Source organism: Ruditapes philippinarum, unplaced genomic scaffold (genome assembly GCF_026571515.1).
Source record: "Ruditapes philippinarum isolate M1 unplaced genomic scaffold, ASM2657151v2 ctg2387_1_1_1_1, whole genome shotgun sequence".
Lineage (NCBI taxonomy): Eukaryota > Metazoa > Mollusca > Bivalvia > Venerida > Veneridae > Ruditapes > Ruditapes philippinarum.
This window is the reverse complement of record NW_026857787.1, coordinates 144180-262153: the sequence shown is the minus strand read 5'-3', so window position 1 is coordinate 262153 and position 117974 is coordinate 144180. Positions and strand designations below refer to the sequence as shown.

The 117974-nt window shown below is 32.5% G+C and overlaps 4 protein-coding genes and 2 long non-coding RNA genes across 6 annotated transcripts in view; 3 read left to right on the top strand and 3 right to left on the bottom strand.

Moving 5' to 3' along the window:
* The window catches only part of LOC132751026 (uncharacterized), a 10709-nt gene extending 2726 nt beyond the window's left edge, over nt 1–7983 (bottom strand). Inside the window, exons 1-5 of the mRNA XM_060741125.1 lie at nt 7433–7983; nt 6865–7164; nt 3362–3406; nt 554–685; nt 99–171 (exon numbers count right to left, since the gene is read on the bottom strand). Of these exons, the coding sequence (XP_060597108.1) occupies nt 99–171; nt 554–685; nt 3362–3406; nt 6865–7164; nt 7433–7598 (716 nt within the window). The 5' untranslated portion in view covers nt 7599–7983. The remainder of the gene's footprint in view (nt 1–98; nt 172–553; nt 686–3361; nt 3407–6864; nt 7165–7432) is intronic.
* A 14521-nt stretch (nt 7984–22504) lies between these two features.
* Nucleotides 22505–37703, top strand: LOC132751025 (uncharacterized). The gene is made up of 5 exons (XR_009628631.1): nt 22505–22674; nt 24432–24501; nt 24886–24948; nt 32326–32505; nt 33726–37703. It is a non-coding gene; the product is annotated as an uncharacterized LOC132751025 (long non-coding RNA).
* Nucleotides 37704–48450: 10747 nt separating this feature from the next.
* Nucleotides 48451–56595, top strand: LOC132751032 (uncharacterized). The gene is made up of 4 exons (XM_060741130.1): nt 48451–48454; nt 48977–49124; nt 49587–49684; nt 56231–56595. The coding sequence occupies exons 1-4, from the start codon at nt 48451–48453 to the stop codon at nt 56293–56295; spliced, it is 315 nt and encodes a 104-aa protein (XP_060597113.1). The 3' UTR covers nt 56296–56595.
* Nucleotides 49831–52191, bottom strand: LOC132751027 (uncharacterized). Its single transcript, XR_009628632.1, has 3 exons — nt 52068–52191; nt 51648–51720; nt 49831–51022 (listed from the first exon to the last, which is right to left on the bottom strand). It is a non-coding gene; the product is annotated as an uncharacterized LOC132751027 (long non-coding RNA).
* A 20752-nt stretch (nt 56596–77347) lies between the features above and the next one.
* LOC132751035 (uncharacterized) lies at nt 77348–87507 on the bottom strand. The gene is made up of 4 exons (XM_060741133.1): nt 87373–87507; nt 81217–81877; nt 80405–80542; nt 77348–78471 (listed from the first exon to the last, which is right to left on the bottom strand). Exons 2-4 carry the CDS (start codon nt 81862–81864, stop codon nt 78247–78249), a joined length of 1011 nt encoding a protein of 336 aa, XP_060597116.1. The 5' UTR covers nt 81865–81877; nt 87373–87507; the 3' UTR covers nt 77348–78246.
* Nucleotides 87508–109564: 22057 nt separating this feature from the next.
* The window catches only part of LOC132751024 (protein PFC0760c-like), a 9656-nt gene continuing 1246 nt past the window's right edge, over nt 109565–117974 (top strand). The window contains exons 1-9 of the mRNA XM_060741124.1: nt 109565–109670; nt 111356–111553; nt 111875–111999; nt 112325–112472; nt 112964–113080; nt 113261–113503; nt 115401–115514; nt 116415–116502; nt 117508–117974. The exon at nt 117508–117974 is cut by the window's right edge and continues 1246 nt beyond it. Of these exons, the coding sequence (XP_060597107.1) occupies nt 109625–109670; nt 111356–111553; nt 111875–111999; nt 112325–112472; nt 112964–113080; nt 113261–113503; nt 115401–115514; nt 116415–116502; nt 117508–117974 (1546 nt within the window). The 5' untranslated portion in view covers nt 109565–109624. The remainder of the gene's footprint in view (nt 109671–111355; nt 111554–111874; nt 112000–112324; nt 112473–112963; nt 113081–113260; nt 113504–115400; nt 115515–116414; nt 116503–117507) is intronic.

Below are 117974 nucleotides of genomic sequence, written 5' to 3'. Positions count from 1 at the left end.
ATCAAATCATTTTATATATTCTCAGTTTGAAATCATGTTTGAAAAGCATTGTGAAAGAAACCAGATCCATCTGTAATTCTGAAACAGATATATCTTACAGTGTTGATGCTGGTTCAGTAAATTCTGTTTCAGAAGACACTGTTGGCTGAGGTGGTTTTCGCTTCTTCCAACCTGTGTTATCAAATATAACATTTGGGTTTTAAAAAGTTTGAAAATATTAAATTGGTTCTGCGTTTATAATTATATAACCTTTAGAACGTGCAAAACACATTACGTTTGCAAATAATACCGTTCATAATGAATGGCATATACCAACTTTATGTGATAAAAAGAAATGTCACCACTTCATTGTTTTATATAAAAATGAATCATAAAAAAATAATACAAGCCTTCAAAACAAAACTTCGTTAAAAAGATCTAAAGTATATAGTATTCACAAAGGGTTTTAGGTATTATCGATAAATGTAAATGAATTTCAAACCATACTTCTTAGCTCATTAGAAATCTCATAAGAAATTATCTGTAAATTTAAAACACTAGTATAACAACAAACCGTTACTTTTTAAGAGTCCTTTTCTAGTAAGAAAAAACATTGTACAAATCACACCAATAAGACTTCCAACAGCTAATGCAGCAACCACAGACCCAACTATAGCTTCGACTCCTGCACCGTTTTTGTTTTTGCCTGCAATCATAAAAAATTCCGATCTACATATATTTGCACCTAGCAAAACTTCTTACATAGAAATATCTGGGAATAAATGATCACTCACATGCATGAAAATTGCATACTCGGTTTGATTGAGATTGTACATGAGGGATAATGAGAAAGTGCAACATCCCTCATGCCCCATAGCACCGGCTTGAGTATTCATAATAACCTGTTTTCTTTTTTTTTCAAGCGAAAACCCCGGTGTGTGTCACTTCTAAATTATTTAATTATTATTTAACATTTTACTGCATAGGCATATTGTGAAAAATGCTTGTTTTCATTGAAAAGTCTCCTGTTACAAGTTCAAATTGCTATGAAACTATGAAAAAATGATTCAATACTGTTCAAACGTGTCACAAATATTGACTGGCCTAACAGCATGCTCCATCTTAAATTTCCTGTCATCTCAAAGTTGACAAAAGTCACTATATTGCGTTGATTTTTTTCATCAAAACCGATAACAAAGTGCTGCAACTTTTCAATTGATTGAGATAGAGCCACAGGCTTTTCAGCGTTACGTCAAGATTGACCTTCAGCCATTTTTAGCCAAAAAATGTTTAGCCAATTCAAATAATAACCCCTTGACGTATCTTTTAAATCGGGGACAGCGCCGTAAATGGGATCACTTTTTCAAACAACATTTCTCAGGCAAAAAGTAGTGTTTGGGGCCAAAACGGGGCATTTTTTTTCACTATTTGAGGCCTACAGGGAGGGGGCTGGTGGTGATGTGAAAAGCCGTCTAACACGCCTATATGAGTTTAAAGGATAAAACAAATTTGATCAGAACTTTATTTGCAAACTGTTTATATGCATTAGATCCGGTTCCGCCTTTTGTCAAAACATATCCAATATATTTTTGATATTATTATCTGCCTAAGAAGCAGATAAAACTGTTTACAAAAACAGCTAATTGGAAAGCTTTATCGAATTTATTTAATGTTCGTGGCGTAATATGAAACAACAGCAAATGTCTCGATGTAAGCAACTAATTTTACATCATGACGACATGTATATCATTTGAACATGTACTAGCATGTAAAACTGGTGTTATACAATGTGTGCATAGTTATCTACAACTAATACTCAACTAATAATAAGTTTGAGACATAGTAACAGTTTGGAAGGATACAGTTCGATATAATTGTAATGTCAACTAAAATGACCCCTAAAAGTATAATTAACTAGAACAAAATATCGTATATATAGGGCAGAATTAGGACACCTTAAAAGTCCCAAACAACTTTGTTTATATTTTCACTGGTAGAAATAGACAAACATGTATTTCAATCCTGGTTAAAATAGAAAAAGTGAATCTTTATAATAGAAGTGACAGATTCAATGCATTTCTATTTTTAGTTCCAATGGAATCTGTTTGTCAGTGTGAGGGGATGTAGACAACTGCCAAACCGGAGTTGCTGTACCCACAAATTTCCCAGGCCAAGTCTCGGGACGAGACTCTTGGAGGGAAAAATAATGTAACGACGTTAGAAGAACGTCATAATACTCATTATGAGCATAACAGTATCGAAAATTTAAGGGTGGTGATTTAACATACAAGAAAGTACCCCATATATGAATGGGCACAAGCCACTCTCGGTGGTAAGCTAGCTTTTCACCGACAGGGTTTGAGTACCTTAAATCGTTACACTTCTAACCATCATGTCGCTGTTTTATTTTGTTTATAAAGGGTGAAGAAACTGTTTTAATAACTTTAAGTTAGATTACATATATTAACAGATAGGTGGTATTTGAGAAAAAAAAACATATCTAATTCGTTATGTTACCTTCAGTAATAAATTAGATAACGATTTTTATGCTGTAAAGCTCAAGTGACAACACTAGGTTCCAATGCTATCATTTAATGAAACATCATTCAAAAGCGAAACAAAAGAATGCTACACATCATTATCATTGTTGATACAGCAATAATGAAAGGAAGTAAGTTTAATTACAACTTTATCTTGTTATGTCACAAGTGTTTTCTTCTTAATTACAATTGCAAATTACATTACGACATGTAAGGTCAATTACATGACATATTGAAAGTGTTAAGGTAGACCATGGCTAATAAGCACTATAAGGAATTGTAAAATTGACAACATAGGACAGTAATATGCCTTAAAGGTCACCTGTATGCAAAATTTAAATAAAATTTACCGTGTGGTTTGTGAGTTATGGATACATTTCTGAGCTAAAACTTTGCTATTAGAAGGTCTCTTTTTCAGAAATGAGGAAACTCTTAAGAATCTATAATATCATCATAAAGAAAAGTGTTTTCCTATCGTTCATTGTTAAAAATTGCTTTTACATTTGGCATTATTCAGCAAATAAATACCTACCATAATTATGCAATTAAACTCAAACAATTTTTCGTCCATAAAGGATCTGAGAGATACATAAATTATGTTTAAAAGAAAACAAAAGAAGAAAAAATGCCCTTTCTGGGGTTAGAACCCACGCCCCACAATTTCAATGCAGTTGACAAGTGATACTAGCCTATTTGAATACCCTTCAAATTTGAGGTAATGCATTAGCAATGGTCTACCTTGACAAAGCTTCTCTTTTATTTAGTCTCGTTAAAGGCAACATAAGTATAAAAAATCACTAATATAAACAAACAAATCAATGCTAGAAAATTTACGTTTTTACCTTTTGTACAAGTATTATCACCTGTCTCTAAACCATCTTGGTTAGCTGCAATAAAACAATTAAAACAGAACACTTTACATATACAGAACAGCTTGTAAAATTATGTTTATATTAACAAACATTTTGCTTGCTTCTATGTGTTCTTGTGTTTCTTATTCGGTGCCTTGTCATATTATGATAATACTATAAGTGACAGTTTGTGGTTATACGTGAAATTGACTTGATACTGATAATAATTTTATGTGTGCTTTGGTTTTCTTTAGGTCTGCAACTGACACCATTCTGAGTGACAATTTAAATTTATTTATTTTAATGTTTGAAACTACAATGTTTAGAGCTTATGTATCTAGCATGTAACACTGCCTTAGTGGACTTTACAAGGCCATGCCACGCCCCATTGGTTTAATAATGGCCCCGCTCCAGGGGTCACTTGATTTATATAAACTTATATAGGAAAGGCACATCTGAGACTGATTGTGTGAAGGTCGATACAAGCTATAAATGTTATTGACACTTCTAGTTATAAAACGGAAATGAAATTCAATCTTGATAAATAGAAGTAATTGTTTTCCGTGTAAATGGTCCTTTACGTAATTATGAGAAATATACTTCCTAGGTTTAAGCTTAAGTAAGGAATCTAGGGCTCATTTAATCATCAATTATCATGGACTAATGCTCAGGAAAAAATGGCATCTCAAGCCCAAAAGTAATCTTATCGTTAAATGTGTTCAACAGCCTCCCGGGTATTTTTAGCTTTGAATTGTTGATCATATGATTAAACCTATTTTATGCTATGCATTACAAATATGAGATTGAGAATATAGTCAAAATATTTACATATGTACATAATTTTTTTCAGAAAATATTTATTTGTAAAAATAACAAATACTGCTATGGTTTTAGATGAATGGGGTAGATTTGTTCTTAAGTTTTTCGTATATGACAAATTGCACACGCTGTTTGATGTTGAAGTCACGAGACGAAGTAGGTCATCTATGTTTGGTTTGTACTGTTTAAGTATGCTTTTGTCTTTGTCAAGATATATCAGAATATTGGTGACATAAATATGTAAGCAAATTGATATTTGTACTCATCAATAGCATGAACAATGGCAAATTCTAGTCGGTTTTTTCACTATAACAAAGGTTCAATCACCTTTAAATGTAGAACGCTACCTATTAATAGAATGACCATTTAAACAAGAAAAGTCGTTTTGCATTTTTTGATGTTCCAACAACACGTTAGGCATAAAAATAGGCACCGAGAGAAGAACGTTTGTGTAAAAACTTGTCAAGATAACGTAGATTGTGAGTCCCATACTTTCTTTATACATAAATATAAAAATATGAGCGTATTCGCGATAATTGTCTATTTGGGAAAAAGAATCACATGACTTTTACGTATACGTAAGTACTCGTGATATGACTACATTACGAAAATTTGTGTTTTATGTAAAACTATATGAGCCGCGTCATGACAAAACCAACATGGACCAGCCTGCGCATCCTGATCAGGATCCATGCTGTTCGCTTACCAATTTCTATAACAAGTAGAGAAACTGATAGCCAACAGCATGGATCTTGATCAGACTGCGTGGATACGTACGGTCTGATACGGAGAAGAACGTATTGATACGGAGTAGAACCAATTGCCACGGATCTAATACATCCGTCCACAACCTCTTGCTTGCTCATTTTCAAAATGCCTCAAAAGAAAAGAACACCTAGAAAACGAATTGCAAAGTTCAATGATTTTGGCGGAGAGGATTCAGCCTAATCGCGTCCGAACCCCGAGACACATCAGATCCAATTAAAGTGAATTTCTTGAAGCACGCTGGATGCTCAAAAAGTTCAGCTTTGAGAGCCTCATTCTAAGCATGAAGCAGTCTTCGTAAAAGCCCATCTCTAGTCCACCATCTCGTCTGTCTTCTCTTACCTGATTAGATATGGACTAGTAATCATTAATGAAAATGTTGATCAATACTGCTTCTCTTTTAATTTTAAGATTTCCATTCATCTTACAATTACATTAATTATCGTGATGTTTATGTTTTAAAAATATGTAAAAAGCTTGTTAATTAATCTTAATATCACTCAGTGACCAGTGTCCGAGGCTTATGAGACACTTCGTTTTATGTACATATTTACTCCATTTTCACGATCTAATGTTTGTAAAATATGTAACTGTTTACATTAAATGTTATTTTATTACTTATGAATTGTAGTACGGTATTAATACATTTTAACCTCTATGCATGTCATGAAGCAGCTCGACCACTGCCTCCGCATTCTGAGCCATTTGAATATAAAGTTGCAGCCACTAAATGGCAATTATCATTTATAAAATGTTCCTGCAAACATATAATATTATGTCTGTTTTAACAAGAAGGTAGTATTTATACCCTTGAAAAAGTACATGGTACTTAATTCATCCGTACTAAACAGTGGTGGGCCGTACCATTCCGTACCGTTTCGTGTTGCAACGCAATAAACCGTATGAGACCGTGCTAATCCTTGCCTCTCCGTAGTACAACGTATTACAATCGTGGCTTTCCGTGACAATGCCGTATTAATCCGTATTAAAACCGTAGCATTTACGTAAGGTAACCGTACAAATACGTAGTTCTCCGTACCAAACCGTGGAAATCCTTGACAAGTTGGTGGACTACGAATCAGTACGGACTTTTACGGTTTTCGTACGGACCAGTACGTATCAGTACGGATTAATACGGACTAGTAGGGATACACTACGGTTGATTTTTCCGTAGCAAATTTTTTTGCATGTTCAAAAAATTGTCAAGGATCGCTACGGATATACAAGGACTACTACGATTGATTACGGTTACAATACGGAGAGCTTCTGACCAGTACCTGTAGCTACGGACGATGCCGGAATTAATCCGTGGCTCTTCCGTGGGTGTATTCCGTGAATATGTGACCGGGGTATTATTATTATTTACTACTTGAAGCTACTTTTGTTAAACACCACCATTGTTTATATTTATTCGACAATATAAACACAGTTTTAGAAAACATAATATCATGTTTAAATACAATATCGTGACTTCATTACATCAAGCTATTGAAAGAGCATCGAGACACGTTTTGTGCGAAATCAGATAGCCGAGTGATGTGATGTTCTTTTTCTTTTGTATCATAGGAAAAAGTAAAAACACATCCCCTCCCGTCACAAACCTCTTAGATACATGTATGTAACCAACATACCAGCCAAAAAAGACATGCTCAATTGTTTCCCCGACAGACAGTGCGGTAATTGGAGTGCGGACAACTAATACCTACATCCCTGATATCACACTGTGCATGTATGAGTTTATTTTTCAACTCTGACACATTTTCAATAGAAAGGTGTTCAAACTATGGTACAATATATTGTCATATGAAATAAAAAGAAATATGCATGCACATACTTTACTGCAAAACAGCTTAATCTTAATCGGGTAATATAAACTGAATAAGTAAAGTAGAAATTTAAAAAAAACTTACACAGATATTTAACTTGTTTTGGCGGTGAACATTTCCGCGAAATTTTGTACCATTCATTATATCGACAGCACGTGATGTTTTCTTTGTTCCATTCTTTCTTGAATGAAGTCAGCGTGATAATATTAGTATGTAAAGATGAAGTCGAATTATAAAAATGAGTTTTTGCAGACGATATTTCCGATCCGGAAATGTTGAAATATACATTCGGATTAGGTCTTCCACCATCTAGCATGCACGTGATATTAAAAGCTTCACCGTCTCTTAGAATTTCCTTCATCGCAAATTGAAACGTTGGTGGTTCTGAAGATAAAGAAATATATTTGATTATATCTTCAAATTTAGTTAATTAAATCGTAAGCACTTTAAAAAATTTCATTTCAATTATTTTCAAAAATGACATCACATATCGATATCACATTTGTTTTTTGTTTGTTTTTTTATATTTTGTCCTGTGAGAATTTTATAAATTATATATTAATTGCGTATTTTGAGGTCTACATGTTCTATGTTTAATCATATCCCAAAATATATGTCACTTAACACTCATTAATAAGACTGGTATACCTACTTATAACAAAAATCGTAGCAGTGGCGTTTACAGGTGACGACATTGCATCGTCCATAACTGAAAACATCATTTGTTTCATATGATGATGATCCTTAATAGTACAAAACGCAATATACGTCGTTGAATTGAACTTTAGATGAGGATATGATTCATTTCCTATTGTCATGGTCACGGTTATAGGACGGGAACCACCATGTATCTCACAGGGTATTTTTAATATCTCATTTTCCTCCCCAACAATACAGCCCCTGCAACTTTCTACGTCTTGTAAACCAAGTATTACAGGTACACTTTTTGGTTCTGAAAATGTGCATAAACGAAAAGTAACTACAGAGAAATTTAGTGATTGCTTCCAGTATTGATAATAATATTGTTATCATTTTTATGGTATTATAATGTTTGAAAGTTCCTTCTTACTTCACATTGAAACCTTTTACAAAAATTCATAAATATACAGAAAGTTGTTTGTGCTAGACAAAGATTAGAGCTTCATTTAACGTGAAGTGAAAGCGTGTATCTTTTTTTATAAATCAATGTTACCTTTGAGACTTTTCATCATTATGAGTTTTTAATGCAAATTGTATATTTAACTTATTTTCTAATGACCCAAAGAAATTTAGAAACAAAAACAAACCTGGTAATTGTGTAGTTATAACATTTGCGTAGTTCAACATATAACCGCAATTAAACTATTTTTTCCTTAACGAACACTGAAATGAAATGGTAAACATTTTTATTTTTTAAAATTTTTAAATTTTTATAAATATCGAGTTCTTTTGCTTTTTTTGTTTTATTGTTAATTAAATTAATTTAACCCCCTTACGTGCGATTTTTTAAAAAAAACATGATTGCGAAAAATTTCAAAATAACTTTTTTTTCAATACTTTATATTTGATTTTTAAATTTACACACCCGGGCAAAAGAAAATCAAAAAAAATCGCCTGTTAAAAAAAACTACACTTCAATACAAATTTATTTACAAATTTCTTCATAAAAACCCAAATTTTATAAAAGGTTTAAAAAAAAAATTTCTCTTTAAATTTTTAAAATTAAGTATCTTAAATTTAATTTTATTTTTTTTTTTTTGGGGGGGCTGAAAAAAAAAACAACCAAATTATCTAAATTTTTTACATCTTATAAAGGAATTTAAATCCCCTAGTTAAAAAAATTATTAAAAAAGTTAAAGGTTACTTTTAATCCGAGAAAAATAATAGTAAAAAATTTCGCAAAAATTCTATAAAAGTTTGAATAAAATATTGAATTTTAATCAATTTTTTTTTATTTAATTTGAAAATACCGACTTTAAAATTTCAAAAAACTCAATCCCCATTTATTGAGAATTAAAAATCCTTTTAAAGGGTTTTTTTTTTTTTATTTTTTAATTCAACATTCCTACAGGTTAAATTCCCCGTTGGGCAAAAGGTTTTAAAAGTTTCGAATTCATTAATTTTTTGTTTAATAATGTTCATTAACTTTTAAAAACTTTTATCTAAAAAATTAAATTTAAATAAGGGTTTGAAGAAAAAATTTTTAAAAAAATGATACAATCCCTTCAAATAAGTTTTTCAGTAAGAATTATTGTTCATTAAATAATGCACTAAAAAAATCGTCATTTTTTTCACTGTATTTAAAAAAAAATTTTTTCCCCTGGTTGAAATTGTATTTAAAGATTTTCCTTGTTTTCCATTTCATTGGGGTTCTAAAATTTCTATTATTTCTAAAGAAAATGATTTTTCAGAGGGTGGTTTGTAATTTTTAAATAGCCCTAAGAAATTTTTCCCCAAAAAATAAAATGCTTTTTTAGTTAGAAATAAAATTTTTGTAAAAATTTTTTTTTAAAAAAAATTGAAAATTATCCGGGGAAATAAAAATAAATTTTAAATTAAAACCATTATTTTTATTTTTTGGAGTAAAAAATTTTATTAAAAAAATTTTTTTAACATTAATAAGAAACTAAAAATAAATATTTTTTACATGCTTTGGGTGGGTTTATTGAAAATATCAGTGATTTTAAAAATGAAATTTCCTTTTAAAAAAGTAAATTCCATTTTTGAAAATTCCTGTTTTTGAATTTCCCCTAGTGTTTTAGTAAAAAAGGGGCCAAAAATGTACCAATTTATGCTGCGCAAAATGATCACGGATTATATTTGGGGGTTTTTCTTCCAGTATTGTTTTTGTTTTTTAAAAAAACTTTTTTTCATTAAAATATAAAAAAATTTTTTTTAGTTTATTTAAATCGGAATTATTTCACTTTGACACCAAAAAATTAAATATTCACTTTCCCATTGGGGAAAAAACCCTTTTCATCTAAAAAATATTTTCCGTTTAAATAAACTAAAAAATACCTTATATTAATATTTCTTACCACATTTATTGATACCACACAGTCCAAAAGTTCGAGATGTTGATGTAAAACACCAGAGTTTGTTATAGGTAGTTGGAGCACGGCAGAAATTAGCTGCATCTGACTTTTTGGCATCAGGAAAGTCACTATTATTGTACATATGAAACTGATCCCATCGTAAACACGGTTTTCCGGTAACAGTCGTCTGCTGATGACCGTCGTACTCCCACAGTTTAGATGTGTTATAACAGTCCACTACAACTCCTGTAGCGTAGAGAAATAAAGGTATAAAATTATGCAAGATTAAGAAATTGCTTCATATGTGAAAAAAAATGAAAAGTCTAGATTTTGCAAATTTTTTAAAACCGAAAAAAAATCCAGAACCAAAATTTTTATAAAAACTTTTAGATAGCATGCTTTAAAATATGTAAAAAATTGAATTAAATGTCAATCATACCGTTGCTGATCTGTGTTTATAATATAAATTCAATTTCTATTGATAGTGACAAATTGCAAAGTATGAAAAAGGCAACACAATATATATTTTTCTAGTTAATATTCAATAAAATATTTTCATAAATAATGTGGAGCTTATCTAGTCGTCGGGTAGATACAATTGATGTTTCAAGAACTATTGCTTGGTAATATTGACCTGAGACATTTGAACAATCAATGACCTTTTGTCGGTTATTGTCGGATTCCGAAGGAAATCATATGGATAAAAGTATGGCATAACGATATACATGGTATATGTTTAACTTAAAGTTATCGACACGCACGTACCTAACCAGCCTCAGTGACTTCTAGTTTCAAATTGTAAGTTGAAGGTTCGAATCTAAATGAAACTTTATAAGATCGTTAAGCACGACATTATTGTTGTGTATACTTATGGTATTTTTAGTTTCTTATATTTGGCTTTTTTAAACTTGGGTGGTTCCAGTATTCCTACTTGAATACTGTATAATCACCTTTAGGATATGTTGCCTGCTTTTTAAATTTGTCTCTTTACGTCTTGTCTGTGATATGCAGGCTTCATAACCTCAGATCCCCTTCTAAAATTCCATTTTATTTAGTTTCGCCCATTGTTTTCTCGTTTAGGGCACACGCATATTTTTAATTGTGAACCATACGCCGCTTTTCATGGAATGACACTTCTGTGTCACATTGAATGTTCCATGATAACCGCCGTATGAACACATCAGCGAATGTTTCTAAATTCAAAATTTCACCATTTTTGTGTTTAAATATTGAATTCTGCTTAAGTCGGTGCTAGGGGGCGTGGGCGATAGTTTGCACTTAACAGTACCGTCCATGAACAGGCTCAATCAAACCGAGCCTGCAACATTTTCAATTATGCCGTGTTGGGCTTTCTTTAGGGATCTTTTAAGAATCTAGAACTTTTCTATCATTTAAAATCAATAAGTAAATCGTGATAAATTACGAAAACTAACGAATCCATGAGTCAATATTGCCAAACAATACATCTTTAGGTTCGTACAATCGGCTTCTTTAGTGATTTCGTTGATGTGTATTGTATTTATAGACAATGTATAAAATTTTCTTTGTAGTTTCATTTCATTTAAAATTATATAAATGCGCACATAGAGAAAACTTCCGCAATTATTAAACATTTCGCTATGCTTGGGTATAATTTATTAAGTAATTGAGTTATGTAATAGATGACATTGTAAATGACTTAGTGATATATTAAAAACCTGTGTTTTCCTTAACATTGTTTTATCAATCTAAACATGTTTTTTTTTGTTATTTAAAACGAACACAATAAAGATTATCGGTATGTCGCTGCAGGTTAAAACCCCGACGTACAAGAAGACCAGTATTTCAAATCAACGAATCTGAACGTAAATAATAAATTAAATAATAAATTGTCCTTGAACAATTTCAAAAATCTTTATGAATATAACGCTTCAATAGCAGGTTTTTTATTTGCCCTTCAAAAGATCACGCCATGTGCTTACGTGCTGTCATACATAACTATGCAAGAACTGGCTGTTTAACGTTATGTTTAATTCATGTCATTAGCTGTCAACATTCCAGCTATTTTGCCGAACAAAGACAACAGAACACTCTTAACGCTAAAATTATTTGACACGAGTGAATTTAGTGAGTTATTATCTACAGTTTTCAAAACGATTTTTATAATAAATCTTTAAACCTTTAAAATGTAAACATAATTGAAAAAAAGCTCATTGCTTTTATAAAATTTCTGACGATAAAAGGTTAAAATTTCACAACTAAAAGGTTAAACTTTTCAACAAAAAAACAACAACAAAAAAAAACATTACTCTAAATCTTGTAAAGAATTGTGCCTCAAATAATTAAAAGGTTATGAAAATGCTAATTTACAGTGTGACATGCCAGATTGCTTAATATCCAATGTGAACTTCGCTCATTGGTACCATATACGAGAGAGAATAGGCATAACGCTGTACTATTTTTGTTTCGGTGTTGAATCTGGACAATTTTACATATACTATTGTGATGTTTTCTGTGGAATCTGAAGCACCTTGTTTGTGATCGGCGATGAACTTTAACCATAATTGAACAACAGTATCAAAACAGGACATGCCGAATTGTTGATACTTCTACGAAAAGAAAAAAACATAGTTGGTTGACAGATCTTAGCATGCTTTATATATATATATATATGTCAAAGATGAATAAGAACTCAACTAAAAAACAAACCTTTTGCGGACGTATTCACTGTTGCTAATATGACAAAAGAAATTGTGCACAAATTGCAGATAATCCTTGACATTTTAGAACTGGTCTCAATAGTAATCATTATCATTGCTTATAACTACTTGTCAGTTTGATTTGATATACATTGTAATTTCTTTCAAGGTTACAATGATTTAACAACCGTATCGCGATATAGAGTACTTTGTCCGATCATCGCCTCATATTATATAGATGTATAAATATAATTTTATAAAGAGTGTTACAAACACTTGTTGCAGTGTTTCCGCTGAATTGTCATCACATACATAATAAAAAACTTCCTCAATTATTGTTTAGTTTTGTTTTCGTTACATTCATTACTATAAAGAAAGAAGTTTCCACTGTTTAGATGATGACTTGTTTATTCTTTAAGTGAATGGTAGTTAGACTTCGTACGTTTATTAAGATATGAGCCACGTCATGACAAAACCAACATAATGGGTTTGCGACCAGCATGGATCCAGACCAGCCTGCGCATCCGCGCAGTCTGATCAGGATCCATGCTGTTAGCTTACAAACTCTATAACAAGTAGAGAAACCGATAGCGAACAGCATGGATCCTGATCAGACTGCGCGAATGCGCAGGCTGGTCTGGATCCATGCTGGACGCAAACGCATTATGTTGGTAACTTTTTAGTAACATACGTCTACTGGTTTAGTAGGTTAAGATTTTTAAGCTTACCATCTACACAGTGTATATCCAGTATCGCCGGAATGTGAAAATAACGCAAGATTCGTGCAACTGACAAGTTTAATTACGTGCTTTTTATGACAGGTCAATTATTAAGAAAGAAATAAAAATGTGAGAAAGCGTTCTTGTAGCATCAAGTTAAACTCATATATAGCAACATCATATATCCAAGATATTCTCGAATAAAAAGAAGAATATGCAATGACATACTACTGCAAAAATAGGCAAAATGATTGAAACTACAAACTGTAAGAAATCAATTTATTTACATAATTGTAATAATGGAATATGAATATCAGTGATCAGAAAATCAACCGCTTTTCGGTTGCAAAAATATATAATAGAAAACATAGTCCTTAAAACATTATATTACAGTCAATTAAATTTAAAACTAGCTGAAATAACTCAGCTGCTGTTAAGTCATTATTCCTATGAAGAAGTGCGCAGGGCATTTCACGGGAAAGTATACATATGCTGGGCTAGGAAAAGAACAAAAAAAAAATAAATAAAAAAAAAAAACCTAGCCTATTTAGGCTATGAAATATAGGGGAAAATACTGATATAAACATTTATATAACTTGTTAATACAAAAGACATACAAAGTGTGACATGTTTTGTTATAAATTTTTTATTAGTAAAGAGAACGAAAGTAAAATAAAAAACAGCAAGTAAATGTTTGAATCACAAAGGCTTTGAAAGTCGTTGACAGAGAATTGCCTATTTTATGATTGTATGTTAGGTTTTTACAAATTGGAAGACGAAAAGAAAACACATTAATTCTTAGGAATATGATAATTAATAATAAAAATTTGCGTTATTTACGAATCAAAATTCAGTTATTCAATTATTGATGCTGAAATCTATAACATTTTGTTTTTTCAAAACGTGTCCGAAATGAAAGTTTGTACTGTACCAATTAAACCAGTTTTAAAACCGGTGTCGAATTTAAATGACAAAATTCTAGAAGTGGTACCTTCCAGATGTTCATTCCATTAAACAACAATCTTAATTAAATCTGTATTAAAATGACATGTTTTATCTTAAAAATGATTTACAACATGATAAAAGTTAAGGGTTTGTACCGCGGCTGTCGTTTATCTCTGGAAAGGGCGAACACTCCCCCCTTACGTGTTTGATCAAGATTTGAAGAAGTAATTTAAAAAATACTGTGACAAATTGTGTAGAAGAATCTCTTCAAAAAGAAACGTTTAAGGTTACACACTAAACCATCTAAAAATGCTTTTTATAAATAAATAAATAAATAATGACTACGAATCATAATTCAGTTATAAAATGTCCGAAAGTATCTAATGAAGCTTTAACCTTTTTTTTTATCCGAGACGTGTCCGAAATGAAAGTTTGTATTATTTCTACGCAAGACAGTTAAATTTATTTTCAAACTGTAGTCGGATTCAAATGACAAAAGTCTGGAATTTAAATTCCTAATAAATTAATTAATGGATAATTTGGTATCTTCTCAACATGTTTGCTTCAATGTACTATTGTAAATCATTTTAAGACACTGACTGTCATTTTAATACAAAAAATAATTAAGGATCTTTGTTTAATGGAATGGAAATTAAACTTGAGGAGAGGGTATACAATGTATAAACAACGTTTTGTCGAAATATAATTTCCTAGGATCTGCAACACCAACAGGAATACAGAAAGACACTGAACATCTGAAATTAACTCTTTTTAAAGTATTTTATTAAGAATAATTCTGTTACAATTGACATAGTATTTGATTGTCTGTCTAAGAACGGCTTTAAGATACATATCAAAATAAAACAGTTGTGCTTCGGTATGTGAACCTTTCACCAACATATTTACGTGCACACAGAAATGTGCAAACTTTTATGAATTTCTAATAAACTGAACACATCAATCATAATAATAAAATGTATATAATGTCATGAATACTGACAATTTTCTGGTGTTTTTCGGTATCTTTATGAGCCTGGTGTTTTGACCGTTCTTGATGGTATCGTTAATTTGAACACCCCCACAACTTATAAAATGTCATAAATATATCGTAAGATATTGAAAGAATGTTTAATGTAGGGAAACAGGGTCCAAAGATCTCAAATATCCGAGACATTTAAGTCCGAAATTCCTTTTGAGCGTTTCGACATGCATACATTTCAGACAGATCTTTGATATTAATTTATTTATCTTAAAATGACCAAAAAGAAGCCCTGGTTGAAGTTTGTAATTAACAAATGACCAATGAAAAAACCTACACATATTTAGTTCCTTCCTGTAAATTTTACATGAAGTTAAATTGTTCTTAGACAGACTTCGTCCCCCAGCAATCGTGTAAAATAATGATATAGTCAGTGTATTTAATCGGTATCACATAATGAAAAGCGTTATGTATTGTAATATTTCTTGAGTGCTTTAGGTTGTAACATTCATATGACATAATCTAATAGTAACAGGTGTCAGTTCATTTATAAACATCGCAGAATTATCACACTGCTTTTCAAAGTTTTCTTGAAATCTCGACATCAAATACTGGTGAAGAAAAGAGTAGAAACCAACATGAAAGAAATTAAATAGATTATATTAAAAACATAAGACAAACATTAAACAGTAACTACAGTAAGGTCATTTGAAAATATGAATTTAAAAACCTTTATTTAAAACAAGGTTATCTAAACAACTTGTTATTCAAGTAGTTCTGGATCACTCAAAACATATATTTCCTTTGCTTATTTATTAAAACTTATGCCAACTGATTCTTCTGCAAATGAAAACATTAGGAACGTATCATTTTTTATTGATGAATAAAAAATTTAATGATGTGATTCGGATTGCCTTAGATTCGGATTGCCTATACATACTTTAAATTTAAGCTCAATCACATTGGACAATAGAGATAAGCTATCACAGTAGGATAACGCTTGAACAGAAATGATTTTTTAAGATAGAATATGCTGCAGGTGAGATCCGTATTGATTCAAATATGTCCATTTGATTGAAATTTTTCTTGGTTGATTTCATCTTGAAGTTGAGTATTGTTACACCATTTTGGTATTAAATGATCTCCGTTCGGTTTACCGTCATTAAAATCGTATGCTATCATCGCTGATAGTTTCATAGCCCCTCGCTGCGAGCAATAGCTGGAACAGTTGTAGGACATGGTGTCCCGGGAGTTGAAGACGTTTCTATAAGGTGAATACCCGATCAAATAATAAAGACAAACAATATAGTAATATCTTTTAATAGCTTAACTTTGACATTTTTTTCTCTAAACTGTATAATACTGTGTATTAACACTTCAAAGTGTCATCATCTAATTCTTTTACGTGTGATCATCTAATGTGGCTACTTATCATCGAAATATGACTACCTCTAATGTGCAATCATCTTGAATAACTATCACTTTGATATGTAATTATCTTGAATAACTACCACTGTAATATGTAATCATCTGATATGACTACAACACTAATGCGTAATTAGGTGATACCAATAAATCGTGTCATCAGCTGATGTAACCACCATTTAAAGGTGACTTCAGCTATTGTGACTACCACTTATACGTGACCAGCTAAACAAATATGACTACCACTTTTACCTGTCATGCAAACGTGTTGATCATCAACTGATGTAATTATCGTTTTCATTGAAAAGCCTCCAAACTGTTATAAAACTAGGACAAATGCTTCAATACTAATCAAACTTGGCACAAATGTTGACAGGACCATTGCCTTTGTAACGACATGCTCAGTTTTAAATTTCCTGTTACCATGGCAACGAGGGGATCTCAAAATTGCCAAAAATCACTATTTTGCTTTGGTTTTTTCCATCAAAATTTATTTCAAAGTGCTGCAACTTCTCAAGGGATTGAGATAGAGTCAAAGGCTTTTCAGCGTTGGTTACACGTCATATTATGATCGACCTTGGGTCATTTTTAGCCTCTAACAAGTCCAAAATTTTCTAAGCGATGAGGGGGACTATCGCCCCCTTCAAAGCCCCCAAACCGAAGGCGGGACATCCCCCTTCTGGCAACCCCCGGATGTATCTGTTGGATGGATGCGGCGCCAAAAAGTGCTGAATTTCTTTAAGCAACATTTCTCAAACGAAAACATGTGTTTGGGGTCCAAATATGACATTTTTTTCACTATTTGAGGCCTAAAAGAGGGGTTGAAAGTGCGTTGTTTCGCGTATATATGAGGTAAAGGGTTAAAATAACGCACGATTCGTGCAATAAGTAACGCAGAATGGCGTATACCTGACACGATTTCCAACGCGGTAAGAAAACTAGCCAATATATACTTTATTTAACCGAACTGAAAAAAAAATCATTATTATTCTATATTTTTCGCTTAACTGACAAGTTTAAGTACGTGCTTTTTATGATGTTGTGTATACATGTACCTAACTTTACTATAAGCGGCGATATTTCAATTCCTTTTTATTTCGAGCAATTCATGTTTTAAATGATGAAATATATCAAGTTAGAAGAAACATTGATCACATTAAAATTGCATGACAGACACTGCTGTACAATTATTTCAAGCTTATTTCATAATTTTCAATTTTTCAAAATATTTGGACCACATGACATCGCACATGGAAACTTATACCCCAACTGCTAAAAAGTTTAATCACAACAAAATTATTTGAAAATTGCATACTCGGTTTAAATGGATCTGTTCGTGAGAAAAAATGAACAAGAGGGCCATGATGGCGCTTATATCGCTCACCTGATTATGAAGGCTCAGTCCAATTTTATTTCGGCAATGTGACCTAGTTTTTTTTACCACAGATGATCCATATTTAAATCCGACCTAGAAATAATCAAGACAACCTTCTGACCAATTTTGATGTTATTTGGATCACAACTGTAACCTCTAAGGAGCAAACAAGGATTTTCCGTATAAGGGCTGTGTGACCTAGTTTCTGAACACAAGTGACCCATAATTATTCAAACTTGACCTTGAAATCATTGTAACAACCAATCTGACCAATTTTCAGGAACTTTTTATTTTGTTTGGAATAGTAGCCCCTAGAGTATAAACAAGGTTATCCAATATTTAGGCTGTGTGACATAGTTTTTGACCCAAGGTGGTCCATATTCGAAACTGACCTGAAGTTCAACGGCGAAACGTCAAAATTAACAATAATTAAATCTTTTGATTATTTTGAGATTTTCAATACAAAGACGGATTGGATAAGAAAAAAAATCTGGACACGATGGTGTTAATTTCATTAAATTGTGTCATTGATATCGGAAGAAAAACAATAATCAAAAAAAGTGTTGTCAGAATTCTAAAATTGAACGATAAAAAATATTCAGAAATTCATTCCCAGGAGCAGCGAGATTATGAAATGAACTGTCGGAAAGCGCTTGATATGAAAAAATTGAATTCTACAGAACGGGAAGAAATGATCATTACAGTTAGAGCAGATGAAATTTAGTTGGAAATGAACACTGGTATGTAAGAGTTATTTAAGTATGCTTCAGAAATATTCTTTTCGGATCCAAAAATGATTGATCGAACCAAGAAAACTACAGCTTTTGATTAGAAGCAAAACATTGTTGAAACTAAATATAATGTGTTATCAGAAGATAAGTCCTGTTCCTACACATTAAATTTTTATCACACAAGTTCATCTTGTCTTATAAACGGGAAAAACACACAGCATTTCATTGATTCGGACCTAACAGCCAATTTAAAATTTGTTGAAAACAAACTGTCGGATGATGGATATGATTTAAATGAATCTAATCAGAAAATAAAGGAGGTGATACTGAACCATATGTCTACAAAAGAAGCCGAATCTTGCTTAGATGAAAGAGCGGCTGAAACACTATGTGAAATAGAAGATGCAGATTGCAATTTAGAATTTCAGTGTGAATCTTAAGAGTCGAGTAACGTTCGAGTTGATACGGAAACTCATACTTTTTAATGATTAATATGATCCATTACATCCAACATAAAATATTGGAAATAAATGAAACACTCTCTCGTCATATTAAAAAGACAAACTTTCAGATGTCCTCAATTGAAGACGAAATCGGTTATCCGACAACAAAGTATATAACTTAAGATCTAGGTCACGAAAATATTGTATTATGGACAAGACCTAAAACAAACATTTTCTTATTATGGCATGAACATTTGGAACAATATTATCTTTTAATTAAATGTTCGTAATGTAAATTACCTTAAATGTTTTAAAGAAAAATAAAAACATATCATGATGTTCATAGGAATGCATGGATGAATTAATGAATGAATCAATGAATGAACGGAAGAACAACTGAATGAACGAATGATCAAATTTACGTATATGTTTAAACAAATAACTTAGTGTCTGTCGAACGTATATGAGTTGTCTTATTCTACAAATTAAATACAATACATTCATTTTTCTACCTATGAATGTCCTGTTGTTGTTGTTGTTTCTATTTCAGAAGGCCGCATTGGAAATAAGATATATATGATTGCTTTTGTATGTTCTTAATGTGTAACCTTCTTTAAATAAAGATATTATTATTATTATTATTATTATTATTATTATTATTATTATTATTATTGTTATGATTATTATTATTATTATTATTATTATTATCATCATCATTGACATAAGAGTCATAATTTTAATTTATTGACCAAATGCCAGGATATTTGGTTCAAAATAGTAGTCAATCTTATTAAAGGGAGATAATTACGCCAGACATATACAAATAACGAAAATCAATGATCCCTGGGAAAGAGTCAGTTTTTACCCTTTTATTTGAACAATCTTGGTAGACAGCCACTTGAAGATCTTTTATGCCAAGTATCTTATCTTTAGCTCTTTTTGTTCTTAACAAGAGGATTTTTAATGTTTTTGCTATATGTATTTAATGAAAATCAAAGACCCCCGGGGTAGGGCCAATTTTAACCCAAGGGCTTTTATTTCAACAAACTTTGTAAACATCCACTAGAAGATGTTTGATGTGAAATTTCTTAGCTCTAGCTCTTTCGTTTTTTTCAAGATGATTTTTTTAAGGTTTTAACTATATACATGTAAGGAAAATCAATGACCCCGGGGGAGGGCCAATTTTGACTTTAGGGCTTTTATTTGAACAAACTTGGTAGACATCTACTTGAAGATGTTTCATGCGAAATATATAAGCTCTAGCTCTTTTGTTTTTTTACAAGAAGATCTTTTAAATTTTTACTATATGTATATAATGAAAATCAATGACCCTCGGGGCGGGGTCAATTTTGAGCCTAGGGCTTTTATTTGAACAAACTTGGTAGAAATCTACCAGAAGATGTCTCATGCCAAATATCTAAGCTCTAGCTCTTTCAGTTTTATAACAAGTAGATGTTTTAAGTTTTTACTATTTGTATATAATGAAAGTCAAAGACCCCCATGGTAGGTCCAATTTTGACTTTAGGTCTTTTATTTGAACAAACTTGGTAAACATCCACTAGAAGATGTTTCATACCAAAGTGCTATTTGCGACACCAACAAATTCAAATCAAAGTTTACTTGCTCACCATGATAATGATATTGTTAATTTATTTTATACTCCATCTTCATTCGTCATGAATTATACCATATTTTTTATCCATAAATCGACACTTATCAAGCAAAAAATTGTCCGCAATTTTTTTTTACGCTCCATAATTTCAACCGGAACCGAATCCGAAATAGCTTTTGAAATATATATCAGTATGCGTACGTTGCGAGGTGTCGACAACAGGTTACTAACAGGGTATTTATTTCGTTTGATTGAAATATTGAATATATTTTCACGAAACATGATAAAATGCCACATATTTTCACGAGCCGGGACGAAAAACGAAAAAATAATCTTTTTATTTAATTTCAGTATCAAAGAAAAATGATTACGAAATCCCTTGCTTTCTACGCAACTGCAATTTTACTGCGCGCAGTAATATAGATGCGTCTTGTTTTGCACGCGATATTTGGCGCTTAATTGTGACGTCACTTAAACATGTACAGCGTGAATGACTGGATAAATAATATTGGTTTTGGGATTTATTTTTTTTAGTTCGACCATTTTTTATCATTTTAGATAATTTTTCAAAACAAAATTCACAGAAAGTTGTTTTGTATTTTCAGATTTTTTCAAACAGAAAGACAAAAGAAGTCCGTTAAAATAAATATGAGTTTTGACTCCGCCCACTTTCATATCTATATTTCATATTTATCTTTAAAATATATGAAATATTTTACTGATATAGCACCATATTTCATGGGTAAAATTAAATAAAAGTCAATCATGAAATAAAAATAGAAGAAAAAAATATATCATAGAACAAAATATGTTGAACACTTATTACAATCAAGCTAATTTTTGTTAATGCTAATGAAACATGAAACAAATGAAACATAGAAATCTATATATTACGTGTTGAGATATTTTCAAATTTAATGTGAACCCAAATTGTATCCCACAGGTACAGAAAAGTTTGTACAATCATGTTGACGTCATAAATCAACTAATATGTGACGTCATATTTGTTAGCCTACAAAATGTCGGAATATTGATACAATGTGTTCCTTTTTTAAATAGAGAAAAATGAAGAATATAATGATAAAGTTACACATTGATTATAAAGATAATGTTTTTCTTAGACATTGTGAATTACCTTGAAATTAACTAAATGAGCTTTCATTGATTAGCAAAGGTGTCACGGTTAGAAAAATGCTATCCGTTTTTAAAAAGCTACCAAATAACCGTGTAAAATACAATTTAAACAACCGTACGTTGTATTCAAGAGGATAGTTATACATATCCGATACAAGGTAACTATTTTCATTAGGGCTGTTCCGTTCTCGATCAGATCGGAAAAATACATTGTTAAGTAAAACTAAAAAAAACACACACAAAAAAAAAACACTACGTTAATATATACATGTAGAAACAATTTTGTATCAGTTATTTATATCAAAAGTTTGTCTAACCAGTTTTCAGATAAAAACCGACCGTACTGGTTTAAACGGGTAAACGTAACGTGACACCCCGTTGATTTTACAAAACAGATCGGAACTATCTTGTTAACATCGCCTCAGTTATTTAATTTTTAACAACCATTGTCCTTTACAAAAAGATAATAGTATGGTATTTTCAAATTATCGTAAAACTATTATTCATAAAACATCGTCAAGACAAAATGTTTATCGACTTGTTCGTTAATGAATGAAATTCTACCTTAAAGTGTAATTTTTGTAATCACATTTGATTTATTTTGAAAAAAATATTGATCAAACTATCAAATTCAATAGCAGTTTTGTTTTGGAGCACAGTACCATGGACAGCCTATGATACATTGATCGGCGTTGTGCCAACAACCATTGCTATGTTTTATATACATTCAGCTTAACTGTGCTGGATAACAAGGACGCGTTATTCAAAATTTGATGAAAGAAATATAGTTAAGTGATTAATTATTTTGAGTTTTGTTTTCGAAAGGTTCATTTTCTTAGGTAAGTTTACATATATAATCATATAACTGACTTTAAATTTTCTTTTAAAGATATTATACGTTCGTATTTAATTATCAATTCAGATAGTACAATTAATTATGTTTTGCCAAAAGTAAAAGGGAACTTCCTCAGATTCCATTATGTGATATAATCTAAAACAGACGTTTGCTAAGTAAAAAAAAAACGTCTGTATTTTTACATTGACAATGCAACTATTTATGTTCACGTGCATATCTATCTTTTTCATATTCTATTCGTGTCACATTTGCTTCCAGATTTTATTTATTTTGACCTTGGTAAAATAATTCCTTAAACATACTTTAAATAAGTTTTAATATCAAATGCCTAAACTTTTAATTCCACACACTTACATTGTCTTACAGAAAATCTATTAAGGAAGAATGCGACGCTTTGCGCAGTAGGATAATGAACTTAAATCGAGAAATATGCCACAGGGAACAAAAAGCAAAACTACATTTCATATGCAAATTTAGAAATATACGAAATCAAATATTAATTGTAGGTTACAAGAAGTTAGGCAAAGCTATATTACACAATGGATTTTATTTCACCTGTAAAAAAACAAAACTTCACTTGTAAGCATAAATTTTTGCAGCAAAATGACAGAGTATATGCAAAATAACTGTGCGAAATATTTACAAATTAAAATATTATCTTCAAATTTATTTTAATAAAATTATAGTCAATTATATTTGCGTGAAGCAACACATCAATTCTTATATATTTACCCGTCTATTTATGATATACGGAATTCATACTATTTATTCGTGTATCAATATATTTCCCACAGTGGTCATTATGGCGTGAACTGCCGTTTATAAAAGGATAATTACACAGGACCCTTTTTTGAAAGAAAAATAAAACACCCTAAAACAACAACAAAAACAAAATTGAACCAAAACTGTGATAGCGTGACTTTTAAAGTAAGGGGAAATAAAAACACGTGTATTGTCATTTAGACTGAGTATACATTGTATAGGACGTTTAAAGATATATCAGAATAGTTTTTTTAAAGCTTCTTTAAAGCTGAAAAATGTGGCTAATCTGAACAACAAGATTTACATTTTCTTCCATTTTTCAAACATTTTTTCGGCGTAATACCATATTTTTATATCATAAAGGAAAACATAATTTCAGCCTGAAAATTTTAAGACGCTCTGTCTGCCTATGGCCCATAACAGTTGCCAAGGATGCATAACGATATCATGTTCTAAAACAGGCTTTGGTTGTCAACTTTGAAGTCACATGTACATAAAATGGCTTAAACTATTTGAATTCTAATCTAAAATATGGATAATTATTTACATGCCAATTTTCAAGACGCTACTCGAATGCTCGCAAAATTTCGCGTTCTACCTTAAAAGAAAAAAAACCCCAAAAAAACCCAAAAAACACAATAATATTAACGGAATAAAAAGTGTATTTAAGGTGCAGTACTAATATGTATCCTGCAAAATGTCTATTTTTATCAATTTATTCTCTGTTACATAATAAACACCTTATATTGCTTAATATTCTTAAAGTACTTAAGAAACTGGCTCTGCTTTGTTTCATCACTAACTTTGGCTTATTTTAGGGTGTTTTCTTTAATTTTTTAAAATGATAAATTCCTGTATTATGTTAATGTTATGTATTAACATAATCAAGATTAAATGTTATTTCAAGAAATGAAACAAAAATCCACATCAAAGCAAAATCAAATAATTTATTTAAAAAGAAAGGTCAAACTATTACAGGGCAGGCGTTGATTGCTATCAAGAATGGGAAGCGGACGAGGCAGTGGTAAAGGTGACGATGATTCATTTGGTAGGCAGTTTTACATATTTGTATAGCTTAACACGACAGTTTATAGTAAATCTCTTGCAATGTTTTTTTTTCTTTATTCTGAGAGAGATATTGTACAGTTGATGTAAAATGTTTATAAACGATTGCGTTTCTGATACTTTTTCTACTATATGACAATTTTTAACACGTTGAATTTATTTTCCTGTAGGGTAAATTTGAATTACTCTTGGCCCATGCTTCATTGATGCTGGGTATTTGATGAATGTGTCTTTTATGATAATAAACTTAAAAATACTCATCCCATATTTGGTTGTATATACATAACGTATCTTACGAAACATTTGTTGTCGTTTTTATCTTATAATAAAGAATATATTTCGTCTGATACGAATTGTTACATTTCAGTTAAATGTGTATGTATATGGATGGGTGTCGGTATATTCTTGCAAGTTCTAAAGTTCATAATTGGTATGTCTGTGATTAAAATCATTTTGCTTGTCCTTGGTTATATTAGGGATGCTTAGATATTTTTGTGGCTAAGAGGTTACAGTTAATGGTTTATCATCAGAATTGAAGCCGCCAATTATCCCTGTATTATCGTAAGAGGCGATAAACAGTACGCATCGTATAGCTCCAGCACGTGAGGTGCTTTTGACACCTGGTGCTGCTATTAAGGTTGTAAAATCTTTGGTAAGTCAAATACATTTTTCCTGTTACGACGCCATATGACTTACAGTAGGGTGTACGCTTCTGTTTACGCTCGTAAAAAAAAGCACGCACGTGACACGTTAAAAGAACGAACGTTCCACAACGAAATACGAAGACGCATGCAAAACGATATACGCTAAATGAAATATGCTAAATGATAAACACTAGAACTCACGCAAAATAAAAAAAACGTTTCCGAACGTTTAATTAAATGCGTAATCATATTAGTTTTAACAATCAGCTAGATCGTTTAGCGAGTTGATTAAAAGATTGCTTAACATGTATTTTAAAAGGGTGTATATTAGAGCTGAAATGCAATCAGCTTGGCATAAAAGTAAATTATTGTCTCAGCCTCAACGAATGATTTCCAATAGAATATATAAGCTATCGTGCGATAATTAAAAAAAATAATTCAACGGGTTCGTCTACTTTACTTTAGCCCAGTAATCTCTTAGATAAGAGTTTATAACGTTGACACGTCTCGCGGCGTAAACAAAAATAAAAGAGAATGGTAAAAACTTTAGTAAATCCTCTTTCAAATAATCAGATCATTTTCATAGCAGCAACGAAAATAATATGATATTTTTTACAAAAAGGAAGAGCATACATTGCAGATAGGCAGTCCAACACATTTTCAAGACAAGGGCAATATATTTTCTAGGTGACAGTTACATCGGTGATGTGGCCACACAAGCCTTATGAAATTTAATGAATAAGAGTATACTTTTACTTTGGGTCCGAAACTGTAAGTGAGAAAATAATGAGGAGAATACGGAATCATGTCATCCTAATGTACCTCCTTTGGTGCCAGGTTGGGAGTAACGTGGGACTCAACAAATTGTGAATCATGTGTTAACTGTTTAGTATATAGATTTACCTAAAAGCGAATCAGAAAATAATTTTCATAGCAATTAGTAGTTGAAATTCATGCACTTTATGTTTTAAAATGCTATATTAATACTAAGCAACATTTAACACCTAATACATTTTTTATGTTACGGTCAAAAGTTTAAAAAATGTGCAGTCTTACCGGGACTTGAACCTGGAAAAATGGGAATACCATTCTGCGGTCAAACCTGCGGTCCAACCGACAGAGCTATCAAGCCGCTTACACATTAACTCCAATAGAAAATGAACTGTTTAGAAATGTGACATATTCCCCTACTATATTGAAATTCCTCCTTGAATTCCTAACGGGTACAGTGAACAATGTGAATTAGGACTAGGAGCTTTATACCATTACAGTCTCCTGTTAAATTGGTGATGGTATGAACCTCCAAGACAATTTTTCATATTGTTTTATTACTATCTGCTGGGAGTCAAATGTCAATGGGTGAGAAAAATGTGCAGCCTAACCGATACTTGAACCAGGGACCCCGAAATACTGTCCGAAGCTTGCTACCGACTAAGCTATCCATCCACTAACACTTCTTCTCCTCTAAATAGTGACCAGTTCTTATAGCTGTTACTTTACTATAGAAAAAAATGCATAATATATATATATATATATATATATATATATATATATATATATATATATATATATATATATTATATATATATATATATATATATATATATATATATATATATATATATATATATATATATATATATATATAACGCCTCGAGTAACAGTATTTCCTCGGGATGATAGTTTTACTGTTACCCACAAACCCATGTGTTATTTATTTTATTACCCTGAACAAATACTGTGATTATCTCAATTTTTAAATCTAGCTGTATCAAAAATAAACCAAGAATAGCAATAACTAAACTGTCCTTACCTTGCAAGTTTTAAGTGTACTGTAGGCCTGCTTTCTTTAAGAAAGTGATGATATCTACCAGTCATAAACATACAATTAGCTGTGTTTTATTTATCCATTTTAATTAGAAAATAGACCACGTGACGAGCTTTTATACTGTTAAAAATACTGTTACCTATATAACAGTACAAAATTCTTTGTCACGTGGTACACTTGCATTAACAGTAAGAATATCTCCCAGAGGCCTATGGGAAATTAACATTACGATAAAAGTGAAGGGTAATAAATTTCCTTATCTTTCAGTTTATCAATATCATTTTGTTATTCCAAACACCATGCCAGTATTGGACCCCGGATCTCTACACCAAATAAACAATTATAGTAAAAGTGCAGGGACAGGGAACACTTTCTTTCCGATGGGGGATCTTAACACCTCGGTATGCTCTGCCCGTCTTGTTCTTCAATCTGACCTGGTGCGGGCCTTCCTTCCTCACAGTCCTATGACCAGGTTGGTGATTAATATCACAGAGTAGAACTCCATATAGTTTCCGATTACACCCAGTAGAGGAAAAAAACTGTGGTATTATCATTATTATTATTTAACCCCTTCAGTCTATCATAAATGAATCTCAATGATGACTAAACAAGGTTGTAAAATCTTAGGTTAGTCAAGCATGTCCAGACAAGTTACAAATTATTGTTATACTTGTATGTCTATATATAATAAATATGCAGAAATTATAAAATTCTTTTATACGCCCATTCTCAATAAAATAAAGCATTTGAGGTTGAAAAATATTAAAAATTTGATGTTGTCACTGTGTAATTTTTTATCGCTGAAGTAAATGTTTAGTGTATTTTGCAAGTTTGCCAGAAATATTTTCAACAAGAAACTATAATATAACAGGATGGCATTTATTTCGGTAATGATACTGTATTTCCTCCGTAACGTAGATTTCAGATCTAATAATGTCACATATTGGCTGCATATAAATAACAAATGTCTGTAAAATATATCAAAATATGTAAATTCTATATCTAGAAAGACTTTCAAACCCAGGAAAATTCAAGAAAGTTGGGTACCTTGCTCATTTTCAGTTAATTTCTTCAAAGTTAAATATTCGTAGAAAGCAGGAAGAGTCAATTTTGGAAATGATTATTTTATGTCTTCATTCATATATGAGAGGTCCAATGCATACACAAATGTTGTATTTAGCTTTTCAAAACATTCAACTTTCCACTTTTTTCATATATGGAAAATTTATTGCTAAGCAGTTCTATATTCATCCCCAAATAGGATGTCACGTATGTTTCATTTTATTCAAATACAAGTAAAGATTAAGAAAACAATTTTATTTTTTGTAAACTAATTTGTATTTATGGATATTATTTTACATTATTATATATAGAATGAAATACGGCCAGCAAGCTCTTTGCAGATCGAATCAGTTGTTGCTGAGAACTTCAATATCTTGTAATATATTTTTAACATTTCTGCTGGTACATCAACATATTATTAACATATCTTTCCTTTGCAAAAACACTTTTGTATCTTCTTACATCTAATACAAGGTAACCGTTACTAACAGGCATGCTAATCCCAATTTTATCTTTAATTTTCAAAAATTGTTGAATTGTAAGTTGGAGTAACGTATGTTTTCCACTGGCTTATTTATGAACTTTATCATGGAATTGAAACTTACATGTAAAATCGACTGTTTTATATAGGAATCAAATGTACATCATTCTATTGTCATAAAAATGCGATTTTATGTTTTGATGTGTGCATGTGTAAACAATATAAAGTCTGTTTGATAAAAGAAACGTTTGTTTCACTGTGGTTACTTAAACAAGTTAAAACTCGACCACAGTTAACAAAATTTACTTTCTAATGTCAAATTGAAGTTAGTGTTGCTATTATACGTGCTTTCTGAGATCAATTTCCCTTTTGATAAAATTACTTTAAAAAGTTGGTAACGTATGTTTCTGTAACGTTTGTTTTATTTTTATATTGAAAGTGGGTTGAAAAATGATGCAAGAGCCTATAACTCGCCATAATTTGTGGTTTATATGTCAGTGTTACACACATGTTAATTTTCTTTCTTGTTTGGAGTCTTCTTTGAATGGATTAGCTCCAAAACAATGGTAACGTATGTTTCTTTTTAAAATGCTGTCGAAAAGATTTTTGTTACTTGCTGTATATACTTGTATACGTGTATTTCAGTTAGTCAATACCAAAATCTATATTTGTATCCTGCTACAGGGTTCCTCCAATCACTGTGTGAAATTGAAAACATTTTATTTTGTTTATTTAGATTGTTCATAAAATAAGCTTTCCTATATGTTTAACAGATACTGGGAATTATTGATGTTAGATAATGTACATATATTTATGGAATTCCAGTTAATATGATAATAAAATTAAAATGACGAGACTTATATGATAATACATTGACTATAGTCTATATTCCTAAGTGCATGTCTATTTATTGTCTCAGGCTACTGAATCAAAAGAGGTCATCAAGCTATTTTTTTTTCTCCTTGAATTCTATGAAATTAGTATAACTTTAAATAATAAATAACAATCTTCAGTCCTAAACTCAATAAATGCAGTCAAGTTAAAAGAAAATATTAGCTGGGGTTGGTTGAGGAATGTTACATTTATTCATTTAAACCTTGTCAGTCAGTTAAAATTTCATTGTAAAGATTTTCAAGACTCTAAAATTATTACTAGGGGAGGGGGGGGGGGGGGTACATATGATACTAATATTTTGGCTAAACTAAGCCATGATGCTTGAAAACTTGACACCAATCTAAAAAAATACTAAAAAGAAAAATGGCTATTTTTTCCTATTATAGAGTTATGGGAAATTGTAAAGGGGCCTTAGCCTGTCTTATGTGATAATATGTTCCACTTTACTCTCTTTAGCGTAAAAATATATATTTATATGTGTTTCTAAGAACTTTATATTTGCATTTAGGCCATGCTAGGTTACTGTTGAAGAGTGCAATAGAAAGTTCTACAAAGTTACTCAATGCAATTATAATCAACAGTAAACTAGTGAATGATACGATTGACATGTCTATAATTTAAATATCATTAAACCTTAAAATAAACTTAAATCTAAGTTAAAGTTAAAACTCTTAGAATTTCTTCAAAAATATATAGAAGATATATGAAGATTGCATATGCTTTACTCCTTGAGTAACATTATGCAATATTATATAATGATTTAAATGGAATCCAACTATATTGTATTGAGGTTAAATCAATGTCCATTACCAGTGATGAGAGGTTTAATGGTGGAATTGCACGGGACGATTCCTAGGCAACTGCAACAGACCCTCTGTCAGTACTGGTCCATTTGGATGTAGGTAAACTTCAAATCTCAAAAATATCATATACTGAATTATTTTTGATCATTTCTGATATGTGCGTAGTAAATTGTCAAGGACAGCTAATGTCTTATTTATGTTACGGAGGGACACTTATTTCAAAATTAAGTTCTTGGGCAGAGTCAATCCCGTCACAGACTTCTTATTTATGATGGCTGAGTTGGTAATGGGACGTTTTGACAATGAACATTTCTCTCAGTCGTGTATAAGACGTATCTGATCAGATTAAAATATCAATTTTTGTTTTATAGTTTTACATGTTTATTGTTGTTTTTAACGAAGACATGGAAAAACAACGTACCATGGGCGCTCGACGAAAAATACGACAAAACAACTTTGTCGTTTTTTCGAGTTTTCGCCTTGTGCCTAGCTAAGATAAAGTACGATATGGCACAAATCAACCACCATAGAATTGTATAAACACTATAAAAAGGCTAGCTTTTTTCGTTTGTAAGACAATATAGCAATACGAAAACACAAATAAGCCACCATAAAAAAGTACAATGTATAAGTACAGTTTTCACTATACATGGATAAACATGTATGAACTATTAATCATGTGTCCTCCTTTTTAAGTTAAACACAATTATAATAATGACAATACATTGTTATTGTATCTGTCACGATTTAAAGCTGTTCACTATTAAGCACAAATTTGTAAGCGGTCAAACAGCTGAGTGGGTTGAGCCGCCGTACAATATCCTGAGGGTCACGGGTTCGAGTCCCTGACAGGCTGCACACTTTTCTCACACTGTGACTGACATATAGCCCAGAGTTTAATTCACATTGCTTGGTAACCTTGAGAAATTCGAGGACAAATGTTCATACATAGTAGGGAAGTATTTTACGACTTGGAACTGTCTAATTACCATCACATAATGTCTGACGAATCTGATATCGGACACATTGTTACGCATATAAACACATGTTTTCTGAACAAAAATGTTGCAATTAAAGATTAATCTTATCCTTGGCGTATATGTAAAATAGGATTAAAATTCTAATCTTCGGCATAAAGCACGTCGAAATGCGGCTTGCACCATGAGGTCACGCACTTTTATGTAAATATAATTTAGCATTAATGTATTTTATTCTTCGAAAAGGACACTGAACATCTGTTAAATCTTCAAGTAACGAATATATCTTTTTCTTTAACTTCCAAAAGTAAAAGACGCAAAACACCGTTCTTAAACGTTTTGACGAACGTTTCTGGGGATAACAAACGAATGCTTTCAAACTTACGATAAACGAAAAATAATGCACGAAAAAAAAAAAAAAAAAAAAAAAAAAACGTAAAAAGCTTGTGAACGATGCACTCTTGAGGAAGAGTTTCATAAAACGCCCATTGCACGATATACGCACGCACGATATACGGCAAACGCAAGCAAAAACGCTTTAATTTCAGACAACCGAAACGTTCACCTTACTGTTCACCGTAAAACCCAACAGTCAAACACAAACACTAAGGTCGTCTTATCGAATGAAGTTGAATCTTTTTGCGGTGTTTGTGCTAGTGTGAACGACGAACCAAGACATTCGTGGTCATATAGCGATTTTTCAGCTAAACTAGTTTAGGTGGACATTGAATCAGGCACGAACGGGTGCCTGAGTAGAAACACCAACGTTCCGTTCGCTTTCGGAATTTATCAAAGTAAACTAAAACTATTAGGCCATAGATGCCTAATAACTTGACTTTAATTCTGTAACGAGAAAGCTCTAGATTTAAGGGCTGCAAACTATTTTCTAATACAATTTGTACATGAAAATCTGGAAACAAAATGATCCCTCGGAGTCGCACCTGAAAAGATTTTATTGTTATGAACTATTTAATATAATATTTTTAAGTGTAAAATACAAATAGTATCATGATTTTACAGAGATGGGAGATACTTTTTTATTTCGTTTAATTTGTATTTATAAAAAACTGGGAATAGCAAAAACAAACACCAATATTTACATATCTTTATTATGCCAGGTTTAGTTTACTTGAATGATTGTCAAGCAAATCGATCAATTCCGATTTATCTGGCTGGATCAGCAGGTGTCGAAACAGTTGTTGATATACTGTTCTTAATAGGAGCTCTATGCGCGACTTCGGCAACGATGCAAATCATCTTGATAGTACCAGTCGAACACTGCATTGGAATACTCGTCGGTGTGTGACCATTTCGTTTATTTGGATTGGGTTTTAACGGCACATTGCCGATCATTTGTTTAAGTTTGATATCATTACGTTTGATACAGAATGATATGAAATGAAATGAAATAAAAGGGTGCATATGTATTATATTAAATCATCTATGTTAAAACAGTGATATATGCAAGTTAAGGATAAAAAGATCGTAACTTAAAACTTTCAACGTATTCAATATATTTCCTGTTCAAATTAGAAAAACATATTCATTCAATGAACTCCTTCTATGAAAACCCCAAAACACAAAATCACTGGGATCTCAGTTCTGTGAACCGTGCTTCTCATTAAAAAATATTTTGTTCCCCTTTTGAAATTTTAATTATCTACATTAACATTGACTAAGAGTGGAATACTTGGATAAATAAAAATATAATGTCCAAAATTAACTAGTCATTCAATAACGGTCACACTTCCTGTAACCTATACAAAATACGCTTATTTATTTATTATCCTTACCAGCTTTTGTTGAGTGAACCTTTTTGGTACTAACTGTATATAAAGTTTCATTCGGTATTTTTAGTTGATTTTTATCCCTTGTTTATATATATATATATATATCTAAATTAATCATGTTAACATCTGTTAAGACGTTTATTGATAAGAACATACATGAGTGTTAACGTAAATTATACCGAAAATATTAATCGTTTATTCGTTCATGAAATTTTACGGACTTTCGAATAAGTTTTAATTAATTAAGATACGTACGAAAGTATGGGATCAAAACAAACGTAAAAAACAACAACAAAAAAACTTATATATGTTTTCCCGACAATTATATATCCATTCTATTCCATTTCCAGGGTGTGCGACTAAGATTTATTTATCATTCTATCCGTATTTTCTGTTTTTATCATTATTACCGCTAACAAATGCATATGATCACAAACTGTGCAAAGTCGTTTGTAAAAAAAATCAAATAATTGAAAAGTATTAACACACTGTATAACAGGACATAAGTTTAATTTTGATCAAACATAAATAGCGTTTTATAATTCCATTTTGATTACTGCAAAACAAATTAGTTATTCAGAATTTATACAAGTAATTACTGTTATTCCTTAGTAAACATTGCTTTTATTACTCAAATATATATGACACTTAGAACACATGTAGTTTAAACTAGGTTAACCTAGGGAAAGTTTTTTTAATTACAAATAAATTGTTGTTTTTTCTCGCAGGAAGTTTTCTGGTATTCTGGAATTATTCATACCTGGTTGGTGGATGCGATGGTGCCGAGGAATGCTGTGACAAAACTGTTATCATATTCGCTTTCGTTGTTTCTATCATTGAATGGGTACTGATTATAATCCCTGTTTTTGGAATTTTGTGCGCTTATGTTATTGACAAACTTCGCATCTGTACATAAAGAGCAAAAAGACGTACAGATGCTATCAATCTTATTAAACTTACATTGTTAATCGTCAAACAATTTTGTCAATGAAGTGCATGAATATGTGCATATACAAATTCAATGCAATGCAATTTAATCGAAATGTTTTGAAGAGTGTATGCTTGTTTTTGAAACTGAAGAGCAATTCAATCATATCCAGACATGAATGTATCCGTGTAACTGCTTTATATCATAATCTAACAAAACTTCACTTTTACTTGAATGTTTATGATATTGACAAAATCACATATAACGTACATGTCTATTGACATAGATTAATATGCTGCTTTGAAAGAAATAAAACTTCATTTTTACTTGAATTTTAATGATATGGACGAACTGCAATTTTAAATCATGAACAAAATGATGTTGTGTTAAAAAGAATTAATTCAAAAAGTCAAGAAAGTTGGCACAGAGATCGGTATTAAACATTCAGCTCGACATTCGATTTATTAATGAAAAGATAGGATGGGAATCTGGCTAGACATTCAGCATACCATTCAGCTAGGCATTCGATCTTTCAGTGTTGAGATGGGAGTTACAGTTGGCTGGACATTTAGCACACTATTAAACTCGACATTCGTTATGTCTCTTTACTGAATGAAGAGCTGAAATTTGAATCTGGCAAGACATTCAGCAAAACATTCGTTTTTTTTGTCTTCTTTTTGAATGCAGAGCTGGATTGTGATACTGGCTAGTTATTCAGCACAACATTCACTTCAACATTCGTTTTTTTGGTTGTTCTTTTTCAATGTCGAGCTGGGATGTGAAGCTTGCTAGACATTGATCACATCAAACAGCTCGACTTTCGTTTTTCGTCTTTTTCTTTTAAATTTCAATGTGATACTGGTCGGATTTTCAGCACAACATTCAGCTCAACTTTTTTTGTTCTTTTTTAATGTCGGGCTGTGTTATGAAGAATCTTAGGCTTTCAGCACAAACTTTGGCTGAACGTTCGTGTTTTGTTTCTTTATGAATGTCAATGTTTCGGCGTCCTGTGAACGTTGCCTTTGCCTTGTTGATCTTTATTCTTGTTATTTTGAAGCTGGCTAGACATTCAGCACAAACGTTAAGCTCGATGTTTCATTTCAACGTTGAGCTTAGATGTGAAAGTGGCTAGGCATTCAGCTCGATATCCGTTTTTAGTCTCTTTTTGAATGTTAAACCGAGATATTTACCTGGCTGGACATTCAGTTCAGCATTAAGCTCGATATTTGTTTTGTCTCAATTTTGAACGTTGAGCAGGGATGTGAAGCTGGTTATACATTCAGTACGACTTTCAGCTTCACATTCGATTTTTGTATCTTTATTAATGTCAATATTTGAAGCTGGCTATAGATTTAGCACAACATAAAGCTGGACATTCGTTTCGTGTCTCTATTTTTAGTGTCGAACTAACTGAGACGTGAAGCTGGCTAGACATTTTGTCCGATCGACATTGTTTTTTGTCTATTTTCTAAATGTCTAGTTGGGATTTGAAGCTGGCTAGACATTTAGCATATCACTAATCTCGACAGTATTTTTTAGCTCACCTTTCACAAAGTAAGCTTTTGTGATCGCTTTTCGTCCGGTGTCCGTCCGTAAATTTTACCCTAAACGACATCTCATGAACCGCAAAGCCAATTTCATCCAAACTTCAAAGGAATGTTTCTTTGGTAGTCAACTTTAAAAATTGTTCCCAAGCAGAACTCTGGTTGACATGGCAACCGAAAGAAAAAACTTAAATATCTTCTATAAAAAACCGAAAGAGCTAGAGCTTAACTAGTTTGCATGAAACATCGTCTAGTCAGTGTCTTCCAAGTTTGTTCAAATAAATGTCCTGGGGTTAAAATTGGCCCCGACCCGATTTTCATTATTTGTATAAAGTAAAAAATTAAAAAGTCTTCTTTTAAAAAACCCAAATAGCTAGAGCTTAGATATTAAGCATGAAACATCCTCTAGTGGCTGTCTACCAAGTTTGTTCAAATAAAAGCCCTCCACTCGCGAGGGTCATTGATTTTCCGTATTTGTAAAAGTAAAAACTTAAAAAAATCCTCTTTAAAAAAACAAAACAGCTAGAGCTTGGATATTAAGCATGAAACATCTTCTAGCGGGTGTCTACCATGTTTGTTCAAATAAAAGCCCTGGGGTAAAAATTGGTCCCACCCATGGGGTCATCGTTCTTCCATTTATGTATATATAGTAAAAAACAGAAAAAAATCTACTTTAAAAAAAACCCAAAGAGCTAGAGCTGAGATATTTAGCATGAAACATCTTCAAATGGGTGTCTACAACGTTTGTTCAAATAAGGCCCTTGGGTTAAAATTGGCCTTGTCCCGGGGTCATTGATTTTCCTTATATATGTATAGTAAAAAGACTTAAAAAATCTTCTTATAACAACCCAATGAACAAGAGTTTAGATACTAAGCATGAAATATCTTCTAGTGAGTGTCTACCAAGTTTGTTCAAATAAAAGCCCTGGGGTCAAAATTGGCCCCTGCTAGCGGAGGTCATCGTTTTCCCTATATGTATAAAGTAAAATCTTTAAAAAAATCTTCTTTTAAAAACCCTAAAGAGCTAAAGCTAAGATATTTAGTATAAAACATCTTCAAATGGGTGTCTACCAAGTTTGTTCAAATAAAAGTCCCTGGTTTAAAATTGACCTTGGCCCAGGGGCCTTTATACATGTGAGCGATTTCAGGGCCATTTTGGCCCTCTTGCTTCTATTCGAATGTTGAGCTGGAATGTGAAGCTGGCTAGAAATTCAGCACAAGATCTGCCAATGAAATGAACCAGCAAATACACAGATAACAGAAGTCAGCAAGCACACAACGCAAATTTGTTTCTTACTTTTTGAGCACCCATTATGTGGGGGAGGGGGCATTTAGATTTACCCTTGTCCGTCCGTCCGTTCTCTTTTTGTGTCACACGTAGCTCAAAAAGTAATTGACCTAGAGTCATGAAACGTTATAGGAATGTTGCTTAACTTGTGTAATTGTGCACCTGGGTATTTTTTGTGTGAATATATTTAGTACTTTTAGAGATATTGCCCTTGAATTAGTAAAAAATTTCCAATTTTCAACTTGTGTCGCATGTATCTAAAAAAGTCTTTGACCTAGAGTCATGAAACCTTACAGGAATGTTGCTCAGCATATGTAGTTGTGCACCTGCGTATTTTCGTGTGGATGTTATTTGTATTTATTCGAGTTATTGCCCTGAATTGGTAAAAATTTCCAATTTTCAACTTGTGTCGCACGTAACTAAAAATGTATTTGACCTAGAGGAATGTTGCTCAGCATGTGCAGATGTGCACTTGGGTATTTTCGGGTGGATATTTTTAGTATTTTTAGAGTTATTGCCCTTGACTTAGTAAATATTTCCAATTTTAAACTTACACGTAATTCAAAAAGTATTTGACCTGTATGCCTGAAAGTTAACAAGCATGTTGGTCAGCATGTGTACTTGTGCATCTTGGGTTTTTCGTGTGCATTTATCAGTATTTGTAGTATTTGCCCTTTACTTAATAAACGATTTTAAGTTTACAACTTGGGCACATGTACCAAAAAAAGATTTGACCTAGATGCATAAGATTGACAAATCGGTGGAGTGTGGGGGCACCCGTGTCCTTTGGACACATTTCTAGTGTTATATAGACTTACACGACAAAATAACAAAAAAATGAAATAAAGACAATGTTCAATTTTCAATCATTTGATGCACATCTCCATTTATAAACATTCATGTTTTTTGTATACATGTATTGTATTCCATAAATCATAGACACCGACTTCTAACTCCTCCTCTATCTTATAAACTCTCGTCTTGATTGCAACGTAAAATAAACTTTAAAAACCTAGATAACACACGAAAAAGCATTTCCGTGTATACATATGTAGACGTCATTTAAATCGCTGTAGTGCACATTTTTTTTGGCGTGTCATTAATAATTTGCGTCTTGCGTCTTATCTTTATACCAACAAATGGCCAAATCGTGGAATATCTGAATATTAATTAACGTCGTTTTTAACGAGATACACATGTTGTCAAACTGTTGGTAATGAATTAACAATTAAACATGTTGTTGCAACATCAAGTTATGTGTTGCGACTGATATTGAAATGAAAGAACTCCGTGTGTAAATTCAACATTTCTTTCACAAATAAAGGTTCCATAAAATAAAGAGACTGTTCTAAAAAATCACAACGTATATTTTAGTCTTATATAATTATATGTTCTATTTTTTTTGCTTATTATATTTAACTTTGTTAACTGTAAAATATCCTTAAGCATGATTAATTTTTTATAAGGTTTTATCATTATGTGCTTATAATACATATATATACATGTATATATAGAAAATATTAACATTAAAATACTTTGTTTTGTTTAGACATCACAATTGTTCATTCTGATTTCGCCTGATGTTGTTTAGATTATCTATAGAGTATTTTTTATTTTTATCCCCCCCCCTCCCCCCGAAGGGCGGAAAATTAAAATCTAACCATATGTCTGTATGTGCATCCAAACATACACAACATTAATGTCCTGACTGTAACTTTGTCATGCATTGAAGGATTTTGAAATTACTCTGCACAGATGTCAACCACATCATGATGATATGTAGAACAAAGTCCCCTTTCCCAACCTTAAGGTCAGTGTCACACTTATAGTTTGAAGGTTAACATTCTCACAATGTCTTAAGTGTCTGGACTATAACTTTGCCATATGATAAGGGAAACTGAAAGTATATTATGGGCTCACAAGGACGGAAAGTTACCGAGATATTGGTGTCTAGATAGCATACAACATTTGATCTTATTTTGTTTTTAAATTGACCACTGGGCTTATTAGAAATATAATCTCCTAAGGGTTACATACACAGGGGTGATAGTTAAGAAAACATGTTTAGACACGCATTCATTAGTAACATATATTTTGATAATTTAGAGGAAATCAATATACAAAGCTTACGTATACAGTATATAATTATAATAGGTTACATATAGCATTATAAAAACACCACATTTTCAGTTTTGTTGTTTTTGTGTGTGTTTTCTTTTGGAGGATGGGGTGGAAGCGGTGAAGGGGCGAGTTTTTTTTTTACAATAGGTATTCTTCACTTTTACATTGAAGTAGACTATAATATTTGTAATAAAACTCTAATCCTCAGTACATACAGCATATTGATAAACTTAACAATATAATTTTTAATATCCAAATGGATAGGAGATACACTGTCTTCTAATTACACATTTATTAAACACAAGGTTTTAGTCCTTATTTTAATATTTGTTGATTAAAGCTGCACTATCACTGCCCCTTGTAATTTTGAAGGCATTCAAAACAAAAACACTGCCTTCGTTGCGCTTCCCAAATGCGTTCCCTGTGGAGGAGACGCTCTCAAATGTGTTCCCCTTGGAAAGTGACTTCCCAAATGCGTTCAAGGGTAGGGGCGCTTACAAATACACTCCCTCGGGAGAAGGTGTTTCTAAATGCTCTTCCGGACGCGGAGGTGCTCCCGAATAGACCCAATGAGGAAGAGGCGCTCCCAAATACGCTCCCTGAGAAGAACCGCCTCCAACAGCACTCATCTAGGAGGCGCTCTGAAATGCTCATGCGTTATTTGACTGATAAATAGAATGCTTGTGCATTCAATTATACATGAACTAATCATAATAACTTAGACCGAAGAAGTGAGCAAATGTGTACATTGAGTCCCTAGCTCTCCCTCTGACACCACAAACTAATTTAGTGTTAAAAGCATCCGATATATTCAACTGATTGTAAAAACAACAGCCATTGGATTTTTTAAAGATTTATTCCATGATATAAAGTAATGCAAAAAAATGGAAACTGACATCTAAGTTAAAAGCGTTGAGAGTAACCAATTCTCCTTTAATAACATCACCTATAAATATAAAGTTAAAGCTACACTTGTATTTATACGGAAAATGGAAAGTTGTGCTTGCACTATTTCAAAATACGGAGAAAGGAGTTTTGATCAGCAAAACGGATGAAGGACTTTATGTCTACACAGATTTGTGCAAAGAAAGTATCGTATCTTGAATTGAAAAGTACGTCCACTTATAAGGCGAATGAAGTTTAGATATACTACACATGACTGTTTATATTAACCTATTTGTTTTATATATTAAATTATGTTTAATTTTTCTGTTACCGTCATTGTATGATTTGGTAAATGGTAAAATGTTTTTGTCTGATAGCAATGTACGTAACTTCTTGTAAAAAGGCCGTAGTGTAGTCCAATAATATAATTAAGATTATACGGCCGTATTATATAGTCTTTGTATAATGACTGTAGAAGTCTAGGATAGGTCATAAATAATTGGAAAGAGATAGCTCAATAAATGTTAACCAATTGATTTTTATATTTGTTAACATTCGTATCAATTTACACACAGTCATCGAGACGTGATAAAAACTGTTTACAATACCCGTTTTTTTTTCAAACTAATAGAATCGGGCTTCAAATACAGTCACGCATTTACGGTTCTCACAGGATACCCTATATTAATTACAAAAATTATATACTAGTAATTGTACACAAGAAGCCTTTTATTATCTGTTAAAGCCATACATTATATGATAATTAAATGTCTATTATCTACATAATTTTCTATTGTTAGGACTGACTCCTCCAATTATTGTGCAGTATCAAATTTTCCCTCCACCAAAACCAAATTGACAGCTGTAGAAAACAACTTAAATATGTAGTTTGTTTTCTTTAATACATAAAGCGTTATAATTTAGCGGGAAATTAATGCATGACGGTATCAACACTCGTCTAAGCGTTTATAAAACTGATTTAAAAGTTTACACCGTTATCTCTTTCACGTGAATTCCGTGCGTAGTATCCTACAGCTTTAGTAAATCACTTCAAGTTTAAATTCTAACGTGGTGACATAGTTCATTAAAATCCACAGCCGATGTTTTATATAGCAGCTGATATGGTTTAAATGCCGAATTACAACATCTAACATTCAGATATAATCTGATTTTATTGACCTGTCAATTATGAATACATTATAGCACTAATTTAAATATTTGATTCTACCTCGGTTCATTTCGTGTAGTTTACCAGAATTAATATGGGGTAAATATAACTTGGAAAATTCACACTAGCATGATGTATATGTTCTCAACAAATCCGCAATAGCACAGTCGATTAAGTGATTACCTCATACATGAGAGGTCAGTGGTTCGACCCCTACTTTTGTCATTGTTTTTTTAGACCTTTTCATTTTTTATTTTTAAGAATATTTTAATGAAAATGGCCAAGTGCTTGCAAATTGTCTACACGGATATAAAACAATTTAGAAACACTGATTGGTCAAGTTTTGTATTGTATTTTACGACAATGAAATGAGATTTATTGATTTTAATCAGAATTAATTCTAAATATTAATCCTTAAACTATATTATTTAAAAAAGGAATAGTCTTTACCAAAATCAATGCAAAACATATTATGAAACCAAAAAGACAACATAAAACATCATAGCTTCAATAATGTGGAAAATAGATATAAATAAGAAAAGAATATGGACTTACGAGGTCTCGATCTTACAACACGTCCGACATTTAGGAATTATAAAACTGCAGTTTACCCTATTGCGCTATAACGGTCGGTGCAATGATTTCGTTGAAAAATTGAATTTAATCACACCCTATTACTCACATCTCACGAAATTTACCGAACATTTATCGAAGATTAATATATTGTGTGAATTGACCGTATAATCAGTATGCAATTGACATGTTAATAAAATCAAACAATAAGTATTTTATTTGCCATATTTTTTTAAACTGTTAGAGAAAGGTATTCTATGATTTGAAGTTTTACCTCTCATGTACATTGTATTTCATAGTTACCTTGCCTTGATTATATAAATCAATTAGCTTTAGTATTATATAATATAAAAGTGCATGTTTTATTTAGTTTCCGACTGTTTAATACATTTGAATATTCTTTTATTATTGAAAACCCAATTTTCTAGTTATCTTGACACATTAGCACGAACACGTGCTTGGTTTCTTGTAAACAGATAAAGTGATTCAACATTGAAGATTTATACTGTTTATTTATATATCTGGTTTATATTTCAATATATTACCAATTTCGTATATGCCCTATCTGTAGCAGAATTCTGTTGTTATACATTGTATGAATTTAGTTGTGTTTTTTTCCCGCATAATATAAACTTATATGATTTTGCGTACGTTTTTTGTATTGACTTTCTTATACCAATTCTTGTGTGGTGTCACTTATCGCCCACTTATTCAGTAGGTGGTTAAAATAAAATAAAACGAACAGAACTTTCGTGAAAAACCCTTAGAATTATACCCTGTCGAACACAGACAACTGTATTTACTTCAGATTTATTCATACCTAAGGTAAAGTTTAAACCTTACATCAAACCTTACTGGAATGTCAGTCTTAGAACTGCGCATAGAAATATGACACAAGCGCGAGCACAATGGATAAGCGACGGAAAGCCACGTGACACGACTTCCGGAAGTTACAAACGTTTCAAAATAGCCAAGACCCTTTTTCGGAAAACACAATGCCAATCCGTTCCATCTTTCCTAGATAAAGAGGAATGTATGCTAGACAAAGCATCTGCTAGACAAAGCACAATGAATTTTGGAGATTGGTTAATAAGAATTATTCAAAAACCAAATATACACCCGGTTTTGAAATGACTTCCAATGGAATTACTGTATCAGATCCGCAGGAAGTAAACGAGGGTTGGAAATCTTATTTCTCGCAACTATACTCAATAAATAATGATGAAAATTTTGATTCTGATTACAACTCATATGTAAAAGGTGAACTTAAAACAATTAAAAGTAACTATCAAAGCAAACAACATGCAAAATACATAATCACCAGCGATATGGTAAAACAGCGCTTAATTCTTGCAAGAAAAGGAAAGCCTGTGGCCAAGACAATCTCATTTATGAGAATTTCATTTATTATGGCGGAGATTTATTGATAAAATGTATTACCAAACTCTTCAATCATATGTTTGAATTCTCACACACACCTACAGATATAAAAAAGGCATAATAACAGATTTATTTAAGGGAGGTAACAAAAAGAGAAATGATTCAGCTAGTAACAGAGCTATCTACCTTTGTTCCGCCTTGTTAAAATTATTTGAAAAGATCGTTCTACAAATTGCAGACATGGATGGTGGCATTCATTTAAATCCATCACAAGGTGGTTTTCAAAAAAACGTTGGCTGTTTGATAACATCAGTTATGCTTCGCGAATGTGTACAATACTCCATAGAAAATAATTCTCCAATGTATACATGTTTTTAGATGCGAAACAAGCATTCTATCACACTTGGATTTCTTCATTGTAACTAAAACTGTATCAAAGTTGTATTGATATATCTTTGTTTCAAATATTTAAATCGTTCTTCGAAAACAGTTACAGTTGTGTAAAATCAAATTGATTTGTTTCCGACTGGTTCCCCGTGCTGCAAGGTACACGTCAAGGACAATGTTGTAGTCCTCAATTCTGCATCCTCTTCATAAATGAGCTACTGAACAGGATTGACATGTGTAAAAGTAGCTATAAAATTCACAACATAGTATGTGCATGTCCAACCTTAGCTGATGATATGGTCATCATTTCAAATGTCAAAAAAGGGCTCGATGAACTTATAGATACATGCTTCAATTATGCCAAAAAGGAACGTTATTTTTATAACGCAACGAAATGCAAAATTCTCGTTTTTAATGATAAATGTAGCAACAAAAGACTCTGGAAAATGGGAAGTAAAATTATAAGTGAAACTAACTCATATACCCATCTAGGCGTTCTTTAAACAAATGACATGAACCTTCGCGAAAACATAACCGAAAACTGCCATACACTTAGGAAAACATTCTTTAGCTTAACTTACAGTGGAATAGGATAAAAAGGAATAAACCCTATCACCTCAAGGCGTATCTACGAAACTGAGCGGTGTCTCAGCGACACAGTTACTTCCCTTGAAACGGGCACATAGATTATTCGCCAAATGGATTCAAGGCGTTCCATAATGAACTCGTACTGACATTGCTCTCAGTTGTTTAGGGATGTATCCGATTTCTAACCTTATTGATATAAGAAAACTTATCTTTTTGTCCGAACTATGTCATGCAGATTCAAATATGAAGTTTAAGCAAATTTTTGTAAATCGTTTAACATCACATTATGCACGACCTGCTAAATCTAAAGGCTTTATTCCCGACGTGATCAGTGTTCTTGGAAAATATAAACTATTTTCATATCTACATGACTTTTCAGAAACATGTTTCTTTCTATCTAAATATGCTTGGAAAAGAATAACCAAAATGGCGGTGCACGAGCATGTACTTTGTACTTGGAAATCTAGAGTAGAGCACGATGACGATATCAACCTATTTTTAAATAAACATTCCACATACGACTACAGCTCTATATGGATTTTTAAAGACATTTCCCGGTTTATAAAACACAATGCTTTTCATTGTTCAAACTGATGTGCAAATATTTCGAAAGAAAATATTCCGTTGTGTGTGACTATTGCAAGACGGTAACATACGAATATGCGTTACATAAAGTGTTTCATTGCTTACATTATGATAACATTAGATATAGTATATGGACAAAACTCATATCTTTGCTAGGACACAATTATTTCCGCATGTTAAGCGGTATGAGCATTGAAAACCAACTTATAGAGATGTTAAGTGGGTTCACAAGTTTTAATATAAATGACAGTATACGTAAACAATGTTTTATCGCAGTTGCCAAATTCTCAACTGAAATATTGTATGAATATCAGCGTTGCCAAAAAAATCTCAGAAAATCGTTAAGAATGATTGTTCTATTTATCCATGCCAATGATTTTCTAACAGTCATATGTCAATTTATATATGTTGATGTTTCATTGTCATATGTAAGCTTTCATATATGATCAATGTTTTGTTAACTATCATGTCATTTGTTTCGGAGGCTAATGCTTTATCACCGAGTAGTTTTAAAACTAGTCATGTGACTTGAACAAACCCTGGAAGTTACAATAACAGATATTGTTGATATTGTATGATTGAAACAAACTTAATTCATTCAGTTTACGTGTTCTTTAACGTTTCCAGAGTTCACTGTGACTACTGATGTGAAATGTTTACGTTCTAACCTGACCCACGTGGGTCAAATTGGGAAACCACCATTTTATTCTTTATAAGGAGAAAAGTTTTGTTCCTGGGACTGCCTTGTGTATTCATTTTGAGGACATGTACAGATTAATGAATGAAAAACTCAAAACAAAGAAATTGAAATTTTGCTTGTGTCTCCCTTTAAGAGAAATAAAATGACGGTAGCATGCAGTTTTTTTAATTACATGCAAATCATTTTACACGACAGTAGTTTTATTTTGCAGTTGTGCTAAAATCGGTTTAATCAAAAGATCGTTTGTTAAGCTCACACCACTTTCCTCGTGCGGAAAGTAGAATACATACACAATCTTCGTTTGGACCTGATTACCAGTCATTGACGAATGATTTCATTTTTTCCATGTGCAGTTCCGAAGAAATTTGAGAATTAACATTTTAAACAATATTTCATATTTATAAAATGTTGCAACAGAAGTGCCATTCAGTGTATATATGTTTTAAATACAAACTGTATTTCTGCATAAGTTCTTTTGTTCTTAAATAATATTTCAGTTTGGAAACACACGCACAAACCAGATAGTTTCACAGTTATAAAATATGTGTATGATCAATAGCCACAGTTATCACAATAATCCTCATTCATAGAAACACTGAACCAGAATATTGTCAACATATATCTTTTATTTTTCTCCGATTTCTCTTCGAAACTTTCATCTGCCAATTTCAATATGTTATGTGTCCCTACGAGGACATGCAACCATTACGGATAATATTCTATTTCTACGGTCCCATTCTCAACTACCTCTTCAGATCTGAGGTAGACGAATCCACACATAGTCTATAGTTTAAGATAAAATAAAATAAGCCAGATAGTAATTTAATTTGTGTTAATATAAACATTTTGTGGTTCCGGCCATGAAAAAAAACATTATAAAAATCAATCGAAAAACAGATTCAGTTTCTGTTACCTATAAACAATTAATATAAAATACATGCGATTAACATGTTATGATTATTGATTATGACTAAAGTATTCATTTACTTATAATAATTGAGATACAGTGTTTAAAGAAAACATGTATTACATCAAAATATTCATTCTACAATATCTTCAAGCTCAAGCTTAAGAATCCCAGCGTTCATCCAGCAATGTATTGTTTCATTATAATAATGAACACGGTTAAATTTTCGCTTTCGTCACTGTCTGTTATATTGTGTTATCTTGTTGTTTGAAAGGAGCGTTTGCCATTGATCTGTTCCATCCTCGCGTTGCTGTTCAAGAATTGCATTTGGATCATACGTGTCGGGGGTAAAAGAAAATGCCACATTCCTTCCTAGTAGTGTGCGTTTGTCAATACTCAATACGCAACACTTACGCACACCACCATCACCTATACAATTAACTAATACAATTACATTTTGCGCAATAACAATGTACGATTTTAAAATATATGATGTATATAAAAATTTAGAAACAAAGTGATGCATCGGAAGCATTAATCACAACAAAATTACAAGAGAATTGCAGAGTCTGTACATGAGGGATAATGAAAATGTGCAACATACCTGACGCCCCCAAGCACCGGCTTGATCGGTACTCAATTCTCGACACTTAAAAGTGCTGGCATCAATGATGCCGAAGGACCAGAAAATACAACAACTACGGAATCCCGTTTCCGCCATCGACTGGTCAGTTACTGTTAAATTACTAGTCCTTACATTTTAAGAAAAATCAGTTGTTAATTGAGATTATTATTTATTTTAAAAATATTCTTGTCATGTTCTTTTAGTTACTAGTCCATACACTATATTAACAAATTATATTGTTTAATATATGTTTATTTTCTGTAATATATTTAAAGACTAAGATGTTGCATTTTGAGGTATAAAACTAGAAAAAAATTAATATATCATAAAGCAATATATCGTGGTACGTATCATAATACAATACTAAGATATCGCAATATATCGTTGTATGCTCCTAGCGTATCGTGACAGCCCTATGAACAATTTACATTGTATAATATTAATTGAGAAAAAAAAAGAGAAAATATTGAATAAATGTTCATTCCTATCCCAAATTATGCTCCAAAGAAACAATATCATTACAATTAAGAAATAATGAATTAATTCAAATATTGTTAATATACTTTTATTAGAGAAAAACAGGGATCATTCACGTATCAATTCCTTATTTTAGTTTGTTTTATTTATACATTCATGATAATTATTATAATGTTATGTTTTAGAATGATGGGGTTTGTTTGTTTGAGATTGTATAATAACACTTAGAGCATTTGGTTGAGGTTACAACTTTGTTGTCTTTTATGTATGTTTATTAAAATAAAAATTGTATATCTTGTCATTAAATTATTTAAAGCTCAAACAATGTTCGAAAAAGAAAACTTACTAACAAGCAATTGCCTATTCTTATTTGTCATTTAAAATTGTTATAGAAACTATATCTTCTTAATACTGTTTAAAGCTACATTAAATAAATATGTTAAAATATTTTTGCCGTCGGCCTAAAAACCAAGAATTCTACAGTTTCATTAACCTTGTTAACAGTATTGTTGTAAATCTCATCAAATATCGTTCATAAATTAGGATTTTAAATGGAAAACCCCACGGTAACACTAAAGTTCGTATACGAATTTTAACATGCAAATGAAGACTATAATCAGCTCGTGTATGCGCTACGTCACGGTGTTATAGTTGCTATCCGGAACACAGCAAATATAAGATTTTCTTGTACAAACATACTTTTACCGTTTAAGCTTCACGTTGCACTAGGCCTGTGGTTCAGAAAAAATAATCATCTCATAAAAAAGATTAAATTTGTATGAAAATATCCGTTACAATGCGGAAATATACCGTTAAATTAGGACTGCTTCTTATAGTCATGTTTGTTGATTTAACATTGATGTACGGATGATCTGAAGGCGGAGTTTCTCATGCAAACAGAAATTGTACCTCGGAATTCACCAAAACGAGGTTGCACATTTGTATGCTCATTAAACTCATTTTGGTTGTCTGGACACCAAAATAAGATCTGGAGTCGATATGAAACCAAATTTATTAATGAAATGTCGCTATTTCTTTTTTTATGAAATATATTAAATGTAACTTAAAAATGGAATTTGCCAAAATAACAAATTATGATGTTTTGTATCATTGACAATACAACAATCTCGAAAGTAAAGTTTAACAAGCATTTTAAACCGACATATGGTATACCAGATATATTTCAAATTTTCTCAAAACATGTATTTTCTTCAAACCCGATGTAATCTTGATGTGTTTTAATTATACTTCTAACTGATTTATTGAGTTTCATTCGATTAATTAGATAATATACCACATGGGTAAGTTTTTCTTCTACTCCTAACCCTTTTGAACAACAATGAAAGCATAACCCCTCTAAGCTTTTTACTGAGGATTAGAAAACTAACAAAAGTGTATAAATATTTACATATTTACATGTATACATGCCTTACATGAAAAACAGTGGTCAAGTGAATAGTATTGTTGTAGTCACAGCAAGAAATAATTAATTTTATGATGTCAGGGGGAGTAACGACTGAATAGAGAAAAACTGATAGATTTTTTGAAAAGCCACATTACAGATAATATAAAAGTTGTGACAACTGGTCATGGGTGTTATCAGCAGTGGATTATAAAATTTAGCAAGATTCCTGACAAAATGAGAGTCCAAGCTGCTTGAGATGTCTGAAAATGTTTGTTACACCAATATTAAATCTGCTTTGGGACTAAAACATATATTAATAACTTACTGTTAAAGAACTGCTGTCAATATTTCTATAAGTCTACAGTAGTGTCTCTTTATGACAATATTTGTAGGGAAAGAGCTCTGCGTTTTATGTGAGTTCTTGATCCTGAAGGAGTGGAGATGAGAAGTAGACATTGTCTTACCAGAAGACAGTATAGAAATTCTGGGCCAAATTTTCTTGTGCACATTGATGGATATGATCAATTAAAAAGCTTTGGATTTGCCATTCATGGTGGCATTTGTGGGTAGGTTGAATTATCTTTAGCATGTAATATTATATGAACTATGATTTTAGACTACTGCAGACATTTAAATTTAACTCGACATATAACACATGTCCTCAGGATCAAGTTACTGATTATGTTGAGCAATTTATTTGCATTTTAACATTTTTAACTGGAATTTTTTTTGTAATTAAAAAATTGTTGTTTTGTTTTGTTTTTGTCATAGATATCTCCTGGAACATCTCATGAATCATTATGACAGATTACTGATCTGCATTTATTCGTCCTTGCAATTGGACACCTTTTTTAATTTTAACTTTAATATATTTTACTTTAAGGCAGGAACATTCAATGGAAAAGTTACCTGGCATCTAAAATTATGTCTGTTCCTTTACTTAATGACATATTATAATATTTTTCGGGGTAACACTAAAAAAAATCAAGCATGCTTTCATATGGCTAGCTCTTTTTTTATTCTTGAAGGTTTTCAAGAAAAGTGCTTTGGCTAAAAGTAGATAGGACCAACAATGATCCAGCTGTTGTTGATTCATATTACATTGATTTCATCAGAGAAATTACAGGTAAATTAAAACATTTGATTGCTTTTATTGTACAAGAAAATCATTCTTCTCTCATACATAATATTACAAATGTTATCAAGTAATGACTCCATGACGTGTTGTCTTACATTAGTTAACTTAACTGTCATTAACATGTATACAAAATACAAGCTTACCAAACCAGCAGCTTGATTATTGAATTTATTTCTGTTCAAAACGATATACTATGCTATCCTTATGTGCTTGTATGTAACTAAATCTAATTTTATATATAGATCGAGTAATCTGATTCATCCTCATCATATTGTTTTATCCATTTTCAAACGTTTGGCATTATGTTTAAACATGTAAAATCCTTCAAACATGAAACCTTACATGAATGTAACAGAGAACAAAAATGCACTAACGATTTGTAATGCCAATAACTGACACTAATTATCATACAAAAATACGTATCTGCCTGAACAACAATTAAACAAGTGTAATCGTTTCTTCACTTGAAATTTAAATATAAAGTAATAGAACAATGCGTCAAAGTCATCTTAGTTTTGGCACTTTCTTTAATGTTTCGGATTAAATAGCAGGGTCTACATGTTTGTAAACATCAATGAGTCGTTTGAAGAATGGGCGAGTCACCCCTCTGAGGTTATCTCGTGTGTACACTTTATGTTTGTTATTTAACAATGACAACAAATCGTGCAATGTTATTTTTACAAATGTGAGCGAGTGCTTTTATGTATTTATGACTAAAGAAACTATACAATCAGCGATGAAATTTCTTTTCATTTACTTGGCAATGTTCGACCAAATTTATCAGAATCTGGATAAAAACACAACAGTTTTTAGTAAAATCAGTGAAGGTATTAAATGATGTAAACTCTGTACAACACAATAGGTAAACACGATTGAATGCAGTGTCATATAAAACTGGTAGTTATTTAAAGAACGGACCAAGTTAACTTAACCAGTAGTAGGGAATGTAGCTTCAAAACAAACTTTGTGCATTCTCCTTTTCAAAAATGACATATCTTAAGTTAGTAAAAATTTTCAAGACTTCAATATTTTTTGCAAAACAAGTATTTTACTTAAGACTGACCACAGTAAAAATAAAAAAAAACAGACCAAGAAAAATACAACAACAAGAACAAAACAATAACAATAAACAATCATTCATACAAAAAAGACAACCCAACCCACAAAATCAATCGCTCTGTAAAGTAAGTGTTTGCCAACAGGCTATAATCTTAACGTCCAAGACTGATATTCTAAATCTAAGATACGATTTATCAACTATGCTTAAGGTCTGTATAAGTATGACATTTCTCTGCTCCCTGGTCCAGACCATCATACTGAGTTTGGCTGAAAATAGACATGTGGAAATCACTTGTAAATGTCATAAATGTGATAAAGTAGTTCGAGTTACAAAACTAAAATGATTATGCTAACATTTTCCGCATCAGTTTCCAGTATTTTGTCAACAATTTGTATTGTAACACTGTATATCATTTGGTTGGTACTGATCTGTACGCAATGAGCTAGTTACATCACTAGCTACATTGTCAAGGTCAAACATAAATTAAAATATACTTAATACGACCCTGGCATACATGTATAATAGATTTATGCTAAAATACAATGGAATAATTAGTTTCCTTGATATCGGTCTCTGTTTCGCTTTGTAGTTGCTCGAACGTATCTCTAGGATAATAATTTCAAAAGTTCAATTGCAATCATGTTTTATGTTTTCAGTTCTATAAATGTATTCAAAGGGTGGATAAATATGATGATATATTTAGCAATGCAATATGGCCACGACCTGGTTTGGTCATTATTTCAAACTGATTTTTTTCTTTTGAAAATATGACGTATAATAGAATCGCAGTTTTTAATTATTCACCTCACATCATTTTATATATTCTCAGTTTGGAAAAGCATTGTAAAAGAAACCAGATCCATCTGTTAATCTAAAACAGATATAACTTACAGTGTTGATGCCGGTTCAATAAATTCTGTTTCAGAAAACACTGTTGGCTGAGGTGGTTTTTGCTTCTTCCAACCTGTGTTATCAAATATAACATTTGCTTTTAAATAGTTTGAAAATATTAAATTGTTTCTGCGTTTATAAGTATATAACCTTTAGAACGTTCAAACACATTAAGTTTGCAAATAATACCGTTCATAATGAATGGCATATACCAACTTTATACCACTTAATTGTTTTATATAGAAATGAATCATAAAAAAATAATACAAGCCTTCAAAATAAAACTTCGTTAAAAAGATCTAAAGTATATAGTATTCAAAAATGATTTTAGGTATTATCGATAACTGTAACACACTTCTTAGCTCATATGAAAGCTGATAAGAAATTATCTGTAATTAACACATTAGTGTGATTACCGACCGTTACTTTTTAAGAGTCCTTTTCTAGTAAGAAAAAACATTGTACAAATCACACCAATAAGACTTCCAACAGCTAATGCAGCAACCACAGACCCAACTATAGCTTCGACTCCTGCACCGTTTTTAGCTCACCTGTCACAAAGTGACAGGGTGAGCTTTTGTGATCGCTTTTCGTCCGGCGTCCGTCCGTCCGTAAACTTTTACTTTAAATGACATCTCCTCATAAACCACTAAGCCAATTTCATCCAAACTTCACAGGAATGTTCCTTTGGTGGTCACCTTTAAAAATTGTTCAAAGAATTTAATTCTATGCAGAACTCTGGTTGCCATGGCAACCGAAAGAAAAAACTTTAAATATCTTCTTTTAAAAAAACATAAGAGCTAGAGCTTAGATATTTGGCATGAAACATCTTCTAGTGAGTGTCTACCAAGTTTGTTCAAATAAAAGCCCTGGGGTCAAAATTGGCCCCGCCCCAGGGGGTCATTGATGCTCCCAATATTCATATAGTAAAAACTTAAAAAATCTTCTTTTAAAGAACCCAAAGAGCTAGAGATAAGATATTTAACATTAAACATGTTTTAATAGGTGTCTACCAAGTTTGTTCAAATAAAAGCCCTGGGGTCAAAATTGGCCCTGCCCCGGGGGTCATTGATTTTCCCTATATGCATATTGTAAAAACTTAAAAAATCTTATTTTAAAGAACTCAAAGAGCTATCATGGCTAAGATATTGAGCATCAAACATGTTCTAATAGGTGTCTACCAAGTTTGTTCAAATAAAAGCCCTGGGCTCAAAATTGGCCCCGCCCCAGGGGGTCATTGATTTTCCCTATATGCATATAGTAAAAACTTAAAAAATCTTCTTTTAAAGAACCAAAAGAGTTAGAGCTAAGATATTGAGCATCAAACATGTTCTAATAGGTGTCTACCAAGTTTGTTCAAATAAAAGCCCTGGGGTCAAAATTGGCCCCGCCCCAGGGGGTCATTGATTTTCCCTATATGCATATAGTAAAAACTTAAAAAATCTTCTTTTAAAGAACCAAAAGAGTTAGAGCTAAGATATTTAGCATGAAACATGTTCTAATAAGTGTCTACCAAGTTTGTTCAAATAAAAGCCATGGGGTCAAAATTGGCCCCGCCCCAAGGGGTCATTGATTTCCCTATATGCATATAGTAAAAACCTAAAAAATCTTCTTTTAAAGAACCCAAAGAGCTAGAGCTAAGATATTTAGCATCAAACATGTTCTAATGGGTGTCTACCAAGTTTGTTCAAATAAAAGCCCTGGGGTCAAAATTGGCCCCGCCCCGGGGGGTCATTGATTTTCCCTATATGCATATAGTAAAAACTTAAAAAATCTTCTTTTAAAGAACTCAAAGAGCTATGGCTAAGATATTGAGCATCAAACATGTTCTAATAGGTGTCTACCAAGTTTGTTCAAATAAAAGCCCTGGGGTCAAAATTGGCCCCGCCCCAGGGGGTCATTGATTTTCCCTATATGCATATAGTAAAAACTTAAAAAATCTTCTTTTAAAAAACCAAAAGAGTTAGAGCTAAGATATTTAGTATAAAACATGTTCTAATAGGTGTCTACCAAGTTTGTTCAAATAAAAGCCCTGGGGTTAAAATTGGCCCCGCCCCGGGGGTCATTGATTTTCCCTATATGCATATTGTAAAAACTTAAAAAATCTTCTTTTAAAGAACTCAAAGAGCTATGGCTAAGATATTGAGCATCAAACATGTTCTAATAGGTGTCTACCAAGTTTGTTCAAATAAAAGCCCTGGGGTCAAAATTGGCACCGCCCCGGGGGTCATTGATTTTCCTTATATGTGTATAGCAAAAACTTAAAAAATCTTCTTTGAAAAAACCCAAATAGCTAGAGTTAAGATATTAAGCATGAAACATCTTTTAGTGAGTGTCTACAAAGTTTGTTCAAATAAAAGACCTGGGGTCAAAATTGGCACCGCCCCGGGGGTCTTTGATTTTCTTTATATGTGTATAGCAAAAACTTAAAATATTCTTTGAAAAAACCCAAATAGCTAGAGTTTAGATATTAAGCAAGAAACATCTTTTAGTAAGTGTCTACAAAGTTTGTTCAAATAAAAGCCCTGGGGTCAAAACTGGCCCGGCCCCAGGGGTGTCATTGTTTTTAACTATATGTGTATAGTAAAAACTTAAAAAAATCATTTTTTAAAAAGCCCAATGAGCTAGAGCTTAGATGTTTAGCATGAAACATCTTCTTATGGGTGTCTACCAAGTTTGTGCAAATAAAAGCCCTTGGGTTAAATTGGCCCTGCAACGTTGGGGGTGGGTGGGGGTTGGGGGGCCTATATACAGGTGAGCGACCTCAGGGCCATCATGGCCCTCTTGTTGTTTTTGCCTGCAATCATAAAAAAATTCTGCACCAAGCAAAACTTCTTTCATAAAAATATCTCGAAAAAAAGATCCATCAGATGCATGAACATTGCATACTCGGTTTGATTGACTTTGTACATGAGGGATAAAGAAATAGTGCAACATCCCTCACGCCCCATAGCACCGACTTGAGTATTCATATTAACTTTTTTCTTTATTTTTCAAGCGAAAACCCTGGTGTGTGTGTCACTTCTAAATTATTTATTTATTTAACCTTTTACTGCATAGGTATATTACGAAAAATGCTTGTTTTCATTGAAAAGCCTCCTATAACAAGTTCAAATTGCTATGAAACGAAACTATGAAAAATGATTCAATACTGATCAAACTTGGCACAAATATTGACTGGCCTTTGTAACAGCATGCTCAATCTTAAAGTTCCTGTCATCTCAAAGTTGACAAAAGTCACTATATTGCGTTAATTTTTTTCCATCAAAACCGGTAACAAAGTGCTGCAACTCCTCAATTGATTGAGATAGAGTCAAAGGCTAGGGGGCGTGAGGAATGTTGCACGTATTCATTATCTCTCATGTACAGATTCAATCAAACCGAGTCTGCAATTCTTATGTAACTTTGATGTGATTAATGCTTCCGAGGGATCACTTTGTTTCCAGTTTTTTTTTACTTGGGGACCATATGCCGCTTTTCATGGAATGGTACTTACGTGTCAAATTGAAGGTTCCATTATGAATACATCTGCGGATGTTTCAAACTTCAAATTTGTACCAGTTTGTAGTAAATGTTGAATTCTGCTTAGGACGGTGCTGGGGGCCGTGGACGGTGGTTTGCACTTGGCGGTGCCGTCCATGAGCAGGCTCAGTCAAACCGAGCCTGCAAGATGTTCAATTATGCCGTGTTGGGCTTTCTTTATGGCTTCTTATTTTCTCTATTTTGCCGCCTTTTTTGTACAGACTCAATCAAATCGAGTCTGCAATTCTCTTGTAATTTTGTTGTAATTAATGCCTCCGAGGGATCAATTTGTTTTTCAGCGTTACGTCAAGATTGACCTTTAGCCATTTTTAGCCAAAAAATGTTTACTAGCCAATTTCTCAGACAAAAAGTAGTGTTTGTGGCCAAAAAAGAATTTTTCACTTTTTGAGGCCTAGAGGGAGGGGGCTGGTGGTGGTGGTGAAAAGCCGCCAAACACGTCTATATGAGTTTAAAGGTTAAAACAAATTTGATCAGAACTCTATTTGCAAACTTTTCATATGCATTAGTTTTAAAATGATCCTGTTCCGCCTTTTGGCAAAACATATCCAAAATATTTTTGATATTATTATCTGCCTAAGAAGCAGATAAAACTGTTTACAAAAACCAGCTAATTGGAAAGCTTTATCGAATTTATTTAATGTTCGTGGCGTAATATGAAACAACAGCAAATGGCTCGATGTAAGCAAGTAATTTTACATCATGACGACATGTATATCATTTGAACATGTACTAGCATGTAAAACTGGTGTTATACGATGTGTGCATAGTTACCTATAACTTATACTCAACTAATTAAAAGTTAAAAGAAGTAACATAGTAACAGTTTGGAAGGATACAGTTTGATATAATTGCATTGTACCTAAATTATACTATACTAGAAAAAAATATCGTACATATATGTGACACCTTAAAAATCTGAAATAATTTTGTTTATATTTCAACTGGTAAAAATAGACAAACATTTATTACGCTCCTGGTTACAATAGAAAAAGTGAATCGTTATAATAGAAGTGACAGAGTCAATGCATTTCTATTTTTAGTTCTAATGGACTCTATTTGTGTGCATTATAACGTTACAATTGGTGTCCAGTGTGAGGGGATGTAGACAACTGCCAAACCGGAGTTGCAGTACACACACATTTCCCAGGCCAAGTCTCGGGACGAGACTTTTGGAGGGGAAAGTGATGTAACGCTGATGGTAGAACGTCATAATACTCATAATGAGCATAACAGTATGCACATACTAAAGGTGGTGAATTAACATGCAAAAAAGTATCCAAAGTAAATGGGCATAAACCACTTTCTGTGGTGAGCAAGCTTTTCACCGACAGTCTTTTCAGTACGTGAAATCGTTACACTTCTAACCATCATGTTGCTGTTTTATTTTGTTTATAACGTGTAAAGGGTGAAGAAAATGTTTAAATAAGTAAGATTACATAATTATATTTACAGATAGATGGTATTTGAAAGACATATTTAACTTTTTTTATGTAAACTTCAGTAATAAATAAGATAACGATTTTTATGCTGTAAAGCTCACGTGACAACACAAGGTTTCAATGCTATGATTTAACGAAACATCCTTGAAAAGCGAAAAAAAAAAGAATAGTACACACTATCATTGTTGATACAGCAGTAATTAAACACATGAACAATTTGAAAGGAGGTAAGTTTATTAAAACTTTTACTTATTATGTCACGTCACTAGTAATTTTTTATTAAGAACAATTGCAAAGTACATTCAGACATATAAGGTCAATTTCATGACATTTGAAAGAGTTAGACTTCTTTTTTATTCACTCTCGTTAAAGGCAACATAAGTATAAAAATTAGTAACATAGACACACAGATCAATACATGGAAAATTGTGTTACCTTTTGTACAAGTATTATCCCCTGTCCTTTTACCATCTTGGTCAGCTTCAATAAAACAAATAAAAAAGAACACTTAACATATACAGAACAGCTCGTTAAAATTATGTTTATATTAACAAAACAATTTGCTTGCTTCTATGTGTTCTTGTATATCTAATTCGGTGCCTCGTCATATTAAGATAATACTACAAGTGAAAGTTTGTGGTTATACGTGCAATTGAGTTGATGCTTATAATAATTTTGTGTGCATTGGTTTTCTTCAAAAGTTGTCATGCTGCTTGTGAGTGAAACCATTCTGAGTTACATGTTCATCAATAGCACCTAGTGCGTAATATTAGCACAACATAAATTTTCACTTACAGTTACTCGAAATGACTTTTCGAAACGCTGTCTTACATCTTGAGAGAACAGATTGTTCTTATTTATTCTTTCTTTCTTTTCTGATGTTTGATTTTTTTATGTCAGTTAAGGTGGCATCACAACCTGTATGTATGTCTACAAAGACCTTTAATCATCACAACTACAACACGTTCTCCTGCACTATCTTATGAACTAATTCATTAGTTGCTGTTAATGAACGGAATGTATCATGGGATAGACTTATATTCCTTGAAGACCTCTCTGAACCAATTATACCGCTTGGTGATCTAAACTGCATACTGCAAGCTGATTTCGAGCTATAAACAGTACACATAGCAAACATTTCGTCCTGTTCTTAAATCGACTTCAGGCAGGAATTTGTAAAATGTTTAACTATAAACTATAAATTATAACAAACAATCGCTTAAATATTACATCTCTGTACAGGAATCTGGGGCTCATTTAATCCTCAATTATCATGGACTTATGCTAAAAAAAAATGGCATCTCAAGCCCAAAAGTTATCTTAGCGTTAAATGTGTTCAACAACCTTTCGGACATTTTTAGCTATGATTTGTGGATCATATGAGTAAACCAGTCTTATGCTATGGGTTACAAATATGAGATTTTGAATGTAGTCAAAGTATGGAATAGGTACTTATTTCTTTTCGAAAATATTTATCTGTAAAAATTTAACAAATACTGCTATGGTTTTAGAAGAATGCGGTAGATTTGCTCTTAAGTATTTCGTATATGACAAATTGCCATACGCTATTTTTGTAAACTTCTGACCATGCCTTTATCTTATCAAGATATCCGAAACAGTTTTATTTACTGTTGAAGTCACTAGACGAAAGAGGTCATCTATGTTTGGTCACCGAATGAAATCATGTACTGTTTAAGTATGGTTTTGGTTTTGTTTAATTGGTGACATCAATATGTAAGCAAATAAATCTCATTGATAGTTGTACTCAACAATAGCATGAACATACGGCGAATTCTAGTCGGTGTTTTCACATCACCTTTAAATGCTGAATTGCAACCTTGATTGATAATATTTTTATCGACGCATGAAAAAAACTCTGAAAAAACACTTATATATTGTATTTTCCCGAAAAGTATATGTATTTACACATGTTATTACCAATCGCCCTTTATATATATTCTAATATTTAATGTGTTTCCTTTAATGCAACAGTGTCCCTTAACATACAGCATAATTTGTATCGAGTTATTTTGATTAATAAACTTTTGAGCGAGAAAAACTCGACTTGGATTTGTGGCCCGCGGTGTTATTTAGCGGTATAGTATGCGTGTTTTCTCGCATTATTGTCAATTTTTATGTTATCATTGTTTTTTTTTATCAATTTTGTATATATAATTGCTAATATAACCATACTATATATAATGTTTTACATGATTTGTTTCAAGCAGTCGGTGCTCAAAGCGGCGCATCCCTTGTAGCGTGTCTACCGACCAAGTATTTAATATAATTTATTTTAATCTGTTTTTTTCCGTTGATGATTTTTACCCTGTAAATTTCTATTGAATCATTTGTTTATATTTTATTAGTATAATTAATATCCTTTATATATTGAAAAACTGCTGTTCTTATTTGTTCTGCATTGGTTTTTGGGAGATCTAATAACGTTGTAAGATCTATTACTGCAAAACCTAGTTTCTGGATAGTTGCTTCTAACTCCTTAGGCGGTATTACATGACGTTTGCATTGAAAGAACATATGATATATGGTTTTCGGCTGATTATATTCATTGCAGATATTTTCGTTCGTAAAAGAGTGGCCCTTTAGAAAAGTTTTATCTAATTTTAAACGTGTGTATATTTTATCTAGATGTTTGTTATGGTGATATTGCGTTAACTTACTGGGTGGAACTTGATTTATTTTTATGTTATTTGTAGAACAATATTCGGCCCATAATGCATTTTTTTTCTATTATCTATTATACGGTTGATTAAACTGTAAACTTTACGTATACTTAATGGTATATCGCACGTGTTACCGTTGAGACTAGCTTGTTTCGCACATTTGTCGGCTTGTGCGTTTCCGGTAAATGCGACGTTACTTGGTACCCAGACTAATATTAATTCATATTTCAATGAGCGCATAAGGGATGCTTTCTTTAAGATATTATTACACATGGCTTGCTAAAACTGTCGGTGAATATGGCAGTCTTTTTGTACTGATTTTTTATTATTAACTCAATAGCTTGGTTTTTAGCCACTTTTCACAGGTATATATTGACGCGTATTTGTTATTTTTAACCTTAATTTCATTAATACATATGTCGTTTTTATCGAATATTACTATGCCAGCCCCGCTATACCCTCATCCGGGTCCTTACTACCATCTGTGAATATTTGATGATGATCAGCGTCATTTTCATTGTTTGAGTTTGATTTATCTATTTTCCTTGTTAATGTTATATCACGGATTTACATTGCAACAGATTTACAAAAAAATATAATGATATAAATATTGCATCTTTGATCATCTGTGAATAACTTACATCGGCTTTTTTTTATTTTGAAATTGAATTTATTATGTTACCATAATAATAAATTTCAAATACCTGCTTTTTATATAAAAAATGTAAATTTACCGCGGATTTCGTCAAATTAATGTTTTAATCGTCGTTGCGGACAGATAAACTGTACCTTTAAAAAATAAATTATTTATTTGAATTAAACAAGTGTTTTTCTTCAAAATAAACTTAATATTTTCAGATAATAAATGGAAAAGCTATATGGTATTTCGTAAAGTAGGTATCCGTTGCGAACGAGCATTTACGCTTAGCGCTGATAAATTATCGATCGATGTACCTTTATCGGGTGCACGACAAGATATTAAAGCAGTTATATAGGGTTAACTGGGAGTGTCCGATCCCTGTAATATAAATCCGTGGTTATATCAATATTTATGGGGATATATCTATTATTCTTTCATAACATGGTTTTGCTATTTTTATGTCAGTTATTTCGTACTCTTGTACTAATTTGGCAACATTGTGCGCATAAGGTATTTTTTATGCGTCTTTTTAAAGAGGGGTCTTCACCTATTTTACTGTTTATTGGTAAGTTATCGCCTTGACTTATTGTACGCGCTCAGTATTTAAGAGTACACTTTCCTCGTTGTAGATCTAATTTAAGTGTATTCGTTTCAACATGTAATTTTTCAGCATTCGCAGAGGGTAACTTCATTAATGTACTGATTAAATAGCTTTAAATTTACATAAAATTAAACTAGACAAGTAGCTTTGCCTAAGGTAAATGGTGGACTTCGCAGGCATCTTAGCGTGTAACTGATAACGATCGCTGATTGGCGTATCTCTGTGACCCTGTCAGCTTGATTGACAGACGGCGTAATGTCAATTATCAATGACTGCATGTTTATATTTGATACAAAATAACTACTTGTATGACTTTATGCTACGCATGCCTTACGGCACATTTGTTTTTCGTCACTTATTAATTAATCGCTCGTATTTTTAAAATCTGTATGATACAGATTAGATTTCTATTTTGAGCATATTACCATTTTATCTTATAAATATTTTTTATTATTGTTAGTTTGTTTTAAAAATTTCACTACTGATTTTTCATCCGACGATGATAATAACAGAAACATGAAACACTTTCCATTATCGGAATTGCTTGTTGTTTTTCATTATATGAACACTATTAAAAGTTTTTGTTTGTATTAGGTTATTATTACAACTAAACGAAGTAATCAACATCATTTTTTGTTGCAAAAAAAAAAAAAAAAAAAAACTGACGGCGGTATTGGTATGTAATAAAATCAAATAAGAAATCAAATAATTCAAAACCGGGGAGACTTGCCATTTAGCTTGTGGTCATTAAAGCTTTTTAGAAACTTTTTAATTTAAATGGATTTTGTTGATTAATTCGTTACATATGATACTTATATTACTTATATATTATTATTATATTTTTATCATTATTATTATTGATTATTATTACTATTATTATTATTATTATTATAAATTATTATTACATGTATTATTATTATCATTATTATTAATATTTTAAATTATTATTATATATTATTATTATTATTATCATTATTTTAAATTATTATTATATTATTATTATTATTATTATCATTATTATTAATATTATAAATTATTATTATTATTATTATTATCATTATTATCATTATTATCATTATTTTAATTAATATTATTATCATTTTATCATTATTATTAATATCATTTTTTTTCAAATTTTTATTTGGTTGTGTATTCCGCGCCATTTTATCTGTTATTTGGATTTTATATTATTATTGCATATTGTATTACACATTTTTAGCGTCACATATCATTAATGGCATATTCTCCCATTTGTAAGGAATAGGAATTATCTCCCATTATCAGAAATGGGATTTTCTCCCATGTATCAAAATGGGACTTTTTCCCCATTATCAGAATGGGAGATTTCATCCATGGGTGGATTTCTCCCGCAACGAAAATGGGAGGATTATTAAACATTACTTTTTATGTTTTTATTTACACAATAAAGTATATGAAGACTACAACAATAATTTTCTTGCATGAAACTTATTACTTTATTTTTTCCAAATCTCCCATTATTTTTATCTCCCATTTTTATAGAATGGGGGTAAAACCCCATACGGGAGAGCAAAACCACAGTGGGAGAATGATAAAACCCCATGGAGGACTCAACTTTGATTGTCTCTCCAGCACTCATTGTTAGGGGTATGTGAAATTTAAAGACCAGTTTTTGTTTAATTTTATACCCATTGTTGACTCAACTCTTCATTTATTTTCTGATTACACTTAAAAAGTTAGCTGAGTTTGCGAAAATCCCGGATTTGCAAACTTATTCCGGAAGCTGTTTTTAGCCAATTTCTCAGACAAAAAGTAGTGTTTGTGGCCAAAAAAGAATTTTTCACGATTTGAGGCGTAGAGGGAGGGGGCTGGTGGTGGTGGTGAAAAGCCGCCAAACACGTCTATATGAGTTTAAAGGTTAAAACAAATTTGATCAGAACTATATTTGCAAACTTTTCATATGCATTAGTTTTAAAATGATCCTGTTCCGCCTTTTCGCAAAACATATCCAAACTATTTTTGATATTATTATCTGCCTAAGAAGCAGATAAAACTGTTTACAAAAACCAGCTAATTGGAAAGCTTATCGAATTTATTTAATGTTCGTGGCGTAATATGAAACAACAGCAAATGGTTCGATGTAAGCAAGTAATTTTACATCATGACGATATGTATATCATTTGAACATGTACCAGCATGTAAAACTGGTGTTATACGATGTGTGCATAGTTACCTATAACTTATACTCAACTAATAAAAAGTTAAAAGAAGTAATATAGTAACAGTTTGGAAGGATACAGTTCGATATAATTGCATTGTACCTAAATTATACTATACTAGAAAAAAATATCGTACATATATGTGACACCTTAAAAATCTGAAATAATTTTGTTTATATTTCAACTGGTAAAAATAGACAAACATTTATTACGCTCCTGGTTACAATAGAAAAAGTGAATCGTTATAATAGAAGTGACAGAGTCAATGCATTTCTCAGAACACACTTTATTTGAAATAACGTTATAATCATTGACTACTTGAAACTACTTTTGTTAAACACCACCATGATTAATATTTATTCGACAACATAAAGACATTTTTAGAAAATATAATGTCATGTCTAAATACAATATCGTGACTTCAATTCATCAAGTATTTGAAAAAGCATCAAAACACGATTTGTACGAGTGATTTTATCATAAGAAAAAGTAAAAACACATTCCCTCCCGCCACAATATGAAACCTAAGAGATATATAACCAATATACGAGCAGCTGAATATGACATTTTTATTGTTATACCTTTCACTGATTTAAAATTATGTAAACGTCAGAAAAAAGACATGCTCAATTGTATCCCCGCCAGACAGTGCGGTAACAGGAGTGCGGCTAACTTATACCAGCATCCCTGATAACACACTGTTTATGTATATGTTTATTGTTTAACTCGGACATATTTTTATAGAAAGGTTTCCAAAATGTGTTTGTTTTTTTGTTTGGATTTTTACGGCACGTCAACACATAACTGGCCATATCGTGCCGAATGCTATTATAGGCTTAAAATGTTATGTTAAACTTTGTAAATGACAATGAAAATGAGCCAATTAGATCGTAGAATACAAGTTTATCTCTTTCAAATAATCAATGATGTTTTTTGATGGAATTGTATTAAAGAGTTCTTTGAGTGAATTTACACAATAAAATGTGAGATATCATGACATTCAAGACGAAAATGCTTGACAGTAAAATGTTAATTACAAGCTACACAGAAAGGGGCATTGTCATTTGTGAGGAGATAAGAGTGGGTAATTTTAGTGTGTCCAATTCGATATTGTCTGATTTTTTATTTTTATGGATATCAAAACAGAAAGCGAGTCAGAAAATATCACAAATTTATCATGAGTATGCTGTACTATGTATGACAATGTTTAATCTATAGCTTATGTTTCAGCAGTGAAAATTGATGCATTATCTGGTAACCTCATACTAGATGTAAAATTATTTTCAAACACAGCCGCACCTACTTTGCAACCTTCTTTTGAACCGTCCGTATAAATATGTATAAAATCTTCATGTTCTTCCTTAATTGCTAGAAACTTTTCTTTGAAGTATTCAGGTGGATTTGATGACTTTTTTATATTTGAAAGGTTAATATTTATTTTCGGGGAATTAAAAGTTCAAGGTGGAATATCCTCATCCTCATTTTGAAGGATACTGTTTGGATTAATTTTAAGTTTATCTAAATCATCTTTTAAACGAAGGCCTAATGGTTTAATTTCCTTTGGTTTGTTAACAAATTTTTCAGTATAACTTGGTTTGAAAATAATATTTTTAGCTGGATTTTTGCTATTAGATGAAATTCTAGCTTTTTCGACGAAGATGAAGCGATGGTTCCGCAGCTTCCGCATATACACTTTCTACAGTTGAAGTGCGAAAAGCACCTAAAGCTAAACGTAAAACCCTGGTGATGTATGGTATCTAGCATTTGAAGATATCATTTTCTTGCAGACCCATATACTACAGAACCATAATCTAATTTTGATCGGAGATAAGACTTCTGTAAAATTCAGTAATGTGGAAGAATTTTGATCCCCAACTTATACTTGATAACACCTTAAGTAAATTTAAAGCTTTTAGGCATTTAGTTTTCAAATGTTTAATATGTGGTATAAAAAGAAAGTTTTTTATCAAATATAATTCCTAAAAACTTAGCTTCATCAACTACTGGAATTTTTAGAACCAGATATGTAAAGTTCAGGGTCATTATGTTGTTTCCGCAATCGACAGAAATGAACACATTGAGTTTTTGACTTTGAAAATTTAAAACCATTTTCTATTTCCCACTTTTGAATTTTATCTAAATTTTGTTGAAGTTGCCGTTCAATTGTTCTCATACTTTTCGATCGATAGCAGATAAGAAAATCATCTACATATAGAGAACAATCTATGCCTGGTGTAAGAGCGCTAGCAATATTGTTTATTTTAAGGCCAAAGAGTGTAACTGAAAGTATGCTTCCTTTAGGAACACCTTGTTCTTGTTTGGTGGTCCTGAGAAAAAGTTGAACCAAGTCTTACTTTAAAGTGCCTATCGTTTAAAAATCCAGAAATGAAAAGAGGAAGTCTGCCATTAAGTCCAGCATCCTTTAGATCCTTTAGGATACCATATTTCCAAGTAGTGTCGTAAGCCTTCTCAAGATCAAAGAAAATTGATACCAGGTGTTGTTTATTTACAAAGGCTTCTCTAATAAAAGTCTCAAGTCGTACAAGATGATCGTTTGTACTTCGCTGTTTACGAAAACCTGACTGAAAATTAGTGATAATTCCATTATTTTCTAGATACCAAACTAACCGATTATTTATCATTCTCTCGAATGTTTTGCAATTGATGTTTCAAGTACTATTGGTTGGCAATTTTAACCCGATATATTTGAATATTCAATGACCTTTTGTCGGTTATTGTCGGATTCCGAAGGAAATCATATGGATTAAAGTATGACATAACGGTATACAAGTTTATGTATAGCTTAAAGTTATATACACAACACGTACCTAACTAGCCTCAGTTATTAGGAGTTAAGACTTCTAATTTAAAATAGTAGGTTGTACGTAAACATTTTTAGTATGTGTAATTATTTTAATATGATTTTTATTAAAAAATTATTATTATTATTTATATATTATTATCTATTATATATCATAAAAACGTTTTTCATGCCAATCTCCCATTGTACGACTGTACATATAGAAATTATGAAAAGTTACATATGCATCTATATATCAAAGATATTTTAAGGAATAGATGAGAAAGTAAAGAAATGTTTCATCCACTAATGCTGCATATAGTTAAGAAATAAAGAAATCTGAAAAAAGTATGTCAAGGATTCGAACTTGCAACGTCCCAAGTACAATGCTTGCATACTTACCACAAGCCCATCGGGACGTTAGTATAAAATTATGTTTCTAGAACTTTTCTATCGTAAATTGTGATAAATTACGGAAACTAATTACGGAAACTAACGAAAAAGATGCGAAAAATAATGAGCTCAGTCAATTTCCAACAAACACTTATCTACAGGTTTCAGTGATCTGATGGTATAATCACAAGTAACATTTTGTAAATTCCATTTCATCTATTATATAAAAGGGGCACATAGGAAAACTTCCGCAATTATTAATAAAGAAAACAATTTAAACTGTGTATTACATATCAAAGCGTATATAACTAATACATTGAATGACTAAAATGCTAATTAAAACCGCTGTTGCTTAACAAGTACAACTAAACATGTTTGTTTTTGTTTATTTACAACGAACACAGTAAAGATTATCGGTATGTCACTGCAGGTGCACCAGTATTTCAAATCAACGAATCTGAACGTAAATAATAAATTGTCCTTGAACAATTGCAAAAATCGTTATGAATAAGGCGTACGCTTCAATAAGCAGGTTTTTTTTATTTGCCCTTCATAAGATCACGCCATGTGCGTACGTGCTGTCATGCATAACTATGCAAGAACTGGCTGTTTAACGTAATGTTTAATTCATGATCATTAGCTGTCAACATTCCAGCTATTTTTGCCGAACAAAGACAACAGAACACTCTTTACGCTTAAAATTATTTGACACGAGTGAATTTAGTGAGTTATTATCTACAGTTTTCAAAATAATTTTTATAATAAATCTATAAACCTGTAAAATGTTAACATAATTGAACAGAAAGCTCATTGATTTTTATAAAATTTCTGACGATAAAAGGTTTATATTTCACAACTAAAAGGTTAAACTGTCAACAAAAAAAAAACATTACTCTAAATCTTGTAAAGAATTGTGCCTCAAATTATTTAAAGGTTATGCAAATGCTAATTTACAGTCTGACATGCCAGATTGCTTAATATCCATTGTGAACTTCGCTCATTGCTACACATATACGCGAGAGTATAGGCATAACGCTGTACTATTTTTGTTTCGGTGTTGAATCTGGACAATTTTACATAATTATACTACTGTGATGTTTTCTGTGGAATCTGAAGCACCTAGTTTGTGATCGGCGATGAACTTTAACCATAATTGAACAACAGTATCCAAAACAGGACATGCCGAATTGTTGATACTTCTACGAAAAGAAAAAACATAGTTGGTTTGACAGATCTTAGCATGCTTTATAATTATGTATGTCAAAGATAAATAAATAAAACTCAACTCAAAATGTAACCTTTTGCGGAGTATACACTGTTGCTAATAACAGAAAAATTGGAACACACAGTGCAATAATCCTTGACATTTAGAACTGGCTCTCAATACGTAAGCCATACAATCTAAACCACATGGGTTATATACTTATCCCCCCTCAGTTGAACCAATTGGAAAACAACCAGACGGATAATGACGTACTTGGTCCGATATCACCTCAAATATATAGGTAAAAATAATACAGAGTGTTACAAACATGCAGTGTTCCGCGACATGACATCAACACAATTGTATAAAAAAACTTTTATAACAGTCAATTATAGTTTAGACTTCCGTCGTTATTAAAATATCTATTCATCATAAGCCACCAAACAATCTAGGCCATATCATCCTCTAGCCGACAATCTGATGAATTCTTTCGTCCATCTGCATAGTCATGTGGTAACTATTCATACCAACCAGTTAATCTCGCCTTATCAACACAATATGAATAATATAACATCGACGTTAAGACATCAAAGAGCGACTCAAGGGCAGTCGGGCACGTGAAAATTGTATTTGTGATTTTCCCCATTTCGATGTCAACGCTTACTTACAGGAATTCAAAAACACTTTTAGTAATGTTTATAGGTAACAGAATTCAAACCACCATCTAAACACCGGTAATCCAGTAACCGCCGGGAAAGTGAAAATAAGCACCGATCGGCAATATTGACCAGAACACCACCCCATCAAGATATTATCCACAGAATTTACTCCAGACATCGTGAAAATGAAGTGAGCGAAGATTGGCTTTGCTAACACTTTAAATAACAACCAACAGCAAATACCGAAATCCGATTTCGGTAGCATGACAAAACAATTCTGTTGAATAGAAAACTGAAAAACAAACCACAAAATAGAAGCCGTTTTATAAGGGAAGCCGATGTCGCTAATGTGTGTTTCATCATTGAAAAATATTTCATACGTATTAAAACTTGAATTAAGCATCAAGAACTCTTTTTAAGTCTAAGTTACTGAAAAAACCCTAAGTAAATATAATCACAGTCATACCAAACAAACTGACGACCAAGATATTCAAATTAGTCGAAAAAATGTGCATTTACCTCTTTAGAACACACAATTTAATCTACATTCCTTAATGACGTCTTTATGACAGTCCAGAAAATTAAAGAGAATCCAAATGCAAGAACCATACATAATCATTATTAGGAAAAATATAAAAATGAAAAACTGTAGCATCAAGTTAACCATTAAACAACATAAACTATACAAACTTCTCGAATCAAAAAGAAGAATATGCAAGGCATACCTAACTGCCAAGAATGGAAAACAAAAATGATCAAACTCAACTGAAGATATCAACTTAATTACATAAACTTCTAATCCGAACGAGCGTTAAGAAATCTCCTTGTTGCCCTTAATATAACAGAAGCAGCGATGTAAGTAGTTGCCGAACAGAACACATAGTAATATCAAAATTTGAGACAACTCTAATAAAGCCTGACAGTGCCTGCTTCAAATATGACACAAACAAATGCATTTTTTCTTATATATACTTCTAAGACATTAAGAGCAAAACAAATTCCAAAGCTAACGTAGCAACATAAGCAAAGCATACGAACCATGAAGACAAACATTAAAAAAAAGAGTCGATCATATTTAATTAAGGTGTTATCTATTTTTTATAAAAAGGCACAGAGTAATTTCTTTGGAAGGAAATATTACAAAAAATCTTCAAATATCTTTGATATCCGGAAATCGAAACACACGTATTATATGACAATAAATTTTACTAGTCAAAAGACATTTACATTGACATCATAAATTAAAATGAAACCAAGAACAAAGCAGTTAATTATTCTCAACGAGGAATCTTCGTAAAATGAAATGGCTAAACTTATATATAAAATGCTAAATCAAATGCATACTACAATCGTAAGAATAATAACCTGAAAGAAACAAAAGCATATAACGAATATCAAATTTACAAAGGTACAAAAACACATATTAATAAAACGCAAAAAAAACCATATCTTTACCAAGGCGACATTGTCAGTCTTTCCTATCATGCACACCAACATTATATCTTATAAAGCAACCGAGGATGATGATTAAATGACAATTCATTTCAATAAACCATCCACAGTCAAAGCAAAAATGTTTCTATATGTTTGATTTAACAGAAAATTAAGATGATTACAAATAATAAAATCTAAAACACAGCTGTGCAAAAATAACACACCAATAAACTATGAAAAGTCCACCAAAAAGACAGCGCCGTTTCTTTTAGCTACACCAATGTATGCTAATACATTGCTCAAAAATCAACATTTTCAGTTCAAAAAAGATAATAAACAACACCTATTAAACACATATGCAAGCAAGTTCTTCAATTCAAAATACCTTGACAAAAAGTGCACTAGAAATGAAAAAATCTAATCAAAACACATTACATTGTTTCATTTAAACTAATCACCCCTAAGCAAGCAGAGCATAGATAGGACAACTTCCGACCCTACAGTCAATTAAAATAAACTACATTGAGCTGAAATAATCAGTGCGTTAAGTCATATTTTCTTATGACATAAGTTGCAGGGAATCACAGGAATATAGCACGGAAAAAGGCGTAAGACCTAAAAAGGAAAAACACGGGATATAGAACACTATAACAAAAACATCTAATACATGAACATATAATGGATGTTTGTAATGAAATTTCCATAAAAAAGAGAACGAAAGTAAAATAAAAAAAACAGCAAGTAAATAATTGAATCACAGGTTTTGAAAGTCGGACAGATAAGCTCTATGATGGGTATAAGCCCACAACGGGTAGTTTACAGCAAAATGAGATAAGATTACAATTTTCAAAGCAATACCACACTTGCATCACGGTACACTACACGGTAGACACAATCTGAGGTTTCCCTAAAAAGGATCCCTACATTGACCTTACAAACTTACTTACTAAATACATTTCGCCATGAGAATGACGACACACCCCCATTAAAAAAAACATTTTTACTGTAAAGCCACGACGACCAAAACCTGACCCTCGGAATACCGACTGGGCCGTCTAACTGACAAGCTGACTGTCGCCTACAAACACCTCCCCCCTATAGAGAACAGTTCAATACCTACATATAAATTTCGAAATACTTTGGGTTTCGAACAATAACGCAACTTGTCTCCTGAAGTTTTTCAACAGCTCACCCTAACCCCACACACAAGCTACCTTAGCCGTTCCTGGAACATTAATACACCCATTAATCACGAATCAATTGGAATACGTACTGTCATGTGGATCTAGAAATCTGTACAAGATTTAAAAAATAGAACATTCCTAGTTCATTACATACAGACTGTTTCCGAATCAAGAAATACGTAGCCTTCACACATTAAGATTGCCTGTACATCTTAGTTTTAATTGTGTTGTACTCAAATTTTACCGTCTACCTGTGAGGCCTTTTAGCATTTTCGCTAATTTGAAGACCAAAAAAAAAAACAACAACAAACACATATAATTTTTTAGGGAATATGTATAAGATAAAGATTTGTTTTTTGCAAATCAAAATTCAGTTCAAAAAGTCAACTATTGATGCTGAATCTACTAACAAATTTTTTTCAAAAACGTGTCCTAAATGAAAGTTTGTATTTTCTACACGCAAGCAATTAAGTTTAAAGCCACCGATGCGGATCAAAGACAAAATCAGAATGTACCCAATTCATTCCTTAAACAACCAATCCTAAATAAATCTGTATAAAGACATTTTACTAAAAATTTGCCATATGAAAGTTAAGGGCTTGTACCCGCGCGCTCGTTATCCGAAAGGGCGGATTTTCCACCGTGTTTATCAAAAGAAAATGTAATTAAAATACTGATATGTGTAAAGAACCAGAGGGGGTAAGGCAACAAACACCAGATTTCATAAATAATAAATAACATAACAACTCAACCATCAATCAATCAGTCAATCAATAATCAATCATCAATTAATCAATCAAATCAATATCTAATTAAGAAAAGATTGTGTCAACGAATCATATCATGAAGAACACCCACAAGTAACTAGAAGTTAAACAATGTTCATCCGAACGGCCCAATGAAAAGGGTTGTGCACACAAGACATAGTCAAACTGCTGTCGGATCAAATGAATAAAAACTACCAATTAAATTCCCAAAATCCGCACACCTTCGAGTGACGGTAGTTGCGATTATTTTCCGCGAACATTTACTTGTGTATAAGGACTGAAATAATTTTCAAAACGCTAATAAGTAATTGATATATAGATCATACACTAGATGACAAATATAATCAATTTGGATTAAACGTTTTAAAGCTTCACGCCCCCATAGTTGTCTGTGTGAAATCATTTAAGAGACGGACTGTCATTCTGAAAACACAAACAAAATAGACGGTTAATAGGAAGACTAAGCGAGCGGGTAACCAAGAACAACGTTTCGAAATAAAACAGATTCAAAACCAAGAAACAGAAAGGCCGAACATCGAAATAGTTATTTTAAACGTATAATGACAATAATTTTTACAATGACATAGTAGTGATGCTTTACCGAACCTCCTCTTGGACCTCTACTGTGAGGAGAGTAAAATGTCCGTTATGGAGGTGCGCTTCGGAGCCCTGTAACGGACATAGGCCAACCCGATGCCTGTGCCGGGCACGCCCTAACCTAGAAAAAGGCCGAGAGGGAACCAGGGACTCCAGACCCAACACACTGCTTGGCCCCGGATGAGGTAGACGGTGGCCAAGTAGCCGCTTTTTGGTCAATCGGCTGTCATGCCTTCGTTGATATATCTAAATCAATTGCAGACATTGAACTACACGTCCCCGAAAGAATCAATAAAGCAATATAATCTCTGACAGTAACTTCAATCCAACTAAAACTGAAATGGGGCCGTATACTTACAAGCACACTTCACATTGCATAATAAATACATATAACATATACAAGAAGCGTGGCTAATGGCTATTGGTACATATGTAATACCTACTATACGAAAGTATAAGTTCTGGAGCCTGCGTTCGGAACGGGAACGTCCTCCATCGCACACCCATGAGGTCCGAGGTGGCGGGGGAAAACCCGGGAGACGAATTTTTCATAATTTATCAGATTACCCAAACCAAAAAACGAAAATCGCCAAAAGATTCAATGTAACGATTCAGTAATGGAAGTCCCCGTTTCTGATAATAAAATCAAACAGCCAAAATACTAACTGAACACCCATAAGAAAAACAACTCACTTAATTGGAAGCTAAATCTGCTCAAAAACCCGCAACAAGTGACTCTGATAGAGGTAGAGCGAAAGACAGCAGCAAATCTTGAAACACAACTTCTTCAATATCGATCAAACCTGCCAGCTCACCAGTCAGAACTCCAGCAAGGGCGTTACAAATTGCTGACTTGCCGAAGGCAGAGAAGATATGAAAGAAATAAAACGCAGCAGTTCAAATACAACGCATCTATCAAAAGAGAATAAATCCAACGAAACCCTATAGCTACATTCCTCTACACCCCATTCTTCCATATCGATTCGAAGTTTACCTTAAAGTTCCTTGTTGATTACATTCCAAACCAATGCAAGTACAATCCAAATGGTCACAAGAACAATGTGAACGGCAGACATTCGCAAGCAGACAAACATACAAAATGAGACTAACGCCCGTCCGAAAATTGCCACTTGTGGAGAACGCATACGCCACTCCCGTCATCCCGTGTTAAAGGAAAAGAAATTCACGCAGCAGTATAACGACACAAATATTTTCTTTCAAGAATGCACGAAAGCGTGAACACAAGGACCAAAAACAACGTCGATCAGCTCAGTGACACAATCTTAAGATGGTCGACTCGCAACAAGTCAACTTGTCAAAGGCCCCCAATAATACCATACCTCAAAGCATACACCACAAGAAGCATCTTACTTTCATATCTCTTACACCATTAAATTCTTCTCCAAGAACAAACCGCAAGCATCAAATACACTCGTCAAAAGCATCCAAAACAACGCTCAAAGAGCGAATGGGGGCACACAGATCTTGAAAAAAGCAATGCGGAACCCACAACACAAAATCTTTCGATCCACTCACGAACCCGAATAGCAGGATGAGGACTATCACCTCTCCCTCCCACTCCGAAAGCAGAAGATCCAATAAAGTCTAAAATGAATAAATTTCTGTCTAAAAAACGGAGTAATCAGTATAACCTTATGGCATCATCACTAATCAAGTAATAGATAAAAGTAATAGTGTGACAAACCCACTAAAGTCAATATAAGACACTCACTTATCAAAATAACTTCCAAAGTTATTCAGGAACCAGGCTCCTAAAGAAATATCTCATACAAAGGTATCAGCACCAAACTAATACGCACTAGAGCAGAACATCAGTGTACAACAGCACCAATGCGGGCCACAAAAAAACAAAACTTAACACAATACAACCACAGCGTGCAGGTACCTACATCGACCTAACAATGTCTTCGCTATACTCTGTTCCTCCAAATATCACACGGTAACAAGTGGATGACTTCAAGAGCCTGATTGGTTCGAGACAATTACCAACAATCACTTTCCTCTTAGGGCGACTTTTAAACGCTCATAATCCATGTGGGGGCAGTACATCTACAAATAACAAGGGTAATAAATCTGAAAAAGATAGATAACTTCAGCTATTGTTTTAAAAATCGACACCTACATACATCCACACATGGACTCTTGGCCATCTGGACCTCTCCGCCACCGGCTAACTTCCTGGACTGCATTGGAAAGTTAGATGACAGTACGGCAGTGATCATTTTCCATTGTTACTTACATCAAATGACTCTATACCAAATGAAAGACGTCCAATTTTTATAAATTTTAAGAAAGCACGATTGGGAAACATTTTCTAGGTCTCTGTTCCATTGATCTAACAAAAAAATGAATTTAATTTCACTTCTGCTGAAATAGCTGAAACGTTTTCTTCAGCATTTACACTATTGCCTTCAAAAGTTTTCCATTAACAAATAAATAGTAACAAAATCAAAAAGCCATGTTTAACGATGAATGTAAGAAAAAGCTTTCGCATACGTAAAGCCCTCACTTAAAAAAGTTGAACATCGCCCTACAACAGAAAACCTTGAAAAATTAGAATATTTTAGAGCTCAAGCAGAGAGATCAACAGTTCTGTCTTAAACGCAAATCCTGGCAAATCAATGTTCTCAAATATTAATCAAATACTCCTATTAAGAAAGTCTGGGACTGCAGTACGGAAAAGGTAAGTGGTAAGTATAAAAAGAGATCCAAATGTTTCACTGTAAAAACTGGTGATGGCCAATATGCCAAAACAAAAAACGGATATTGCAGAAACTTTGGCTAAAACATTTGAAAAGAACTCTTCTTCAAACAATTATTCAAATGAATTTCAACACACAAATGTAAAGCTGAGAAGAACATATTAATTTTACTTCAAGAAATGACGAAGACTATAATTCCCTTTTCTCTATTGACGACTTAATTTATTCAATTAAAACTGCAAAAGACAGTGCTGCAGGCCCGGACGAAATTTACTACCAGTTTCTTAAACACCTACCGCCCCAATCTCTTGACTTGCTTCTTGAAATTTTTAACAGAATTTGGGGTGTCTGGTGAATTTCCTAACACTTGGAAAAATGCGTTGGTTATTCCTATCCCTAAACCTGGAAAAGATTCAACTGACCCTACAAATTATCGCCCAATTTCACTGACAAGTGCCTCTGCAAAACATTCGAAAGAATGATAAATAATCGGTTAGTTTGGTATCTAGAAAATAATGGAATATTACTAATTTTCGAAGTCAGGTTTCGTAAACAGCGAAGTACAAAACGACTCATCCTTGCTACGACTTGAAACCTTTATTAGAGAAGCCTTAATAAACAACCACCTGTGTATCAATTTTCTTCTGATCTTGAGAAGGCTTACGAATACACTTGGAAATATGGTATCCTACACAGATCTAAAGGATGCTGGACTTAAAGGCAGACCTTCCTCTTTTTCATTTCTGGATTTTTAAACGATGGCATTTAAAGTAAGACTTGGCTTCAACTTTTTCTGAGGATCACCACAAGAACAAGGTGTTCCTCAAGGACAGCATACTTCGTTACCCCTTAAATAAACAATATTGCTAGCGCCTTACACCAGGCATAGATTGTTTCTCTATATGTAGACGATTTTTCTTATCTGCTATCGATCGAAAGTATGAGAAAAATTGAACGGCAACTTTTCAACAACCTTTAGATAAAATTCAGAAGGTGGGCAATAGAAAAGTCAAAAACTCAATGTGTTCATTTCTGCCGATTGCGAAAACAACATAATGACCCTGAACTTTACATATGTGGTTCTAAAATTCCAGTAGTTGATGAAGCTAAGTTTCTAGGAATTATATTTGATAAAAAAACTTTCTTTTATACCACATATTAAACATTTTGAAAAACTAAATGCCTAAAAGCTTTAAATTTACTTAAGGTTTTATCAAGTACAAAATTGGGGATCAAATTCTTCCACATTACTGAAATTATACAGAAGTCTTATCCGATCAAAATTAGATTATGGTTCTGTAGTATATGGGTCCGCAAGAAAATCATATCTTCAAATGCTAGATACCATACATCACCAGGGTTTACGTTTAGCTTTAGGTGCTTTTCGCACTTCACCTGTAGAAAGTCTATATGCGGAAGCTGGGGAACCATCGCTTTATCTTCGTCGTAAAAAACTATCACTTCAATATGCAACTAGAATTTCATCTAATAGGAAAAATCCAGCGAAAAATATTATTTCAAAACCAAGCTATACTGAAAAAATTGTTAGCAAACCAAAGAAATTAAACCATTTAGGCCTTCGTTTAAAAGATGATTTAGATAAACTTAAATCTAATCCAGACAGTATTCCTTTCAAATGACGCATGAGGATGTTCCACCTTGGACTTATAATTCCCCGGAAATAAATATAACCTTTCAATATAAAAAAGGCATCAATTCACCTGAAATATTTCAAAGAGAAGTTTCTAGCAATAAGGAAGAACATGAAGATTTTATACATATTTAACGGACGGTTTCAAAGAAGTTGCAAAGTAGGTCGGCTGTGTTTGAAAATAAATTTACATCTAGTATGAGGTTACCAGATAATGCATCAATTTTTACTGCTGAGCAAACAGCTATCGATTTAGCATTGTCATACATAGCACAGCATACCCACGATAAATTGTGATATTTTCTGATCGCTTTCTGTTTTAATATCCATTAAAAATAAAAAAAAAATCTGACAATATCATGGTAAAGAAACTTCTTTTGCAATTTCATGATATACTTAAAACAAAATATGTTAAATTATATTGGATTCCAAACCATGTAGGAATACGAGGAAATGAAAAAGTAGATGCTTTAGCTAAACAATCATTAAATTTTCAAAAAACTGACTTATGTTACCTGCTTGTGATTTCAGACCGGCTATAAATAAACTCGTATCATCTGAATGGAAAGCAAATTGGGACAATGCCGTTTTTAATAAACTTCACGATATAAACCCATCTCTTGATATGTCACCATCTCTATCTCTGTCAAACCGCCGTGATCAAACAGTTCTTCTTCGATGCCGAATTGGACACACTAAAATTGCCCACTCTTATCTCCTCACAAATGACAATACCCCTTTCTGTGTAGGTTGTAATGAAAATTTTACTGTCAAGCATTTTCTTCTAGAATGTCATGTTTTTTCACAGGCCCGTAATAGATTTTATTCTGTAAATTCACTCAAAGAACTTTTAATACAATTCAATCAAAAAACATAATTGATTATTTAAAAGAGATAAACTTGTATTCTAGGATCTAATTGGCTCATTTCTATTGTCATTTACAATGTTTTACATAATATTTTAAGCCTATTATAGCATTCGCACGATATGGCCAATTATGTGTTGACGTGCCGTAAAAATCCAAACAAACAAACAAACTGTTACTGAAAATTTTCTGGTGTTTTTCGGTATTTTTATGAACATGGGTTTTTGGCGTTCTTGATGGTATCGTTAGTTTAACACCTCCACAACTTATAAAATGTCATTAATATATCGTAAGATATTGAAAGAATTTTTAATGGAAGGAAACAGGGTCAAAGATCTCAAATATCCGAGACATTAGGTAAAAAATTTGTTTCCGAACTTCCTATAGAGCGTTTAGACGTGTATACATTTCAGAAAGATCTTCGATATTAATTTACGAATCGTAAAATAGCCAAAAAGAAACCCTGATTGAAGTTCGTAATTTAAAAATGACCGATGAAAAAACCTACACATATTTTGTTCCTTCCTGTAAACTCTACATGAAGTTAAATTGTTCTTAGGCAGACTTCGTACGCCAGCAATCGCGTAAATAATGATATAGTCAGTGTAGGCAATCGGTATCACATAATGAATGGCGTTCAGTTTTGTAATATTTTTGGAGTGCTTTAGGTTGTAACATTCATACGACATAATCTAATAGTAACAGGTGTAACATCGCAGAATTATAACACTGCTTAATATCAAAGTTTTCTTGAATTCTTGACATCAAATACTGATGCAGAAAAGAATAGAAATCAACATGAAAGAAATTAAATTGATTATATTAAAAACATTAGACAAACATTAAACAGTAACTACAGAAAAGTCATTTGTAAATATGAATTTAAAAACCTTCATTTAAAACAAGGTTATCTAAACAACTTGTCATTCAAGAAGTTCTGGATCACTCAAAACATATATCTCCTTTGCTTATATTTTAAAACTTATGTCAACTGATTCTTTTGCAAATGAAAACATTAGGAACGTATCATTTTTTTTATATTGATGAATAAAAAATTAAATGATGTGATTAGGATTGCCTTAGACTCGGATTGCCTATACATACTTTAAATTTAAGCTCAATCACATTGAACAACATAGGTAAGCTATTACAGTAGGATAACGCTTGAACAGAAATGATTTTTTAGATAAAATATGCTGCAGGTCAGATCCGTAATTATTCAAATATGTCCATTTGATTGAATTTTTTCTTGGTTGATTTCATCTGGAAGTTGACTAGTGTTACACCATTTTGGTATTAAATGATCTCCGTTCGGTTTACCGTCATTAAAATCGTATGCTATCATCGCTGATAGTTTCATAGCTTCCTCACTGCGAGCAATAGCTGGAACAGTTGTAGGACATGGTATCCCGGGAGTTGAAGACGTTTCTATAAGGTGAATACCCTATCAAATAATAAAGGCAATCAATATAGTAATATATATTTTGATAGCTTTACTTTGACATGTTTCCTTAAACTGTATTATACTGTGTACTAAATAAGCTTATAAAAACAATTTGTTGTGGATTCGTAACACTTTAAAGTGTCATCAACTAATTACTTTTACGTGTGATCATCTAATGTGGCTACTTATCATCGAAATATGACTACCTCACTACCACTAATGTGCAATCATCTTGAATAACTATCACTCTAATATGTTTGTTTGTTTGTTTGTTTTTGGGTTTTACGTCACATCGACTAATGTGCAATCATCTTGAATAACTATCACTCTAATATGTAATTATCTTGAATAACTACCACTTAAATATGTAATCATCTGATATGACTACCACACTAATGTGTAATCAAGTGATACCAATAAATCGTGTCATCAGCTGATGTAACCAGCATTTAAAAGTGACTTCAGCTATTGTGACTACCACTTTATCTATCATGTAAAACGTGCTAATATGTGATTTTACCAGCATCTTAACATGCCATCAGGAAATGTAACTACAATTTTGGCATGTCATGATCATCAGCTAATGTAACTACCACTTATATGTGACCAGCTAAACAAATATGACTACCACTATACCTGTCATGTAAACGTGTTGATGTAACTACTATTCCAACATGTCATCAACTGATGTAATTACAATTTTAACATTTCATCAGCTGATGTAACTACCATCTTAACATTTCATCGACTGATGTTACTACCATTTTAACATGTCATTAGCTAATGTATTACCATTCTAACAGTTCATCAACTGATGTATCTACCACTTAATACGTGATCAGCTCATGTATTTATTAATTCAACCTTAGCATGTTATCAGCTTATGTAACAAATTAATACTCTAACATGTCATCAACTGATGTAACTACCACTCAAGCACGTGAGTCACTAATGTGACTGCCGATCTGATATGCCCACAGCTGATGTAATTACAATTATGTGACTGCCACTCTGATATACCCACAGCTGATGTAATTACAATTTTAACATTGCATCAACTGATTTAACTACCACTCCGAAATGCCATCGGCTGATGTAACTACAACTCTAAGATAAGCTGATGTTACTACCACTTTTACATGCCCTCAGCTGATGTAACTACCACTTTAACATGCCATCAGCTGATGTAACTACCACTTTAACATGCCATCAGCTGATGTAACTACCACTTTATCATGCCATCAGCTGATGTAACTATCACTTTAACATGCCATCAGCTGATGTATCTACCACTCTAACATGTCATCAGTTGATGTAACTACCACTCTAACATGTCATCAGCTGATGCAACTATCATCTAAACATGTCATCAGCTGATGTAACTACCTCTCTAACGTGTTGTCAGTTGATGTAACTATCACTCTTAAATGCCATCAGCAAATGTCACTATCACTCTGACATGTCATCAGCGGATGTAAATTCCACTCTAACATGCCATCAGTTGACGTGACTTCCTCTCAACTATGAATCAGCTGGTGAAACTACCACACTGATATATCAGCTGATGTAGCTACGACATTAACATATCATCAACTACTACTATGACGTGTCATCAGCCTATTTAAATACCACTGTAACATGCAATCACCTGACTTTACTACCACTTTAACATGCCATCAGCTGATCTATACACCACTCTAACAAGTCACCAGCTTATGTAACTGCCATTCTTATACGTCATTAGCTAATGTACGAACATGTGGCACTCTATCACGTCATCAGCCGGTGCAATACCAATCTAACATGTCATCAGTTGATGTAGCATTTTTATCTAGTTGTCAGATAAAGTTTTACGGCAACATGTTCAGTTTTAAATAATCATTTTTTATATCATGATATATCTTAGAACGTTAATATCCAGCAGCATAATTACCTGTGATGACCAATGTAACGTCATTTTGGGGGTTGTGTACGCCTCCTGGTGTTTTTTAATGTCCAATTCATTAGCCCATATCGCAGGTGTCATAGAAACAAAGGTTACGAAGCGCCATCTACCAGCATTTTTACGATTCTAAATTAAGGGTTACCAAAGATTATATTCGCATATCTAAAACTATGTGTTACATCAATGTCAAATAAAACGAATGTCAATAAAATATATAACAAATTGTTGTGGTTTCAGAGACAAATGTCAAGATTATACGTACATACTAACAACTGCAAAACATGTACACAGTCATATCATATTTACAAGTTAAAAAGGTTTCATGTGGGGGAAATTTTAATAATTAAAAGATATTTCATTTAACTTTTTCAAAATTGTTTGAAAAAAAATATACAAAAAAACGTTTTTTATAAAACATTTAGTGGACAATTTACCCCATTAATGGAAAAACGTCTTCGTAGATCGGAGAGGGTATATTTGTAGAACACCCGTCTGTAATATCCAGACGTTTGAGATTTCTCTTGGAAACGTTGTGATGATATAGACTACAATACTATTTTCCTGTTTATATTTAATCCTTTTATTCTTTTAAATGCTCTTGAATATTCTTTCATATACCCATTTAAAATAACCATATGTGCATGGAGTGTTGATTGTATTGTATTTATTAAAAAAATTCAATGTTGATTAGCCAATAAAGTACGGTTTACAGATCACGTGCTCCTCCATATAACGGAATAGGTCACGTGCTCCTCCATGCCTAAAAAAATAAACGCATACCAATAACAATATATACCTACCGGAAGAGGCCTTGCATTAGCATGGATCAATCTAGAATCCCATAATATCATGCCACCCATTGGAACAGGAACACGCGTCAACCGACATTTGCAATTCTTGAAATAGTCGATGTCTTCCGTGTCAAGTCGATAGTTATGACGAAATCGTCTAGAATCTTCTGCCTTATCTGGAAATTTCTTGAAAAACTCTTCAATGAAAAGATGTGAACCTTCCATGACTTGAAAAGTCCAGTCACTTTTAGTTTGTTCTTCTAGAAAAATTGACCCCTGATATGCATGTAGACCAATTCTAGATGGAGTATAATCAACATGTAGCCAGTATTTTCTTGGATCTTGAAACTCCTCATTTCCGGACTCTGGTGGACGGCCTATAGAGACAGCGTCAAAACTAGTCAGCAGTTTCTCGGTTTTCCAAATCTGCGCAAATATAGGCTTGACTCGCAAACGGAGACGCCATGTCGTTTCCATGTGACCGATATTATGATCTTTTACTATAGAGTTAGACGTTTTTGGGAACTTGGCCCCGAAGTTTTCTAGCCATGTTCTATATTCAGCGATAGCAGTGTTACACTCTTGTTTTGTAATCACGTCTTTAACTACTGTATAGCCTTTATCATCCAAATCTTTAAAATTTTGAGCATTAAGCATTTTTGAAGATTATCTGTAGGAAAAAAAGGAAAACTATTTAAGGAAATCTATATAAGTCACTATCACAAATATCTGCTTACTAGTATCTGTCACACGAAAATATTAACGTATTTATTTAGTCGAAAGAAAGAGTTACCAAAAGTCACAGTCACAAGGAAATATTAACGAAATTTACACTCACAAGAATCTGTTATCTCACGAACATATAAACTAATTTCTTAAGACACAAAAGAATTTCACAATCAAAAGAAACTACAAGTATTAACGAAAGTCAGTTGTCAAGATCAAGTTACAAAATTAAGATTGTCAAGTTATGAGACACTATTTACGAAGCCACTGTCACAAGAAACATTAACTGTTCCAAATAAATATTTACGGAAGTTCCTGAAATTCAGACACTTCATGTCTCTTTAAGTAATAGACACTTGTATTAAAAAATTAGAATAGAGTTTTGACTACGTGTTTTGTTTTTAAATTGTACAGATGTACTTGTGTGTACAATTAAAAAAACCTATTCTGATTTATGAATAAAAGTTCTTGTTATAAAGGGAAAAAAAGGAATGTCTTTAAAAAAACTCGGCCGAAGAATAACTGGTTAAGTAACATATGTTAGTTCTAAGTTTACAATGCAGTGTCATAAAAAAATGCATAGTTTGCACAACAATGACACAATAATTTCTTGTAACGTTAGTAAACTGGAAACAATGGAACACAATAATGTCCTAAACGAACCCGTCATATTTCCGTAAATGAACTAATATTTTAACTTGGATATTTATCAAATAAACCCAATACCTTCTTGCGTAAAATAAATTTTTCACTAGAAAATGTAATGAGAACTGAATGCAGTGACGAAGTTTTTGTGGGAGTAAGAATTGTTAAATAGAACTTAAATATTTTAGCCATTTAACTAAAAGAAACTGTCCTGGACAATTTATTTTAGAACTATCCTTTACATTTTTTTACCATTACATTTAAGTTTAGAACTATCTTAAAATGACAAGAACTATCCTTTACTTTTCATTTTAGAATGGCAAATGAGATTCTCAGATCTCATAAGTGATTTTAGAATAACAAATGGATACTCTTCTTATTTTCAGTTCGTCCCTGTAAATTATACAGGAAGTGAAGGGCTCTCGCCGGAAAAAAAGACCGTTAAAAGGAATATTTCTGCAAACAGATAAAGAATAAATTACCACGTTAGTTTTTCGATATACCAGATAATTGTTTTTATTAATTAGATAGATGTTGTTTTATCAATCTCATGGAAAAGAAAATACTTTGTCAGAAAATTCACGTTACAACTTTGATTCTTTAAAAAGTAGCATGCGAGGGGTCTTACAACGTTAGAAGGGCTTCATGGTAAAATAATATGATATCGTATGACGTCACGTAGGTTGGACGTAAACAACTTTAAATCTGCGACGTAAAAATAACGAAAAATAATTTATCTAAAGTATGAAAAACGTTAAATTAAAAAAAAATGTGAGAAACGAAAAGACGAACATTTTCATGTATTTTTCATTTATTTTGATGAATGTTATGTGACGACATTTTGCAATAATGGATGATGAACATTTAGCGGATTGAAACGATCATTAATAGAAATCATGATAATGTGCGTGATAAAATAGCGGAATAAAAACCTTATCTTAAATAAGAAAACAGCCATGAGAAAGAAATTGCAAGCGACAGAGCGTTTTCAGATGAACATTGAACCGACTGGTGGGGGAGAAAAATTAACGCTCAATACTGGAACTTATGAATTTTTGAAGGCGGCTGCAGAACATTTTTACGCGGAGAGTTCTCCACAAAATAACCGGAAGATAATTTCCGTGTATGACAAGAAAGATGGATTGGTAAAAATTAAGATATAAAGTAGCAAACGGTAAGACGCATCTTTATACATTTAATATGTATCATTCAAAGTGCACATGCCTTGTTAACGGAAAACAAGCAAGGCACTTTCTTGAAACTGATCTGCCGAAAATGTTGGATTATATTGAAGCCGGTCTTTTATCAAACGATTTATCCCTCTCAGAAGTAAATGAAAGTATCGAACAAAGGATATTAAACGATTTAAATTCTGAAGACAACTGTCAGAATGACGAAGCGCCCGAAACCGGTACAAATCTTAATATACTTTTTTGAAGGGAACGTTAATGACAATGGACTTTATACACAAGATGTTTCTAGTAATAATGAAGATAAAATCACTGAGGATAATGACAATGCAAGGGAAACACATCAATATTCTGAGTTAGTGGCTTTAAAAGAAATTTTACTTGCATAACAAAGTAGTGTAAATGAATTACGTCAGGAAGTATCACATCACATTTATTCACAATTCGTGCACATTAAAGATGAATTTTAAGTGTGAAGAAAAAGATATCTCTTAAATCCAATTAATTAATTAAGCAAGTTGATGTGATCAATGAAGCGGCAATATCCATCGAAACACAAGTGAAATCGGTAGATAATTCTATCCACAAAAAAATACAATCTATAACAGATATTCTTAAGATTGAAGTGTGCAGTTTTTGGATTCGCAGGAAACGAATGTCTCTAACTAAAGGATGATATTAATCAAAATATCCCCATTAGCGAAAAATCACCGAAACATGATGACACACATACGATGGAAGAAACAATACCGAAAACTATTCGATATTAACAAAAATTATATTGAGGATAGTCATACTAAAAGTGTCACGAATAATACAGAGATGGAAAAACGACAACGTAGATCTTTCATAAACATATCAGACCACACAGCACCAGAAAAGCCAGTTTCAAGATCAATCAGGAAACGCTTATAATAGGCGATTCAATTATAAAGGGAATAAATAAACGCGGGCTTCGCACTTTTACTGAGACATGCTGCATAAGAAGGACTGTTGCGAGAGATATATCACATAAGTTGAATAACTGGAATATATCTGGTTGCAAAACTGAAATCATTTATGTAGGCGGAAATGACGTTGCTTCAAGCACACCAACAACTGTAAGAAGCATAGAATTAAAAAAGACCGTCAACTTCTTATATCAACACGGCATTAATGTATATTTATGTACAATATGCCCGAGAATAGATGTCGATTAAGTCCGATGAACTTTACCATTAGAAAAAATTGTTATGAAACAGGTGCAACACTGATGTATTCATACAGTTCATTTGTGTATGGAGATGGAAATGTAGTGAAACACATTCATCAACGTGATGGAATTTATCATACTACAAGATACAGATACACAGAACACAAAACCTCAAGAACAACAAAAATTGAGAACAGAACCTAAAATCTTTGGATCTCTATGTAAAATATGTGAAAGGAATAATCATAAAACTGTTGACTGTAGATACCGTAAATGGTAGGAAAAACAGACGTGCCAGTGTTTATTAATCAATTAAATACAGAGAGCCTATTTTGAATCTTTGTAGCAAATGCAAATAGAGCAATGCAAATGCGATTGCCTATTAGTTAAATCACCACATACTTACTCGTGAAGTGGAAATCGTGAATTCGTGACGATTTCAACTTCACGAATTCACGATTTCTACTTCATGAAGTTGAAATCGTGAATTCGTGAAGTTGAATAGTGAATTCGTGAAGTTGAAATCGTGAATTCGTGAAGTTGAAATCGTGAATTCACGAATTTGAATTCGTGAACATGAAATCGTGATTTCATGAAGTTAAAGTCGTGAAGTTGAAATCGTGAATTCAAGAAGTTGAAATCGTGAATTCATGAAGTTGAAATCGTGAAGTTTAAATCGTGAATTCACGAAGTTGAATTCGTGAAATTGAAATCGTGAATTCATGCAGTTGAAATCGTGAAGTTGAAGTCGTGAATTCATGAAGTTGAAATCGTGAATTCGTGAAGTTGAAGTCGTGAAATTATGAAGCTGAATCGTGAATTCCGTATTTTGAAAACGGGAATGCACGAAATTTAAATTGTGAATTCATGAAGGTGAAATCGGAAATTCATGAAGTTGAAATGGCCCTTCCGGTCTTTCGTAGAAACTCGATATAATTTCGTGTTTCGACGTTTCACCATCGTGGTTTCGTTGTTTTAGTTATTTTTACTTTTCATCATTGTGATTTCGTTATCATAAACAAACTAGACCTATCACTGAAGGTGATTAATACCCCCACCAGCAACTTTGACTTTTTGAAAAATAAGTAGTCTGAAGGAAAATTTGAACACAAACTATCAACAGTGTACAAAGACATATTTCAATTAATTGTAATCCCAACTGTGGTCTCCAAATAAGCTTGCTTTTGACAAAGTTTGATTACAATATCTCATTCCTAACTCTAGTTATTGTCCGGAAACCATTTTTCTATTTTAAGTAACACTGTAACAGTGACCTTGACCCTAGGGGGTCCAAATGCAATAAAAAATCAGGTCTTAATATAAGCTTCCTATACACCAAATTCGATTACAATATCTCATTCCTAACTCAAGTTATTGTCCGGAAACCATTTTTCTATTTTTAGTAACGGTGACCTTGACCCCAGGGGGCCAAAATGCAATACCAACCCAGGTCTTCATATAAGCTTGCTATACGCAAAGTTTGATAACAATATCTCATTCCTAACTCTAGTTATTGTCCGGAAACCATTTTTCTATTTTTAGTAACGGTGACCTTGACCTTGACCCCAGGGGATCCAAATTCAATACCAACCGGAGTTTCCACATTAGGTTGCTATATACCAAGTTTGATTACAATACCTCATTCCAAACTCTAGTTATCGTCCGGAAACCATGATGTGGACCGACCGACGGACCAACCGACCGACAAGCTGCCTCCTATATACCCCCCTAAACTTCGTTTGTGGGGGTATAATTATTACGGTAAAATCAAGTTGTTTGTAGATTCTCGAAAGAGTTTTATCATAGAATAACTCATGAATGTTCTATGTAAACAGAATAAATGGCTCCAAAATTTAGCACATCTAAATTATCTAAAATCCACCTAGAGTATCTCCATTAGTTTTTGAGTTTGTTCTCACTGGAAAGAAATCAAAGATTCGGACCCAGATATTTTTTGAGATATCACTATATCACATACCCGTGCCGCTTTTGCGACTACGTAAAATGGTATTGCAAGGCCGAGCATATATTTTGACGTGACGTCATTTGCGTTATATAAACATAGAGTTAGGACGCGCGAAAAATGTTTCTTTATCGCTTCAAACCGTCTTAGTTTTAGTATGTGTTAACTAGGCAACTTACGTCGTGTAAGTTCAGTACTGAATTATTAAACTCGCCAGAGGCTCGCATAATATAATTTTATTCAACTCGATCAATAAATTCAGTATTAAACTTAAACAAAACCCTCATTCAATATCCTCTAATTTATTAAGCACAAGCCAAATAAATTCCTAAAATTGTTTAAATGTAAATAAATAATCAGAATTTGATAGTTGTCATTAAATATTTTATGTTGACTATTTAAACAGTAAGAGGTGTAAAAGTGATAAAGCAAAAATGATAAGTAAATACCAATTGAATATATCCACCGTTGTACAAAAGTATAATAGTATAAATACATATCACACTTTCAGTGTACATTTATATAGCGAGTAAACATACGGTTATTTCACAATAACCGTATCACCGCGTATCGCTACAGTTATCGCCATATTATTTCACAATAAACTGATACTAAACGTAAGGTGTACTCACTCATATGTTACGACCTGAAAATCGGAAATTTCACAACAGGAAACTTGTTCGTGTGTAAGTTATTATGTTTTAAATAGATATGAAGGACACTTTGTTAGCAATCAATTAATATACTATTTCTAAATGTTGCGGGTCAGTTCTGCAATGTAGGCAATATCAAATGGATTTTATACATATAAACTGGCAATGTATGACACATGTACAAAAGTCATTATTTGATTTAATACACAATATTACATTAACTGACATGAATGAGTTATATATCCCTATGACAAAATGGTATATTTCATTTCTCACAATCATCATTCAAACAAAATAACAAGGTTAAAGAGGAGTTTCATTTTTAAAATAAGGCTTTCCAATTGGACATCAATTTTGTAAACAGCTACGCTTACTGGCATTTCTCAAGCGGTTTTAATCGTAACTTACTTTTCTAATTCAATAATAAAACTTAAATTCCAATCTTGGAAAAATGAAGCATAATTGAGATCCTTGTGAATCAACTATAAACATCACAGAACAAATATAGCAGCAACTAGGATTTTAAAAACCTTTTGGAGCCCTTTCTGTTAAAAATATGTCAAGAGTTAAATCGTATACATATTTATGCACAGTGCGTTAACTGGAATGCAGGTAATACTCCAGAACATGCCTATTGATTAGCTATTTTTTTCTGGGGTTTTCTGGAAAGCGCTTTAAATATCATATTAAGATGTTCGTTAATTGGTTCTTTTTTCCTGGGGTTTTATATTGTGAGAACAGGAAACGTGTTTTTATATTTGACTATGATACAAAAGAGAGAGAACATCTACGCCTCTCTCGTACAAATACGATAGCCTCGTGTTTCCATGCTCTTTCAAGGCGGCTAATAATATTATAATTGTTTGACGAATCCATTACATTAACGTTTTGCATAAGGAACTAAATAGCACTAATGCGTATTCTAAAACCTCTGCCTCCGAAAAAGACATTGTAAACAATCATATTACTAATATTTCCAATCTTAAAGTCCACATTAATGAAAAAGAACTCAAACTTCCTATTATGTATTGGATTTCTAAATTACATAAAAAACCTTACAAAGCCAGATTTATTGCTAATTCTACATCTTGCACTACAAGTAAACTTTCTATTTTATTGACGTCTTGTTTGACTGCCATTAAAACACATGTAATTAGATATTGTGATAAAGTCTATGAAAACACAGGCAAACATCTCTTTTGGTCAATTAAAAATTCTGGTGAAATCTTGGATAAATTCAAAATTAATAACTTTCAAGCTTCAACTGTCTGTACATACGATTTTTCTACACTTTATACAACTTTGCCACATAAATTAATCAATGATAAACTAATTTCCCTAATTCAGAAAACTTTTGCACGGGAAAAAGTTACCTTTCTAGCATGTAATTCTAACAAAGCTTTTTTTTTACTAACGGTATTGTTAAACATTATACTATGTGGACCTGTGACGAAGTTTGTAGAGCACTCTCTTTTCTTTTAGACAACATTTATGTCAGGTTTGGTAATACCCTATTTAAACAGATCATAGGAATTCCTATGGGTACTAATTGTGCACCCCTGGTCGCCGATTTGTTTTTGTACTGCTATGAAAGAGACTTTATGTTGAGTCTCTCTGAAGAGAAACAACAAGATGTTATAGTCGCATTTAATAATACTTCCAGATACCTTGATGATATTTTTAATTTAGAAAATCCTTAATTTGATCAAATGGTGTTTGACATTTATCCGCATGAACTACAACTTAATAAAACGAACTCTTGAAATTTTAGTACATCATTTTTGGATCTTCATATTACTATCAACAACAATTCTATTCACACGAAAAATTATGATAAAAGAGATGACTTTGACTTTTGTATAGTTAATTATCCACATTTGGATGGAGACGTACCCATGCAACATCCTACGGGGTTTATGTTTCTCAGTTAATTCGATTCGCTAGAGCTTGTAACAACGTAAAGGATTTCAACGAGCGGAATATTTTTATTACCAGCAAGCTTCTAAAACAGGACTACCGCTATCATAAATTACGGAAATATTTTACTAAATTTTACAATCGTAACTTTGATTTAATTTCTAAATTCAATAGTGATTTAAAAACTCTTCTGCGACAAGGGATTAGCCAGCCTGGTTTTTATGGCGATGTGGTTTACAAACTTCGTAAGATTTTGGGTCATGGTAATTTTTCTGCTGTTTTTACTAAAATCATTAAACGTTTTATTAAAAGAGGTTATGACCCTACTATTATTTTAAGACATACTGCATGTTTAGTGTTCAACCCTTTTACAGTTGGACACTACGCTTTCCTCTTTTGATTGCATCTGACGGACCAAGTGGGAGACTCTATGATGGATAGTTCGTAAAGCCCTTTGGGGCTGAATTGTCTTAATGTTCGTCTTCTGCCTTGCTTCGTCGGGCCCTTGTAGGTGATTTTCTTGTTGCTCTGTCTTCCTTTAGGACATTGAGTACTTTTGTTATGGTCATTGGGTTTACTTTTATATGTTTCTACATGATCATTTTAGTGTTTTACTTATTTAACCTTTTGTAACCATGACAACTGTTAGAATTTCACTTGGCGGGGATTCATTTTATTTACACTGTCTCGTATATAGGAACATGGTGGGGCTAAGAGCGAGGTTTGGTGCACCATTAACCGGTTTAAACTCCCCAGCAGTCATTTTATGCTGCTGACCGTTCCAAGGCGGCGCCCCACTGTGTTCCTCAGATGTATGTCTATGTTGTTTCATACTGTTTTGGTGACACTTTTGCTTGTGTCCCTTGTTGTTTTCTCGTCTACGGTAAGTAGTTTTTATTTCTTTGATTAACCCCCCCCCCCCCCCTTCCCCCGGTCTCCTGTCCCCTTCCCCTTTGTGGGCCTATTATTATTTTCTTTGAATTCCTAATCAGTTACAAATTATTTATCATTTAATGATTAACCTGTCCGTGCTCTGTCTTTGCCCTGTCCTGTTTTTGTTTGGGGTCCGCCTGGGCTCCTTGCCATTGGTTCTTGTTGCTGGGTCATATGGGGGTTGCGTTCATTGAACGCCACCTTTCCTTGTTGATCTTGTTTATCATATTTTATGGGAATCATCATTATCAAGAGGAGATTCGCATATCGTCGGCTTCCGACGATAATGTAATTAATGCTTCTGAGGGATCACTTTGTTTCCAGAATTTTGTACTTCACAGCAGCAGGTGTCAAGTGCTGTGTGGCAGCTGTAAAAAGTTGGCCCGTACTTCACTTCAGTGTTGTTATATTTTCTGGTCCTTCGGGATCATTGATGCCAGCACTATTAAATGTTGAGAATTGAGTACCGCTCAAGCCGGTGCTAGGGGGCGTGAGGGATGTTGCACTTATTCATTATCTCTCATGTACAGACTCAATCAAACCGAGTCTGCAATTCTTATGTAATTTTGTTGTGATTAATGCTTCCGAGGGATCACTTTGTTTCCAGAATTTTTATAAATAAGGGGCTAAAATATTTTTCACTTATTTTCTTAAAAAAAAATCTGTTTTGGTGTACACTTTTAATAGCGCTTATAAAATTTTCAGTTTTTGATATTCAAAATTATGATATATATCTCATAACAACAGATAGGTAAAATACTTTTGATAAATTACTACTATTTCTATAGTTTTTCCTCATCTAAATAATTTTGTCAGGAGTGTAACATTTGGTTGACACATATACATATACTGTATTTTTCCTGGAAGTCTGAGACTTGGAGTGATCATAATCATGAATGAAGATCATGGTTATATATTGCGTGCATAGATGACATGCAATTGTCAGGAGTGTAACATAATTTGGTGAAATTTCCGCGTATTCTTTTATCCCTTTTTTCGAATGCACTATTGTTTTGCTGTGCAGAGTTTTTGACTTATAGTGCAGTTCTAGGAATAAATATTCTATCTGGTGCATATAAGGTAAGTAAAGAATTATTTAAACTTCTAATTTTTGTCTAGAAAGATCGAATTTTAACATTTAAAGAAAGGAAACAAAGCCAACGATATGGGGCTTATTTTATTTTGTTGTGATTAATGCTTCCGAGGGATCACTTTGTTTCCAGAATTTTGTACTTCACAACAGCAGGTGTCAAGTGCCGTGTGGCAGCCGTAAAAAGTTGCCCCGTACTTCACTTCAGTGTTGTTATATTTTCTGGTCCTTCGGGATCATTGATGCCAACGCTATAAAGTGTTGAGAATTGAGTACCGCTCTTGAGTACCGCTCAAGCCGGTGCTAGGGGGCGTGAGGGATGTTGCACTTATTCATTATCCCTCATGTACAGACTCAATCAAACCGAGTCTGCAATTCTTATGTTATTTTGTTGTGATTAATGCTTCCGAGGGATCACTTTGTTTCCAGAATTTTGTACTTCATAACAGCAGGTGTCAAGTGCCGTGTGGCAGCCGTAAAAAGTTGCCCCGTACTTCACTTCAGTGTTGTTATATTTTCTGGTCCTTCGGGATCATTGATGCCAACGCTATAAAGTGTTGAGAATTGAGTACCGCTCTTGAGTACCGCTCAAGCCGGTGCTAGGGGGCGTGAGGGATGTTGTACTTATTCATTATCCCTCATGTACAGACTCAATCAAACCGAGTCTGCAATTCTTATGTTATTTTGTTGTGATTAATGCTTCCGAGGGATCACTTTGTTTCCAGAATTTTGTACTTCACAACAGCAGGTGTCAAGTGCCGTGTGGCAGCCGTAAAAAGTTGCCCCGTACTTCACTTCAGTGTTGTTATATTTTCTGGTCCTTCGGGATCATTGATGCCAACGCTATAAAGTGTTGAGAATTGAGAACCGCTCTTGAGTACCGCTCAAGCCGGTGCTAGGGGGCGTGAGGGATGTTGCACTTATTCATTATCCCTCATGTTCAGACTCAATCAAACCGAGTCTGCAATTCTTATGTTATTTTGTTGTGATTAATGCTTCCGATGGATCACTTTGTTTCCAGAATTTTGTACTTCACAACAGCAGGTGTCAAGTGCCGTGTGGCAGCCGTAAAAAGTTGCCCCGTACTTCACTTCAATGTTGTTATATTTTCTGGTCCTTCGGGATCATTGATGCCAACGCTATAAAGTGTTGAGAATTGAGTACCGCTCTTGAGTACCGCTCAAGCCGGTGCTAGGGGGCGTGAGGGATGTTGCACTTATTCATTATCCCTCATGTACAGACTCAATCAAACCGAGTCTGCAATTCTTATGTTATTTTGTTGTGATTAATGCTTCCGAGTGCTTCAAAAGTCTCCCCGTACATCCCTCACGCCCCCTAGCACCGGCTTGAGCGGTACTCAATTCTCAATACTTTATAGTGTTGGCATCAATGATCCCGAAGGACCAGAAAATATAACAACACTGAAGTGAAGTACGGGGAGACTTTTTACAGCCGCCACACGGCACAAATAACACGGATTTGATCATAAAATAGTTAAACACTTACTAGTGCTGGTATCAATGATCCCGAAGGAACAGAAACATTTAACAACACTGAAGTGAAGTACGGGGCAACATTTGACAGCTGCCACACAGCACTTGACACCTGTTGTAGTGAAGTATAAAAATCTGGAAACAAAGTGATCCCTCGGAAGCATTAATCACAACAAAATCACATAAGAATTGCAGACTCGGTTTGATCGAGTCTGTACATGAGGGATAATGAAAAGGTGCAACATACCTCACACCGGCTTGAGCGGTACTCGATTCTCAACACTTTTTAGTGCTGGCATCAATGATCCAGAAGGACCAGATAAAATATAACAACACTGAAGTGAAGTACGTTGCAACTTTTTACAGATGCCACACAGCACTTGACACCTGCTGTTTTGAAGTATAAAAATCATAATATATGATAAACAAGATCAACAAGGAAAGGCGGCGTTCAATGCACGCAGCCCCCATATGACCCAGCAACAAGAACCAGTGGCATCCTTGCCCAGGCGGACCCCAAACAAAAACAGGACAGGGCAAAGACAGGTTTCAAGAAAGTTTCATGACAGGTGTGTCGAAAATGTGACCATTATAGTGTAAACAAGAATTTCCTATATTTGAGCAGTGTGACCTTGGTTTTGACCCCAGGTGAACCATATTCAATCTTAACTTAATAATCATCAAAACAAACTTCCAGACCAATTTCTCGGATATTTGGATCAAAACAGTAGCCATTAGTGTTAACACGATTTTTTCTATATTAAGCTCATGTGACCTAGTTTTTCCGAGATGACCCATGTTCGAACTCATCCGAGCAATTACCTAGACAAGCATCCTGACAAGGTTGATGATTATTGAGTAAACGAAGTGACCACAAGTGTGTTAACAAGGCTTCTTTTATTTTTAGCTCCTGTGACCTAGTTTTACATCCGAGATGACCCTCGTTCAAATTCATCCGAACAATTACCTAGACAATCATCCTGACAAAGTTTGATGATTATTGAGTCAAAAATGTGACCACTAGAGTGTTTACAATGTTTTTCTATTTTTAGCTCCTGTGACCTAGTTGTTTCCAAGATGACCCATGTTCACAATCTTCCGAGCAAATAACCTAGACAAGCATCCTCACTAAGTTTGATGATGATTGAGGCAAAAATGTGACCACTAGAGTGTTAACAAGTGTTTCCAGATTTTCTTACCTTGTTTATCTTTCTTTATTCTTGTTTTTTTTTTTACTTATTATCGTCTTTATTCTTGTTTTATTTTTACTTATTATCGCCGTTCCTGGACAATTGACAAGATTTGAACAGTTCTGCCTGTCTTTAACCAATTGAAGCGAATTATTCAATATCACATGATAATGGCATATTATTTGTTAGTCTGTCACAATTTTGTTCCGAAAAAACTTGAACAGTATTAGATGAGTTTAATTTAATGTTCACACAGCTTGTAGTATTTGTGCAAAAACTTTCATGTAGCCAATTATTCGGACACTATACAGGTGCCAACGTAATACATTAGATACTTACTCACCATAAAAAGGCGGAGGGGTACGAATATTGCTATTTTTCTTAAAATATTCTGCCCATTTTCAACTTAAACTTTGCTGTCAAAATTGCATACTTAGTAAAATAATATTACAACTATGAAAGTTATCAACAATAAAATAGATAAATACGGAATCCCTAAAGAAAGCCCAACACGGCAATATTAAAAATGTTGCAGGCTCGGTTTGATTGAGCCAAAGATTACTTGTTCATCATGAAAATGTATGGTTGTTAGACAAGGGGCATTATTTTAAAGCCATTTTTTGGAGCTATGTCTCTTTTTAACTTAAAATTTTGGCTTATATTTAAATAGAAATACCTTTAAATGTCTATTTCTAGAGAACTAATTGATGGATGATCACCAAACTGTGTCTGTTGCATTCTTAGGTAGTCTTTTATCAAGTTTGCTAATATTATTTTGATTGGCCCCTTTAAGGGGCCGCTTAAGCTAAAAATAGAAAAACATTTAAATGTCTAATTCTACAGAACTAATTGATGGATGATTACTAAACTTAGTCAGTAGCATGGTCTGGTAGTGTATTATCAAGTTTGCTCATATTAATTTGATTGGGCCCCTTTTATGGGCCGCAAAAGCTAAACATAGAAATACCTTTAAATGTCTATTTCTAGAGAACAAATTGATGGAAGATCACCAAACTTTGTCTGTAGCATTCCTTGGTAGTCTTTTATCAAGTTTGCTCATATCAATTTGATTAGCCCCTTTTAGGGGTCTCTATAGCAAAAAATAGAAATACCATTAAATGTCTTTTTGTAGAGAACTAATTGATGGATGATCACCAAACTTTGTCTGCAGTATTCTTGGGTAGTTTTTTATCAAGTTTGCTCATATGAATTTGATTGGCCCCTTTTAGGGGCCGCTTAAGCTAAAAATAGAAATACCTTTAAATGTCTATTTCTAGAGAACTAATGGATGGATGATCACCAAACTTTGTCTGAAGCATTGTTGGGTAGACTTTTATCAAGTTTGCTCATATTATTTTGATTAGCCCCTCTTAGGAGCCACTAAAGCTAAAAAAAGAAAAAACCTTCGAACATCATTTCCTACTGAAATAATTGAAAGATGATCACCAAACTTTGTCTGTAGTATTCTTAGGTAGTCTTTTATCAAGTTTGCTCATATTATTTTGATAAGCCCTGTTTAAGCTAAACCTTAAATACCCCAGGTCATGGCATTTCTTCAAATTATTGTTCAAACATATTCTATGCTCAAATTTAATATTAGAATATATTGACATTCCAAGACTGAAAAGCAGTTGTTTCTGGTGAGCGACTTAGGGCCATCATGGCCCTCTTGTTAAGTCTTCAAATTTACATACAATCAAATATTAGACAATATGTCGTGTCCGCTCTATAAATCCTATACTAATGGAAAAATTTTCTTTTAACTTTACTCAAATGTTCACCTCAACATGGTTATGTGCAGAATCCATGTCACCTTTGTGCCGGCTAAAGGTCAAGGTCACACTGGAAGGTCAAAAATTTAATTAGAAAATGTTCTTTAATTTTAACATGTACTTGAATATTTCTGAAACTAGCACAGGTATTTGCTTGAAACTCAAAAGATATATTGGGTGTCACAAATACAATAAGCAGGTCAAGTTTCATAACTTTGTGTTTCATTTTAACAAAGTTATGCCCCTTTTTAAGTCTTTAAATTTACATACAGTCAATACTAGACAATATGTTGTGTCCGCTCTATAAATTCTATACTTTTGGAAGGATTTTCTTCAAACATTACTCAAATGTCAACCCCAACTGGGCAATGTGCAAAACCCATCTCATCCTTGTGCCAGCTTAAGGTCAAGGCCACACTTGAAGGTCAAAAATTGACTTATAAAATGTTTAGTACATTGGGAAAATGAAAGGTTATTTGTATCTGTTTCGAACATGATTAAATAATATATATGTATACTATTACCTGTACAATTAGTATTTTTTTCACCAGAGATAATTTTTTATGTATTTGTGCCACTTAAGTTATTCACTTTACCACCTTTCCAAGTTGTCTTCTGCCAAGGACATTGGTGTGGGTATGAATCGCCATTCAGCGATACTTCTAGTTGATTTTTTTAAAGCAGCATGCCAGATTCATGCTTATTTTCATAAAAAAAATTTGAGAATGTATTAAAAGTAAAATAGTGTGAAGTGATTTAATATCATTGCAAACTATATAATCCAAATTAAGTACCAAAAAGAGGTCCAAATATGCATAAATACCTTTGACTGCGTAAATAAGGCGGTAGAATTATAGTGATTGATATTGCAAAATCAGTCATAACTCGCACATTAATTGTAAATAATTAATTAAATATTGTGTTTTTAGCTCATCAGGGTGAGCTATTAGTATCAAAGGGGGATGCTCCGTCGTTCGTCGACATGCGTCAACAATCGTCTGCCTTTCTGAAACAACTAAGCAGATTTACTTCAAATTTGGCCTGTAGCATCCTTGTGACAGTCACACTTGAATTTGCTCATGTCATTTCAACTGGCCCCTTTTAGGAGTCAGCAGAGCTAAAAATAGAAAAACCTTTAAACATCTTCTTCTACAGAACTAATTGATGGATGATCACCAAACTTCGTCTGTAGCATTATTAGGTAGTCTTTTATCAAATTTGCTCATATTAATTTGATTGGCCCCTTTTAGGGGTCTTTAGGGCTAAAAATAGAAAAAACCTTTAAACATCTGCTTCTACAGAACTAATGGATGGATGATCGCCAAACTTTTCTGTAGGATTCTTAGGTAATCTTTTATCAAGTTTGCTAATATTATTTTAATTGGCCCCTTTTAGGGGTCTCTAGGGCTAAAAATAGAGAAAAAAACCTTTAAGTATCTTCTCCTACAGAACTAATTGATGGATGATCACCAAACTTTGTCTGTAACATTCTCGGGTACTCTTTTATCAAGTTTACTCATATTAATTTGATAGGCCCCCTTTTAGGGGCCGCTAAAGCTAAAAATAGAAAAAAAAACATTTAAACGTCTATTTCTACAGAACTAATTAATGGATGATCACCAAACTTTGTCTGTAGCATTCTTAGGTAGTCCTTTATCAAGTTTGCTAATATTATATTAATTGGCCCCTTTTAGGGGTCTCTAGGGCTAAAAAAAGAAAAACCTTTAAACATCTACTTTAGAACCAATTGATGGATGGTCACCAAACTTTGTCTGTAGCATTCTTGCATACTCTTTTAATAAGTTTGCTTATATAATTTTGATTAGCCCCTTGTAGGGGCCACTAAAGCTTAAAATAGAAAAATCTTCAAACATAATTTCCTACTGAATTAATTGATAGATGATCACCAAACTTTGTAGCATTTTTAGGTAGTCTTTTATCTAGTTTGCTCATATTAATTTGATTAACTCCGTTTAAGTAAAAGTTAAATGCCCCAGGTCATGGCATTTCATCAAATTATTGTTTAGACTTATTAAATGCTCAAATTCAATATTAGAATATATTGACATTCCAACACTAAAAAGCAGTTGTTTCTGGTGAGCGACTCAGGGCTATCATGGCCCCCTTGTTTTGTTTACTTTCCTGATACATTCTCTAAAGAGCGTCTTGAAATATTTTGGCTTATCTGGAGGCGTGCAGCTTAAAGTGCATTCATATTGAAATAACCTTAAACAAATACTTTGCAATAAGACAAATGTTATTTATTGTATGCATGTTATTGCTAGGATAAAATGGAATAATTTAATGAAACTGACAAATTATTTATGCCAATACATACATATCATTGTTAAAATACATTGCGGGTAAGTACACTTTGTGATTACAGGTGCATGTATTTATGTTCCTTTTAAATAACAACCTGATTGTGAAAATATTGTGTGTGTCTACATATTATCAAGAGGGTTTCTAAAGGCTGAAAACTCACCAAATGAGGTTTACAATATATCTGTCAAATTAATCAAGAATTACAAAATCAGGTGGTGGTTAATATTTTTTATCACTGATTTTATTTCACGTTAACTTTTTATTTCATGTGTTGACTATGTCTGTATATTATCCAGTTTATTGTTATTTATTAAAATAAACACTCATTTGATCATGATATTCGTTTAATTCAAACTTGAGTAAAGGTATAGGTAGGCAGTTGAATATTTTCTCTCATAAAAGGCCCCAAATTTTTTGTGTGATGTCATTGCAGAACATGTACCAATAGAAAAGCTTGTCTATTTTAGCGACGTAAGAAAAACCAATCATTACCTAACCATTTTTCACAAGCAGAGCAGCTGGAACCAGTCGAAAATTTTATGAACCGATCTGCTAATTCTCACAGAAGACGAGTAGTCCTTACAATGCGCCCAAATGTTGACCTTGATAGGCCAACAGAATCACCGAGTAGCAAATGCATGCTCTTAGTTAATAAATAACGTAACGTTACAAGCAACTGGAGCATCGGTGGAATAGCACAGTTCCATGTAGTTCTGTTGCATAAAAAGGCAATAATGACAGGACATACACGATCGTATCAGGATGAAACCGATACCTACGATTAACCTCGCCTTCGGAAAAATCTTCCAAATGGTTGGACCGATCTTCTAAAACCCCCGGAACTCGATTGGAATGATAGTTTAGCATATTGAATTTACGAACGCGGTAATGGGCCGCCATATTTGTTTTGATCTCAGTTTAAGCTCAGAATCTAAAGAAGGGTTTTATTAATCTCAGAATCTGAGCTCAACTTGAGACTGAACTCAAACTCATTTTTTATAACCTCATCTCAAAGTTCAGCACGAAGCTCGTTTCTAAGCTGGGAGACCGATCTCAAAAGTTATAACCTCGGGGGGGGGGGGGGTTGGAGGGGGGGGGGAAGGTTTTATAATCGGCAATCGCTCATTCAGCACATTCTTTACAACAGTAAAACATTTCATATCATGCTTCGTCCCTGCTGTGTACTGAAATCATTATTAGACGCCGCTTGCAAGTCTTGTAGATATGCATTTGTCCATAAAGCAATGGAGACAATTTTAGACTTGATTTTTTTGTTTGAACAAATTCACACTGTTTTAGAATTTTCTAATAAAAATAGCTTTTATGATGTACAACATGTCACAGAGCTTTAATGTATTAGAATAAACGTTTAACTGAAGTGATAGTGTCATGTTTGAATATCATATTCTTTTTATCATTATCTAATTTTATCTACATAAAAAATAACGTTCCAATGAGCAAAGCTATAGTCGATCGTTCTAAAACTTAACCGTTGAGAGAGGTGATAACTGAGGCACTGTCTCTTCATTTGCTTCGCCTCTGTCGAAGTTCGGCTTCGCCTTAAATTGTCATATTTAATTTGATATTATGCTCCATATGCTAGCATTTAGTCTTCGTTGATTGGGTAGAAGGGAACCAGGACAATTTTGATCAATTTCACTTGTCGAATCATTAAATTACAAGTTACAAAGCCTAAACCACGCCCACTATCAGAGAGGCGGTTCTCACTCAACCGTTAAGAAAGTTCATCAAACCGGTTAAGCTACGGCCTGTAAGGGGAGATCACTGCAGAGCAGTTTTTCCTCAAAATCATTCGAACATTATGCAATTCGTATCAATATTTAAATGGGTATATTCTCGGCACATATTGTCTTGAATTTATTTTAAGTATACCAATCATTTCAATTTTATTTGTTATCCAATTTATTTTGATTCGACCAGACGTTTCAGTCTTTAACGCAACAGACACACATTTAAGAATTTCAGACCTGGCATTATTTTATGAATTTATGCATTAGGTTCTACTTTTTCATTAAAAATACACTTTATATGTATATTAAAAAACGAGCACATACCAAGAACATGTAGAAAAAAATTGATTTGTGCTTCGGATATTCAACTGTAACAGAGAACGATTTTTTTGACTGACTGTTCACATCATTTGGCGGCGTCTTTGATGTGCACCATCAACATTTAACTTGTCCTTAATTTGAAATGCACATAAATCAATAACCGATATGCGGTATAAGATAAAATTATATTAACCATTATTAATGTAAAGTTATGCAATATCTTTTTTGTTATTTAGTGAGTTCAGTATGAAATGGCAATAAAGTACTTATAATGAAATTTCGACATAACGTCTGAAACACAATCTACGTCAGTATACCACATTATACCTTAGTATACCTATAATCCAATCTCACTCTATTTTACAATATACGTATTCATACCTAATTATACGATTCTATAAACTAATACACCCTCTTTTAATACAATCCTAGTCATTAATATTCAATATAATATACAATATACCTGTGTACACCCAAGTATACGATTCTATAAAATAATACACCATCCTTTAATGCAAACGTAGTCTCGATTATACAAACTACGTCTGTATACTTTAGTATAAGATTTTATAAAAAAAAAATCCCTCTTCGCTAATACGATCTCAGTATATTTTATACAATATACGTTTGTTTACCTCAGTATAGGATTCTGTAAAAAATACATCCTTCTTTACTGCAATCTCAGACTCTATTACACAATACACGTCTAAATAGTTCAGTATAAGATTCTATAAAATAATACACGCTCATTAATACAAGCTTAGGGTCTCTACTATACAATATACGTCTATATAATTCAATATAAGATTCTATAAAATAATACCCTTCATTTATCCAGTCTCTGTCTCCATCTGTATCCCTCAGTTTACGATTCTATCAAACAAAACACACTCATTAATCCAATCTTAATCTCTATTATACAATATACGTCTATATAATTCAGTATAAAATTATATAAGATATTTCCCTTCATTAATCCAATCTCTGTCTCAACTATAATATATACGTCTGTATACCTTAGTATACGATTCCTAAAAACAAAACATCCTTTATTAATCAAATCTTAGCCTCTATTATACTATATACCTTTATGTACTTCAGTATAAGAATCTAAAAACAATACACCCTCATTTATACAAGCTCAGTCTCTATTTTACAGTATACGTCTTTACACTTCAATTTAAAATTCTATAAGATAATACCTTTCATTAAACCAAACTATGTCTCTATTATACTACATGTATTTGAAAATGTAACAGTTTCTATAGCGCTCTTAACCCCCTACTTTATTGATGTCACAGTGACATGAACATACTTATGTTAACTTAACGATATAAACCCATCTCTTTATGTGTCATCATCTCTTTCTCTGTCAAACCGCGATGATCAAATAGTTCTTCTTCGATGCTTAATCGGACACACTAAAATTGATCACTCTTATCTCCTCACGAATGACAATGCCCCTTTCCGTGTAGCTTGTAATGAAAATTTTACTGTCAAACATTTTCTTCTTGAATGTCATGATTTTTCACAGGCCCGTAATAGATCTAATCATGTAAACTCACTCAAAGAACTCTTTAATACAATTCCATCAAAAAACATCATTGATTATTTGAAAGAGATAACTTTGTACTCCAGGATCTAATTAGTTCCCTACAGGTTTACCGGTTAATTCGTCCGTCTGTCAGTCTATCCGTCTACAAAACTGGATCCCGCAGATAGATGGCAGTATGGAGATTTTGAACGTCTTTTTCTTTTCTTTCTATGTTGAAAATTCTGGTTGCTTCTGAAAATATGGCAAATTTTACACATAAACTGGATCCAGTGATAAGGCTAAAAGTACTGAAAATATTTTTATAAAACTTGAAATATGGTTAGATGGCAGCCTGGAAATTTTGCACATTTTTTTCTTTTCTTCCTATGGTGAGAATTCTGGTTGCTATGACAACAAATAGACTGAAAATATGGCAAATTTAAGACATAAACTGGGTCTTGTGATAATGCAAAAAGTACTGAAAATATTTTTTTTGAAACTTGAAATATGGGTAGATAGTAGTATGGAAGTTATTCACATCATTTTCATTTCACCTTATTTGGAAAAAATGGTTGTCATGGCAAAAAATAGGCTTATAACATGGCAAATATAACAATTTTTGTGATTAGTCAAAAAGAGCTGAATTTTTTTATGAAACGTAAAATATTAATAGATGGTAGTATGGAAATTATACACATAATTTTTATCTTGACTATAGAGAGTATATTGAGAGCTGTCATACTAAACAAACGTCGGCAACCTCGTCAAGATTTCTCACTTTTGTACAGCGTCCACCGGATATAGCCCGTAAAAACACAAAAAACAAAAGTAGAAAGTTGCACACCGAGTACACTTAAGGTGACAACAGACACTTTCCGTGGTACTCACATAAATGTCATTTAAACCAACTTATTTTAGTAATAATTGTTATTTATTTAATCTTTGTGCATTAAATGTCGTTGATCATCTTAAAAATTAACATATTTGAAAAAAATGCCTTTGTAAATGATTGATTTTTAATAAAAATCCTAAAATTTTAAATCGTCATATCAAAGTCATTTTGTATTTTTTTGTCATCAAACTTTTGGAAAATAAACATACTTCATGTACTTATAATATCTGGGGAACCGTGTCTCAATTTTTTTCTATCTTTTCTCAAAAAAATATTACGTAACGTCAAACATTTTATGCGACTTTTTTCACCATACATATTACGTAATTAAAGATTATTAAGTCGCTGATTGAGCAAACAAAAATCCCTGACACGGTTCCCTCCGTAAATGAATTCCCTTTCATGTGCTTTAAACCGCATGTTAATTGCTTGATTATTAAAAAAGTTATGCCGATTCAAAGTTAGTCCGACCCTTATCAAACGAAGTGTCATAAATCGGCTGTTCCCTCTCGGACCCCTACGTTTCACGCTAAATAATTGCATAATACACAAATATCGCACCAGAGAGGGTCACAAGTTGCGGTAACATACTCTAACAACATTTTATGACCCAGTGACATCTGACCAATTAAAAAGTTGCTGATTAATATCAATTTGTAACAGAAATTTCTTCAAATCTTAACGTGATTTAATTACTGTCCATCTGGTATCGGTCGCACATGTCACGTGACTTTCGGTAAAATTTCAGGCACTCGGTGGGGGGAAATGGAACGTATTTGCGCACCGCTAGCGGTGTATTTAATTGTTTCACTTTTGAAGTTTATTATTATTATCATCAGCATTATTATTTTATTATATCAGTGTCACTCTGTCTGTGTATTCGTGTATGAAATTCCGTTAAAATATAGATTAAAATAACAAAAAACTGAGCTTCTGACAGTCTTTTAAAGTCCATGGTAGATGTACAAATAAGAACGGGATATTATATATTTATTCCTCCAAATTGATATAAATGCTTCACATATTTTAATAGAAAAAAAAGGTATAACTCGATCATAATGATCTGACCTTCTTGACTTCTATTATCATGGAAATCATCTATGCACGGCATAGAGATCCAGTTTCTACTGGGATGTACAACATATTTCATACTTTGTCCCAGGTTTATTAGTACTATGTTCGATTTACTGGCGAACAATTTATTCAAAGCATTCACTGATAATATATATTTTATTTATATCTTTTTTAATTGATTCATAGAGAAATAATCATCCTTAAACAATCTAAAATGGTTTAGAAATTTGCCAGGGACACTTTACCACAAGTCATATTGGCGTTCACATAAAAAAATGTTGTCTGTTTTTGTTGTTGTTTACTTGACATTGTTAGAAAACGAGGTTGAATGTAAAGCAAGCCCTTGAATCCGTACAAAAGTCCATAAACTCAATGTAATATCTATCAGATTAACGGGACAGACAAATTATTTTCACACATTATGGATATTTTAGCAGCTATATTTTTAATCAACCCCGAGGTCGTGGGATTTGCCGCTTTGCTTAATTATTTATGTTTCATACATTACGTTACGTACATTTGCCGACAATTTCTTATTTCATAAAAAAGGCTAAATAAAAGGTAGACGATATTCATAAAAGATGTACGGTATTTGTACGATACATGAATTACGAGTAGTAAGGACCAGTATGGACCTGTAATTCACGGATTTTTGGAACTACCGATTTCCCTCATTGATGCCTCAACAGGGGGCGGAGCGTTATCGATAATTGACAGGTTACGCGAATAGCAGATAAAAATGGTACAGGTACCGTTTTAAAACGTTTAAAAACACATTTTTTGGACTAACTGCTTCCAAAATTAAATTACGAATGCGTTCAGAAAAGGTTGATAAATCTACTAAGCAAAAAATCTCATTTTAGGTATTTTCAGTGATAATTGACTCCGTTGTCACCTTAAGGTAATATTTAAACTTATTTCTTCATCATAACTTCATCGATTTTTCCAAACTAAACAATATTATAAAGCTAAATGTTTCTAGTTTTAGATCAATATTTGCTTTTGTTTGCATATTGACTGATTTTTGTTAACTTGGCGATAACGTGTAGTGTATTTGTTGACATGTGCGAACGATGTTGATATTTATTACTGAATAAAGCCCAAAACGCATTTGCTGTAACAAATTTCGCCGTCAATACAAACTATAGTCATCCCTGTACGTATATTTGAGTTTCCATCCTTCAACTCGAGCTGCTTCTAACAAAATTACAAAAAAAGGCTTTGCCGTGTGTCCAGAGTGTAGCAAAGAAAACAAATTCAAGTGAACGGGGTGAAGTAGTTTAACCCATTACGCGATATACACGCCTTTTAATGCCTTTTTGTTGGGGGGGGGGGTTGAAGGGGGCGGAGTCCCCCTCATCGCCAAGAAAATTTTGGACTTGTGAGAGGCTATAAATGACCCCAATTGATCATAAGGTAACGTATAACCAACGCTGAAAAGCATTTGACTCTATCTCAATCCATTGCAGCACTTTAAAATCAATTTTGATGGAAAAAAATCAACGCAAAAAGTGATTTTGGCAATTTTGAGATGTCAGCCTCGTTGCCATGGTAACAGAAAATTTAAGCCGGAGCATGGTGTTTCAAGGGCAATGGTCCAGTCAACATTTGTGCCAAGTTTGATTAGTGTTGAAGCAGTTGTTATAGAATTATAGCAATTTGAACTTGTAACGGGAGATTTTTCAATGAAAACATCCGTTTTTCACAGTAATGGGTTGATATACAGGTTTTAGTAGATGTATACGATACGATATCTAGCAGTCATATAGTCTTTAGCCGTGTGGCGGCTGTGAAAAGTCTCCCCGTACATTTAATCAATAATGTTATATTTTCGATCCTTGACGATCGTTCAGCACAACATTATTGTTGTGTAAACGTAATTTGGTACTTTTAGTTTCTTTTTTGGCCATTATCAGCTTGGGTGGTTCCAGAATTCCTACTTGAATACTGTATACTCACCCTTAGGATATGTTGTCTGCTTTTTTAAATTTGTCTTTTGACGTCTTATCTGTGATATGCAGGCTTCATAACCTTAGATCCCCTTTCAAAATTCCATTTTATTTAGTTTCGCCCATTGTTTTCTCGTTTAGGGCAAAAGCATTCTTATACTTGGGGACCATACGCCGCTTTTCATGGAATGGCACTACTGTGTAACATTGAAGGTTCCATGACAACCGCCGTAAGAACACATTTGCGGATGACTCTAAATTCAAAATTTCACCATTCCGTGTTAAATGTTGAATTCTGCTTAAGCCGGCGCTAGGGGGCTTGGACGGTAACTTGCACTTTCCAGTACCGTCCGTCAAACCGAGCCTGCAACATTTTCAATTTTGTTGTGTTGGACTTTCTTTAGGGATTCTGCTTTACTGTATTTAATATTATTTTTTAATTGGAAATAATCTCATTTCAGATTAAACATTGATAAATTAGAGGACGAGTTATTTATTAAATAATTTAACTTTTTAGTGTTTTTGAGCCTGAAAGTATGACTACGTTTAATTCTTATTGTCACACCATGATAATCATTTATTAAGTTGAATAGTGTCTGTCGGTATTTATAAGACATGTTGATGAGTTTTCTGACCAACTGGCTGAATGGAAATGGTTCGAATGGGGATATAATCATAAAAACAGTTTTAGCCGACTTATATAAGCTATTAGCAGGTCGACTTAGAATTGAGATACCGTTTCTCTGCTACAATTTGTTGTATAGTATATATTCTTCTAGCTGACCACTGTCTTTAAATGAATAAATCACAGCTGGTAGAATATGTTCTAACTCTGCACATGTATCAACTTCATGAGATGTATCCAATACATGCTAGCATTTGTGGAAGAAACATCAGATGAATTCATTTTCATTGAGATTGCCAAATTTTATGATTTTCTTGAATGGACTTTCCTTTGGTACATTGTTCCTTTTAGAAATGTGAATTTTCTTATTTTTGTCATCAATAGCTATTGTTCGACCTTGTTCTTGCAAATGATCCAGTTTCACAACTATTGTAAGTTATTTCAAAATCCCTGCTTGCATAACAGCATTACTGGATGGACAAGGTTTTCGAACACGCACTCAAAGACGGAAAGGGTTAAATATATATTTTTCCTTGCCATAATCATGGTCGGATATATTGACTTTTATGAACAAATTAAATGTTCAATAAATCAATAAATATTATTCTTGAAAAGGTACCTTTCTTTAATAATATATATATATCTCTAAAGTTTCAATTGATCTATGAAATACTTTTTTCCAGTTTTGTTCCAGATATAGAAAGAGAAAAAAGTCTTACACAAAGAGTTATATATAAGAGTGTTATGGTGCGCTTTATTCTAGCTGTAAAATTTCTTTAACTTTTCGAATTATAGCCTGGACACAAATTAAGAATGCAATAAAAGTATACAAAAGTAAGCAATGCACTGCTAAGAGTGTTTACAAAGAGCATAATAATGAAAATACAACAGCAAATGATGACTATGTCTTATAACAGTGAATGTTTCCTAAGCCCTTGATGGTTGTCCGACTAGAAGGGCACTATCACAATTGTTTGCAACTGGATTTTGTGTTACATCATATATTTTGCGGAGGATGTGACCACGTGATATAAAATATTCTCTGTTCCTGTCGTCACAGATGGGACACATTGAACAGTCAGTACTGAAGGACACCTAAAAAGAAATTCATTAAAATTAAGTTAATCAATGCATTTATTACATGAATTTACTTACGTTGCTCTCTGACAGGAAAATTTAATAAATAAAGAATAGCCTACATGACATATGAAATATTTTTAGAATATCAAAACATATTTAAAGCGGAGAAATGAGAATCACTGAACTTGTTTTTGAACCTGCTGATTTCAAAAACAGATAATCATTGCCTTATTTTTCTGCTTTTTATGTAGCTGACGTCCTGTCAACCGGATATACAACATTTTAGAAAATAATGAAAAGTATTTAGTTCCAATACCCTTATCGTTGCCATATATTTTTTCAAAAAAACAAAAATACCCACCTTTAAAGAAATGTCAATGTCAGTCTCTTTAATTTAACTTGAAAATTTTCTACCAATTGTAACAATGAGGCGTGTCGGACTAAAGATGAAGCTTTCTGCCCTTTAACTGACAAGAAAGGAAATGGCAGATTACTCAAAAACGACATCTTGTTGTGATTGAATTTTTATGATAAATATCATAATACTTATTTTTAGATAGTGTTGAAAACGTTTTGAAAAAATCTGTTTTACAGTTTTCATTCTGCTCACGCATGATGTAACTGTCACATAATGAAAAAACATACCTGTAAAACCCTATCCATTCTCTTCTATTATCCTCACTTCACTACTAGCGCGGGTAGGAATTTATAATCGAGTTATCGTTGTGCGAAATATTTGAAGTCTTGAAAGCAAGCTATTTTTGCATCGGTTTAAATAAAACTAACAAATACGAATTATAAATATTATGTCAAATATAAATTTCATTGAACATAGGCTGTTATTGTTCTTAACAGTTTTTAATGACAACTATTGATTTACTTTATAAATAGATGTCGAAAAATAAAATGATAAAAACATCAACTAAATAGCAACCCATATAAGGGGGTCAGTGAACGTTTCCGTAATTTAGTTATTTTATATATTTTTAACTATTATATACACGTGAAATTACTGATATTGTCTTCATTTTAATAAATATAAGGATACGTTCCTGTACTAGTATAGCTATTTCAAGGAAGAATCCATGCAAGGAAAAATCTGCTAAAGCTTCTTTCTTTTGTTTAGTTGGGGCATGCATATTCTTGAAATATATACTGAAAAGGAATGTCATGAAAATTAAACAAGACAACTAGAAAAAATGTTGCACGAAGAAAGCATGTTCGCACAGAATAAACATAGCCTACCAAAATAAAATTATCCATTATCCATCTTCTTCCATATAACAGGAAGCCATTTTCACATTAAGTTTACCTATAGTGCCAGTGACCATACCAAACTAATTTTCAAAACTTGATATTTGACATTCAAAAGATATGAAAGTTTTGTAATTACCAATAGAATAGTCAATGATAAAATGTTGTTTGTGCGTATTTATACATGTATAGTTATATAAATGACACCTTAAACGTGCCTACCGTTCGTTTCTGTGCCACCTGCTACATTGCAGGATCGAAATACAGGGATCTGTCGTCCGTTTGTCTGTCCGTCCGTTCACAACAAAATTTGTCCAGACTGTTTTTATGAGCTTTTTCATCCGTTTCTTTTTGACAATAAGTACAGTTTTAGTAATTTTGTATGGAAGTAAAACTACATGTACTTTGTTTACATGTGCCTACTTTTATGACAGATTATTTCACATTATTCACTGTGTCTTCTTTCATCACTTGACAAGCAAACCATTATTTCAGTGTTATAAAACTCGTGTTTGTTCTTTCTAAAGAAGCAAACAAATATTCATTTCTGAGGCAGTATGTGCCTTTAAGTGATGCATGAAAGAAAGATAAGCATTCGGGGAGGTAATGTGTTTCTATATATCTTAACAAATAAGATTTATTTACTAAGATAAAACACTAAGAATATTTTTGTAATCACATATAAAAACGGTTAAGAAATACAAATTAATTCATTTGTCATAATATACTTTTAAGTATCAACCTTTGAGCTGTAAGAGTCAGTGACAATGTATTTTACATTTCCTTTCATTGTTCATTGACAATATAACTTAACGCTAACATTAATTTATTCTATTCTTAAAGGAATAATGGATATACGTTTAATAGTTTTATGGATCTCATGCATAGTAAAAAGTAAGTTATACAAAAAAATGAATTTCATAAATAACTACACGTTATTATGTTGATAAACATATAAGTCGAACACGATAACGTTTACATAAATCGGTCGAACCATTATGATATAATAGGTTGTTCAAGTTCTTCAATTATTATATTTTACATTTTTATTGCAATATAGAAGAATAAAAGTGGGGAAAACACGTAAAGCCGTGTAGCGAAGTGTTAAGAATTTTCAGATTATGAAGATCTTAGGTTATGAATATGTTTTTTTTAGAGTTCAACTCTACAATTGTGCACATTTCTTGAATATGTTTATTTTTTTAATTTCAGTTAATATTTTATAGTTTGTCACGTAACTTTTCATTTTCTCTTTTATAATGTTTTGCACAATATAAAGTAAAACTTATGGCGATAAAGCAAAATTGGATAAATTTGATTTTAACTGTCATTGAACAGATTGAATAGAATAACCATCAATTGTATTCTGTTTGAAACTCTGAATTCTATTCGCCACATTTTAACAATTTTGGCTCTTTTGTATAATTATATTTAATTTAATCTTCCATTGCTCAGCTATCACCCTAATCACGTTGTCTTAATTTTAACCTGTTGAATTCGAATGCCTGTATAAGTAAATGTTCTCAAATAGCATTGTGCTAAAATCCAGTTCTTTGTAAAAAAAAAACAAACAAAGAAAAACAAAAACAGAAAAGAAAAAATACCTCTACCAGGATTCGAACCAGGGTCTCCACACTCATAGAGCGAACACTCTGCCACTACACTATAATGCTAAACGCATAAAAGTGAGTGACTGATTCGGTGATTAAAAATTTAGGCGATAAGTGGTATTATTTTATATAAGAATTTTATCGACACCCCTATTTGTCAGTATTGATGTAAACAGATAATGAAAGGAATAGAGAATTCGAGCTGTACTTGTTTTGAATATTACGAATACATAAAATAAATGTAAACAGTGGTTATTGTTCGATGCTATACATACAAGTTATTATAAAATGATTAATATGATTTAATTGATGGTTGCAAAAATAATTATAATATTTAATGTAGATATTTCAGGAGAAAAGAAATCAAATAGATTTTCTTTTTTAAACTTTAAAGGTTATAAATAAAGATAAATCAAATAGATTTTCTTTTCAAATTTTAAAGTTGATAAATAAAGATGGCTGATATCGGAATGTAACATAAAGTAGATTATGGACTGTAACATGAAGCAGGGTTTAGATTGCAACAATAAGAAGATTTTGGCTTGCAACATGAAGTAGGTTTTAGATTGTAACATGAAGTAGGTTTCAGAAAGTAGCATGAAGTCGATTTTAGATTATAACAAGTACATTTTAGAGTTATCATGGTGTAGATTTTAACCAGTTGGATTTTAGATTGTACCTTAACATGAAGCAGGGTTTAGATTGTAACATGTAGAAGATTCCATGACATTGTTAAATAAAGACGTTTGATAAACGATCACAACACACATTTTCCGTACATGTTAGTGTTGTGATTAAAGAAGGTATACAAAACGCACGAAAGATGTTAGAAATAATATTATGTCAACACAAACTATGTTAGCTTTTTGCATCACATTGATATTACATGTACGACCAAAGTTTAAACTAATAAATAATTAAAACGCAAAATGGAGATCTATGCTCTATAAATTAAATTTACTTTTACAGCTAAAGGAAGTTTCTATGTCACAGAAGTATCTTCAACATGGAAGGACAGTGGTAATGAATGCAAAATTGCAACCCCATCTTTATCTTTCACAGCTGACGGTGTACATATTGACAGTGAAGGTCTGAACGATATAGTTCCCGCTGAAAAGGGCGTCTGGGTTGGATATTACCGAATACAAAACTCCTTTGATTACATTGGTAGTCATTATTTCCATCATTATCATTATATTCGACTGCGTTATGGTCTTCGCTATCTTTATCATCATAATCGTTACCATCATCAACTGCAAAATTATAACTATTATCTATCAATTTCTATCATGAAATTATCATAAATTAATTAATACTAGACTTATCAGATACTTTGAGGTTTTTTTCTTGCGCTATTTGAATATTTAAATTTGTTTACAATACGAATTTCTTATTTAATTTATTAGATTTCTTCATTTGAGAAATAGACACACAAATTTGAAAATCATTTTTACAAATACTATTAGCAAAGTTTGCCTATGTATACAGGTTGTATGCCATTGCATACTTACACATTTGACGAAACAAAAATTGAGAGGGTCAACCAAGCAAGTCCCGGAATGTGTTACAAATTATGCCAATATGGATTATATATTGGCATTTTCCAAAACCAGGTATCTTTGTTTTAGCTATTTTTGCTAGCACATTACATTAAAACACAATGCTTAAAATTACATAAAACACTATGAAGAACTTATTAACTTCATGTGGAAGGAAACCGGTTTGTAAACCTAAATGTTTAAACTACTGTCCGACTTTATGGCAAACTATTTCTGATCTAAAAGTGCGTACGGCTATGAATGTACTGCGAAAGATTTGCAATTGGTTGTGTTAGTATTTGTAACGATTGCCAAATAGAGTTGATTGATGAATATGCAAATAGCTCTTATGTTGATACATAATTCAACGTGACTTAAACCTTTATAATTTATTATTTAGTGTTATTGCTTCCAATCAAATGAGAATAATTATGTGACAAATCAAACATCCTGCAATTTACAATGTGATGGTCAGATTGGACCTGTCTGCGGAGGTTTGCTTGAAAATGGATTAAAGTTTATGTCGCTCTATAAACATAATCCCCTTGGTATGAATTCTTTTATTTTTTCCCTTATCATAAGTAAATTAAAATGTAATAAATAGCTGATTTTAAGTAATTAATGAATATTTGTGTTACTTCTGTGAAGCAGCTAATGTGTTATAGTTATTTTCAAAGACGTTTTTGTCAGCGGGAAGAAATGATAAATATTTAATTGTGTTTTACTGATAAGAACAATGGCTCCAAACTTTTGCCCGTAAATCGATATGGGTTAGAATCCCACCGGGGACTTCGAATATTTTTATGTGAGGGAGCAAATAGTATCCAATTAGCTTACGGAATGTTGATGGCTCTACGATGTACCTGTCCGTGCCCGAATCTGATCTTACCCCACTAGTCAAGCTGAATAGTCGCCATACGACCTATACTGTGTTGACTCGACGCAAAATAAGTAAAAAAAGAACAATAAGAGTGTTGCCAATTGTAACGTCATTTTTCTTTATATTTCATGGGATTATCGTGATGTTAACTCAATACAGCTAAAACAAGACATGAAAACGAGATTGAAGGTGCATTTTGTCTTAAGATAAAACCAAAGTCCAGAGAGTATCACTGGTCAAACTGTTCTCAGCATTTAAAAAATCTTTGTAATTTTGGTAAGTGTCAAACGTTTTCATCAACGTAGTATCAGTTTACTTTCTACTTATCAGATTTGTATTAACTTATTTCATTTAAAAAAAAACACTATAAATATGATAAAAAATAAAAATATCTTTGAAAAACTACACCGTCAAAAACAATTTTCTTTCGGTTTTGTCTTCCTTATTTTCATACAGAAGGAACATATTTACCTGTTTCTTCACCTGCAAATCTGATATCATGGAGTGACAATTTCAATGATTGTATCCAGAATCGTGGTGTGGCAGTGTCATTTCAAACCGACATTGACATGATACTAGAAGAAAATTATCAACTAGATATTGCTGTTAAACTAAAGGATTATGATCAGTTTTGGACGAATGTGATACGAAGTCCAGTCATAATATCTTTTAGAGCTAATGATGAATTCGACCAAAACAGTAAGTCTATACTTAGAGGGTTCTAGTGTGCTAGCATTAAATATTTGTGATTTATGTTATGAAATAAACCATTTCCAAATATATATAAGAAATTCTGATTTGTGGCATTTCGTACTTCACTCCAGGCGAAAGCACGAAAATACAACAAAAAATATGACTTTGTCCTACTTCCACTGCGCTTGGTGCTAGACACACGAAATATGACAAAGTGGTTACATTAATACATGTCTATATGAATTTTAGACAATTTTGTATTGAATCATATTTTACCTCACTATGAGATAATTCTTTGACAAAATGAAATCTTTTCCAACCCTTTGTAATTATCGTTGTCGCCGTTGAATCATTCTTTATTGCCATTTAATCATTATGCATACCCATTTAAACACCCTTTTTTCCTGGCATACTTTTCGTTTTAGAATACTTCTTTATAACCATTGAATCATTCTTTATACACAAGTTAGTTATTTTTTATTATATTTTACCATGAAATCTTTATAATCATGAAAATTCTTCAGTTTTGATTCACTACATACTCATTCTACATTACCATGGAATCATACTTTATTTCCACAAACACTCTTTATATCAATGGTATCATTCTTTATCACCAACGATTACTTTTATATCACCATAATGGTGATGATTTCTATCACCATATAATCACCATCTCTCAAATTGATTTTTTTAATCTTTATCCCAATGCAACCAATGACTTTCGTATAATTACATTACCTCATCAACAATTCTTTACCACAATGTACCATGGATTCATATTAATTGTGATCACAAGAAATCACTTATTTATCATGTAATCACTCTTTATCATTATCATCAACAAACATGTCATTGTTCTTTATAGTCTTGGTATTCGTTTTGTTATTGTTTGATTTTATTGACCTGTTGATTGATTAATTACAAGGACAATGCACACAATACATAAAATGTCGATAGATTTTCGGTACGGTTCGCGAGATCTACGCAGAAAGATGCGTTGTAAAACAATTTGTGTCTATGTTGTGTCTATTAAATAACATTTAAACTCAAGTGAGCGTAAAAGCGCTATGGTGTGAACGCAGTCATATCTACGCGTTTTAAGAACGAGATCGCGTAGGTCTACGATTTTTTTCTATATTTATATTTGTTCTAATGCTGCTGTTTTTGTTTCAATATGTTTTGCACCTATTTTGTTAAGTATGAAATCCATATTCTGTCTAAAAACATCCTTTTATATTTAGTTTATAAAATTCACTCAGATTAAAATCAATATATGTCATTTGAATACACGAAATATTATTTAAAACGAGACAATTTAACAGTGTTTCCGAGTTGCTATAAAATACAGCTCTCGGCCATTTCCATTAAAATACACTGTAAAACAAATTAACAGAAGAACAATGGACAAAACTTGATCTAGAGACTTCTCTTAATATATTAGGCAATCAACCAACTGTTCTTTGGGGGATGTGATGACTGTTTACGCATTTGAGCGTGCTTGACTTTTAAAAGAAACATATATTATTAGTTACATATTCCATAGTTTTTCTCGTATATCAAACGTGCAATCTGAAATTTAAGTTAGTGCAATAATTTATTATTAATTGACATGCAAACAAAATGAGGTTATTCCATGTAATCCCATTTTATCACCCGGAAATCATTTATTTTTGTCATCGTGAATAAGGCCGTCTTTTATTGAAGGTCAAAAGTTCCTGTAATCATATGATTGAGAAAAAAAGTTGCATGTTCTTCTTTGTCAGTAGGAATGAGAATTGTTTGTAAAGTATCACATCAAATTAGAGATACAGAGAGCACGTTATTTTCAATTCCTCTATTCACGGTATAATTGCTTTTGAAACACATTGTTTATATCTACTAATATTACGTCACATTTAAGCTTTCAGGAATGAAATCGGAATTGATTATGGATATATTATGAAACGCAATGGTACAATCTTGCTAAAGTTTTCCGGAAGTCCTGACGAAAAGCGTTATATTCTCTGTACAAAAGGTATATAAGCTTCTTTTTCGAAAAGGTAGTCTGCACTAATTTTTCTTCGTTCTGTTGGACACAAAAGAAAAACGCCTTAATATACTACACTGTAAATTGAAATACAAATGTAAAAGAATAAATCCGCATTATTTATAAAATTTTGCGTATAATGTTATGCGTCTGGTCGTTCGTCCGATCGTACGTCCGACTGTTACCAATAGTGTCTGCCGGGTAGTCACGTAGTTAACATTGACATAGGTAAACATACATAAGTCTTATTTTTTGAAATAACAATGTTCAAGCCGTTGATATTTGGCATGCAGCATCACCTTGTAGACCTCTACAAAAATGATATGAACCATGACCCTATGGTCAATATAATATCATAAAGACTTTCTTTTTAGAAAACACGTTTATCTTTCCTTGTGTAAAACTGAAAGGTATTTGACATATATGTTCACCTAGTGGGCCACTACAATAGATTCAAACCTATTACTTTGGTGTGAAACAATTATTCTGTCACTTGAATTTCATAGATTCAGAAAATAAACTTGTCTGAAAAGCCTCCTCTGGTCAACCAAAACTCCATTGTGAATAGCACAGATAGTTAAAAGTATCAACACCTTATTGTTCTTTATTTAAGAGGACCTATTACTTTTATACAAACCTTTGACATAAGGTGAGCTATAAGTATAAATTTTGATGTGTACTGTGTCAAGAGATATGATATAATATTTTTGTGAGCATTGTGTTTTAAGTGTTTATCATGAGACGGAATCAATTTATGTAGGCTTTTGAGAGAAGAGTAGTTTCTCAAATAGGCTGCAAACAGCAAATATGCGGTGGTCTTTCTATTCAAATTACCGGTATACACTTTACGAAAAAGTGTTTAACACAATATTACATATTTCTTTTCAGAGACAGAAGTGGCAGTCATTTTCACTATTGTTATTTTATTATTTGCTATCCTAGCTGTCGTGTTAGCTGCAGTAATAATCAAGAGAAGGTTGTATGTTTTATTGTGATCATTTATAGAAATTATATCAGACATTATCTCTATTGAAGAGTTATGTTAAATTATTGTTAATAATGCAGTTTTAACAAAAGGAAAAGTACTATGTTACGTGAAATATAATTACACATTACGTTTGAAATGTACATTTTTTTTGTATTTTGACTATTCAGTCTGCCCTGCTGTTTGTGACCTTCAATGATAGTTGACATATTTTGCTCACATAATTTTAATTAGACACTTGGTGTGTTTGAAGTAAAACAAGCTATGCTTCCCCTTTTACATCCAGTAAATATATTTGGAACGTCTTAGTACCTTTAAGTATTATCTTCATGTATACTTTTAAATTGTTTTAAAGGCTGTTCTCAAATAAAAGCAATATTATCGAGTCTTGGAGACAACTCTCAAGACATTTGAATAAAATTGGGCATTCTAGAGAAAGTAAAATATAGATTTTACGAACTTAAGGAACCTAGAAACGAACCAACTGTGTAATATAGCAATACAACGGTGATATAATGCCAACGCTCGACGCCTATACATTACTATAGTTCTACTAACAGCATAAAATAAAAATACGCAGGGCATTTATAAAATAATTGAAAAGATGTACACATTTATTTCTCTGCAACTAGTATATTTTAGAAAGAACAATGACAAAAACATATGTTATTTATGGAAATCAAAATTAAAAAAGAAAATCCCAAGAATAATAATATATCAAATAATTACATATTGTTGACCGATTTTAAACAAAAGGTTACAAAATAATCACAAGAACATGACTGTATAACTTGTATAATGAATAATTACACTCTGCACATTAAATGTATACATTTTCTTCTGAACAAAATGTTCACTTAATTTTGAAAGACTTTTTTATATGCACCTGTGTGATTAATATCAATCTGTTACTCCGAGATAGCCAACAAACATGAATAGTTATCACGGGCGAGAAAATTTTTAAATGTATTTCTTGTTTTATTTTTATTGTTTTAGAAATATAGTTAGGTTATGGCTAAGGTATTCTTCAAAAACCGTTTATCGATGTAGCAAAAACAAGTTGACTGTTTCTACAGGCACAGTGGTTAACACCGAGGAACCACATGTCGTTGATACCAACGTACCAACGGATCAGAATATTTCCGTTCAGCTACATGTTTCAGTTGATATACATGCGGACCAATTTGAAAATAACTATTACGACACGACATTTAAGAAGGAAGGTGGTTCATATGATGGAAGTGATGATGTCTACAGTAAAGGGAAAACAGAAAATAACTCTGCCTATGACAATACCCTCAGTCAAAATAGAAAATTGATATGTATATCTGAACATTCATATAATAGCATGATAGTAGTATCCTCGAGGTTTAAAGAAAACATCGAAAACCTTAATACTGAAGGAAAAACTGCAACAGCAAATCTGCAGACGAAACCCAATGGTATCACTGAAATTGTACAAA

What these genes read in the sequence shown, in the direction of transcription:
- LOC132751032 (XM_060741130.1), top strand. An exon ending in ATTCATGGTGGCATTTGTGG is followed by an intron (nt 49,125 to 49,586) that starts GTAGGTTGAATT and finishes TTATTCTTGAAG; the next exon opens with GTTTTCAAGAAAAGTGCTTT. An exon ending in TTTCATCAGAGAAATTACAG is followed by an intron (nt 49,685 to 56,230) that starts GTAAATTAAAAC and finishes TTCTATTTTTAG; the next exon opens with TTCTAATGGACTCTATTTGT.
- LOC132751035 (XM_060741133.1), bottom strand. Translation starts at nt 81,864, where the DNA reads ATGCTTAATGCTCAAAATTTTAAAGATTTGGATGATAAAGGCTATACA. An exon ending in CTAATGCAAGGCCTCTTCCG is followed by an intron (nt 80,543 to 81,216) that starts GTAGGTATATAT and finishes CCCTTAATTTAG; the next exon opens with AATCGTAAAAATGCTGGTAG. An exon ending in CGTTACATTGGTCATCACAG is followed by an intron (nt 78,472 to 80,404) that starts GTAATTATGCTG and finishes ATTATTTGATAG; the next exon opens with GGTATTCACCTTATAGAAAC.